This window comes from Chelmon rostratus, chromosome 9 (assembly GCF_017976325.1).
Source record: "Chelmon rostratus isolate fCheRos1 chromosome 9, fCheRos1.pri, whole genome shotgun sequence".
In the NCBI taxonomy this organism is placed as follows: domain Eukaryota; kingdom Metazoa; phylum Chordata; class Actinopteri; order Chaetodontiformes; family Chaetodontidae; genus Chelmon; species Chelmon rostratus.
Window position 1 is genome coordinate 8,181,878 of NC_055666.1, and position 121,896 is coordinate 8,303,773.

Here is a 121,896-nt window from a genome sequence, read left to right on the forward strand (position 1 = left end):
AATATAGTAAAAGTAGCATTGATAATTTTTTGCAACTTGGGGGCAATTCATGGATTCTGTTATAACGTGACATATATTGTACTATAATATATGTCACATTATATGACATATAATAACCTGAATGAAAATGGAAACAAACGAAAGGTTTCGACATATCCGTGGCTTGCAGAAATGTACAATACATTGAATTCTGGCGACTGCATAAATCATATCGCTACACTTCATCATTTTTCCCAATGCAACTATGAAAATTTTGACTTGTGCAGCTTTAAAGTCTTAAACTAAAAAGCAAAAGTACCTCTTATGGCTTGGATCAGTGATATTACTATTAATTCTTATTTTATTATTGAATTACAATTACTTATGCCTTCTCATGTATGTAACATTTTAGTGCTGTAGCTTGTGGAGGTCCTTTGAACTATATCACAGACAGGTGGATATTTTAGCATCTAACATTGCATTTTATAGGCTGGTTATGCTTCGTACCTCTAAAACATTGTTAAGATGTAGCATGAAAATGAAAATACACAAATGAGGACAGTGCAGATATTGATTTTTTATTTTAACAGTTTTTACAGTGAATGTGGGTTAATATAATCAGCTGACGACTGTAGATGACTTTCATGCAGGTGGACAGAACTTCTTCTTCTTCAACTTCTCTGATCTCATCTCTGTCTCCCAACATGTTTCCAGCCCTGCTGTTCAGCTTTTCTGCCCATGACATTATTTTTTCATCACTAACCCACAGTATTTGCATGCTGCTCACAGGAAGGTGTAGGTGTAAAAAAAAAGGAAACACCATGGTCTGCGAAGCCCATCTTTGTATTTCTGTTATCTGATATAATCCATGCTATTTCATGCTGCTTCTTCTCCTCCTATAGGTAGCTGCAACCATCTCTCTCTCTCTCTCTCTTTCCCTCTCCCTCTCTCTCACACTTCCTCTCTCTCTCTCCCTCCCTTTTCTCTCTCTCTCCCTCTCTACATCTCTCTCTCATCTCTCTCTCTCTCCCTCTCTCTCTCTCTCTCTCTCCCTCTCTCTCTCCCCCTGTCCCTCTCCCTCTCTCTCGCCCTCTCTTCCTCTCCATCTCTCTCCCTCTCTCTCTCCCTCCCTCTCTCTCTCGCTCCCTCTCCTCTCTCTCCCTCTCTCTCTCTCCCTCTCTCTCTCTCTCTCCCTGTCCCTCTCCCTCTCCCTCTCTCTCTTCCTCCCTCTCTCTCCCTCCCTCCCTCTCCCTCCCTCTCTCTCCCTCTCCCTCTCCCTCTCTCTCTCCCCCTGTCCCTCTCCCTCTCTCTCTCTACCTCTCTCTCCCTCTCCCTCTCTCTCTTCCTCCCTCTCTCTCCCTCCCTCCCTCTCCCTCCCTCTCTCTCCCTCCCTCTCTCTCTCGCTCCCTCTCCTCTCTCTCCCTCTCTCTCTCTCCCTCTCCCTCTCTCTCTCCCCCTGTCCCTCTCCCTCTCTCTCTCTACCTCTCTCTCCCTCTCCCTCTCTCTCTCTTTCTCTCTCTCTCTCTGTAATGTGATCCAGTGATTAGTATTCTGCTCAGGCGTTAGGATGGAAAGCAGAGTGGCTGCCGAGAGGTGTCCTGAATCACATCACTCATATTCCACTGAGTGTGTGTGTGTGTGTGTGTGTGTGTGTGTGTGTGTGTGTGCGTGTGTGTGTGTGTGTGTGTGCGTGTGTGTGTGTGTGCGAGTGCCCACGTTTCAAAGAGTGAGAGTGCGAGCGTGAACCAAATCAATCTTATATCACTGACCGGCCACTAAGTGTTGCGTGTGTAAGCGTCACTCGGCATTGTTTAAACACACATGTACCATCTAAGTGAGCTGCAGAACTGCCATTAAACTGCCACTGCTGGTGTGTGTGCATGTGTTGCAGTTGTGTGTGTGTGTGTGTGTTCGCATGCATGCCAAGGTCAACCACACCTCATCTCTCCTGGCTGGTAAATGCAGACAGTCCTTTCACACGCTGAATGTAACGCAGTTATTCCACAGATGGAATCCATCCTTTGTCATCTGTTTAGCTCACAAAATACAGAGCGTGATGCTTGATTGGATATATATGGCGTCTGTTATCTGATATAAGCCATAATCGCCACACCTCTACAAACGACCCACTAATTGATCATCCAGACAAGCTGATTTTGCTGTAACTAAACATAAATAATACGGTATTGTATTCATTTGAGTTACAGCTTAATTGTGTTGTTTTATCATCAGTGCTAATACGCTATAAAATACGGAAATTACAAATAAAATGTTTTATAGCCTTTAAACAACAGTGCGAAATACAAATGGGCCGGAGTTGGCAAACCTCCTGACAGGCCAACAAGGGCATAAATTAAACCTTCAGTCTGACTCCTCCGCCTGGTTATTTTCCGAGGGAAAACGCAGCAAGGTTGAGAGTACACTCCTCTAGGCCACGCCACACAAACTGTTCCAAGGCCGCACCCAGCTGTATGTATGCATCATGGTATGCATTCGACTCAGTTCATGGCCGCTCTGCGCGCTGCTGGGGAACCATGGATTTGTTGAAGAATTGAGCAAAGACCAGAATCTAACTTGATGGCATCTGTTACACTATACACAGAATATTATGTTATGGAAATGGATAATTTCCATGAAAACAACATCTAAAATTTGCAGTAATTACAAACCAGAGCTAAAAAAAAAAACAAACCAAAACAAGCCAATATGTAGTAATTGACTCTAATTCTCAGTCTACACTAGACTGCTAAAGCAAGAGAGATATGTTAATGTAAAGCTTGCTAATGAGATAGCCACAGCCAGCTTTAGCTAAAGCTAAACTTGTTTTTTCATTTCTTTCCTACCTGTAAATGAAGTGTCCATTTTGATTAACTTACATCCGTTTGGTTTGTTATTCCACAGTTTTAAACGGGGAAGTCATGCTGCTGAATAAAAACATTGCTAGACCCACTGAAGGAATCCAGTTGAGCAGAGTGGCAGTTTCCAACCTGCCATGCCGGCTTTGACTGCAGTGGAATTCATGCTATATAGTGTAATTAAGATAAATTTATATCACATATGTAAATCTCTTAAGTTAATGTATAATGTAGATGTTAATATGAATATTAATCGTAGAAGGATAGATTGACACCTTGAAAACACAAATGTTTATTTCTTATGAACAATTAGACCTAATAATAAAACTAAAGTCACAAACTAGTGCAAATGTTTGAAGCTGAAAGGACACACCTTAGTAAACTGTTGAATTTTGTGACTGTTTTCTGAAAGAATCGAACCCGATCTGCCATTTTTATGTATTATGAAGGTACTGTGGTGATGATTTTTACGCCTATAAAGGCATAAAACGAAGGTGAGCTAACCTGTCTTTCACATAGTTTGCCACCAACCTTTAAACCTTAAGCCCTTTTTTCTCAGTATTACCACATCTGTTCTACAGTCACTGCTCTTTGCTTTTGGAGGGCAGATCACTAAATGTAGCGCACAAACATAATTAACCACAAAACTCGTTAGCTTGAAGAAAGAAAAATTCAATTCATTTTATTGGATTATTTTGCCTCCAAAATCCATTCCACAGTCACAAGATTTGTTCCAACGCTCAGACTGCAATATGCTATCATCCACAACCATTACGGCCCTTTGGAAAAATTAGTGAGCATTATTGGTGCTCTGTTTTAGTAACGCAACATGTCCTCCCCCTTTTTAAATCACAAATGTCTGTTATCTGATTACTGTTTTCTTACAGTAAATGGACTGTAGCAGATTCCAGTTAACGTTTCCTGACAGCCTCCGGCATAATGACGCTGTGCTGCCAAATTCTGCCTCGTGTGAACAAAAAAGAAGAAGAACATTTCATTACAGTATGAATTTCCAGAAACGCCACCACACTGTGAAGACATTACCATACACAAATACCACCAATGGTAACTTCTGTACGAGGCATGCTTCACAAAAAGGTAAAGAGACTAAGAGATGCAGTGCACAGGTACACGGAGGGATAAAAAAAGAAAGTGTGTGTGTGTGTGACTGGGGTGTGTGGCCGGGGGCGAGGGAGGAAGACGGAGTGTGTGTGTGCATGCATTAAAATAGGGGATTTTCTTGTCAGAGTAGCAGGGTTGGGGATTAGTTTAGGATCTGACTGAGACAGAGGAGAGGAAGGGCCAGCCACATAAAGAGATGACTGGGCAAATATGGGCACATACATCAATATCTGCACCGAGCACATTATAGCGGCGCGCAGCAGGGCGAAACACACACTGTAGACAGCCGAGGAGATTTTCTTTGTTTATGCATGACTGGAGAGAAGGAAATTAATATCAGTGAATTGAATCCGCTCCTATGGAAGATCTTTCTGCCTCCCCAAACCTCGGACTCGCACGCCAAAATAGATGCAAGTGACACACACACACACACACAAATGCGCACACACCCTGCTGAAAGACAGGCACTAAAATAACCTCTGTTCCAGCTGGTGGACTGCTGAGGCTCCTGCTGGGCTGTTTTAATGGGGAAAATTAGCCAAGCAGAAAGGTGGATCCTGTTTGTTATGCTCCACTGTCCCCCTTCCACACAGTCGGCCAAGGAGGCATCCTCTGTTGTGCTCTCTCTCCCTGTCTCTCTGAGCTCTCTTGACATTGTGCGTCTCCACCAGCTGCTGCTGCCTTCATACATCCCTCTCCTCCTGCCTCCATACTCCAGCCAAAGACACATACAGGGACGTAAATCACACACACACACACGCACACGAGCAACAGAGTAATCTCAATTATGCTGTGTCTAAGTCCAAATCAAGGAAGTTGCCAGTGGATTCATTTTTTAATATTCCACCAGTGTCGCCGTCCTCGTCTCATTGACTCCAACCTGCTGCCGCAAGTGTGCTCACCAGCAACTATACATATCCCGCCCACAGGAGGATGCCAAAACAAAAGTGAGGAAAAGAAACGGGGGGGTCGCGTGATACGGGAGTCAGAATGAGAGAGAAATGAGAGTGAGAGGTGAGAGAGTGAGGGATGAGAGGAGGATATGCAGAGGGGTGAAAAGCGTCTTTGTTCTGGATGCCCTTGAGACAGCTGACATTGCCACAATAAGACCTTCTTTCAGAGGGAAAGAGGAGAGGGAGTCAGAGCAGAGAGAGGAGAAAGGGAGCAGGATTTAACACTTTTGGCAAACTGAGCGGTAGTAGTAGTAGAAGAGACAGTAGTAGAGGTAGTAGTGTCACTTTCATGAGTCACTGTGTGTGTATGTGATTTTTTTTTTAAAGAATTGCTGGTTTTCACTCCTATCTGTTAAAACGATAACGCTGTACTCGCCAAATTAGCATGCACGAGCTTTATCCTGTTTTGAAAGGAGATATCCGGTCTGACTTGATTCCACTTTATCATCAGAATATTCTTCTGAAATGCGTCGTGCAACCCGAGAGATGTCCGCTGTCACCCAACGACGAAACAAACGCCGGAGCATATGTCAGATCAGGCGTGGGGAGTACGTGGTGGCAGAGCATGAATTTAATCCCTCCCTTTACCGTTCAGTGCCCAGTCAACACGGGAACACCGAGGCCTGCTGAGCACCCAAACTCTGACCAAACACTTTGACAGAGCGAGGAACAAAAGAGCGCCGCAGTCGAGCCTGTGGGGCTCTGCTGTTTGATGGCAAAGCTGAGAGTCTTCAAATAAAATATGAGAGGGGACGGACTTAATATTACCCGCCAGAGACGACACCGTTTTAGCACACGCAGCTTGATAACTTGACTTGAGCGTTTTGTGTTACGGACAGCAACTGGTGGAGGGTGTGTGTTCACTGGAAATAATGGTTTCTTTTTTGCTTTAATGATCATTGAATTCATGTCACTCCACTCCATTAATCTGTCTATACAACACTGATGAACACTAGGATCATTGTCAGTGTTGGTTAAGTGTAGTATCACCTGACGGCATCAGTAGAAATGTGTTTGGAGTATCATTTTTACGATCGTCTGTGCAGAGTGTGAGGAGTCGAGGTGAGCTCACACGACGTGAGAAACGAATGGTGCCACTGACTCAGGTGGGGATTAACCTCTGTCTGAATCGTCTTTGACAGTAAGAGCTCTGGCTGAACTGTGTTGAATGCAGATGTGAAATCTGAGGAGAGAGGTGAAGTTTTAGCATGAGCCTTTTTAAAGGACAGCTTGAGTCTTATTTCTGTAGTTTTAATCATTTCTATCAGGCATCGGCTATCAGGGCTCGTATGATCTCCACCACGTATAAACCTGGAGGGGCTCGTGTGTTTGGCCATGTGTCCGTGTGTGTGTGTGTGTGTCCACGCTGCTGGACCCATCACCTTTATGGCTGCATGCTCAAGCACCTCTTGTGGTTGCAGTGATTCACAATTTTTGAAAAGCCTTTTTTATTGACTGCTGCCTCCTCACTCCTCTTCACTGGCCGGTAGAGGCTGCCAGCGATCAGCAGCTGCTTGAGTTTGGCTCCAGACACACCTGGTGGAGAGCTGCACTCTACTGAGTGCACTCTTTTAGTTACATGGAATATAGAACGTTTCTGGCTTCATCTATCTGTTAGATTCACTTAGACTTAGGCGTCCATTACATAAATGTTCATTATGACTTTATTCAGACGTTCAGGACCATTATGGCAAAGCCGCAAAGCTTGTGCGCTGCATCAGTGATGGATTTGACTTATTGTGCTACTGAAGTCTCAAGTGAAGGACACACACCCTCACTTCTTACAGAGAGCCCTCTCAGTTTGAATTTGTCAGATAGCAAATTCTGCTGCCTATTTTATGAAGTCTGTGTGTTCAGACAGACTGTGGGCGAATTTTAGAAGCGTCATGATCGCATACAAAGTCCCCGGAAAGACGCAATCAGACACAAATTCGCCTGAGGTGCCGCAAACTGACGCAAAGATGCATCCACACGATCTGAAAGTGTTTCAACAGTGAACAATTTCATGCAGCCCAGGGCTTCATGAATGTAGCTTATAAATGCAGAAGAGAACAGAGGTGATTCATCAGGTCAGTCAGAGACTGAGCTGCCACACAAACACGCCCACAGTGCATCTGTTGCTAGCTAGCTTTCAGCTAATGTCTGCACTGTCAGTGCATTTGACTGTTCAGAGAGCATCAACACACATGACTCAGTGGTCAAACTGCCACAATGACGAATGGCAAACATTTTTGAGTTTATTCAACTAGTTTAATTTTTTTTTCTGTGTGTAAGAGATGAAAACTAAGTCATTTATTCTTTATAGTGCTCTTAAAAGGTGCGCCAAGGAGTGGATTGTTGGGTTACTCAGACAAAACCTATGAGACTTCCATTATGCAAAAGTTACGCATTTACGCGACGTGGTGTTTGTATGAAAGGGGCTCAGGTGAAACTGTTCTAAACATCCATCACAGTTTACAGAACGACTTACTGGTTTCACTATGACCTGCCATACTTGTGTGCATGCAGTTTTGCAAAGAGGCATTATTACCACCATTTTGGGTGCACTCACTTACAGTTTTACCTTTAAAAAGCAGCGTTTAGAGCACGCTGATCGTCTGACCGTGAGTGTTTCCTGCCCAGACTTCATTAGCGATGTCGTTGCGTTCTCTGAGATCAGCTGTAAACCCCAGCTGTAAATTTTCCTTTAAACACAACTCATGTAACTACAGCTGAGTTTTGAGTGTTTTCTCTACACTTAACCCCACTAGCAGAAATGCAGAGAGAGGTTAGCAGGATTACATTTATATTTTCTTTCCTGCAGAAAAAAAACCTTTTCCCTGCAAGAAGCACCACCATAACTGAGATGCTTCTAGTTTTCACTGCAGTTCTGTCCAACTACTCGCTTGCTGCTTAGCTTTTGTCACATCCTGTACTGTATCGCTCTCTCACACACACACATACAAACATGCACACACACACAAACACGCTTTAGAAATCTGAGAGTGTGTTAGACCTCTCTTCCTCCTCACCCAGAGTTCCTGGCCCCGGGGGGTGGAGGGTCTCTTCACCCGTCTCACACGTCCAACCCAAACACACAGCAACCCGCACACACAGACACACGCATGCATGAACACATACACACACAGGCAGCAGACCACATCAGAGGGGGTCCATTCCTCCCCAAGTCCACAGGTCTCTGGATAAACATATTATTCTGGATTAAATGTTTCCCATATTTGTTATTCTTCCCTTCGAGACTCCAGGTGGAATTGGTATGAAACCAAAAATCATATGTACATTCCTTTGAATGAAAGAGCGGGCCGAGGGGAACGCTCCGAAAGGGGAACGAGAATTCCCTTTCGGAGCGAGAACTTGTAACAACATTTGTGCAGATTCTTCGATTGGCCCAGATTCTTCGTTACACGTCTAACAAAGGCTGCGCTGTGTTGTCGAGAAGTGGTCTTTTCCCCCTGCAAATCTCGCCCCACCGCTGCCCAGAATCCTCCACAAAACCAGGAGTGTGTGTGCTCAGCGGAGGTCCACTGCTGGCTCTGAATCAGGTCCAATTGGTTCAAGAGGCACTGATCCTCACAGGGATGCTGCGGCGAAAGAGTGTTTTACTCTCCTGCGGTATCACTTTCAATAGAGATAGAAGGTGACAGCTGAGCAGCAGCTTTGGCCACTGTGAGGCCTAAATTGAAGGCTTCAGAGGCAGAGGGTGATGCTGCTGGAGTCCTGCTCAATTATGCAATTACGTACAAATTATTCCCAGAGCCTCTTGCCCTATCAGAGCCCAGGTGATAGCCTTGAGCGAGCCAATCGATGAGGTGTTGATGTGTGGAGAGGGATCACAGGCTGCCCACCTATTGCCCCAGTGGCCATGGTAACATTATCCGAGCCATGATGGCGGATGGATGGATGGAGCCACATGTTGCAGGGGAACAGATTTTATAATCCCTTCCATCAGCCACCAATTAAAAAATGATCACCTCCCTAATTGAGAACCAAGGCGAGAACTTTCATTTAAGATTTAACATTCTCCACTCAGATGGAGTCAACACATCATCCCGTCACAAACATGTCAGAGCATCGTGCACGAGCTGATGCTCTTGAATGATCTCCGCATCAAACGTCGGCTCCCTGCATACTAATGCAACCGTGGGCAACAGCAGAGGCGCACAATAGGCTGAAACCCGCAGCAGCGCGTTCGTTTCTTCCTATCGTGTTTATTTTTGTAAACTGCACAGCCCCAACTTTACGCAGTGGTGGGACGTGTTGTGGACAGAGGGTTCTCACTGCAGTGTTTGATGTCTCTCTCCCTCTCTTTCTCTCTCTCTCTCTCTGGACCCTGGAGACATTCCTCATGCATAATCGCTGTGTGTCTTTCTGATCTGCCTCTGCTGGTGGAGGTTAATGCACACACAGAAGCACACACACACACACACACACACACACACACTTAAATTAGAGGCAAGCAAAACAATCTATTTCCCAAATAGCGAAGAATAAAGCAAACAAAGGCAGAGAGGAGTTTTGTAATGTTTATTGATGTGATGTAAGAACCAGTGCAGCTCTTCAGGCTTCTGTCATCTACTCACATATGTCATTTAGCACTGTGCTAAACAACTCAGTTGAATGTGGTGTTTTAAACACAGCTACACTGTGCTCAGCTTAATAAAACCATCTCCTCCTGTAATTCATCATCCTTTACTGAACATTAAGCCGGGAAATCAGGGAAAGTGATGTGATTTGAGGGAGGGACGCTCCTGTACGGCTCTGTATTCTGGTGAGGACTCTCTAACTGTAGAGCAGAGGGGGCAAAGGGGTCACGAAATGTGTGTGTTTGTGTGCGTGTGTGTGTGCGTGAGTGTGTGCGTGTGTGTGACTGCAGCATCACCAGTCCTCCAGGGCTCAGCAGGCTAATTAATAATGAATCCCAGAGAGTCTGTGTTTGAAATGCAGATGTGCAACTGCCGGCTCCGCCTGCTCCTTCAGAGGGACCTGTGTATGTGTGTGCATATATGAGTGCGTGTATGTGTGGGGGTGGAGGCGGGTGGGGTGGGGTGCACAGTGGAAAGTGTGTTGGTTGGTTGTTCAGCTGTGGCAGAGAGCTCGCTGATATTCTGCATGAAATTCGCCCAGGTCGTTCGCTGAACGTCGACCACATTTGATTTTTGAGAGAAAAGGAAGATTTCTCTTTTGCACACGGGTCTGTCCTCCCTCTCTGCTCCTGAGTCCTTTCTCCTCCTCGCCGGTGCCAGCGGAGGCCTCAACCCCGGGCTCTTGTCTGCTCTCAGCACAGAAGAGCAGAAGAAGAAGGAGGATGTGGAAGAGGAGCTGGAGAGGGGCTGAAGAGCATACATTACATTTCTATAGACTCTCTACTCTTCTTCACTGCTCTGTTTACAGGATACTGTGTGTTCTTGCGTGTGTGTGCATGTGTGTGTGTGTTTTGTGTTTGAGCAGTTTGAAGTTTAACAGATGGTAATGTTATGTAGATTTTTACCAACCTTGGCTCCTTCACTGACCCAGGGACAATATACTAGCCTCTTCCGCAAACAGCACCTGTAACACACACACACACACACACACACACACACACACACACACACACGCAGTGAATAATCTCTCTGACAAACATTCGCTTTGTTTGAGCGAAGGCAACAGGGACAAACAGTTTCAATTTTGCTCAGGTGTTTCAAATTCTTGCTGGTAATAAAAAATAATATCGCAACAATTGCTTTTGTGCAAGTGGGTGTTTGTTCTCGGAGACATTTCCAGGAGCTGAAAGACTCCCTGACCTCAGGCCCGTGTGTTGTTTTGACTGAATTCATTTTCTAATTAACTGGAAACCAAAAATAATTTTACGCTGGGGTTTGCATCATAGCTGGAATGCTAATATCCAGACCTAAGACATTTAATTGAAGCCTCACATTGCACTTGGTGTCTTTCAGTCGTTCCAGGAAATTAAATGACTTGAATTTTGAAGGAACTTGAAATCAAAACAACTTTATCTGATGTAAAAACAAAAATCCAGGCTGCTTAAAAATTACCAGAATATTGTCATGAATGGAAACACAGCTCACTCATATTTCCATACAGGCCATCATATTCATATGCGCCCCCCTCGGATTTATTATATCATGTTTAGATGGAGCTGCAAACGTGAAGTAATCACTGTATTTTTTTTATTTCATTTTCTACATGAATCTGATCCTTAAACAATGACTGGAACATTTCATTAGCAGAGCTCGGTGTCATATTTAAAACCACATGAGGCTGATGCCATTTCCAAAGCGCTGCCGAGCGTTTTAGCATTTAAACCCTCTTTTTCATGCAACTTCATGTTTATTTTCACCCTTTTTTAATCCTTAAATAATACGAGACTACATCTATCTGATCATCTGAATGAGGAAAAGCTTTGTTTACGAGTTATCTCGTATTTCTTGCGTCTTTACTGCGGTGATAGTAAATGGGGGGAATCCATAATTAAAGATAAGATTGCAAATCGTTTGAAATTATGGAATTATGCCACATAAATACGGGTTGAAGAGCCTAAAAATCTCCCCATCGTGTGCGCTGCGCAACATGTATTTCCATGTCACAAGCTGAATGCCACGAATGAAGTTTTTCTCGCTAAATTTCGAGGAAACTCGGAATTTCACGCAACAAGAACAGGACACAGACATTCATTTATCTCCATGTAGGTGGAGGCTCTCCAAAAAATCTGAGGACTGCGCTGGAAACACCTCACAGAGGCGCGCCACGCCACTCCCGCAGCGCACACCAAACCAACGCGCCGGGCCTCATGTATTATGAATGTACATTTACACTTGTGCGCTCTCACGGGATGATTTTTAGCTTCCTGTACATTCACTCATTCATGTGTCCGATGTATTTCCTCCTCCTCAGCCCTGCTGGACGCACACACACACGCAGACACACACACAGAGGCAGAGGTGAGGTAAGCCTATACATGACTGACAGACGGGCAGGCTGCGCTTCTCCATCAGAAAAACAGCTCGAACAGACGTTTTGGTTTCAAGCTCATGATGAAAACAAACGACTTGTCAGCGGCCTGATGTGAGATTAGCAGCGCGTTTGTTTTTTTGAAGGGTCGCGTTGTTTAAACACGGTGTCACTGTCCTTTATTAGCGACGTCACGGGTTAATGGGAATATCGATTTTACCGCGTGGGAGCCTGTGAAGTGTGTGAGGCGGCTGTCAGGGAGGAGAAAACAGCTACTCTGAGCTGACACTAAGGCTTTGGATTAAGACCAAATAAAATCTAACCAAAAGCTTAAAGAGCGGCGAATTTTCCACCAGGATTTAATATTGTTAATTAGAAAATAAAACCCTGTTTTCTCCTCTTTCTTCTAGTTTTATTCTAATTCAGAAAAGGCCCGGGATGCACTCGCACATTAATAATTAGGTCAAAGTCAGATTGATATGTTTCGGTTGTGAAATCTTTAACTTGGGGCCATATCTGGGACGCAGGAGCAGAGATTTAGGCTTCATGGGGAAAGTTTTCAAAGGTCATGACACCAAGTGGCAGGTCCCGCCCCGAGGCCCGAGGCTGTCTCAATAGCAGACTGAGGCTGATTTATCTGGAGGCTGGAGAGGAGAGCATTCAGGCCATGGAAACAAATCCTCATGAAACAGGGAAAAAAAGACAAAAACAACTAATTTCTCGCAAAAAAAACAAACAAACAAAAACACCCTATTACTCTGAGCTGCACGTCCAAACACAAAATCTATTTTTTTCATTTTTAGAAAGAAATCACACAAACTATTTAATTACAGAGGGATAGAAAATATTACACAGGCCTGTTAAAAATGCCAAACTTTGAGAAGCACCAGAACTCCATAAGGAAAATCTATATTTTGTTGGTCCTTGTTCTGTTCTTTAACCTGTGAAAACATGATGATCTGGCAGCATCCAGCACTGCCCAAATGCAGTGAGCGCAAATATTCCTGTTTCCACATGACAAGGTGTTACAAACCTGCTGCAATACAGCTTTCCCCCTCTTTTTAAATCACACTAACTATTAATCCAGCATCATGAATACTCCTTTGACTCAATCCTCCTGATAAAATTTAAGGGTGAAGTTACAGGCTCGTAGAAAGATGGGATGTGCTGTTCCAGGTGAAAAGAGCACCAATACTTTTTTTTTTTTTTTTTTTTAATCTGAAAATCACCTATTGGAGGTTTAGAATAAATCGTTTAATTTACTCCTCTGCCTCCAGCAAATAATCTGAGTCAGAAGATAATCAGCGAAAGATGCACTCAAAGCCTCCAAATAAACAGCAACGAGGAGCTAAACAAACAAGCACAAACTGCCATTTTACGAAGACAAGAATTCAAGAAATTATGAGTCATTAGTTTGTGTTATTTCGCAGTAATGTGCGCCTCGGCAGAGAGAGAGCCTGCAGTGCTGCATGGTGTAAGTGTAGCAGGGCTGGCTCGGGTTATCTGTGAATGGGCTCTTTATTGGAGGCGCGGAGCGGGGATTTGCCTTTTATTCGCCTCGCTATGGAAACGCGCTCGACGGCAGAAAAATGTTGATGTGAATAAAAGGAATCAGCACAAGGAGCGTTTCTAGAGAAGCATCTGTTACACTTAGAAACTTAGACTATCGAGAGCAATACAACCCCCTCTCCAAGTCCCTCTCCTGCCTGCTTTATGCTCCCACACTTTATTTTTGTAACGAGACAAAAAAATATTTAAGCTGAATTTTTTTAAGCGATCCTGAGCGTGGGACAGCTGAGCCAATTTTTAAACCACAGATTTGACTGGTATCGGCTGTGCGTGCTCGCTTTTAGTCAGATCAGTTCGTAGGATATTTTACTCTTGAAATGGATCCTCCGAAATCAATTCGCTTTGGTGCGTCGTTTAATACGACACGCAGGAAAGTGCATACTGAAATACCACTAGCACCGCTGTGCTGGAAATTAACTAAACGTTTGCATGCAATTCTGCGTCATTTCGTCCCAGAACGACTCAAACGAAGCAATCCAGTTCAGCAAACTGGGCCACTAGAACAGCATCAAATATTCAGCCACTTTTAATGAAATTTCAAAGAGCAAACTGCATGAAGAATTCACGAGCAACACCACACTTGGATTCAGAATAAGAACACAACAACTAACATACAATAGGCCTATACTATCTTTTGAATTGTTTCCCATCCATCTACAGGCCTATGTCCTCCCCTCACACCGCTGTCCGTCATTCCTCCGGTTACCGAGGCCCTGTCCACCCCCCCAGCGGCCCTGTCCACGCATCCAGCCCGCGGTCAGCTCACCTGCTCCGGCCTCCTCTCTGTCGCTCTCTCCACGAGCAGCTCCTCGGCACAGCGCTCTTTAATGACTTTCTGGTGGCTGCAGCCTTCTTTTATTTCTCCTAAATGTATGAAAATGTATGCAAATTTAAATCAAGCTTAACCTGGGAGCCCGAGCAATATATTTAATGGAATTTCAAACCAATAAGCTGACTGGGACGCAGTCTTCTAATGGCAAATATAATTACGCAGCTAAGTTAGCTCTCAGATATGCAGATAGATCTTTCTCATCTCTGTGAGGACCTGATGAGGTTCTTAAAGACGGAAATTAAGAGCGTGTAGTGCGTGAGGGCACATTTACTCCTTTGAGAAAATGTAAAAATGATTTAGATGTAGGCTGCAAACATGTTCGACGAGTGTACGATTCCCTGTGCATGAGAGAATTAGTTAGTGAGGTATGGGGTCGTAGAAATGTTACATTTTTAATATCTTATGGAAAACTTATATTTAAGACTAAATTTCACTTATATGGCCATGACATGCGTTATTTTTGTCAGGCCATAACGGGTATGGGTAATGAATGTCCTGTGCGTACACGTAACACGTTTGCGTAAAATAGTATCTTGAGGAGCTCTTTTTATAAACACCTGAGAAAGTATTGTCTAAAAGTTAATAATTAACAGTGAGAACAGCTCTTGGTTTGATTGTATCCTTCTAAATTAAGTGCTGGCACGTCTAACAAATGCCATTGCGCTTTAATCTCCTCCTTCGCACGCGCTCAAGGGTGACAGGAGCAGCAATAAACTCGTGCGTAAATCAGTTGGAAACTTTAATTAATAAACAGGAACTGCGCTCCACGCGCACATCGTTCCACAGCCAGGCCCACTGGACCAGCATTCCGACTCACTTCCGGTTCGACTGGCTGTGGGCTAACCCTTTCCTCTCCGCAGCTCTGCTTCCAGAGGCGGAGGTTCGGGCACCTGCGCCGTCATTGGTCGACGCGCGTCGTCACTGCGTCTCAGTCGGTCTGTGAGTGGTGGTGGAGGCTGTCAGTCAGTGCCGGGCTGCTGCCGAGGCTCCAGAGAGAGGGAGATGTCAGAGGCTGAGCTGATCCCTCGCTTCAGTAGCACTAGTGGGGTTCAGCAGCCAGCATGGCCACAGCTGCCTCCAGCCCCTACACCCTGCTCAGCTCCAGTCCCATGATCCACCCGGACAGCCAGGCCATGCAGCCTGCTAGCCCCTACAGAGGACACCAGAAACTCCTCCAGAGTGACTATCTGCAGAGCGTCCAGAGCAACGGACACCCCCTCGGGCACCAGTGGGCGAGCAGTCTGTCGGAGGGCAGCCCCTGGTCGGCCTCCATGGAGCAGCAGGACGTTAAACCAGGCCGAGAGGACCTGCAGCTTGGCATCATCCATCACCGCTCCCCGCACGTAGCGCATCACTCCCCTCATCACAACAACCATGGCAACCACCCAGGAGCCTGGGGAACTCCGGTGTCCCACAACTCCTCCATCACCAGCGGGCAGCAGATTAACATCTACTCCCAGACGGGCTTCACTGTCAACGGCATGCTGGACCACGGTGGCCTCACACCTCCACCCAACCCGCAGGGCCAAGGCATGCACCCGGGCCTCAGGGACACGCTCAGCCCCGAGCACAGCGACCTCGGCGGGCACCACTGCCACGACCACTCCGACGAAGAGACGCCGACTTCGGACGAGCTGGAGCACTTTGCCAAGCAGTTCAAACAGCGGAGAATCAAGCTGGGCTTCACGCAGGCGGACGTGGGCTTGGCTCTGGGCACGCTGTACGGTAACGTCTTTTCCCAAACCACCATCTGCAGGTTCGAGGCTCTGCAGCTGAGCTTTAAAAACATGTGCAAACTAAAGCCGCTGCTGAACAAGTGGCTGGAGGAGGCAGACTCGTCCACAGGCAGCTCTAGCAGTATAGACAAGATAGCAGCTCAGGGGAGGAAGAGGAAGAAGAGGACGTCCATCGAGGTCAGCGTGAAGGGGGTTCTGGAGACGCACTTTCTCAAGTGTCCCAAACCCTCGGCGCAGGAGATCACCTCGCTGGCGGACTCGCTGCAGCTGGAGAAGGAGGTGGTGCGCGTGTGGTTCTGCAACCGGAGGCAGAAGGAGAAGCGCATGACGCCGCCGGGAGAGCCGCCGCCGCACGAGGGACCCTATTCTCACAGCGGGAGCGCGGGAGACGCCTCCTCGTGCCACGATCTCTGACCGGAGCACCGGGAGGAATCCCCCGGCACAGACTCTCGAGCGCAGGGGCGCGCGGTGGCACCTCCCAGCCCCCGCGCCTGTCCCGGTACAGACTCCTCCAGACGCCTCCAGCACTGAAAGCCGACAAAAACAATAACAGAGATACCTGTTCAGCCTTCGTCATTTTCTAACTGTCATGAGGGCATTATTCTATAGCGGCATATAAAAAAAAAACAAACAAACAAAAGAACAAAAAAAACACGTCACATTTCAGATTACCTTTGGAGCCCGCCAAATTATTTTCTACATCACGGATATAAATACAAAATGTGCCTAATAACCTGCCAGCGCCTTTGGTTTGTGTCACCACTTCTCATCAGCTCGATAATAACGATAAGCTGGGACTGATGTTTTGATTTGTTTGGGCTTCTCTCACACTCTTTGCTTCTGTTGTACGATCAGCGGAGTGAAACAAACAATAATCTCACTTTTCTTAATTGATTTGTTGCAGCACCGGAGGCCATTTCACAGTCCACCTCATGCTTCCCTCGGGCTTACACCGCGCTTTAGTTCTCATCATATTTGCAGCCATTATTTTGTAACATACTCGTAGCAGATCTGTAATTATTTTTGCATATGCAAATAGAGGCCCTCGTTTCCAGTTGTAGAGGTATTGCTACCAACATTATAGCACTTGGAGGGTTTTTATGAAATTCCTCCCTCATGGCCTGTAGCTTATGAAGCCACACACACAGTTACAGCTATTTATAAATTCATTTATTTGATTTCAATCATCTTCGACCATATAAACTGTGTGGACTCTGAAACAGAGCCGAGAATAGGAAGAGGGGTTGATGACGCTATACACCTGCCTATAATTTTATTGTACGTTCAGTATCAAAATTTTATAATCTTAAATACTCCTGTTATTGGTTTATTTCTTAAGTATTTTTTCGAATATTGTACAGTTTTATATATTACCCTTTTGAAGTCATTAATTTAAACAAATGCTCTTAGTTATTCATGCACTTAATTAGCAATGTAAAAAACAAACAAACAATATTTTCAGTAAGATTGAACTGTTTCGGCGGTTTTATTCCAAATTTCGATGACAGCTCAAGTAATTATTTATTTTCAGTATAAAGCTTGTATTATGTTTTGAAATAAACTATGTATGTTGTAATAAACAATTTCTTGCTACAACTGTTCACTGTCCAAAACAGAATTCAACCTCTGAGAAATTAATATTGAATATTTAGCAGTAGAATTCAAACTTATTATTATTATTATTATTATTATTATTATCGGATTATAAAAAAACTGTGAAAGCAATAATTAAAAGGTATGCATAGTTTTCTTAATTCAATATTCCTTTTAATTTTTTATGGAATTTGGAGATGGGTTCAATTTTAAATTATGACTGATTATAATTATACTGAAGAGAATATTATGCTTCATTTCTGTGTTTATACACACTCGTACAGCTTTGCTTAAGCAGCATAACCTTCACTCAGCTTCAATGTCATGTCAAAAGGCAACTTTTTCCAAGTTTTTCATGCCACTAACAGCTGTAAAGTATCCAGTGGTTCAGCAGGACCTTGGCTGCAGGTCTGCAGGTTCTACGGATCACAGCAAACTGAGACGCTTTCTCCAACAGTTCCACTGAAATGTTATTGTCCGGGCCCTCTGCCCTCCTCAATCAGACATGCGTGATTTATCGCCTGGGCCGCTGGGCCTGACAGCAAAACACAATGACACACACACACACACACACACACACACACACACACAATCAGAAGCAGATGAATCTCATTTCAAAGACTACAGCTGCGTATAATTGGCCATGCAAGGGCAAAATAGAGCTATATTCCTAAAAAAAAATCAAAAAGCCTAAAAATAATTTAGGGATGGTTTGGAAATAAGTAGGCCTATAGATGCAGCACTTCTTAAATGATTCAAAAATAGAGCTGGAGAGGGAGAGTGAAGGAGGGGAGAGAAGAGAGGAGGAGAGGCGGAAGGGTGCTAGGCCTTGCCTTGAAATGGAGAGCCTGACTGGAATACTAATGCGTCTGAATTTATGCATCTCCTCAGTCTGCAGCCCTGAGAGGGGGGTGGGGGAGACAGAGAGAGAGAGAGAGAGAGCGAGAGGGAGAGAGAAGAAGGGTGTGAGGGTGGAGGTGAAAGGGGGCGGTTATGTAGAAGAAGAGAAAAGCAAAACCATGGCTGATTGATTCCATCCATCTATTTTAGTTTGAAATAATCCCTGATTTCTGGGGGGGAAAATGCCCCTGGATGGAAGAGCAGCCAGCAGCCGAGCAAACAAGCAAAGCAAGCCAAGGTCCAGAGCAGCACTGCAGTATCCTTGAGCCTCTTCCACCTCATACTGCTTCACTGTGGAGTCAGGATGCTCAAAAAAACTCTTCTAGAGCCCCCCAAATATGTCTTTAAAGACAAACTGATTCCTCCACATAAATAACTTACCAGTGAAAACATGACTGACTTGGGAAAGCTTGTAAAGGACAGTGAGAAAAATATAACAGGTGCAAGATAAAAGCATATTTCAGAGGTTTTAAACGATCTGCAGGTAATTATTTTTCCAAAATGCTTGAGGTCGGCTTTGCACCAGCAGATAATTGAGCCTCTGAATCAGATCCTGGGTGAGAGCAGACTGATCATCAGACAGGACGGCGACAATAGAAGTAGTGACTTGTGTAGTAGCAGTTCGTAGGACGAGCGGTTTGTTTACTGGCAGCGGATAATGGCACCAACTGACTCACACCTTTTTCATAATTGCATCTCATCTCAAACAATTCTGTTCTCTTTGAATTTATTCTGTATCCTGTTTCAAAGACTTCGGTTTAAAGTTAAAAGGTCAGAAGTGGACAAAAAATAGTGGTTACCAAATTCTTCTAAATAAATTGTTTTCCAAAGCTTTTATTCATAGTGTTATTTTTCGCCAAGCTTTTCAAAAGAATCTCCGAAGGTCAATAAAGTGAATAAAACACATTTGGATTAAAAAGCAGCAACTTTAAAGCAGGGTAGCACACATTTTTTGAGAAAGCAGAAAAAAAGTTTGTGAGCCGCTGATGTAGTGTTTGCAGTAGAGCTGGCATGGTGGGAGGTCAAAGAGAGGACGCTCGACATCACATATCTCTTTAATTAGAACGGGGGAGAGCAGAGGGCTGCAGTCTAGATGCCGTACAGAGAACACAGACAGCAACGGAACAGCAACCCACATGAGAGGATTCATGCATGGGGATAATCAATATCGGCTGCGAGTCGGCCACATGGCTGTGTGGCTTTTGGACTTCCCTGGTTCTGTCTTTACTTTAGCTTTAAAAAAAATGTCGACTCTAACTCCTCTATTTTCTACCATTCTTACTTCTACCGTAAGATAATTGCAAGGTCATAATGTGTTTTCACACCTCTTCTGTCACGCTACTGCTGGGTTGTAACTTATCTGCCTTAAAGCGATGTTTACCAATTATTTTGGCTTGTGACCCCTTTGAACAAAGCAACGTGTGCTAACTGTGACCCCGATAAACAGCTGCATGCTGTTTGTCCACCAGCAGACGATTATTTCTTGCTTTGTTTGAATAATTCTTAGGCCTTAAAACACCTACACATCTGCAGTAATTCACAAGAAAACAGCAACGATTAAAGCAAATTAGCTGTGTAGCAGAAATATGTTTTGTTTGTTTGTTTTGCTTGGTCGGATCCTTCAGATTGAATCTGTGACCCCTTGTGGGGGTGCTGACCCCCAGGTTGGGAATCACTGTCTTAACGCTTCATCTATAGATTTAGACTTGTTGTACATGAATCTTTAAATGTAAAAACATAATACACAATAAAACATTTAGGAATTACATTATAAAAGTAACTAAAAATAACTATTTAATATGTGAACAAATGGAAGTGAGGACAATATTTTCTTAGAAATATACATAGGTCTGAAATATAGCTCATACCGCTAATGAAAAATAAAGTTATCTATAACCGATGTATTTCATCACTTCAGTGTGTTACATTTAGTAAATTATCATTTCTAGATAAGATAATTTGCGAAATTCTCCCAAATTCAACCAAACTCCTTTTGAAAAAAGGTATTTAAAAAAAAATAAAATAGGCTCCAATACTTCCACAAGTTAATATATTAGAGAAGCAGTATAATGTGGATAAACAGCGATGACAGAAGTGGATCAGGCCTCTGCTACTGTCGACACATACAGCAGGTACATACAGGAAATCCTGTTAAAGAATACCAACTCTCCACACCTGTCCTGAAATCAGAGCACTAACAGCGCCAGCGGCTGAGAGGTTGTTGTTTGCTGTACCCTCCTCCGACCTGAGACACTGACTGAGGCTTAATCGGGAAGGACAGATTTTGTTGGTGCACATTTTACATGCTCTGAATTGTATTAACACATTTTTTGGCAATGCTCTTGACACTTGTTGCAGGAAGCAGAGACTCACCGATTCACCACTTGTTCTGTGTATTTGTGCTCGTATTTGCCCGCTTGAAAATACTTCTACACTGCAGGGCACTGACACAACTTCAAAGTGAATTTGACCAAACTTGATAACCGGATCACCGGAGGGCAGAGGACCTCTGTTAGTAGCGATAGTGTGCTGGAGTACAGGATCAATTGCAGACTGAGAGCAGAGAGGATGAGGAGGGCCGGAGGTGTCGAAGAGGAAGAAGACAGAAGAATCTGCAATACGATTAATCTCGTAACATAAAATCAATTTCACATCCTCTGTTCTGGCATCCTTTGACAGGAGGGGGTGGCTTCAGCTACAGTTTTTATTGGGTGGGGGGGGGGGTGAGATGTACCGCACAACCAGCCAAAGAGATCCGAGAAGAATCATCAGGAAAAGAAAAATTAAACCTGCTGGTAAAACCTCAAATCCTGCTTTACTTTTTTCAATTTGATCTTCCTCATCTTCTTAGATTAATGCAAGCTCTCACAAATCTCTAATTTTTATGTCCAGTCACAGACAAACAATTACACACAGAAATGGTGTCAGTAGAACAGCTGCCCCTGCGATCTTATTGTTCCTCTCTGCTGCGGCTGCGGCAGTCATGTCTTTGCAATTACTTTGACAATTAAAAGCGTATTAAGGTTGTGCCGTGTGATGGCTCCATTGAGGAACACAGGAACTCTGAGTGACATCTCATCTGTTTGTTATTTTGAGGCTGACGCAAACTTTGACGCGATGTGAAGCGGTCACACGCGACTGCACACCTGCAGTCAAGAGGTCTGGTTTCAAAAGCTAGAGCCAAGTAGCCACATCCCATTTACCCTGCCAGCGTGTCTATTTGACACACACACACACACACACACACACACACACACACACACACACACTCACACGGCCATGTTTCCATCTCTTTTAGGGACATTACATCGACTTACATTCATTTCCTGGAGACTTACCCAAACCATAACCACAACCACTACTTTCCTAACCCTCAACCTGACTTACCTTATGGGGATTTGTGTTCTGTCCCCATAAGGAGGCGAGTCCTCACAACATGACTGTGTAAATGGATTTATGTCCCCACAATGCGAGCGAACACGCATCCACGTACACACACACAAGTGGTATATGTGAAGGGAGCGCGGCCTGTTTATGGCTCTGAGAGAGTAAATCACTGTGTCTGATATCTTCATTTGAGACAGAGGGCTGATCACTGCTCGTCCTGCTTGTTCCACATTAACTCATTATCACACACGCTCACTCCATTAATTCTCTTGCTTTTATTAGCAGCAAGAGTGGATACACACACGCACACACATATACACACAGTGGACCAATGACAAGGACTGCCTCTACCTCATCTGACAGCTAATGGCTTCATTAGGAGCAGCGTGTTAATTGGCTGACTTTGGGGAGACGCTCGTTAATGAGGATAAATAGATTCACACCTGAGCAGGGCGCTACCCAGCCACAGCAGCACTGTGGGAACTCTGGATGACGAGCAAGTGCGGACGAAAACTGTGACTGCAGCACCTGTCCCCACTTCTACTTCCTCCCAGCCTAAACACAGTTGTGTTTTCCTTGCCAGGCAGACTTATTAGCCAAGTGGTTGATTAGCACCAGGAGGCCAAAACAAAGAGCAGTATGTCAAAACAATTAGCCCCACTGTTTACCTCTCAGCTCCCGGGCTGACTCCGAAATGCATCTAATGCAGGAGAGAGCGAGAGAGAGAGAGAAGAAAAGGACACGGAGTCAGCTCGGACAGTTGCAGAAAAGGACAACAGCTGGTCCATAGACCAGTGTGCGTGTGTGATGTGTGTGTGCGTGTGTGTGTGTGAGATGCGTGTGCATTGATGGGAGCAGTCCTCGTGCCTCAATCCATCTGCTTTCCTGCCTAGATCTTCCATCCTCTGCTGTCTGGTCATGACAGCTCTGACACACACACACACACACTCTCTCTCTCTTTACACACCACTGGTTAGAGGAGCTCATACTCTCAAGGGAGCGGGGGGTTGGACAGACAAAATGGAAGCAGGCGAGACTGATCATTTACATAAGGGTAAGACACAGACCCACTGAGGGACTGTGTGTTCAACAGCCACATAAACTTGTCATGTACTGGACAGTGTTTCCACCTAGTGGTGGCTAATGTGCTTTGCATCTCATTTATGTTTGTTGGGGAGGACACAAAGGGGGATGAAGCTGCTTGGGATGTGGTCATCATTTTAAAAGGGTCTGTGCGCACGAATTACAAAAAACAAAAAAAAATCCTCAAGTCCTGGGTTACATTGGGTTGAAAGCTGCACCGATCAATACTATTATAATTATTAATTATTATAATTATCACCAAACTGTGCAGTTCCCCTCAGCTGTGTGAAGCGTCTCATTGCTTTGGTTTGGCAGCCTGCAGCTTTACTGTTTCGGTTTTCTCTCATCAGCCTTGTTTCAAGGTTCAGCAGGCAGCTGTTTTCAGTGAAAACAGCTCTGATAAACCAGCTGAATGCTACCTGGCCAGCACCAAATGACAGCTAAAAGTTAGCCACCAGCCAGTGAACATAGTGGAGCATCTATCAGCACCAGAGCCGGATATTTCCCTCAGGAGCCGATGGAGACCAAAGCAAAGCTACAAGTATAGTGAATATTTGATTTGTGTAAATTGGGAGGGCAGAAACGAGGCTTCAAATGAATGCTAATGTTGCTCCGGATCAGCTGGATGTGCAAATAGGCAGTGTTTTACTAACATGTTTGCCGGATGATCTTTATAAGGGGACAAAATATCAGAGTTGTGTTTACAGCTTGTTCCGTTTCCCCCGATTGGCCTAAAAAAAATCTATCTGCTTAAATTTGACATTGTTTTGGGATATCCATCCCTGCAATTTCTGCTGCCACCCCAAGACAGCGAGTGTGAAAAATAATTACAATGCTTTTAATGCTCCAGTAAAACATTGCAGTGAAAACGCCAGTGAATTCTGCAGATTATCCAGAGAAACAGGACGGTTGTAGTCTCAGTCATGGATGTCTCAAAATCTGGCAGATGAAAACTTAAACTTCCAGCAGGGCTAGAGGAAACTGTTGTGTTATTTAGGTGAACCAACCTGTTAAAATGAGATGATGTAGCATTTGAACAAAGACATAGCACAGCCTTGTTCATTGAATACACTCAGGGGTTTTTACATCTACAGCCTTACCTCACAGTACAGCAGTTTATAGAGGCTGACATTACAGAGTCAGTTTGCTGACTGACTTGTCTTGTGCTACTGTTACACTAAATTTTATCATGTCACAGATAAGCATTTCAATGGTTCTATCAGATTGTAATGAAGGGAATTCAATGTGTCATCTCATAATTGCAACACAATGGTGGCTGTTCAGCAAGAACACCATGTGCTCTTGTTGTTCTACTGGTTTCTGCCTTGAATTAGCACATTCCCGTTCTCATGAGGAAAGGACTGATGTTTGTGGTGCATTCCGATAGAAGAACACAGCTCAGCCCGCTGGATGCATGTCAATAATGATCTTTAATGTCAATATATACAGAACTTGAAAGAAAAATAGAATCTTAAAAATCAAATGAAATAAATACAATATCATACAATTTCCACAATGTCTTTTTGAAGAGATATCCATGGAAATCTTTTTTTTTCTTGTTTTGTTTAATTCAGCCTCTCTGGTTCGATGGGGTGCGTCCCGTCCCCCCCAGAGAAATCCCTACAGCTCCCCCACATGCTCTTCATCATCTTCATTATAGATATCTATAGATTTTTTGCAAACTAGAATTTCTGTTATCGTTACCACATTGTTTCACCTTCGAACTCTAGACGTTATCTTTTGTCCATTTGCAGCTTATTTTACCTCTTTTGATACATTGTTAGCATCACAAAGTAACATGAGTCAGACTGTGAATTTTAAGGGAAAAGAAACACAGGTTGTGTCCATACATGCTTTTATGTTACCAAAAGTGCTGGCAGATGACCTCGATCATGAGGGTCTTTCTAATCCGCCACAAGCAGAATCATATCTTTTATTTTAAAGAGAGGAAACAGTCCTGTCCCTCGATGTCAGTGTCACCCTGCCAGCACTCTCACACATAAACCATTATTCACGTTGAAGAAAAGAAGTTAAGAGAGCAAAAGTAAACAAGGGCAGGAGAAAGAACTGAGGAGGATGGCAGAGTGTAGATGAAGAGCAGTGTGGGGTGGGGGTGGGAGGGGGGGCACAGTTTACCGAAGCAGCTCTGAATCAGCCAATCACAGTGAAGGAGAACATCAGCTGGTGCGTTTCTTCCCCACACGAGGAAGAAAGAATGAAAGGCGAGGAGGGCGAGTGCATATGAAAGCTGTGGAAATAAATACAAGTCTGTCTCCCCAGCAGTAACAGATATGTGAGTTTCCCCTCTTCCTCTTCAGCTGACTTCTTCACAATGCAACCTCATCCAGTGTGAGTGTGCGTGTATGTGTATGCGTGCATATGTTGGGTCTGTCAAATAAATAGATTAAAAAGGGAGACAGTAGGTCTGACTGGCCAGCACTTCGGTCTGTGCATGTGAGCGCATCTTTTGCGTACGAGAGTCCGACTGAGAGTGAGGTCAAAACTGGAGGGCGAGCGTTGTGTGTCTACATGTCTGTTGAGGTGAGTTTCTTCATGCTGCGTCTCTGGGCGAGACTGGACGCTGCCACGGGCTCCAACACCGGCTGACTTGTCTTCTGGCTCAGTGCTGAATAGGTGGCAGCCATGGCTCCCTGGAAGACAACAACATGCACACTTGGCTTTAACTTTTGAATCGATACAAGATTTGAACTTTGAAGTAGTTCTATTAACGCTTTGTTGGTGTGTTGCAGCCTGTTTGGCAACCAAGCCCAGCACAGAGGTGTGCATTCGTTCCTCAAAAGTGTGTACAGATCAGTCAGTTTTGTGCTACGAGTCCTGAATTTGTGCTCATTTCAGCACGATAACTGATGCTAATTTGGACAAATATCTCGGGCTTCAGCACATCACTCCAGTCAACTTGACAGGTTTTTCATATTTTGGGTGAGTTATGATAACATCTTATTCAACATCGTATTACACAACATTTGTTTGTTGATCTAGTGCCACCCACTTATCCAAAGATGAATCAGAAGCATGTCACACATCATCTGAACATTTACAGAATGGGAGCAGCTCTTAAACCCTTTTAACAAGTGCAGCTACATCTTAAAAAGTAGAAAAAAAACATTACATCATCAAATTAAAAGCAAATACCGAGGGCTGTGGTGCAGGCAGACAAGGTCAAGAGGTTCAGTTACAATGATACATGCTTGTGTAATCACAACTTCCTCAGTTATCCCTCATTTCCTGTCAACTCTCTACTTTCATTATTTAATAAAGGCGAACGTTCCTAAAAAATACTGCAGAGTGAATGCTGTATGTAGCTGTAGATTGTATGAGAGGATGGCAGTGGCGTCCAGCAGGGCATTTCAGTGCAAACTATTTGTCAGGCTTTAAATCACATGTGCAAGAGAGGAGAAGAGCAAGAATAGAGCACTGACAGCAGTGGGATTCATGACTAAGAACAGGATGACGAGTCTACAGTCAGCAACACCACAATTCAGACTGAGCAGTGGGAAAATGATGATGCATGGTCGCCGCTGTGCTAATAGAAAAGTTACATTTAATGCGACAACCATCCATAAAGCCTTGTCAGAACAGAGTACTTCTGCCGACCTGGTGAATCTATCCTTAGATAATGTGCACATGCATTAAAACTTCTCCACAGACATGACGGCAACCTTGTTTATTGCGTTCAGTCACCGCGCCTCAGAAATAATAGCATTCACTGAAAACTCTTGTTGAACGTTTGCCTTGAAATTCAACGTACGTGTGAGTTGTAGCACAACAAGCAAAACTGATAACATACTGTATTTCTATGACTGGTTACTAGAACATTTTCCAACCAAAGCCAGAAGTAACACAGGGGTCTTCTCTGTCTGCTGTATTACTTGAATAAATATCTACTACATATACACAACATCACCACACACACTGAGCAACAAAGCGAAGCTCTCAATTTACAGTTGATCTTTGTTCATACCCTCACCTATGATCATAGGCTTTGGGTCGTATCTGAAAGAACCAGATCACAGATTCCTGCAGGGCGGCTGGCCTCCCTCTGCATGATTGGGTGAGGAGTTCAGCAATTTCAGATTGTGCTTTTATATACAGCCGGCACCCTCTGAAGCCCTTTTAAAACAGAGATCCCACAATACAGCCACAGAGAGGACCCATCAGCATGCTAGCTTTGCTGTTTTTGCCCTGAACCAAACACCATCGGCACTTTACGGCCCCAGCGTGTGATTTTAGATAGCATGCATAGGTTAGCTTCTAACTTGTTCTTCATCTTCATTTTTGGGTTAGCTGCTAACTGCTACTAGCTGCTTTTTAAATCCCCCAGTGGAGGGTCGCACATGTTACACGTCATCAAAACGTCACACCCCTGTCCTGGCACACCGGCTTCCCCATATCCCAGAGGCGGTGATCCAGCTCTGTTCCCACCTCTGCCGCCATCTTAACGGCAGAACAACAATGCCCCCCCATGCTATGTTTGTATGTTTACAGGCGAGGTTAAATAATGTCGTGACATTGCTGCCTTGAACAGGTTGTGTCAAGGGGGTAAGGGTGCTACCCAGATAACCTCCCTCCGTAGGGAGGTGGAAGAACAACTGATCCTGCACAGGGAGATGAGGAAGTCTGCTCTGTTGTGCTGTTTTTAATGTGCCCTTTTGTGCCTTCAGGTAGAGTCATGCTGACGTGGTCCTCGAGCCTTTAGAAGAGGAGACTGTCTGATCCATTCCACGTGATGTTTTGCCTTAATTTTCTTTGTCACTTTTGTTTTCTACTCTTTCATCCTATCTGGCCTAACCTTGATATTGGAATGCAAAAAAAGATTCACCACTTCTGAAAAGTGAACAAAGCAACATCCATTTTTGTTATTTTTGTCGCCTAGCAACAGTGTTCTAATGATTTAAACCGCTTGAGCGCTGAACGTACTGCATACTCGATTTCCCGTATCAAAAATACGACCTGACGAGTTCCACTTGAAAGAAGCACCTGACCTGCATATGTGACAAGATAGAAGGATGGACACATCTGCTGTGTTGGATCTGGTATTAGTAATAGATGAGATTAGAAGTGTATGAATCACCACGGCTCACGCTCACTTTTAAATGTCAAGAGGCACAGGCAGTGCACGGGTATGACATCATGTAGAAGAGTTCAGACCCTCTTCTGGTTTGAAGATGATGTGGTTCCATGTTTAGAAACACTGAAGTGTCATGGCCCATAAGGCCTACACATGTAAGACAGTGCAGCTCATGGTAACCTACAGCTAGTTTTTAAATTCTACTACATGACAGAAAATGATTTCAAAACATTTGATCACCGTGTCACACCAATCACGATTACCTGTGCCGAGAAAGTCATGTTTTAGTTCCTGTGTCTTTACATGTCTGTCCATTAGGAGGACGTACACTCACCTTGACGAGGTGTGGTGCATCATGGCGTGTGAGCTGGAAGTGTGGTAGCGTATCTCTGCAGGTGATCCAGGAATGCTTTAGAACCTGCTCTGCTGTGTATCGCTGGTGAGGGTCTACATGGAGCATATGGGACAGCAGGTCCTGGAACATAACACAACATCCAGTCTTAAAGGTATAAGGGGAAAGAACTGAGTTCTAGTGTGTTTCCTTCCTATGAATTTATACCCTGTGTAGGTTTGTTTATTGTGTTGTCATAGACAGGCCTGGCTGACTCCCATTGATAGATAAACTCACAGTCTCAACCATAAACACACATAAGAAGAAGTGTCTGTCTTTGTTGTTCAGTCATCACTTTGTCTGCCAACTCACAAAATGAAACAGAGAAATCCACATAGGAGCTAAATTAATGTTGCAGCTAAATTAAAAAGAAGTGTATCCAGTTTATGTGGCACTTTTCAAAAACGAGTGTGCAAAGTGCTTTACATTAAACTTGCTTTAAATATGCTTTAAAGTCACATCACCAGTGCGAAGCGACAAAGTGTCAGCGAGCGTACCTTTGAGGTGTCAGATACAGTATCCCAGTTGCCTCCTGTCAAAGAGAACTTGCCAGATCCTATCCGGAGTAGAATCTCCTCTGGTGTGTCGTTTGGCCCATTAGCAAACGGCGTGTACCTGACGGGGGTGTAAGAGGCAGAGATTACGAAAACGCATAAACATATTGCAAGCTGTATTCCATCTCATTGATTTTAGTCTATTGTATAATACTCTCATGAAGCAAACTTGGCTGCCGCTTTGTGGTCATCAAACACATCATGAACACAACTATGTGAAATTCTGCACAGATTTTGCAGCAGCACAAGTTTAATCCATTGCTCCAAACTTCAGCCTGTGCACACTTAATGTCCATAACAGCACCATCAGCAAAAGCAGTGGAAGTGACAAGAGTATTGAAGTACTGCTCTATTTTGAGCTCCATCTTTGCAAAGCATTAAGACTGGTTCAGAAATTTGGACACTTCACTATTAATCACTCCCACCCACATCGAAGCCAAATTCTTCAACAGTTGCAGCTGAGTGCAGTCTTACCCTGCCAACATGGTATACAGTAGAACTCCAAGACTCCATATATCACAGGCTGCATCATAACCTTGCCGCATTAGTACCTGGACCCACACAGACAAAGCCAAACCATTAGAGTCTCATACTGACAATGGGAATTAAAAATCTCTACTAGCTAACTTCCATCGTTCCTCCTCTCTCACCTCTGGTGCCACAAAGTTGGCGGTGTAACAGGGGGTGAGGAGCAGGCCATTGCCACCCCGAAGCTGCTTAGCAAATCCAAAGTCACATATCCTGATGGAGTCAGGATTTCCCGAGTCGTCCATGTACAGGATGTTACTGGGCTTCAGGTCCCTGTGGACCACCTGGGGACAGAGGAGAAAACATTAGAAAAGAAGAGGTCTACTTTTCACTTGTGCTCGTGTGTGCACAGTTTCCTCACCCCTTGGCAGTGGAGGTAGTCAACAGTCTTGGTGATGGTGTACAGCACAGCACTGGCCTCTCTCTCAGAGAAAAACTTCTGCCTGAGGATCTTGTCCAGCAGCTCTCCTCCCTTCATCAGCTCTGTTACCAGGTATACATACCTGCCCTCATCATACACCTGACACATGCACACCCAGGCACAGGCACAGAGAGACAACCTGTCAGTACGGTGACTTACAGCTCCAAAAACTTCACTGTCATGGAACGCTCACACACAAATGTTACTGACGTCTTTCAGGGTGATGATGTTGGGATGCTGCCCGTATCGCATCAGGATTTCGATCTCTTCAGAGGGGTCCCTCTTAATTTTGTCTATAATCTGAGACACATGGTAACACAAACATGGGCAATTAAACAATGTCTAAAAAGTCTCTCTACTGAGTAACTAACTGAGTATTTAACAATCCAAACTAGCTGAGATATTGGAAACAGAAGTTGCTGCACAATTGTTTCAGCTGCTGAGGCTGTGCTGCCCTCTGCTGGTCTGATGGCACACTAACACTAACCACAATCCACACGCTTACTCAATTTTCAGTAAATTCATACACTTTGGTTCAGAAACTTTTAAGAACCCACATTCTAGAGACACCAAACTATTGCACTGAGCATTCACATTACAATCATGTAAGTTAGTTTCCCAGGAATTCCAAAACAGCTGTCTCAATGCTGATCAAATAAAGCCTTCAGGTTGTCTTAAAAATGCACAAAGACGAGGTGCTGACAACTTTGGCTTTCACACAGTTTCAAAGCAACTATTAATTCTGAGCATGACACATAATCATTTTTTCACTTTAAATGTGGTGCATGGGTGGCCTGAAGGTTAGAGAAGCGGGATTCTGACTGAAAGGTCACCAGTTTAATTCTGGGGGAGGAGGATAAATCTGGGATGTCAGTGAAAAGTACATGCCCATCCTTCATTAGCTACTGCTGACATGCCCTTGAGCAAAGAGCTTAACCCCCACCTGTTCATGTGGTGTTGTTCTGTGGCCAACAAAACTGTGATTGTACTGGCTAACTCTCAGGAGTAACTAAAATTAGCACTGGTGCATAGTGAATGCTACCTTCACAGCATAGTCCATGGCAGAGACTCGGTGTACACAGCGTTTACAAATGGAGTAGGAGCCGACCCCTATGTCCTCCTGCAGCTCGTACAGGTCAGAGAACTTGGCTGAGCCCCCGTGCATCTGGAAAGAACAAGATGTCAACTGTTACATCCTTTAACGTTCAATGAATAAAGTAAAACGAGCTACGCCGACACATTTAACGTGGTCACACAAACCATCACAATGTCACTACAGTCCACTGTTGATCTATACAAGACAACAAAAGTGTGTAGCAGTTCGGACCGTCCTGGTGTTCCCCACAGCATCCCTTTTAACACTTTTGTTCACAGCATGCCAGGGTGCAACATTAGTGGATGAAGTTATTACATATTCAGCAGTCAAACTGTCGGAGCAGATTTACCACCATTTACGAGCCATTCACACATCACTTTATGGTGGCAAAATGCTGTCAAATTAACAGTTGTGGGCACAAACGGAGCCATGCTGAGTGTGGGGAGGACAATGTGTTTGTGTGTGTGTGTCATACATCTGCAGTGTGTTATAACTGTGGCTGTTTTGCAACTCTGTGAAATTTAGCAGTTTCTTCAATCATGTCAATGAATCTTGATCCTAATTTCACTTCAATGTAGAGAAATTGATTGTTAAGCTTGCAAAGAATTCTGTGAATATTTTCAAATTGAACACAGGCAGCCAGTGGAGTCGAGAAAGGTAAGCGTGTGAGCACTACTAGAAAAGCATTCAGAGTTTTGTCAACTAAAATGCTGTGAGAATTGTTCAGTAACAGTCACAGATGCATTAACTCCCTCTCAGCAGTGTTTGAACCAGCTTTTGCAAGATGAAAACTGTAAAAACTCCACAGTAAAGCAGGGGACAGTTCACTATTGAAGATCGAGGGAACATTCTTAACCTTTTGTTCACCGATCTAGCTTCATGCAAAAGAGTAAAAAATGTTTGGAAGATAATATGGTAATAATTCACCTGTGTAAATTGTGACAGACGACACATGCAAAGCAGGGGTAATGTGTGTTCACCTGAACTATAGGGAGTATGCTGAGCAGCGGGGAGCTCTTGTTCTCATCCATAGGGGCTGGAGCAACAAAACTGAAGCCTTTGAAGAGTTGGTGGGCGTTAGCACTGGGAGGGATACCTGGGGAGTCTAAATATACAAAAGATAATTAATAAAATAGACATATGAACATACAAACACCCACTAAAATTTTGGAGTTATTTCTTGTAGTCAGTGTTCAGTTGCAGTTTCCATGGCTGCAGGAGTGGCTGTTGCTTTTTAGGCTCAACAGCACGTGAACAGAACATGTGTGTGTAGGTGTAGATTTACCTTTAGGCGTTTTAGCGGTGAACTCGGGGTCGAAACAGAACGTGTCATCTGGTTTACCTGCCGCGGGCTTGAATGGAGGCTGGAGCTCTCTCCTGTATAATTTCTGAAGAAAATGTAGGTGGGCACGTGCAGAAAACATGTTAGAAATCAAACCCTACCACGGGCTGTTTAAGAGTGTGTAAACATATGTGAAAGAGAAGCCAAGACCCCTCCCAGATTAACCCCCTTCCCATCCCTCTACAGCGTGGTACAGCCAATAGTGTCCTGCTGGCTCTTAAACACTCACGCAGGGCTATTAGTGCACACACAGTGAGAACTGGCCCACAGCCCAGACACATACAAACATAGCTGGTGTGGCCAAGACTGATGGCCAGTAGTCACCAAGCCAACCGTTTGTTAGGTGTGAATCCTCAACAGAAGCTGGAGAGTTAGGTGTGTGTGTGTGGGTCTGTGAGCCACGGGAGGGATGTATGCATGTATGTATGTGTGTGTGTGTGTGTGTATGTGCGTGTGTGTGTGCTCACATTCCAGTCGATGGTGGAAAAGAAAGCATGGCGTTTGATCTCCTCCACTCCATCGGGCCCAGCCCCTAAAGACACAGATCACTCGGGTTCAGTTAACTTGGCACGTTCGGTTTTTATTGTTTTCAGAGGATCAACACATTCACACATTTCTCTCTCTGTGGTTTTCAGCATGTGATTTAAGTGGATGCCAAAATGTTAACAAGCTCAAGCTCAGCGAGTGGCGCAATGCGAGGATCAACACACCTCATTTTCTTTTATTCCAACAGGTCTACACACAAACAGCGTAAAAGCACCTTACCGAGTCTGTTTGCAGGGTTCCGTTTAAACAGCATTCTCAGCAAACTCTGGGCTTCCAAACTTAGGAACTGGGGCATTCCCAGCTTCGCCCTGCAGGACGGAAAAGAGCAGAGAGCCACAGGTGAATAGAAAAAGAAAAGCTACGGCTGATCGTTACTTACATATCAAAACTTGTCCCACTTCTGTCATGATTTGAGCGCCTTAATCATGCATAATGACTCACTTGAGAATCATGTTCATGGTCTCATTGCGGTCCTTCCCTTGGAACGGTAATGTCCCTGTTAGCATCTCAAACTGCAAACACACAATGACAGAAAGGGAACGTAATCAACAGGATTTCCCCCCCCAAGTCAGTTCATATAAACGTCAAAGCACAAAAGATGAGCCAGTGTGTGCAGGTTTGTGTGAGCGTGCGTACCATAAGTACTCCCAGAGACCACCAGTCCGCACTCTGTGTGTGTCCTCTCCTGTTGACCACCTCAGGGGCCATATACTCCACCGTACCACAGAAGGAATAAGCCTTCTTATCAGCATCTACTGACTCTTTACTCAGGCCAAAGTCTGCACAACAGCAATGCAAAACAAGATGCACAGCTGACTGAACAGGCACATCCAGGAATTATACAATGCAAGACTTCTAAATAAGGTGTTGGTAAAAGAAACGTAAAAACAGCTTCAGGGGAAAGTCAAACCAGGACATCTACTCTCAATAAATACACACTTAATATGAAACAGTCTATTGCAGGCTACTGACTGTTCAAATTTCTCCCACTAATTACATATAAAAACATACCTGTTAACTTTATGTGTCCAGCTTCATCAAGTAAGATGCTGAAAGACAAGAACGGTGTTTCCATGGAGGTGAGCTTCAAACAATTCTTCACGACAAGGTGCCAAAACAACAGCAGCAGTACTGAAGTCATCTCATGCATTTGTTTTAAGCTTAAAGTCACCTACAAGTCTAGAGAAACATTTGCAAATCTGTTTTTAAATTCTGGAGCTTTTAAATGGACTGGTCTGAAACGAGCAGCCGTATGTGGTGAAGGTCATTTCCTGTTCTATGTAGAGCTGCGTTCCAAATACAGAACAACACAACAGCACATTAATCATAGAGAGACTTGCATGATGCTCCACTTTCACTACTGTGGATTTAAACAGCATCATTTTGGACTTCACTCAGAAAAGATCACACTTTTGAATATATTTTCTTTCTGATGATGACAAAAATTGTTCTGTAAATTATTGTCATCATTTATCTTGTAAGATTAAATGTCTCTCCACAACATCCGACACAAAATCCTTTGAGCATTTTATGCTTTACGTACACGCTACACAGGTAATATGTCAATTATATTGTAGCATGATTTCCTCTGTTTGACAATAATGTTGCCTTTAGGTCTTTGAGAAGTACACACATGCAGTCACAGACTCATCTCAGTCACTCCCTGTTTCATTATAGTCAGTATGGAGGAGGAGGAAGTAAAAGGGAGTTGCTTGGACAGAAATTACTTATGGTTACAATGCCTACATAAAACAATCATAACAGATCATTTGAAATCAGATATCTGATAAATGTACCAACTTTTTGAAATAATGAGTAATGCCTCTTGAACAAGCACTAGCTGCTGCTGCAACTTAAAGTCATCATTGGTTTTGTACTGATAAGAACAAATATCTATAAAAAGGAACCAAGCAAAAGCTGCTTGCAGCTGTGCATGTCCTTTCTGAGTCGGAGGATGAGTGTGAAGGGTCAAAGGTAAGGTCTAGGATTCATACTTCTCTGGCTTGAGATCTCTGTAAACTATGCCCAGGTTGTGCAGATGGTCGAGGGCCAGGGCCAGCTCTGCAAGGTAGAATTTCACATCTTCCTCTGTAAACATAACCTGATAAGAACTGGACAAATTTACTCTCTGAACTCAGAAGAGGAGAGAAATTCAGCAGCAAAGAAAAAAAAAACACAACTTCAACATTAAGCTTCAGCAACCACAAACAGAGAAAACAGAATATTATTATTGTCACAATATCAACATTTCAAATAGGTTTCACGATTCGGCAAGCTGTTGATTTGACATTGCCAGCAGCTATCGCTTTGGTTCTGAGACATGCTCTCAACACAAGGTCTGTCTGGAGAACAATCACACATTGTTTGAGTTCCCTGAAAGCATTTGAAAAGAGCTGATCTGAGCCTCGAACTGACAACAACTGATGATTTAAAAGCGAATAAAGATTCCAAGAAAAGCACTTGTGTTTCCACGAGGAATTTAAGTCATAATTTGAAAAAAGAAATACGCAAACATGAAACAGCAAAGACCAATGGTTTGGCAGTAGTTATGCTCTTACAAAATAAATAAAATACTTTTTAATACTGAATTTGCACCTGTTCCATTTGTAGCTGTCAACTTAATATTCTTTAGGGTTTTTAAGAGAACATTGTGGCATTTGTAGTTCAGATCTTCACAAATATGTTTAAAACACCAGGGGTAAAAAAAAAAAAGAAGAGACCTTTACATTTTTGAATGAAACGGACATGCTGTACTTTACAGATAGAACAGAGAGAAAAAGGTGCAAATTAGTATGAGATGTAAGGCAACAGGAAGTCAGCTTACCTCTTTGGATAAGCGAGTGAATACATCCCCTCCCCTGAGAAAGTCCAGTATTAAATACAGTTTCCCTTCTGTCTGAAAGGCTGGCAGACAAGGAAACAAGTAAATTAACTGCAAGCTAATTACAACCCGGCTTCCAAAGAAGTTGGGACGCTGTGTACAATGTAAATAAAAACTGAGTTTAATCATTTGCAAACAAACAACGGTTTTACAGTGTTCCTGAGCCCATATAATATCATCCTTTTTACAATCATGTGTTCACAAAGTGCTGAACCGCGCTCCATCCTCGCTTTCCAGGGTGCTCCTTTTGTACCCAATCATGACGCTATCACCTGTTACCAATCAACCTGTTTACCTGTGGAATGATCCAAACAGGTGTTTTTTTTGTTGCTCCTGTTCAATTCAGTATAAGCAGATATTTACAAAAATCAGTGAAGGTGATGAGGACAAACATTAAATATATTGCCTTTGTACTGTTTTCAATTGACATTATGTCAAAAAGGATTAGCAAATGATAACCTTCTGTTTTATTTCTTTTTACACAGCATCCAAACTTTTTTCAATCTGGTTAGTATATTCTGATTTCAACAGAGGCACTTGTATGTTTGGGTAACAGGGTGACTCATGTAACTCACTCAGAACAGCTTGCTAAACATTCACAATGATGATATTGATATATCAGAATAAAAGTAGATATTTGCATGATCCCTTGATGTTAATCACTATTTTCATGTGTGTGGTGGCAAATGCATGTGTTAAAAGCTGATCTAATATTAAATGTAACTAATTGGGGATAATTCATGTTCAATAACGGTTTAAAAACATTTAAAATATTTGATGATTGATGATAGCAATGTTATGATGAACATGAACATGCACATGAGCATCTTATCCCTAACTGAAGCTGAACTGGGATGTAATCTGTATGATTATATATAACTGCTTCCTCATTATATAAATAAGAATGTTTCTCTTACCGTAGTGCAATTTCACTATGAAGGGATGATTGACTTCCACTAAAATGTCTCTTTCCATCTTAGTGCGAACTCTGTCCCTGACTGGAGAGACAAAACAGGCAGGAACAGTGAGAGAGAGAAATTCAGCACAGAGGACATAATATACCGGGTATTTGCATGATTTGCAATGTGTTGTGTTTTGTGAGGCTGTAGATGGGAAAAAAAAAAAAGTTGCATTACCTTTCAAAGATGCCTTTTTTAGAACTTTCATTGCATATAACTGACCAGCATCTGGACCCAAGATCTTCCTGACAAGAAAAACCTGAGAAAGCAGGAGAGATTTATAAACAAACACCCACCGCTGCACTGATGGAAACATTTGATTGGCCTGCTGCGTTTCCTCACCTTGCCAAAAGAGCCCTGGCCGAGGACTTTGAGTAGTTCAAACTGAGATGGATCAGCTTTTTCGCAGCCCTCTTTCACATGGTGAGTGATAGGAATCTCCTTATATGTCCCTTCATCCTACACAAACAGTATCAGCATGAGACAGCCAGTTACGCCAACCTTCACGCGCACACACACATGCTCCAAGACCTGAAGCCCATCATTACTTACACAGTGCGAGAAAGACTCTCCCTCCTCCATGGGCTCATCCATGATCTGATGCCCATTGACCTGCAGCCAAACCAACAAGTTTCATCAGAGGAGTCGGGAACAGTAAACACTTTCGCAAAGCTTGTTCGTCCTTGTTTTCAGCTGAGCAGGACTATGACTGCAGCTGCTGCACGCCCACATGTATGATGGAAGATTCAACAGATGAAATCAATGAGTCACATCCAATGACAGTGCGCTTTCACGTTTCCAACTGCAGCTCTACTTGTTGTCAAACAGTATGGAGTCCATACTCTAAGCCCCTCCAGCTGTCCAGCTCTCATCCTGTCCCTATAAAGCCCCTCATTATTAGCATTCTAGCTTAATCCCTGGCCAGAGCAAAAACAACATGTCTGACTGGCTCTGAGAGTCTGACGTTTGTTAGGGCCACAGTCAGCATTCAGCCTCTTGGGGACAAACTAGGGTCCAGTTTTTTCAGGGCTTTTGGCTGATGGTCGTAGCAAGATGCTTTTTTTTTGACCACAGAGAGACATGCTTTGTTCTACTCAGGATTACATTCAGAAGCCTGTGAGCCCTCTGTTTTCTTTATTCAAACAGCCGGACACTGTGCTATTGTCAGCGGAGGACTGTCACATATCTCAGCCAATAAATCAAACAATAATCTGACCCCCTATAGCATTAACCAGGTCTACATATTTCAGCTCTGTGCTGAAGCTCAGCCTGCGTGATGTATTCAGTCCAGTGTGTTTGTGTGTTGAATTCCACCAAGCCTCTGAAGAGGGGGGATGAGTCATAGCGCTACGCAAGCCCACTCAGTGGGTGGAGCCACCAACATACACTCACTCACATCCTCTGAACAGAGGCCAGCAAACACACTTTCCAATATCTGCGCTCTATAGAATAACAGTAAGAACATGAACATTCAAATCAGTCAGGATACGCACTTCAAAGTAGGACACCACATAGAGAAAAGTCAAAATGTAAGCCCTGGTGCATCTCTGAAGTGTAACATCCAGGCTGGCCAAAGCCAGGGCAGTGCTTGTGTCATAATTCACACATACATTTTCACTCCCACCTTTGCTGTGGCTCATCGAGGCTTGTAACAGAGTGCAGCCTACACTCGCACAACCAGTCGAGCCTTTTTCAGCCATCTGAAAACGATGTCTGACAGCCATACGTAATAATAATATGGACTTATGATCGCTGATGCTGGCATGAAATTATCTGATTAAATATCATCATCAAGGTCAAAAGTGATGCAAAGTGGATTAAACAACCAGCTTCACTGCTCGCCCAGTTTAAGCGGCTCCGCTTAATGTTTACATCTGTGCTTCTGTGCTTATCTGGGCAGCTTTTAAAGGAGCAGCATTCGGTGAACAGCAGATTAATGTGCTTACGTGTGGCAAGAGATCGGTCAAAACTTGATGCTAGACACAACAGTTGATGAATTGTTCGATATTTCCATGCCACCTACATAAACATGAGGTCCCTCGACAACAAAAAAGTCTGTGGCAGAAGTCTCCATAACTCACAGGAAGAGTTTGGTTCATCAAAGAATGGACTGGGTCAAAGGCGTATGTAGCAATCGCTCTCTGTTGGCTTTAAAACAGTCCCAGCAGTCAGTCAGACAGTTTGCACTGTAGGTGTGAAAGACTGGAAACAATCCCAGAGATGGAGAGGTTTGGGCTGTCAGGTTGGCTCAGCAGCACATAAAAAATAAAGTCAAATAAAATAAACCTCATCATGGGCCCATGCAAAAGCAAAATGAACCTCTCCACAGTTAAAAGCATTTAGAGAAGTTTTTAACAGGTGTCTCTGGTTTTCTAAAGGTCTGAAGATGACCAGTTAGCCTATAATTAGAGCAAAGGTTTAGATTCCAGCAAGAGTTAGCTGTTGTTGGGAGCCTGGTATAAACAATATGAAGCCGTATTTGTTTATCACAACTTCATTTAACTAATTCATTCCATACAACTTACTGTCAGCTGTTTAGATCATTAGTTTTATCAGATTATGAGTTATTACGTATCTTACAAACCGAAAGTTATGACTCGTAACAGCATCACTAATTCACTTGCGCTGCTGACAAGCCAGCCCTCAGTTGTGAAGACGTCTGACCAAATTTAACTCAGCTAGTGTTAAACTTTGCGTCAATTTAACGTTGCTGAAACATGTTTGTGCCTTACTATAAACATGTAAAAACACTTTACCAGCTCTTCCATGAACTAGACGGTGGAGGCTGAAATAAAAAACTTGCTTCCAAGTTTCAAGCCTGCAAGCTGTCAGCTAGCAAGCTAACCGAATGCTAATGCTATATACGCTAAGCTAGCTATGAAGCAAACTCCTCTTGAGAAGTGTAAATAACAACAAAAGCTAAGAGGGGGTCGTGTGTCACTGGATAAAGAGCCCGTCCTCTGTGCGGAGCAATGGGCGGTGGCGAAAGCCGGGACGGGCGGCTATCAAACTAATAAACCCGGACAGTGCAACAAAAATAAACATCTAACCAGCTGTTAGCGTTAGCTAGCGCGTTAGCATGCATCACGGTGCGCTGCAGGTCGTGACGCGAATTTAAGCTCTACCCAGCCTCGCAGGACAAGCTAACTTAACGGGACAGCACAAACCAAAAACAATGTTAAGCAAATTAATATGCAAACCACGCGTTTACCAACTCACCTCACTACTAACGCTGTTTACCTCCATCTTGTGCCAGGATTCCTCTCTAAGCCTAAGGCATCGTAGTCTACCTAGACCCCCGCTCCACGTTGCATGTCTTCCCCTCTGTGGAAGTCCGGCTATTCTGCTTTGATGACCAGATGCAAGCTGTGTGGCTGCGGACCGCTATCAGGATGGGATCGGGGGGTCGGCGCGGGGAATAGTTGATGTTAATGACTGGACCATACGCTCGCCGAGAGCACCGCTACCCAGCCATAGATGCGAATATGGCGGCTATCGTGGTACCTGATCGTCAGTGAATGAGAGTTTATTGACGTATTTATGACGCAATTCAGTTAAGGATTTCCCCCGTCCAAACCAAAGCAACGGATCTCGAGATAGAGAGAGAGAGAGAGAGAGAGAGAGAGAGAGGACGTGGTGGCGTGAGGGGGGGGGGTTGATGCTGCATGACACGCTGCGTGTGACAAACATGCATCCGGGTGATGGGCCATTTGCTTGCGACTGAAATAGTCACTGCCATCGTAACAGTCAAGGAGATTCATTTATGGTTGACGCAGGATACAATTAGGGTGCAAATCAAGCATCTCTCGCTATGAGCCACGAATCTAAGTCTCGGATCTTAAGTGTGTAAGTTGAATGTTTTAAAGCCACTGTTTCATAAGCCTGTCCATCCCTGGTCCAAGAGGAAATAAGAGGCTTAAAGCTCATCCACTTTCTCTGCAGCTCTGGCTCTCTCCCACCCACATGCACAAAGTCTTTGTGTGGAGAGGTCATGGTTACACACTGCATGTGTGCATCTGTTTATGTGGGAAAATTTATTAGGGTAATGCATGATGGACATAATCTTGAAGTTGATCTGAAGTGTGTGTCAGCTTTATGTTCAAGATCAGAGTTACTGCATATTAATCAAGTCTGAATTTCATGATTGGAACCTGTACTTTGAGCAATTTAATGACAGAAATTTAACCGCAATGTTCGTGCCTGCAGCTGTAATCTACAATTCTGCTTGTGAACTTGATTCTTTTGACAGTTAGGGTCGTTAAGATATGCATAGTGTTTTCCCCCTTTACTCTAAACCGATATGACTCTGTTTGCTCGATTGTAACTTTCTTACTGAAACACACGGCCACACAGGTAAGTTAGAGGTCGTTTATTGTTCTCTCTGGACTGGTCCAGAGCAAGGCGAATGATATGCAGTAAAAAAGGCATTTGTCAGCCCAACAGTCATAGTGAAGCATCAACCCACAGGCACTGGGCGTGGAGCATGAGTTTACCAGAGTGTTTGTGTAAATGCAAGACCATATCGTTCCTTCTCGTGTGAAACCGGCTTCTGTGTGGAGTGTGGAAACATCTGTAAGAGTCTATGTGAGCTGATGAGCATTACAAAGTCACTTTTGCTCTGGAGCTGCTTCCTGCAGCTGCTCCTCTGATGCAGAGGGCTCAGTAACTTCGGTCGTTGTATCGTCTTCGTTTATGGTGACCAGCGGGGCTTCTTCATATGCTGGGGCCGGCCGAGGCTCCACACCGCTCGCGCCGGCCGCCGGGGAGTCGTCGTGGTCGGAGGATGCGTCTGCTGACGCCGCAGCAGGCTGGGCTCCTCTCTCCACAGTCATGTCCCAGGCCTGGTCTGAAGGCTGAGGTAGACTGGCAATGAGCTCCTGAACACAACAGCAGAATTCAGGTTAGAGGTTTCTACAAACTGTGGTGTTTCACTTTGAGCTCACATTTGAATGGATGTTGTCAGTGTGTAAATATGACTGCGAGTGTACCTGCTGTCTCTCCAGGTCATTATTCCTCAGAGCGCTGAGCAGGCTCTTTGTGAAGCTCGCAAGCTCCAGGTATTTTTGTTTTTGGTTCTCTAGCTCATTCTCTAAGAACTGCACCTCCTCGTGCTGAAACAGAAGGATTCAAAGAGGCGAAAGGTTCATTCAGAGCTCCAGAGTTACAATGCTACTTATTTTCATTCTTGGCACTTCTCAACTAGAGGGACAGACAAACACGAACAATTCAGTCTGTAGACAGGCCTGTAAGTGCAGCTTGTGCAATCTGTCACAGGCTTGTGTGTGTCTTCACCTTGAATTCCAGCAAGTTCTGCACTTGCTCTAGGTCTGAAGTCACAAATTCGCCATCATAATCGTCATCTTCCTCCTCGTCCTCATCAATTACTTCGATCTTCTGTAAAAAAAAACAAACAAACAAAAAAAACAGGTGTATTTCTGCAATTCACTGTATTATGTAAAATACTTTGTATTGCAATTTTGGATGAAGAACACTACATATGCAGATGAGCTTTGACTTGTTTTCTGCAAGAAGCAAACAAAAAAATACTTAAACTTATTCGTGTTTGTAGAGTGCAGTGGTAGCACCACTTTCTATCTATCTATATAAGATCACATTTCTTTATCAGTCTATCAGGGAAAAAATAACTGCACTTATCGCTACAAAGACTACATATTACAGTTACAGGTTGTCTGTATACCTGTGATTGATGCACTGCAACAGGCATCCTAAACACTAATATAAATCCCTGTATTACTGAAATTTTTCAGTATACAAAACAGAAGTTCTATTATGATATGACTAATTGTACAGTCCTAGATCGTTAATGTGTGTTAATAGTAAAACTACATTAATATCAATCAACATAGGCCTTTTTCACAGCAGGCATTTTGACTAGTCACGGTGGGAAAAGCTTTGTTCTATATGACAGATATGAGAGAGTGACAGTGAGCCAGCCAGCATGCACAATACCAGGAACACAAAACTAAAGCAGCTAAACTGTGTCATGTCAAAATGTCTACTGTGAAAACGGCCAATTAAACATCTCATTACAGATGAAGCGCAACCGTGGTGTAAAACTTCTGAAGGGAGCAGGCATGATGAGAAAGATCTTATCTGATTACTGAAGTGCAGCTGGTGTAGTTTTGTTGCCGCTAACTAATCTGAACTTGTGTGCTGAAGTGGATTGAACGAGCTCTGATCCATTTTACCACATCTGAGGATGAACGCTGTGTCTCCCAGAGTCCAGTCTTAAGTGGCTCAATTTAATGAGGCTGTACTGTAATATCAGAGAAATAATGAAGTACCACATTATTGGCTGGTGGAGCAGCAGCGGGCACATCTATTCCATCTTCTCCATCTCTGTGTTGAGAGTCGACGGTGCCATCTAGAAGCCAGAACATTGCACGAATGCTGAGACACAGTTTATGCAGAGGTAGGTGTTGGCGTGTACGTGGTATCAGCAGGCGGCCTAACCTTCAGACAGGCAGACAGATCCCCCGTCATTCAAGTCGTCTCCGAGCTCGGGCGTTCTGAGCCGCTCCTCGTCAGGGCTGAAGCCCAGTGGAGATTCGTTTCCTGGGGATGAGGTTGTGAATACAGCAGGCCCACCTTTAGGTGCAGGGATTTCAATACCCATCAGGCGGTACTTCCTCCGTCTGTTACTGATCCATGTCTGCCAATTGGAAAACACAAAAGACAAGATGGCAACATACTCGACTAAAGCCCCTTTTCCACTGCATGGTACGGCTTGGCTAAACTCGCTTTTTTTTTCTCGGTATCACTTTGGTCGAGGTTCCCAGCGAGCTGAGTGCCATTAACAGCAACCACAATTTTTTTTATTCACTTGATCCAGATTTTTAAAAATGGCATCAAGAACACCATCCCCTTTCAAAATAAAGTGTCCAATATGATGAATGTGACGGTGAAGTCAGGAAAATTAATTACTGAAAATAACCACAGTTACCAAATAGCCTATCATCAATGAGTTTACATTTATCACTACAATATGTTAGCTTTAAGCAGTTGTTCCATCATTGCAATGATCTGAGGATAATCCTGTAGCAGCAAATTGTTTCTCTACGTAGGCAAAATGTTTTCTTCCCTGCAATAAATATCCTAGTAAGTGAGATGGCGGTGGGTCATGTGTGTCAGGACTGAGAGACTATATTTAGTCCATCAGCATTCCTACCATGGCCCTGATGTAACTGTGTGACTTTTTCACAACTTTCAGTAAGTTAGAAAACTTCAGTGACCTGGAAAAGTTGCTCTTTCCTGTTTTCTTTTTCACAAGTTCAGAAAAGTCGAATTGTCTTGTTTTCCATAAATGTCAAGTGGCCAGATAATGTGACCAAGGCTCGAAACTTCCTCAGCCTCCAAAACATCTCTAGTTTCAATGACACTGCGGAAATTCAAGGCCAGGTGAGAGTCCATGCTTGTCTAGATTTTTCTGGGGGTTTTTTTTCCTCTTTTCTGTCAACCCTGTGGTTGACCCTGTGGTGCTGAAATAGTCAAGGTAACCAACCTTGACTATTTCAGTGTCTACATTGAGCTGGTTCGCTGCAGCAGTGATCTTTTCCCTGCAGACTGAGCCCAGGCTGGTCATGCCTCGGTCCCAGTAGCGCTTCAGTTGGATGAGATCCCCGTCACTGAACTGGGTCCGATCCTGCAGCTGAAAACACAAACCTCTGTTTAGATACAGAACGTTCACACGGATGCTAAGCAGCCTCCAGCTTTACACCTTATGACCATACAGTAGACCTGGTGAATGTTTCTATCTACATGATATAGTCACAATTTTGCCTTTAAAGTGGCCAAAAAAGAAAAGAAAAAAAACTAACTGTTCTCTTTCTGGAGTTGCTGATAACCCAGGGGGCAGCAGACACTCCAACTGAAGTCTGCACACAAAGACAGACACAGCCACGTTAGGTCTTTCAATTCACTTTGGAGGAAATTGGCAACAACACTGGAAGCTCTCATACCTGTGAGCTGGATTGCCCTGTAAGTGAGGTCTGTGCTGTGAGGGAGTAGCTGCCCTGAAGAGTTGTGTTGCTGTGAAGCAGTGCGGGTCTGGAGCTCATCATGGGGGGTGTGTGGCTTCCTCTCACCACAGACACTTCGGCTCCGGCGGGGCTGGCTGACGTCCGCTCCCTGTGGATGTGTGTCCGAGCGGCCATATTTGCCAACTCCTCTTCCCTTTGCCACTCATCTTCTTCATCTCCAGTTTCCATGGCGATGGAGAAGTTATGACTGGTGTCCAGAAGATGGGGTGTTGGCCTATGAGTCTCCTGGCCTTTCCGGGTAGACGCGTGACTCGGCCTAAGTCGGTCCCCCTCGCCTCTCTCTGACAAGGTAAAGACCTGCTGGATACGAGGTGTCTGCTCAGAGGGGGGACCAGAGTTTTGTACTGGGAGGGAGACCCGAATCTTCTGAGGGGCAGGTGGTTGAGGTTGGGGGTTGGAGTGAGGTCTGGGTTGAGTCTGGGACTGTGAGGACGAGGACCAAGGGCGAGTTTGCGCTGCACCGTACTGCCTAGTCCAGCTGTGAGGTACTACCCCTGCTCCTGCACTTACCCCTGCCTCCCCAAGGGATGAAGTCCCTTTCCTGACTGCAGTGTAGACTAAAGGCCCTGAGGCTGATGTGAGGGATGAGAGGTTTTGAGAGAGCGAGGCCAGCTTGGAGTGAAGGGGTGAGGAGGTGGAGGTGCTCCTGCTCTGCAGGGCCTGGTTGATCAGAGACGAGGATGTGTGCGCAGAAAGATCAGAGTCTGACTGAGACGGGGGTGCTGCGGGTCTTGGTCGGGGTCGGGGGACGGAGTTGAGAGAGTAGATCCCGGTCAGTATGACGTCATTGTTGTTGTTGTTGCTGTTGCTTCCGCTGCTGAGGGGAGAAGAGGAGGAAGGAGAGGAAGACGTCGACGAGAAAGAAGGGAAGGACGAGGATGGAGGGAGAAGGTGCACGCGATTCTGGATGTTCCGTGCTGCAGCCATTTCAGCGGGAAGCAGTGCCCCCGCCGCCAAGCTATGATTGGACAGAGCACCTCCGGCTAATGTGTGATTGGAGAGCAGTCCCCCAGCGAGCCCGTGAGTGGACAAGGAATGAGCCACACCTCCGTTCTGTTCTACCTTGGAGGCCAGCTTACGCCTTTTGTTGCCAACCCATGTCTGTGGGGAAAAGAGCAATCAGTGAGAGAAAACATTCTGCAAACACTAGAGGGACTAATTCAGCAAAGTGAGGATAATAATTCAGAATCGGCATTAGGTGAAGAACTCACAGGGAAGATACTAGGCTCACTGTCTCAATTAACTGCCCCTGCATTACAGGGGCATCTCTTGCTCATTCTTACACACACACACACTAACACACACACACACGCACACAAGCACATCTTACCCGGACGACGCTGAAGTCCAGTTTGGCCTCCTGAGCACACTGCAGTATTAGTTGGAAGCAAGCCTTGCTCTGATTGGTCATCCCATTCTCATAGTAACGCTCCAGGATCCTCTGCTGTTCAGCCGTAAACACTGACCGCAGGTTCATCTGAGAGAGGACGACAAAGATAAAGAAACTGTCCAAAATGTTGTAGTACATAAGAATTCACTCCGAATCAGAGCTCTCTGACAGATAATTGCAGATCATTAGTTTAAAAGAGATAAAGCCTTTCATGGGAATCTATAACTTCATGTGGAAAATTCCTTTCCACAGCTTATGCACTGCAAGTAAGAGGGGTTTTATATTCAATTTCATTCCAAAAATCACAATATCTGATTTCGCAAATGCATCAACAATTACATAATAATAATAATATTTGCGAGTGCAGCAGCAGTACCTGCACTTTGTTTGAAATTTGTCAGAACTCGTCAGTTTTTTTTCCAGCTCATTTAGGAATACAGTTCTTGATATACTCACAGTCTGCAGACCACGCCTTTGTGGCCACGCATCCATTCTGCTACTGGAGGGGAACGGGGCTGCCATGCAGATCACAGCAAAGCCTCCATGTTTCTAGATTAGCACAGCTTTTATTGCGCTCATCCTGTCTCAGTGTACCTGGCACGCTGCAGGGTAACGGGGCTGAGGAGAAAGCGAGGCAGACAGCACTATGCTTAAGAGTGCAAATAAAAAGCTAAATCCACGTCATTATGAGCACACTTCTCTTCTACAAATAACAGAAGACTAGCAATCCTCTCTGGATCAAGACTGAGGCGTGCAACCATCAGCTTCATCGTATTGCAGACAGCCAGTCAACACTCTGTCATATAATTCATTACAGCATTTTGAAAAAGTTACATCAAGCACTGTGAAGCTGTACAATATACACCACGCTGTCAGTCAAAGTATAATAAAAGCTGTGACAAGCCACTGTGTTACATCAATAACACTATCAATCAAGCCAATGTGTTGTTCCTCGCAAGACATTGTTCTATTTATCAACTGAAAACCATTTAAATTTGTTCCCTTGCATTAACCCTGGAGTTATAATTACACACACACTAATTAAAAGTTATGTCCTGTGTGTGCTTTTAGTTTAATTTGCCACCAAAACTGCTTGAATGCACAATAGCTGCTGGTGATGCTGCCAACAGGAAACAGCAGTTTAAATGGACCATCAGAAATAAGTTACTGATTAATGAGACAGTAAGCGGATGCTTAGATTTCCATCTTCTACTTTTGATCAATTATTGGACTTCATACTGACAGGAAAGGGTCGCATATGATTGAGATTTCATTTCATTCATTGGCATTCAGATATATGTTATACTTCAATTATAAACCTTTTGCAACCTTCTTTGGCATTTACCCAAGGTCATGCAAATGAAACCTATTTAATTTGAATTTGATTACTTTTTAATCTTAGTACTCAAATTACTGCAGTAGGCAGCGGTTCAGATGTTTTAGTTTCAACTTAAAAAGTCTTAATACATCCTAAAATAGACCACACTGCACCTTCAGCAATGAAAACACTTTGCTTATTACAGTCTGACAGCTTACATAGTCTGACTTTTTGGCAAAAACTAAACATGATAATGTGCTGCAAGCGTGTCGAAGTAAAAAATAATAATAATAAATGCAGCTCCAAGCGTTAATCATCAGAACACCATTCAGGTTTTTACACGCCTTCAAATCTATGTGTGTATAAACAATGAAGAAACAGAGTTAATTAACTTGCTTTTTTGGGACACAGCTAGCTTTTATCTTTCAATGCGCCTCACAGATAGAAGTTATAATGAACGGGGTCCAGTTTCATGGATGAATCTGAAATGCATTAAAGTTTCGGTGCAAATCTCCCTGATGTCCGCACGCTGAGAGGGACCGAGGGAGAGAGGAGAGAGCAGCCCGGTCAAAGTGAGAACAGTCGGGCTGGCAGGGCGCTGGGACTAACTTTGAACCATCGATACAGCTGCTGCTACGGTCGTTGGAGGTTTTGATAAACGCAGAAAATGTCACATACGGGAATGCTGTGCGACCAATAAGCATCCAGCGGGTTTATTTTGGCAGGCTTACTGCGCATGGCTACGCTCAATATGGAAACATTGGAGAGAATTAGCGAACAAATTGTGGGCACGTCGGGTTAGCGGCACCGCGGCGGCAGCCCGGAGCTCCGAGAAAACACAGCTCCGACACGGCGAGCTCGTGCCATAACTTCAGCAGCGCGAGCCACGCAGTAAACAAACCGGGTGAGCGCCGCGTCGCCACAATGGCCATGCAGACAGCTTACGCTAGCTTGCAGGCCCGAGCGGCCATATCTTAGCATTAGCGTTAGCATTAGCATAGCTCTCTCCCAATGGATGGCTGCAGCTAAACTTTTCCTTCAAATCTGTGATTTCCCGACCCTGGCATGGTCATTCTCGCTGACCCTGGCTTCCAGCGGATACGAACGAAAGCGGCTCGGGGTACCCCGGAGCGAAAAGTAAAATCACTTTCCCCCTTACCATTTTTGATGTCAAAATCACACGAACGTTCAAATTCAGCAGATTTCTTCACCAGTCCCCTTTGCTAGACAATGAAATCAGAACGTCCGATCATCAATTCTAATCATGATTGTGACGTATTTGCAGACAGGAGCCAATGGGAGCTCAAGATCATGGCTGTGACATTCGCAAAGGGCTGAAAACTGAGCACCGTGGTCCCGCCCACCATTGACTTTGTTCAGTGGGTTGCTGGAGGAGGAGGTCACACACATGGAGGCAGCCGAAACTTTGGGTGGGAAATGCTTTGTTTCCTCATCAAAGTATCCTTTGAAGTGTCTTCGGATTGCCAGGGAACTGTGCTGAATGTACAGTAGGTGCTGGGAGTGTTGCCAGCAGGAAATGTTTCACTGGGCCTTTTCACTGCAGGCTGTGTCACTGTTTGATCAGACTGCAAACGTGATTAGATTTGTATCTTTAACTTTTGATCAATTATTACACTTCTTATTGACAGGAAAACACTGCATATGATGAAGCTTGGTAAATGTTAAAATCAGCATTAAAAAAAAAAACTATTGGTTTATTCAGATATATATTATACTTACATTGTAAACCTGTTTTAAGCAGCAATACTGCATACATGGCTATGCAAGTGAAATTGTATTGCTTTTTATCTTAGTAAGCAAATTAAGAAAAGAGATTACCACAGATGTTGTAGTTAACTAAAATAATGACTTTCTGAACATTTCTTCATCCTAAAATAGGCGACACTGCATTTTAAATAATTCAGGCTGACCTATTACAGTCTAAAAGATTACTGGCAGGATGGCGAACAATATTTATTAGGGAGCGAGGCAGGCAGAAAGACAACGAGCCTAAGAGCATGTATGAAGAATTTGGAGACAGTAATCCAAACCATTAAGCAAATGAGGCAATAAATGTTCTCTACTTTGAACCAGTATGAAAAAAAGCAACTTTGCCAATAACATCAACACAACTGCCACAAATTCTCATCTGAAGGGTTACTCAAGTCATTATTATTACTTTGTAGAGCATCCCTCTCTGTTTGAAGGCTCACATTAGAGCTTCATGGCATTCTGCATTTTAAAGCAAACTCGCTCTGTCACGTCTGTGTAACAGAAATAAAGTCTGTGTACCTGTAATCACTGTGTTTTGTGATCTGTTCTTACTGTGCAGAGAACGAAAAGACAGTTTCAGTGCAAATTAGCTCCTTTCTGAAAGACAAATATGAGAACTTTAGTCAGGCTTTAGAACATAACACAGCATTTAAATTGCTCTTATTAAAATAATCAGCGACCTCAGAGTAAATACTGAAAAAAAAGGTCTCAGTTCCTGTCGTCTTAGACATAAGTGCATCCTTTAATACAATTTACCATCATTTCTTAATTGATCATCATCAACAGTTGTTTGGTCTTTCTGACTGTGAGTTAAACTGGTTTCAATCAGCCTAGGAGATCATGTGTCTGACAAACATCTGTTTTGGGTTGCACAAGGCAGCTGCCTCGTTCCATTACTGTTCTCACTACACATGCTGCCACTTGGTGACATCATTAGAGAGCACCATGTATGTTTCCATAGTTATGCAGTTGACACGCAAATATACATCTGTGCTGCACCAAATAATACTGCAGCTATAGATTCTATTACTGTCTTTTGGCAATAAATAAATGGATGAGCAATAATTCCTGGAAGTTAAATTAGAAAAAATGTTAATCCTACTTCTTAGCCTTAAAACAAAAAGACAAATTTGGTTTAATAATCTTAGGAAATTAATTTAAATTTGAGGTTACAAGTCTTGGTGTTATCCCAGACTCAGATCTAAGATTCAGGTCCCACATCACGAAAACTTCATTTGTCCACCTTAGAAACAAAGCATTACTACTGAAAAACTGATTCATGCCTTTATTTCAAGCTGACTCGATTACCATGATGCACTATTTATTGGCCTCCCAAAAAAAAAAAAAAAAACACTGAGAAACTTCAGCTAATTCAAAACTCTGCAGCTTGGCTATTGACCAGAACCAAGAGGAGAGATGACATTAGTCCAGTTTCAGCTGCTCTGCACCGGCTTCCTGTAACATTCAGAAGGGATTTTAAGGTCTTCCTTCTTGTATACAAAGCCCTTAATGGGCTCGGACCACGCTATGTTGCTAAATCCCTTGTTCACTATTCGCCTTCAAGAACGCTGCGATCATCTGCTGCTGGTTTGCTGGAGATTTGCAGCAACAGCTGAAAGAAAATCAGGCATGCAGCCTTTGTCTATTACACTACAAAGCTGGAATCTGGAACACACTACCTATATCAACGAGGCAGCTGGCTGAATATTTTTAAAAGAAAGATAAAAACGTATCTTTTCACTTTAGCCTTTAATGAGCTATGTGTTCCTGATAAAGGTCTGAAACTTTTGCACTTTGTTTTGCACTCTTGCGCTGCTGCACTTCAATTAAAATGATGCATCTTACTTGACTGTATGTGTTCTATGTGCTCTATTTTTTACTTTATTTTATTACTACTACTTTAGTGGCTTTGTTTTCCATCTTATGTTATCTTATGTTTACTCAAGTGGGTTTTATTCTCCATCTTATTTCACATCCTTGTTTTCTATCCTTGTTTCTATATTCATTCTGTCTTTTTTGTTTGCAGCACTTGATGCATGTGAGTTCTTTACAGTAAAGCACTTTGAGCTGCATTTCTTGTATGACTGGTGCGATAAAAATAAAGTTCATTATTATTATTGTTATATTACACTCTCTTTGTGTGTGTGTGTGTGTGTGTGTGTGTGTGTGTGTTTGTGCGCTTGCTTGCTTTTTTTAGGAGGTCACGTATACATATTTAAATGCACAGGCAAGTATACACATGTAGTGCATGTGCTCATTAATAGAACATCATGTTTAGGAGCTGTGATGATGATGATGATGATGATGATGATGGTTGGTGTAACTGTAGAGGTCGGAATATAAAAAACGTGTATCTATCTATCTATCTATCTATCTATCTATCTATCTATCTATCTATCTATCTATCTGCTACTTTCTCCATCCCCCTATCTATAAAGTGAGTCTTATTTGCGGGTATGTATGTGTGTGTGTGCGTGTGCGTGTGTCTGTGGAGGGGAGTGCTGCTGTAGTCCATGACGTCACCTGTGCGTCCCAGGTGCGCAGCAGGGGGCGCTGTTCCTCACTGCTGAGTCCATGCGCCGAGCAGCAGCGCCTGACAACTGATGCTGATTTCCTCATCCACATATTGTGAACTTAAAAAACCAGCCGACATGTGAGCCTTCCTTCGCCTTGTGATGTAGCGCTCGCTGCCAACAGACACAAATGACATAGAGACAAGAATCTTTTTCTTTCCTTTACGGACAAAGACTAATGATGACGCCAAGTCCTTCACCTTGGTAAAACACAAAAATGAAAAACGTGTCATTTCTATAATGTTACTATAGCTTGTCGACTAGTATATCTGTGCCACACAAGAGCTATCGCACTTTATATATGATTTATTATGGTCTTTTTTGCTATATAGGCCCATACAAGGGGTTGTTTAAGTTATTTTTGCGTACAGCTTCCCTTGCGCGCTCTCTCTATCTGTATGTATGTGCATGTGTGTGTAAGGCGGGGGGGCAGAGAGAGATCCTCCCTATATGGTGTGCGTTGCACCATTCCCTGGTCTGTATTATGAGTGGTGGCCCTTGTGATGCTGCAGCGAGGCGGGCGGGAGGAAAAGCGGAGAGGGGAGGGGTCGCTCCATCCCCTTGCGCCCACCGAATCCACTTCTCACAGCGCGCGGGCTGCTGGCGGGAAGGCACGAGAGAAAGAGAGAGAGAGAGAGAGAGAGAGGGAGCGAGAGAAGGGAGGGAGGGAAAGGAGAGAGCGTGTGTGTGCGTGTCTCTTGTGTGTGCGCGTGGATTGCACCACCGCATCCCGTTCACCGTTTCTGCAGGCGGCCATGCTCTGATGGAGAGAATAAAACTGACAACCCTCTCTTTTCCCTCAGATGTGTCCACCGCCGTGTCATTCCAGATGTGACTGACAAGTCGTTTTATGTCGCCTGCATTGAGTCCTGTGCCGTTCACCTCGGAGAGACTGTGACACCATGGCTTTGGTTATGGAACCTATAAGTAAATGGACGCCAAAGCAAGTGCTGGACTGGATGAAAGGTAAAAAAAAATTTTGGATCCCTTCCTTGCATCAGGCTATAGCGCTCGTGCTGCTTGTGAGTGAGAGTGAGGATGATGATGGTGGTGAGCAGCGGCGGGCCACACTGTGTGCATGTGTGCTCTCCCGATCCGAACCTGCAGGCTGACGTGTGATTTGCAGCCGCTGTGACTGGCCCGTGTGAGCCCGATTCAAGTCACTAAAGTGGAGTGAGCGCGCTCGAGCCGGTGCAGTGAAACGGGTGTCCCCGAGAAGCAGGGAGTGGAGGCTCAGCATTCTGTCATCTCGCTTGCTTGAGAGCGCACCCCTCGCAAGCCAAGCCTACAGGCTGCCGCTGCCGCTGCTGCTGATGCTGACACCATCAGCAGCAGCGGCGGCGGCGGCGGCGGCAGCACAGCCCTCATCAATGAATGTGGGAGATACGTATGCCATCCGCTCTTTCACTCACTGCCACATGCTCTGAGCCCATACCGCCACTCGCTGTGTGCGTGTGGCTACGTGCATGAGCGCGTGCGTATATGATTAATGTAGTTAGCTGCATGCACCCCCCCCCTCCTCCCCACCCCCCGTGCCAGCCGTACAGTCAGTTTCAGCACCCTGGACAGCGCAATCCCGCCTGCCATATAAGGCAAACGCACGGATCCCACTCGCTTTTTTTCCCATCTTTTTTTTTTGTGATCGCTATGCTAGATGCATCCCATAAAACAGACAGCATGAATGAGTAATCACTAATCATGCGTGTGTGTGCGTGCGCGTGTGCGCGTGCGTGCGGACGTGTGTGTGTGTGTGTGTGTGGTAGGAGCTGCTCTCACGCTCTCTGGTCAGCTACAGAGCTGTGAGAGAAACTGTGGTAGGCCTACTGACAGACAATGGGAATGGGGAGGGAGGGTGTCCGCAATCCTTTACTTAACAGAATGACTTAATCACTCCTGTGTGATGACTCAAACTCAGAATGTAATGTTCCCACTTGTGATTGTGTGTGTTAATTATGCACAGGGTGATATCTGTTCATGTAATCTCTGAATTTTCCTAAACTCCATATGTGTTTCAAGACTACTGGGCTTCCTTTTGATGATGGCAAAGCACTAAGGTCTGAGATCAGGTGGTTGCTAGACCCTCACAGGGACGTGGAGAGGGAATATCTGGGATGCCTTACGCTGAGCGATGACGATGATGCTCCTGCTTTTATAATTGCTCTCCTCGGCCCCAGTGAGAAGGAGCCGGTGGAGTCACAGCTTCACCCTTTGATCCGTGGAGTGTTCTGCTTTTTTGCACTGTTCATTAAGAGTGGCTGAGCTGAAATTTGATTGGAGATTAGATGAGTAACAGGCCAAATGTGGTTAGAGTTTTGCAATGTGTTTTTCTTTTTCATGCCACACACAGTGTAGCTGACTTATGGGCATGTTTGCACTCAGGATATCTAAAAGCGTGGAGGATAGAAGTGATGAGAGCTTCTTAGGAGAGAAATCCTCAGTTCTCTTAGTTTGAGCCACGGCAGAAACTGTGGAGTTTATTTCCTGTATTTTAAAACAAGCTGCCACTTTAGGGCCAGTGACTTAAGTTTTGAACCAGTCACTGCCAAAAATGTGCTAAAAGAAAATCCTGCATGTGGCAGCGTTATGCATGGTCACATAATGATTGGATAAAAAAAAAAACTGTAAGACGTGCTGGTTTTTGTCTGATGATGAGGAACAGACACAGTTTTATGTCAGTTATTTCAAGAGTCGCATTCCTCCATCTCAAATGGTGATCTTTAAGAAATCACCACAACAGGAACTGAAAGTTTCGATGTAATTTCAAGCTCGGGCTGACAGTGGAAAGAAGACAGCATATGGAGATTTGAAACCTTTGAGCTGAACTGGGAAAATGAGAGTGATCATATTTCATTACTTAGCACACATGCTCTTATTTGCAGGTTTCAGGTAATCTAATACCCCGAAACACCCTTTTAGGTTTCTCATCAGTAAAGTTAAGACAAAGAAAAACTCTTGAAGAAGGATTGTTTCATCTCCGTGCTGCTCCACTCTTGGTCTCCTCATACGTGTTCTTTGAAAAAGAGTCTCCTGGCCTCCTCCACATGAAGAGCCGCGGTTCAGAGAGTCGTTTTCATAGACGTTCGCCAGCGTCTCCGAGTGTCGAAGCCCCCTCCTCCTTCCCGTGGAGCTTCAAACACAGACCCTCAGTGGCAGGCTCATGCTCAGATCTTATTTTCTTACGAATAATGTAAAAGGCGAAAGGCTAGTACTAATCTCTACACTTACAGGGGCTTCACTTTGGCCTCTTTTTCTGGAAGCTCTTCATCTCTCTCACACTGATCTGAGTAGTCTTATGCCATTTTTCGGGAGCAGTGACATTGTGACCTCCTTAAGAACTACTGTAGTGATTTCTCTTGCTCACCATAAAAGACAAAAGTACTTTAAATGTATACAGATATAAGACACATAGGTGCAGATAGTGAACATTCCTGTAAGGCAAATTGCTCTGAATGTTATTTCTTTGTGGAGGGTGGGGGCATCGCCTGGCCATCACACTCCTCACTTTCTCACTCTTTCATGATGGAAGTACTGTCCTTTCTTGCTCATGCACAAAGAGAAATTGTAGCAAAGTAGCAGAGAGAGAAGATGGGAAACAGAGAAGAGAAAGGTGCAACAACAGTCCCCAGCTGGACCCCAGTGCTAAGGCCCATGGCTGGCACCACAACAGCCAAACCGTGCACCCCTGAACTGTGTGGAGTTAACACAAAGGTCTCAAAATATCATCAGTATGACGCACATAAACTAAAATATTTTCTCTATTTTATTTGCCTAACTTGAGGTCAAGAAATACTGATTGAAAAGTTATTCAATGTAAATTCTCCCTAAAATTTGACCACAAATGATTGATTAACACAATTTGTTTGTCAGATATATTATGATTTTTTTATTGATTTTTTTTAATCTATAAAAAGTGAAATCTTATATCTCATAACATAATTAAATGTTTTGTATTTAGTATGAAAAATAATTAGTAACTATAGCTGTCAGAGAACAGTATAAGTAATACATAAGTAATATAACATGATAAGACTTAAGTTCAGCACAGTTCCTGAAAATCCTACTTAGCTACAGGACTTGAGTAAATGTTAATGTTATTTTCAGTGGTTTTGGTCAGTGATGTTTTTCTGAATATAAAGCCTTTCACCTTTGGAACAGTTACATTTGCACTGAGGTTGACCTCGAGAGATCGTCAGCTTGGACTGGGAGAGTTTGAACTGTAAAGACAGCATCAGGACGTTCATCTTTAGAAAGCCGTCCTTCCCCAGCACACAGAAAAGGGTCAACTTAAAAGCTTTATACAGGTCTTGCGGGCAGCGTCGCCGCTTCCTCATCAATCTCTCTTGTCATATGAGAAAATATGGGATATGGAGATGGGTTACTCCGCAATCCTATGGAAAAGACCTGACACAGCTGGCCACCAGGCCTCTACTGTCGCTGTAGGAGGACTGCTCCAGCAGCAGAACATGGTGAGGCTCACAGAAAGATGACTCATCAGCGTTTGTTTTGATTTGAACACCCACACCGGAGGAGTTTCCTCTGTGTGTGTGCGTGAGGGTATGCATCCGCTGGGGTGTGTGCAGACGCAATTGATGTGTAAAGTATGACGCGTACGGATCTGCGCTTTAACGTTTTAGGCACCAAAGAAAAACGGACTTGTTCTGCGCTCTCAGTGCTGCCTGTTCCTCATAAGATCTCCCCGTGCTCTTGGGCGCACGGTATCGGCAGCCTGCTGATGCATACAGTGACAGGAAAATGAATAAGGCAGTTCACTTTTCCTGCAGTAATCTCTCTTCTCCTCTTTGCGTGCCGATGCACTGGAACCAGAAAATCTAAAAATAAAGGTGATATGTGACATTTTCAGTCAGTGCAAGGACTGTGAATGACTGAGATGGTGAGGCGGACAAATCTAGATGAGATTCTAACACATAAATGGAACCACATGGACAATGCGACCTAACTCTACAGCAGGAAATGCTTTGTTCCTCAGTTGAAAGAATCCCCTATATGTTATTTGGTTTTTCAGGGTCCTGGTGTGTCGAGAACCAGGTTTACTACCGTTCCATACTGTGGCCCCCAATTTAGTCTCCTGCTGCCATGGTAAAGACGTCTGTGCTGGAAAACATGCTTCCCCTGCCTCTGACTGTGTGCTTGTTGTAGTTTCAGCTGCATTAAAGATTAAAGAGCGTGCCTTAGTGTGAGGAAACACACACTCACATACACACACACGTAGAGGAAACTCCTCCAGCCCTCAATTTTCGTATACAAAAGAAAGGCGGAGATGCATGTGCTGCATGTGGATCCACATGGATAGGAAAGCACATGCTCACTGAAATATGTGGTACATATGCATGTATGTATGTGTGTATGTGTGCACGCTGATGCACATGCATAGACACACAAACTCTGGAGCAGCGGCTTTAAGTGGGGCATCGGTAGTCATGGAAACCAGATCTGATCGTGTTGGAGTCACAGCACATGTCATAAGATGGGGAACCAGTAACACAGAGAGATGCCCAATCTACATCCTGCGTGCCTCCAAGACACATTTAGACACATAACGAGGTGCATATGCATGCGGCACTTGCAGACTCGCGCACACATACACACACACACACACAGATTCATGTACACACACACACACATAAGCTTCCCCTCCTGTTTTATGGCCCTGAGCAGAGAAAGAGAGAGAGCAGGGACACAGATTCAGAAATGGGGAGGCGCGGAGCAAAATGAAAGAAAGGCTGAGGAGGCTAAGATGGGGGAGGAAACGAGGGAGTGTGCAAAGGGGAAGGGTGGGCATGACGGAGAAAGAGGGGGAGAGCACAGAGGCAATGGCAGAGCGGTGCGGAGAATGGGAGCTGCAGTGGGCATCATATCAAAGCACCCCGCTCTATCCGGGCACTCGCACAGAGGGGCCTGTGTGCATGCGTGTGTTTGTGTGTGTGTGTGTGTGTTTCATTTTGCACCTGTTGTTCCGGAGGCTGCAGTTTTACGACCACATATATCAACTTCAAGTGAAGCTTCTCAACCTTGGGGTCAGGACCCCGCAGATGGCTTGATATACAGACAGGGTCAAAGGAGATGGATATGGCAAAAAAAAAAAAAAGTGTGTGTGAAAATTCACATGTACATGACAGCTTGACTGCTGGGTTTACAAGCCAGCAGATGTTTGAGAAACCCTGACTTAAAAGATTAAACTAGATTATGAACCAGATCTAGAGTTAAAGCTTTTATCCTTTCATAGTAGCCTGGATGACTATCTGGAGTTAACACTTTATTTTAGCTTAGCTGTCAGCGTTCTGTTGCTGCAAAGCCGGTTTGTCTGTTTAAGATCAGAACAGCTGGATCTTACAAAATGTTTCAGGATCATAAAAATTCACTTGGTGGAATCAGCTTTATGGCATCCCATCTCTTGAGTCATTTGTTTTACCACCAAATATACTCTGGTACTGCATGTTATAGCACTATAGCACTATAGCAGCTAATTATGGGTTCAGTATTAACCACAACAAAAAAACAAAAATAATAAAAAGTCAAGAGGAACCAATATTTCAAACAGCCACAAGGAATTCATATAGGAACCAGTCGAAATGCCAGTACCTGTTATTGGTATTTTTTCAGACTATTAGATCAGCTGACCAATCAAACTGCTCACAGCCAAAGGAATAAAAATTTCATGCGCAAACCTGCATTAACTAATTTTGTGGGTCCAACAGCCCGTAAACAACGTAACTGACGTATTATCAGCTTTACAAAGTTAGTGTGACATTCATGTTAGTCATGTCAGTTAGTTATTCACGTCTTTTAGCTCAATTTTTCTCACCACCAACTTCTGAGGAAAATATTTGACAGAACCTTAGCGCTCGACAGGTAGCGTACGGTGGGTTCGTCAAGCCAGCAACTCTGAACCCTTTAATGTTGGTACAATTTCCTCCAGTGTGGGATTGTTTAGGAAAGTGTGCTTCTTTGCCTCTCCACATTTGCAAGCACAGTCAGTTCCGTCTTCCTCTAACTCTTCCTCCGTTCCCAAACAGCAGCTGCAGATTGTTCGAATGGGGTAGAATAGGGATAAGCAGGGCTTGTGAGGTAAAGCTAAAGTTCAACATATGACTATACTTCCAGTATGTCTGCAGTCACTTCAGATTCTCTCAGGTCGGCTAGATCCTCAGAGTCGAGCTCTGACTCTAAACTCTTCGCGGCTTCCTCGTTGACCCTGTTCTCCATCTTCCTGTTCCTTCAGATTGCCTCTTGACACCTCCCTGCTAGCTGGATTTCAGAGAGGAGGCTGTGGTGCACTTGAAAGTTCATATGCCGGGGAGCTAAAATGCCACAGTCTTAAGAATATTCTGTCATGATGTGATGAATATTTCACGGCAAGAATATTTTTAGAGAGCGTTGTGTCTTTTCTTCGCACTCACCAAAGCACTTACTCCGGCTGGAAGCTCACAGATGGGGGCAAGGCGACGGGACGGGAGTCTTTGCTGCCTGCCGCCGCTCTTAGCCCGGGCTCCGCTCCGACCCAAGCGTGGTCTCAAAGGAAAACACAGGTTTGACAGTCTGATTTCAGCTGATGTTAATGGCAACAAAGTCACTGCTCTGCAAGTTTTTCAGCTTGAGCTGCATCCAGCTGTAAATGCGGTCTTTTATTCAGTCAGTGTGTGGACCACATCGGCTACAGCATGTGTGTTTGTGTGTGTAATTACAGTGTGTGTGTGTGCTCCTTAGTCTAGCATCAGTGCAGGCTCCTGAGGGGCAGCAACTGCTGATCCTTCACTTCTGCTCGGAGGTATCTCGCTTTCTCTCTCTCTCTCTCTCTCTCTCTCTCTCTCTGTGTCTCTCGCTCTGGTTGCCCGGCAACCCTCGTGTTTCTGACGGGGAGGGGTTTATTTTGCTCAGCAAAGAGGAGAAGATAGGAGGGAATTGCATGAAATGTGGATGAAGCTGTCAACATGAGATGCTTGCTCAAGCCTCAGCACGCTGGGATTTAGTGATGGCCGGGATCATGGGACTCTTCAGTGTTTCTGACAGAGATATTTCACTGTCTCTGCGGTAACGTTGTGGCTCAACAGCATTTTTTTTCCTCACGCATGTAATCAAGTTGGCGAATCTGAGACCTTTTGACTGATTTTATTTGAAGATTAAAACACTGCAACTCTGCACTGCTTTATGGCTTATTTTGAATTACCCTCCAAATCTAACTAGGCTAGTTTTCAGAAATTTGTTGCAAAAATCAAAGGTAATTTCATAAAAAAAATAAAAAAATGAAATTGGCATTGATAGAGCAAATTTTTCAAGGCAAATTCTACATTTCCTATCACTGTCATACATGCCTATCTGAATGTTTTGTTTATTGCTTTGAGCTAATTAAAAAGAGAGAAGAAAGAAAAGATTGTATAAGAGGTAGCTGGAGCTTAAAGCCTTTGAAAACTTGGTTTCAAATCCAAAGTACTTCTCTCCATCAAATATTAATGACCAAATAAACAACAATCCAAGCCAAAGAAAAAAAAAAATCTTTCTGTATTATTTATTACCAGGACTGTGGTAGTGTAGAAAGATCAGATTTGATTGAGGGTGGCCAGGCAACATTAGCAAACAACCCAACAGTGCCATCAGAGTTTGATTCAAATGGCACTAAAACTTGGTGGTTAGAAGCAGATGAAAACACAGATAAAGAAATCTCTAAAGTGACCAAAACAGAACACTGGCAGAAAATTGTGTTTTCATGAAGGAACCTTTAAACGATCGTAAAAAGCTGCATGAGAACGTAAATTTTTTGGAACCAGCTATAAAACCCATCAGTATTGTGGCGCAGGCTTCCATTCAGCTTAAAAGAGGAACATACAAAAGTGAAAAAGCACTGAGCTGACTCCAATTCACAAATCCAAGTGTCAGAGCAGAACTGAACACGCTGTGAGTACTTGAATTGTCATTTGACGTCGTGCTGCATGCAGTAATCTTCATTCAAATAAAGAGACTGTTGACAGTTGATAGATTTGTGTTATGAAGAGCTAGAGCTCTAAAGTTCAAGAACATGGGACACATGCAGGTGATGCGCTGGTTCAGCAAATACTGCTAGGTATTAAGTTCCTGAAACGCAGCAGGAAAAACAATATTTACAGGAAACACATTAGTGTGGCCTGCCGTCACCACATGAGCAGCGGCTGCTGACTCCACACACTGTGGAAGCACCATCTCAACTATCTGTGGTCAAGCTACGATAAAATATCTGATGCCTAAGTCGGTATAGCTCCCAGGGGAAGCTAGCTGAAGCTTGTGACTTGAGAGACATTTCTGACATCACTGATGCAAAATTACTGTTTGTTTATGTCAGCTGCACGCAGGCTAGGACTTGTTTGACTTTTATTACTCTGCATGGCCGAAGCATGAGGTCAGTTTTGATGTTTCCTGCAGTTACTATGAACACAGTCAACAGGCTGATGTGAGAAGGCACATTTATTCTCTCTTGCAGTCACAGCTGCTGCAGACCTTGACTAATAATTACATCATTTTAATATCTGCCTGGCGAGGCGTGGTACTGACGAACCTGACCCCTATGCGTTAGTTAGTTTGCACGTGTGTGTGTGTATGTGTTTGCGAGCACCATGTGCTTTTTCCAGCTGGCATATGAACTCAGCTGATGAACCCGGATCAGCTGTTTGTCCTCTAGGGGAAGCGCTCTGACTCATCTGATTGGCCAGCAGCTGTGTGTCACAACGTGTATGTATATGTGTGAATGTACGCCTGTTTGTGTCTGTGTGAAATTCTGTGCATGAGGGAGAATTCGCGTACATTTGAAACTACAAATCCCATCATGCCTTAAACAGAAAAGCCACTAAATGTGCTGCTCAGCGAGCCGTTTATCTGTGTATGTGTGTTGCAGAAGTAGGACATAGCTATAGTAAGGTGGTTTACCAAAGGAAGCAGTGGTAGTCAGCCTTTGATTCTTTATTCATCACCTCTTTATATAATTTATATACTTTATGTAGGTGGAGAGGTGCAAAAAAGGTGCAGCTATTAATGATTAGACACCAGGAAGAGGACTGTGTGAGGAAGTTAATCCACTTTTTCCACCTGCAGAGAATCTGAAATGTGCAATGTAGATATTATACTGTCATCATTTTGCAAATACAGTCAGATATTGCATTTGCATTATGATGAAATAAGCCATAACGTGCCACATTGCATGACATGGCTTCTATTAAAGAGTGATTCCACGCTTCACAAGGACGGGCTGCACGGGTGTAAATGGGGAAGGACGAATGTGAGATGGAGGGAGTGGTTGCAGAATGAGCATTACAGGCTCACCTCTCTCAGGTATGGACATCGAGACTTCCATCAGAAATAGCCATCTCTGCTTTGTTTATGTGGGGTTTTTGTGTGTGTTTTTTTTAATCTCCTCGCATTTGTCTGTTATAGTAAGGGTCAGGAGTCACATGGTCAGAAATCCTGGTTATCAGCTGCAGGGCTTTCTCTCTGCTCTGCCTCCATGTTCTCTGCATGGCTGTCTCTGCTCCTGCTGGCTAGCAAAAGAAATTTGCATGTTCAGTCCTCTTGTACATATCTTTGCCAACAATGCAGAAGATTTAGTAGACTACACTAGACAGTTTTTCCACTGTAATACATATTTTACTCTAAAAGTAGAGAAAAACAGCTAATTTAAACATAATGCTGGAGTGTAGCAGTGCACTTACTCTTATTCAAGTCACCAAGACCACTCTTGTAAAAAAAGAAAGAAAAAAAAAGCAGAGCTGAGCCAAAATTAATTATCACAGATTTTTTGTTTGTCTGAAAAAAGATAAGAAACTCAAACTGAATATGAGAGCTCACAACAGTTTAAAGAGAGTTACAGCCTCTCCAAGAACACACATCACATGTGATCACGTGTCAACTGTCCTACTGAAAGGCTTGAATTCACATGTGCAAGTCAGATTTAGAAAAACAAAACACCATTTTCTATATGTCACCTGCAGTACTGGAGAGTAACTGAGCACATTTACTCAACACTGTATTCAAGTACAATTTTGAGGTACTTGTATTTTATGTGAGTATTTTAATTGTACTTAAACACCTCTGCACTAAAGTTATTCTCCTGCTATACTTTTCAGATTCCTATTTTGCATTAAATAAACATATGAAGAAACAGCGGTGCCCAAGGTTTCTGCCTTGTGATCCCCGACAAAAAAAACACTCTAAACCACTGTCTATCGTCATATTTCAGATGTTGTATGTATGAGTTGCTAGCAAGTGATTTCCATCAAAACATCAGATGGTTAAAAAAAAAAAAGCAAACAGAAAAACAAGTTTAAAAAAGAAAGAATACAATTTTTTGTATCAGAAAGTTGTTTTTCTTTCCTCCTTCCAGTTGATCATTAATTATCATTAATCATCTCACGAGCCCTCAGATTTATCTTGTGATGCTTGGGATGTTGAACCAGTACAAATAAATGAAAACAAAAAACAATACAGATCCTTTATTTCCATAAAAGTGTCAGTATCACAAGGTAAAAATACTCCATTACAAGTGAAAGTCTTGCATTAAAATGTTACATAAATAAAAGTATTTCAGTGTTATTAGCAAAATGTTAAGGTCGAGCTAATTTAAAGTATTTCATGACCTGTTGCGTAGTGAAACCTATAATCATGTGTTATATTCTAAATGCTCATCATTTGTTTTGTGCTGTATGTAAAACTGTCATTTGTAAAGTAACTTGTAACTACATCTGTTGATGTAGTGGAGTAAAAAGCACTTTCCTCTAAACTGCAGTGGAGCAGCAGAAAGCAGAACGTGGCATGACATTACGTGCAAGTACCTCAGATTTGTACTTAAGTACAGTACTTGAATACATGTACTTACACTCCACCACTGCCTGTAGTTCATATTAATATTGAAACAGTTTTATTTTTAATGCATTTTTATCTTTTAACAGCTGCTTAGATGTTGTAAAGTAGTATCGTGTGGAAACAAGCAGTCACATGCGCCTACTAGATTTCTCATGTGTGGCTTTCACATACTTTCATGTACAAACTGAGGTCCTGGCAGCCCTGCCTGAGATGATATTGCATTATTATATGTGAAACAGATACTAACAAGTGGGATAGGAGTGTTTGTCCATGGGGAGCGTATTCCATTAAACAATTTGCACTTGTGCTGCTGCAGAGCAGAGCCTCCTACTGATGTGTTAGATTTGAAATTGCTCTTCTGCGCTGAATGTAACAAGATTGTTTGTCCATGTCACTCAGAGCAACAGTAGGCTTATATTTTGTCTGGTAAGTCCCATGGCATACCAAGAGCAAGATGCCTCTCGCTCATTCTTTTCAGCGAGTGTGTGTGTGTATGTGTGCGTGCGTGTGTGTGGTGACTGTGTTAAGGTGCTACCACACTGTCTGCTCTCTGTCAGCATCGCTTCCCTTGGGCATCAGTGTTTTCCTCACAGCTCCACTCGGCTTTAACAACATGCCTCCACAGAGGCGTCAAGACCCTGAATAACAACAGCAGTTGTAATTGTATTTGTATGTGTGATTGCGTTTGAAGTGTGTGTTCACGGAGAGGCAGAGTACTTGTTTGTGTTTCCCTCTGGTTTCATGCATGTGTGTGTGTGTGTGCATGGATTTGCCTTCTCTTGTGCGTTTTTGCTCCGTGTGTGCTCATTTCAGAGCAGGCTTGTTCATTAGGTCTGTGGGGAGGTGGGCTTTTTTGCTGACTTTGTTTGGTTCAAAGCCTCGGGCTCGTGCTGATCAATAGTATCCCGGACCCACCACGTCTACGCGCAGCTGATTGGCTCTCTGCATGGCAGGCAGCCACGGCTTAACAGCAGAAATTCATACGTCAATATGTTAGTCACATCTTTCTAGGTATATTCTGGACACACCCTTAATCACTCAGAATGTGCATGAAATTTGGTTTATCTTGTGCAAACTCTGCGAACCCTTAAAAATGCATTGCTTTGATTCTTTTGTATGCAAAAAGCAGTGACATCAAAGGAAATCTTATTACAGCATGGTGTACTATCATCATCAGATATTGGAAAGCTGCACCAACAGATGTGTTTTCTAGGTGACAGTTAGTGAGTTTGCCAATAAAGCATTGATGAGATTTCTGGCTTTAGGCTGGTGTTTTGCTTTTGTTCCTCTTTGGCAGAAAGAAGCACATTTGCAGTGAGTTTCTGTGTGGGTGTCTGCACTCAAGTCTGAATTCTGTGTTGTATTTGAGTGGACCAGGATTCAGAGTATAATGTGACAGACAGGCAGTTATACTTGTATCTCTGTCAGTAATTGATCATTATTTCCTTCTAATTTTTCTCCACAGTGCCATCAAACTCGCATACACAGCGATAGGAGACACACATCAGCACTTGCTCACTGTGTCTGTCTGTGGTCTCCTCAGGTCTGGATGACTGTCTCCAGCAGTACGTGAAGAGTTTCGAGCGGGAGCAGATGGGGGGAGAGCAGCTGCTGCACATCACCCATCAGGAGCTGGAGGAGCTGGGTGTCACCAGAATAGGACATCAGGAGCTCATCCTGGAAGCTGTCGACCTCCTCTGTGCCCTGGTCAGTCAGCCATTGTTACTCACTGAGATTGTTCCTTTCGATCTGCAATACTTAAAACTGACAAAAGGTCATAAAAGTTGGTCTCAATGTAGGCTACTTACACACAGTTTTAAGAACAATTTACAGGGAGATAGAAATAGTCCTGCAGCTAAAAACAAGGACAGCAAATCAGAACAAAGATTAAAAAAAAAAAAACCCCACAGAACTGTTCAGCCTGGAATCACGCCAAAGTGAGTAATACACGGTCGACGCCGGTCCACCGTGTCTGGGTCGCACTTTGCATAGCCGAGGTGTGAAAACAACACCTTCTCATTCCACGGTCAATTTAAAAGTGATAAATGTGCAACGTCCAATAACACTTTCAAAATAAAGCTTGCTGAGAAACAGTTAGAGTGATGGTTGCAGTTAGGTTAGGTTTAGGCACCAAAACAACTTGGTTAGGTTTAGGAGAAAATCGTGGTTTGGCTTAAAATATCTCCTTTTTTAAACAAGCCCTGGTCTCCTGTGTGAAGGGGGTGTGTGTGTGATCCACCACTCATTTCAGTACAGAAAGTTGGTGTTTTTGCCAAAGTTGGAAATTTTGCAGCACAACCAATTTGCTGCGGCCTAATTGTCTACAGAGGAGGCATCTTTGGAAGAAACTGTGTGAATTCATTGTCCTGTTAGCGTTAAATCACTTGTTGACCTAAAGAGCACTGTTCCCTCTTTAATTACTCTTTATTAAATCAAATGCAATCTCAGTATTAAATTACCAGGGGGAGGTAAACGGCTCAGTGCAGATAAACAGAGGCATGCATGTTGCTAGCATGTTCCCAGCTGGCCTGCATGTTAGCGGTTTGCTTGCCAATATTCTTTTGTTAGGTTAAACACATTTTTTGTGGAAAAGCGCAAGAGAACAAAGAAAAAGATGTTGTTTTGCTTTTTGGTGCTGAAACTTGTATGGATACGAGTGTCCGAAAACTTCAAACCATACCTTAGGCCTTAGTATCCACTATCCGCCAATCAGTATTTTAGATCTATTTGCTAGAACTGCTACTGCTGAATAAATTCTCACAGGTAGAACAATTTATATACTGGATGTTGTTTACTTTCCACCACTAGTTATTGATATTGGCTTAAGAAACGGCCAGAAAAATCCTCCGTCATTTGGGCCCTGCTTTGTGTGTGTACTGCCTCGGTCACTGCTGACTGTATGTGCAGTGGCCCTGCTCAGGATTAGGGAATTAGGGGGAATTAGGTGCTACTCTCCCAGAGAGAGAAAGAGAGAGAGACGAAGGGGGAGTGAGAGGGGACGAGAAAGAGAGGGAGTATGTAGAAAGAGTATGCAGGATGCACCTTATCTCCCAGGCACACATGGCTGGATTAGTTGGGGCCGTTTGAATGCGTGTGTGAGAGTGTGTGTGTACGTGCACATGCTTGTGTGCGTGTGCTAATCAGCGTCTCTTCTCATTCAAACGTTCCAGCATGGGAATGAGTGTCCCAGAGCAGCAATCACCATATGTCCTGGAACTGGACACACACCATACACACACACACCACACACATATAAGGATGCCAGGTAGACAAGGTGTTTCACTAAAACTACTGCTGTGAGTAGCTTTGAAGGATAATTCTCGTTTATTACAACTTGGGTCTTGTTTTTTGTAGCTTTAGCTATCAGGTACAATCATATATATCATCAATCATCAATCACAGTTCACAGACGGACTTCATGGTTCAATGTTGGCCTACACCAAATTGCCGTAGGTGTGTGCACTCACAGTTTTAAAGGGTAAAGATGGATTATTACCGACATTTTGGATAAATTCGCTTGTATTTCGGATTATCTGGCTAACCTGCTGGTTTCCAACTTGTCTGATCATTCCACTGCTCTTTTTTTCTCCCGCTGGACTTTGTTTCAGCAAAGCAAAATCTCAGCAATCGTTGCATTGGCTAATATGTTTTCATAATCAATAGAGATGAAGGACAATACTACAAAAGTAAGACTTGTTATAATGAAACAGAATCATCTTTCCAGGTAGCCTTGGAAAAGCAAAAGCTCAACTGACCTCCTACCTCGCATTAGCTGTACTCTCCAGGTGACAAAGGTACACAGCTCGAGTACCTGTACAAACTGAATATTTGGATAATAAAGAATTCACTGTCATCAGAAATATAATCTATCATAAGGAAAGTGAAACCTCAACCGTTATGACTTTCTGGTCTCTCTGCAGTAAAAAAGGGAAGCTTCTGTGGCCCTGGATCAATGCAAGTTTCAAGCGCTGACTGAGCTTTCAGTCCTGCTGTAAATGTGGAAAAGTCCCTTCTTTTATGTCTATGCAACTGAGTTTTTGCCCCTAGCATCTATGCTAAGTAGGTTTCTGTTGGTGCAGTGAATTTCCAGCAAGATGTGCTAAGAAATGGTCATAACTTCCGAATGAAATGCTGCTCATCCCCAAAATCTGAATTGAAAGGCGCATAAATGATATGGACACAGGTGTCAGTGTATTACATAAAAATATAAAGGCTGAGCAAATCAATCTTAATTTGAATCAGAAAAAAATACAGCAGAGGGCTGCACATGTACCTTTTCTCTCAGTCAGCTGTAGGCAGCAAGTCCACAGTTTAGCACAGTTATTGATTATTGAAATAATTAATTGCAAGTGACAATTTGCCATTATCGCCTACCTGGGCAGCTAACATACTGTGTACAGCTGTTATTTCTATACTGAAATGATAAGAACTCACTTAACTTCTTTTTAAAACTTGTAGTTGTTTAGAAAAAAAGATAATTCATGTCAATCATCTCTTTGTGTCCTGTTTGTCTTACTGTCACCTGATTGAGTCCTGGTTATCTCTCTCTGTTTGAAATACAGTATGTCACACAAATCCTAACTGGATTCTCCACCCTCTGGTTCAGCTGATGAGAATGAGATTACGTTTTTACATTCAGACAGTCCATGTGGTGTCCCCCAAGGTTCTAGTTTAGTGCCACTTAGGTTTTCTATTGGATGTACCATATCTTATTGGACTTAGCTTTGTTTCCTTCTACGGTCTAATAATCAGTTTGATTTAAATAGCAATAGCAATACCATTCAACCAGCATGGCTCAAACTCAATTCACTTGGACTTAGAGAAGCTATGAAAAACTACTGACAGACAGCTTTGGTGTGACAACAGCTGGACTGTTCGTTCAAAAGCAACAGTGCCCCTAAAGAGATTAGCCTCGATGGTGCTGTAGCATCAGCTGTATGAGAACTGGAGAGTATTTCTTCATTGAAGGAAGAGCAGAGAACGCCACTGAAGGCTTCTCTCTGTTTAAAACGTTCGGCAAGCATTTTGCTCTCTCGCTAAATCACGTGGTTTCTTGAGCTGATTGATTGAAGTCAGCCCGTGATAGACAGTGACAGATCAATGGTTCATCCAATCACCTGCCTTGTATTTTTTTTAAATACCCTCCCTTTTCCAAACAGCTGCAATGGACGACTTCCCAGATTGTTCTGTGCAACAAACCATCTGGCTCGTCAGGTTAGGATGTTCTGCCTCTGAACCAAAACATCTTGAAAAATTAAGCCGTAAAAACTGAACAACAAAAAAATGGAATATCTTGGCATAATCCATAATGATAATTAGGTAGCTGTTTTATTTTTGGAACTATGTCCTGATTCTACTTGTGCTCTGCTTTTGTTCTGTGATTTGTGTCGTCATCTCCTCCTGTAACTCCTTCACACAGATGAGTCAGCTTTCTGTCGGTTCCTTTTCAGCGCTACCCTGAGTGACTCCAAATTGATTTTAAAATCCTGTTGGGTGTGTGAATGTTATCAAATAGTTGGCTGTAATTTACATTTCTGGTCCTTTTTATCTTCACTTTAAGTTTTAAACATTTGAGCTAATTAGACAGGAAGCTGAAATGAAATGACTGTTGAATGTCATCCTTGGGTTGTGAGGTAGCATCCCCGCCATTATTGTGTGACCCCTCCACTCACTACTTGTTTCCTTTGCCCTTTGACTGTGTTGGTTTTGCAGGTGTTTGTGCATATGCTTATCTCTGGTTGGTACAAGTGATTTTTATCTGACTGTTCTCTCCCCTTTTTATGTACTTTCGTCACAGAGTTGGCTGATGGTCCTATAATAGCTTTTTTTCCCCCAGTTTTGATGATTGCTCAAGGCTAACCACTATCTGAATTAAAGCACTTTGTTTTTAACACTGCCATAAAAAAGGTCATTACAAACAAATCAAGCCATGTATATCTTATAATTTGTATTCTGTTTTTAAGCAGCTGAAAACAACCTTTTATCTTGGGTGAAAAAAAGCTGGTTTCATTTGAATCCGGTGCCCAATAGAAAAGTGTCGCTGGATCTGTTATGGGTATATAAGAAAAAACTGCATTAAAAATTCACAATTTGCTCGTGATACAAAGCTCATGTGCCTGAGTTGAGCAGTGAAAGCACATCTTCCAAGCTGAGAGCAACATATGCTAAATCAATAATCTTGTGATTCATAGAGGTTAGATATGCTACATTTTGGCTGAATGCTTTACTTTTGAAACGAAAAGGACTCGATGGTTAAGCTCCACGTTTCGCCCAAACATTTCATAAATGATGCCTGAGTGTGATTCCGTGAGCGATGGTAGAAACATTAGCATGGAGGAGAGGGCCACTCCAAACACGGCTGCTATGGCAACCACATCGACATGAAGGTGGAGGGGTGATTGCTCTAATGGCATCGCCCTCTTACTGTATTGATTTGACACACACAGGCGCACATATGCACGCACCGCTCAAATTATTTCTCTCCCTTTCTCCACACAGTCACTCAGACAGTCGACACAGGGCATTATTCCCCGCTTCATCTCGGCACTCTGTCCCCCGGAGAGAGCCGCGCGCAGCTTTAGATCCGATCATACGACAGGCTAATTACAGCTGTGCAAACATGCACACTCCAAGTTCATGTATATACATCTACATCCACGCAGAAAACACAAGATTATACGGAACACAGTGCATGCATGACCCAGTTTCAGTGCGATGCATAGCTGGGTGTTCGCTCGTCCTCTCTCTCCCTCTTGTCTTCTGCCTCTTTAGTTCGTCAATTCTCTCTCTCTCTCTGCCACTGTGAAACCCTCTCTTCTTTGTAGTCACTGTGGTCGTGACTGTGTAGAATAGATCTAGAGGCAGAGGAGGAATAGATACGTCTAGCTAAGCCTGCGCATCTGACTATACAAAGATGTGTGTGTGTGTGTGTGTGTGTGTGTGTAGCCTTTGTGTCAGCAGGAATCAGGCTCTGTCAGGCAGGACATGGCTGGAGGTGCCTTGGGACACTGAGCAATGTGGCTCAGTGGGTCTCTGTGTGTGTGTGTCTGTCTGTCTGTCTGCATGTGTGTGTTTATTTGAGAGGGTCACAGTGCAGTAATGGGTTACTCAAGCTGCTTGGTGTTCTTGTATTGGGGCAGAGAGGGGCTGTTTTCTGAAAATGCTAATGGTTATTCAGATACAGTAATTCTAATTCCGGTTCATTCCACTCACGATAAGCATTTATGGTTTAATCACAGTAGATAGCTTTTCTGTTCAACTCATAAAACCATCCTTCTTATTTAGAAGTCCATATGTGTGAGTTGTATCCCTTCCAAAATATACTGCAGTTGTTTCTTTGAGAATTAATAAAGGATTTTTATAAACATTTAGTTCAGTATTTTGGGTAATGTGCTTATTTACATTTTTGGGATGGTGGGATGGTAACAAGATCGATATCTGTCTCATGTCTTTGTGTATGGCGCCAGATCCAGGGGCTGATTAGTCTTGGTTAGCACGTTATAGGGAGTAATGTGGCGCAGCTATTTCTTGATGAACAACAGCAGAGTGCAATGACCTCCAGGAGTCTCGTTGACACAGTAAGGGTCCCGGGTGTGGTACCATTGTGCCTGTGCAGAGCAGGACGTCGGACAGGGAGGAAAAAGGGGACAGAGTCTACAGTGCCTTCATGTGAGGCTCACAGAGATGCTCGATTGAATAGCCGTGGACTGGACTGTCTCTCGCAGCTTTCACTCTTTAGGCCTGACTCCACACTCTTAACGCACAGTTGTGAGCGTGGTATCGGCCCTTTCAACGATTTCTTTAACCTCTGATCAAACAGGTCACTGCCGCAGGAAACCTCAGAACAATGACTTCTGACACAGCTTGCTTTGCAAAAGCAACATGTTAGCATAGCAACAGTTTTAGTCCTTTACACAAGATGCATTCAGGGACAGTATTGAATGTAGTGCCGAATACACAGATATTGTAGTTACATGTATAAAAGGGTCGACTACAGACTTCGGGTTACACAAGTGAAAGCGACCGCCATGATATCTGCTCCATCAGAGGCTCTGATCCTTAAGATGGACGACTGTAATCTGAAATGCCTACTGTGTGCAGACAAGGATTGTATGTAATGTGATGCTACTTCTAAAATGAATCCGTCTTGTTTGTCTTTCAGAACTACGGCCTAGAGACAGAGAACCTCCGGACTCTGTCCCACAAGCTGAACGCTTCAGCAAAGAACCTCCAGAACTTCATCCTGGGCCGGCGGCGGGGCGGACACTACGATGGACGTGCTTCCCGGAGGCTACCCAATGACTTCCTCACCTCGGTGGTGGATCTGATTGGTGCAGCCAAGAACCTGCTCGCCTGGCTTGACAGGTAGGGACCGAACCTGAGGCTGAAAAATGAATTTGGGAATGTAACCTTTAATTTTCAGGACAACATCCCCATTTTTCTTATCAAATGGTGATCATAGGTGATCATAAAAGTGATCACAAGAAACTAAAAAATCTTAATATATTAATTCTATCAAAATGTACAACTATACTGCTATTGCTGTAGCATGAATACACTGACACTATACTCTGTTTTTCTCATATCTGACCATTAAATATTAAGCTTACCTTAGCATAAAGACTGGACGGAGCTAGCCATGCTAGCTGTTTCCCCCTGCTTCCAGTCTGTGTGCTAAGCTAACTGTCTACTGTGACAGACAAACATGAGAATGGCCTCGTCTCTCCTCGTCTAACTCTCAGCATGTTTCCCAAAATGTTGAACTATTCCTTTAAATTTTACACCTGTTAGAACTGCACAGGGCACACAAGCAAGGGACAAAATAACAGCGTTTTCTGCTGTCATTGTGAAGTTGAATCAGCTGATGAAAACCATGTGAAAAACACATTTGAACACATACAAATAAAGCAAAGTTAAGCTTTTGTAGATCCTTTGGTTGCTCAGCCTCCTGGCCATGATATGAAACCAAACATTGTTGTTTGTCTTTCTCACTTGCTCTTGCGCTCTGAGAGGAGCAGAGAATAGCTTTTATTTGTCTCTCTCACTGCTGTATCACAGCTTTTACAATCACACTGTTAGCAAATAAATGAAAGTCACAAAATTTGATAAAAACACTAAGATAGGAAACAAAAACACTTCCTCCAGAGAGGAACTAATGTTTTAAATGGCTCACATTGCACACATTCATTTACATAAAGTGTGATTTTGAGACCTATTTCACTCTGGAGAAAGAAACACCATGTTCCATTTCCAAATCTTGACAGACAGGAGTTTAGAATGAGACCACGACCAGCACAATTACCCAACGCTCTACAAAAGTTCACAGTGTTTTAAAGCTCTCAGATGCATTTGTCAAATTATGAACTGTGTTTTACTTTTTCTTTTTTTTTTTGTCTGCTTCAGGTCTCCATTTGCCAGTGTGACGGAGTACTCATTACTGAAGAACAACATTGTGCAGCTCTGCCTAGAATTAACTACCATTGTACAACAGGTGCATATACACACACACACACAAACACACACAGACACAGGATGTGTACGGCACACAATCCATCATGTCCATATTCATTACGCTCATATAATAAAAGTCATGGTTTGAAATGAAAGGGCAAAGCTAAAGCGGGTTTGAATTGGGTACGTCAATATGGGTACAGCTTGTCCGAGTCTTTAGCTCTGTTCTATAGGTTTGATTATGAGTGGAACATATGCCCACTGCCACAAGCTGTTTGCAGCTGATGGGGCGAGTAACTCTCACTAACAGCCTCGGGCGAAATACTCATCGACTCACTGTTAGACCTCATTCTCTGCTTAACTTATGGGCCCTGATGGAGAATGAACTAGGGGTCTGTCATTCCTTCATTTCCTCTCCTCCTTCTGCTCCCCCTCTGGCTCACTCCCTCATGTAGATTCACCACACTTACACACACAAATGCACTTTTTAAAAATTAAAACTGGAGCCGCATGCATACACACTCTGATACCGTAGAAATCTCATTGTTTGGACAGAAACTGCTCTTCTGGACCCCATCCATGTGTCCCTGTAAGAGCCTGCTTAGAGTGTGTGAGAGTGTGTTTGTACGTGTGCCCAGAGTGAGTCCTGAAGCTGAGCAGATAACACCCATCCCCTCTTACAAGGGCCAGAGGAGCGGGAGGAGAAAGGGGCCACCGTAGGTCTACAATCGGCCAAATGAACTTGTGGCTGCCAGAGTGCAACGAGACAGACAAAGGTGGCAGCACCGTCCGCACTAATGCATTAAACAGATGAATTAACTGCTACCATGCACATCTGGTGGATTCAGTTGGCTGCTGTCCCAGAAATAGATTAACTATCAGCTATCGTTAAATAACAATCTGTCATGTACAAATAATGTCGTTTTTAAATCCTGCGGAGGCTGACGGAGCTCCAGAGTAGACCCAGGACTGGTCAATCCAATGCTTGAGTCTACCTAAAATATAAAGTAATATGCATAATGTGGAAGGTTTGAAATGAGATAGCTGACTGCTGATGTTCTCCATTGAAAAAGAAGTCATCCATCTTTCTTCCTGTTTGCCGTCTCATTTTTCTTATTTCCTTCTTTCCTGGTTGTTATATTTGGAGGAGGGAGATATTTGAGCTTCCATGCGGATGTTCACAGAGCTGCTTTCACCATCTCATGCTTTCTTCTTCTTCTTCTTCTTTCTGTCTTCTTCTCGTCTTACAGGATTGCACTGTGTATGAGACGGAGAATAAGATTCTCCATGTGGTAAGTTTCTGCTTTCAAATGTCAAATTCTTACTAAAATATCAATACTGAGTCAAAGTTGCTGTTTCCACCAGAAAATAGGAAAGAGGCACCACAGCTGTTAAATGGATGGATAAAGTAGTCAGACTGTTAAAGTCCAATGTTGCATTAATTTAATAATTCAGCATTTTGTCAAATACACTTATTTGCTCTCCTGCCAAGCATTTAGATGAGAAGCTCAATATAGATAGATAGATAGATATACTTTATTTATCCCAAGCTGGGAAATTGCAGAAAACAGAAAAAAAAAAGAACGAACGGACAAATAAACGAAAACTTAAAAAACACGACGGGAGCTGCTGCTACAGGCTGCCACCTGGGACGGCGCCAAAAGCTATGAAACCCTGATAGCAGAGGATGGTAATATCACTCTCTTATCTGTATGTTAAATAGGAAGATTCAGCCAGCTGATGGTTAGCTTAGCATAGCATAAAGATCTATCCATCAGCACTTCTAAAACTCATTAATTAACATGGTGTGCTCATTTTTTTGTCACCACACAAATCCTTACAAAACCAAAGTGTAAAAGTCAATGAAAGCAGTTGCCAGGCAACCAGGCACATATCCTCCCGCAAAACCACAAGTGGTCGTTTTTACAGTTCTGTTTTTGTAAGGGTAAAACAAATGAGACATTACATGTTAATTATATGTTAATAACTATATTGTTGATTTACCGGTCGGTGGAGTCTGTTTCCTGTGGACAGAGCCATGCTAGCCATTGGCCCCTGTTTCCAATCTTCTCATCTAATTCATTTTGCAGTTGTAACGATTCTGAACACACTGAAAAGAGACACAGCTGAAAATGTCTGTGTGTGTGTGTGTGTGTGTGTGTGTGTGTGTGTGTGTTTGCCTCTATAGATGTTTTCTCCATGGGAGTGTGTGTGCGTGTCAGAGTGCTCTGCGTTTTTTGTGGGAATTTGTGGCACAGAATCGTGCATGTTAAAGGGCAAGCGAGCCTGAGGCCTTTTGAAAGCTCCAGTTTAGCTGCTGTGTGTGCGCCTGTGTGCATGTGAATGAGTGTGTGCGTGCGTGCGTGTGTGACGGAGAACTGTCTGTGTCCACGTGTGAAACCGAGTGAGCAGCTAGTGTCTGATCCGGGCTGACAGTTGGATCGGGACACTTCCTGCTGCCATTCAAGGTCAGGTGGAGGAAACCAAATAAAATGTTGGCAGGGGTAGTTCACAGAAACATATCTGTTCATTTTATGCCAAGAAATACATCCCAGATGAGACATTCTATCAATTTATAGTGTATATGCAACTGTATGACATATTTCTATAAACAAAGCCAACTGTACGACTGTATTTGAGATGTTGGTCTCCCCCTGATGCATGCCCCCCTGTCAAAATGACTACCCCCTTAGCTTTTTGTTCGTGGAACCAGGGCTGTCTTTTGCCTCTGTTGTTACAGGCCAATTAAAAACACAGGACAGTGACATCAGGTAAATTCAAATATTTTAATGGCTCTGCATTTGTGTGCACACCCATAAACAAACACACACACAAAACCCTGGGTGCCAGACTAAAGGCTACACATGACTAAGTCTGTGGTGTGTGGGAGGCTTGTGTGTGAAATAGGGAGACAGCGTGAACGGAGGGAGAGAGGAGGAGGTGTTTGTTTTTAGATGCTGCTTGCTTGCTTGCTGATCCTTGTTTACTATGCGTTTAAGAAATTAATAAAGCGGAGGTGTTGTGAAACTGACACTAGATCGTACACTGCATACGAGCACACACAGTAACATACAGTACACACACTTACACATGTGCAGGAAATGATGAAGATGATGATGCACAGTTGGGATCAGTTTTGAAACAGGACAGTATTTCCATTTGGAAGGAGGAAAGTGTACTCGTCCAGCGTGCCGTCTTTATGGTAAAAATTAGCTCCATTTTGTTTTAGTTTGTCTTTTTATTGGGAACCATGTAATATATTGTTTGGTAAGGCAATGGGCCATTTTTTTTGTCATGATACAGAAATTCTAACTAATTAAATAACCAACTCACTAATTGCTAAAATGCTAACTTAGTGCTAACTGACTAATAGCTACCTACCTAGCTAACTAATTGAATGACTAGATAGCTATCTAACCTGGTAGCTATCTGTTTAGCTGGTAATTAATTGCTAACTGGGTAATAACTAACTAGCTATCTAGCTAGCTAACTGCTCACTGACTAACAACCACCTACCTATCCAACTAATTAAATGACTAGATAGCTATCTAACCTACTAACTATCTCTCTAGCTGGTAACTAATTGCTAACTGATTAAAAGCTAACTAACTAACGGATTAGCTAGCTAGCTAGCTAATTGCTAACTGATTAAAAGCTAGCTAACTAGCTAATTGCTAACATAGTGCCAACTGACTAATAGCTAGCTATTAACTGCTAATAGCTAACTAAAAGAAAACTACTTTACAGACCAGTGATGAAACATTATCGAGTATATTCACTCAATTATTTGACAGGGAAAATTCAACTTTTCTCCTCTGTGTAAAATAAAATGTTTCATTACGTGCACATGATCATTTTATATAAATAAAATGTGTTTTCTGTAGTTAAAATGAGCAAAACCTCAACCAGCTACAACATCATTAGACTGCTGACATGCCAATGCAACAGTAATATCCTGTGATTTAAATAACTGTAGATACTCTGATAGGAAGTCTGCCTGAAGAGTTAAGCTCAGATATATAATTTGCTCTTAATACTTACAGAAATACACATTTTATTGCCAGACTTTTACTTCTAGTTGAGTCTAATGGACAGCTGTGTTGGTTTTACTTAAGTCAGACAGACACACAGTATGACAGAGAATCCAGTGTGTATACAACATGCAGTTCAGTCACTGTTCAATGCTCTGGTCATCTCTGCTGTTCTTACTGTAGTGGTAGTTGTACGTTTGTCAACTTCTGCTCAATAATGCAAAACTCACTGCTACTCTGCTCTCCTCCAGACTACGGCCTGCAGCAATCAGATGGACAGGGATAGTGTGTGTGTGTGTGTGTGTGTGCGTGTGTGTGTGTGTGTGTGTGTGTGTGATGGAGAGAGAAGAGAGAGATAAGATATGAGCATGTGTGAGTCTGTGTGTCTGATGGAGCGTGAAATGTGTGTATGAGTGTGTGTGTTTTTGTGTGCATGCATGCATAAGGATGAGAGGAATTACATAAGACTGTCCTAGTTGTGTGTTTTCCCTTTCCCTTGTTTTCTCCCCTTTCCTCCCGGACTCTCCCTCTCAACCTCCCAGCTTTTCTTTTCCTCTGTCCTGCTCTCCCTCTCTCCATTTTTCTCTGTGTCTGGGGTGAGGTGTATGTTTGCCACGGTGCATATGTTCATGCATGTTGCATTACACAACCGTGCTCGGTGTTTGTTAGCCTGTAAGAGAAGGGACACGGAGGAAGAAAGCGCGAGAGAGAATGAGAATGAGAGTGGTGGTGAACAAGGTGGGGGGCGGGAGGGGGCTTGTGTGCAGCCAGAGCTTAATCCATTTGGCAGCATACTATGTCTGGCTTTCTGTGTGACTGCTCTTAAATCTCACGCCAGCCAGCCACATAAGTTAACTTCCCTATAATCTGCGCTCCGATTCTCTGGAGGCGTGTCAGATCAAGGCTGGGTGTGTCAGAGCTGGAGGAGTTGAGAGTCTCCTCACTGGTTACTGGCCTTTTGTCTCTCGGCCCATGCTAATCCCAGGTCAAGACTATTAATCCAATGATCAAAGAGGGATACAAGCACAGCCACAACACTGTCACTCGCTGTGGTTTCCAGCTGGGGACCTCACATACTATTTATGGCAACATGGGCAGGATGAGATATACTCTGCTTCCACTTTTCCCCTACTTATTTCTGAGTTCCCTGTCTATTTGCCCTTTAATTTTTTCAAATGAAAGCTCAAAGTGTTGGTTGGTGTCTGTGAATGAGTCCTGGTATCCCTGTACATGTTGACTAGAACATAAAATTACTGTATGAACGGAAAACTAAACATGCAGTGTAATGTTCGAATAACTAACCCAGAAAAGGATTCTGTATATTTATGTTTCTGTGAGAGAGACAGAGAGCAAAAGCATCACATAGCCCGTTCACTGAAGAACCTCCACCTTTTCTCTCATGCTGAATGAATCATAGGCTCTGAGCTATAGTGTGTGTGTGTGTGTTTGTGTGTGTTTGAATGCTCGCACTACCTACAGTACATATGTATGTGTGTCTGTGTTTGTGTGTGTGTGTGTGTGTGTTTGTGTGTGTGTGTGTGTGTGTGTGTGTGTGTGTGTGTGTGTTGAAGATCTCATCTATTTCATCACTATAATCCAGTAATTGCTCATTAGGATTGAGATCAGAAGATAATTTTATGCAGAGTTCATCACTGTCATGCTGCTTGTGTCAGTGTAGACAACGCATGTTCTGTTACATGTATGTCTGTTACGTTTCAGCGTATGTGTATGTGTGTGCGTGCGTACTAAGCGGTGATGCGATGAGGCAGGATAACCAGGGTAACAGTCTCTGTAGTCAGTCAGCCAAGATTAGAAGGCAGAGATGTTGCTGATGATAAATTAACTTGCATGCGTGACCAAGCAGACAAATAGCCTGAAAAACAGTCAAGGTTTATTTAGAACAAAGGCAAGGTGAAGCCAAGCTTTTTGTTTTGCATATTTTCTCAGATGCGCAGGAATTAAAGTGCACTGAAAAAAAAAAAAAAAACTCATCCTCCAAAAAATATTTTAAAAATTACAGATCCAAACAAATGGAATTTGTGCTCTGTAATTTAGATGTTAGAAAATGTCATCTGGGCACCTCGGGGTTAGCTGGTATCGGTGATGTGTTGTTCTGTCTGTGACAGTGTCTTGTGGGTATGCCTGTGGACAGACTGTGACAGGAAACAGTTTGTGTGCTGGAGTGATGGAAGTGGCGATGTGGAACAATCTGATGAAATGATTTCTGTTTCACCTCCTCCAGCTAGGTCACAGCATCCCTCGTGGACCAAAACCAATCTCAATAACTTTCTGTCTTTCCCTTTTTGTCACTCTCTCTCTCTCTCTTTCCTCTGCCTCCTTTACCTCCGATGCCCTCTCTAGTGTAAGACCTTAGCAGGGATATGCGACCACATCATCTCTCTGTCGTCGGACTCTCTGGTCTCTCAGTCTGCCCATCTGGAGGTGGTCCACCTTACCAGCATCATGCCCAGTGAAGGGCTGGTAAGGACACACCTGAGCATGCGCACACATGTATCCACCAGAGCTGGGGTTTTTTCATATGAACCATGGACTAAATGACAGTGTGCGATAGGAAAGGGGTCGCTTATCGTGACAAACCCAGTTATAACCTGACTCTGCATTTCACTACAGCTCCACAGAGCATTTTGTCATCTTTTAGCAAACTGTTTTGGTTTTCTGGCCCACAAACTTCCAGCAGCAGCAGGCAGCTGTTTTTTTGCAAAAAAACATACCTGACACTGGATGCTACTTGCCCCACACCAAATAGCAAAAAGACAACTAGCTAGTGAATATAATGGAGCATTTAGTAACTAAAGAGCCAGACGTGACTCTAAATGAATGTTAATGTTCGTCTGACACATTCGCCATAAAAGCTCTAAGGTCAAAATCTGTCAGTGTTGTGTTTTCAGATGTTGTGTTTAAATTTAATATTGCACATACATAATTATATGCCATTTCTTATACATATCTACAGTCTATGCAAAGTATAGGAAGGGAGATTTTAAAAATAAATTGAGAGGAAAATTGAAGGAAAAAAAATACTACTAATAATAAAGATAAAAAAATGTGTGCTGATGCTACTCCTAGTTTTTGTAACTTCCAGTGCTGCTACGACTACTACTACTACTACTACCAATGCTAATAATACGAATACTAGTAATAATGCTACTATTACTCCTACTTGTACTACAGTTGGTTATGTAACATAATAATGTTATGGTGGTGGAGGAGTATTAGAGAGGGAGAGAAAGAGCATAAATGAATAGATGAATAAACAAACAAACCACTTAACAATAATGAAATCAACAGAAAAACAAGAGAGTGTGTGAAGGGGTGACTAAATTAAAAAGAATACAAAAGATAGAGGATATAATATGACAAATATGATATCAGGTATTTTACTGTAATTCACACCAAGTATGGGATGAAAAATAACAGTAACAGGAACTGATTGATTGTCAGCGTCGGCTAACAACCAACACACACACCCATGTACACCTCTCAAAGGACATTGTTGCAGGATTGCAGGATGTCCTACACAAAACATCTATAGTGCAAACTCTACATATAGTCATGTCTCCCCTGACATATTTTGGGACAGAGGCAGCTTGGTCCGAGGGTCTGTTTTCAGCAGCGCAGGCTGAAGAATCATAGAAATATTACAGGAATATCACAGGCAGCAGTGTGTCTCTATGATCCTCTCGCTCTTCCACGACTACTTGTTGCTGCTTGTCCCTTTGATCGTGAAGGTGACATCACTCTATAGAGTGTACAGGCTACAATACACAGTAGTATTTACAGTATGAAATCCCCCTTCTTCCAATCCTCCCTCAAACAGCCTACTGGTTACGCTGCCCCTAAAGCCTAAAATTATCCACATAATCCAAGTCACAATTTTTTGGAATTTATTTAGACAGTTTCTCACATGGCATTTGAAGTTTCTCCTTTCAAAGCTGTTAAATGTTTTACATAACTGAATCCAAGTCCCCCTTTGCTGTCTTATTCATCATTTATTGTTAAAGGTCTTCACCGGGTCAAAACCAAAAATATTTTTGCTTTCAAGTCTCAGGTCAAGTCTTTGGGGGGAGTAAAGTTTCATGTGCAGATGATGATGAATTCATGGAAATACATGAACAAATCTGTGGAAAAACAGGAACAGCAGATGCTTGTGCCAGAGGTCACTGATCAGTTAGAGTCAATCATACTCAAGAGCCTTTGAAGTCAAATAAACTGAACGGCAGTGGGAGAATCTATGACAAGGAGAACTAAAGCTGCTCTGGAGGCTCTCCAGTGACCAAGACCTTACTAAGGCACTTCATGTTAATTATTCCTTTAACTTGTCTCTTTATCTGTTAGTCAAGACTCAGACAAAAATTATACATATCATGTATTTTCTGTGAGCTCTGTATTATACTGAATCCTCCCTCACTGCCTGTATGTGCTTGTGTTTCAGGGGATGTATATCAAATCGACGTATGATGGACTCCATGTTATCACCGGAACCACAGAGAATGTGAGTTGTTTTTAGTTGACACTCCACCAACTCTGATTTATGTTCTCAAATTCCACAATGAAAATGAATCCGTGTCTTAATATATCCTGAATTTGTTTGTCCTCTTCTTCTCCAATTTCTGCCTCCACAGTCTCCAGCAGACCAGTGCAAGAAGATCCATGCAGGGGATGAGGTGATACAAGTCAACCACCAGACAGTGGTGAGTGTAAAAAGCTTTCAAACCCAACACTGCAGTCATGAAGAGTCACAGGAAATGTACTTTCCACGTGTTTCCTCTGTGAATACATACTGCAAATGTCTTTTGTTCTCCATTCTGTGCTATGTTGAGGAGATGTCAAGATACATGATGCCTGCTACCACCACCACCACGGCCGCCATGGTGCTTCCTGTCCTGTGCCTGTGTCGCTATGTAGGCTAATTAGACTTGCTGCGGGAGCAGATTATAGGACGATTGTTACAAGACCTTTGTTCAGTCCAGCGTGATTGTCAGCTCACTCTTTCTGGAATTTGTTCCCATTGTCGTAAGAAACCCCTGAAGGAGGCGTCTGGTTTGAAATGTGAACTCATGTTCCACTTTCAGACTCAAATAACTTGTATTTCTGCCTTCAACTCATCACATCAGAGAGAGGCACAAAAATGGGCAGCCATTTTAAATGGAACGGTGCCTTGTGAGAGCATGTGATTGAGCGCCCTGTCTATTGCCTGTGCTGTCAGCTCTGGCACAAACGATTTGTTCCAGCGTTTATTTGAGATTTCTGAGGAGAAAAAAAAAAGGTTTGTGTCTGTGTGTAGACGCCTTTTGTGTGCTTTTTTCAGGAAGTATTTCCTCGTGCGTCTGGATAGGTGCTGCTCGTGCGAAGGCGCCGGGGAGCGGGGTTGATTGACGCGTGAGGGAGATGCGTGTTATCTCTCTCCCTCTCTCTCCTCGGGGTGACAGTGCAGATCGCACCCTGCCAGGTTCTCAGCCCCAACCCCTCATTATTCCCACAGCTAGACCCTCACCACTCTGATCCCTCACCCTGGGGGAGGAGATAAGCAGGGGGAGACAGAGGTGTGTGTGTGATGGGGAAAGGGGGGTGAGATCGTCAGGGGATGCAGGGATGAGGCAGAGCTGGGAGAGAGTTGGGTGAAAGAGGGAGGAGGACGTAAAGAGGGACTTAGGGAGAAGAGGAAGAGGATGAAAAGAAAATGAGGGGAGAAGGGGGGAGAGCAGAAGAGGGAAGTCTCTACTCAATATAGTTCTTTTTTCAACCCTAAGTCGAGCTGCTGAAGAGGAAGATGGATCCACACTAGCAGCAAACTCTCTGTCAACATCACGGCTGATAAGTTTATCTAGCAAGGCTCCATATTCAAAAATTAGATTAGTGTGAATATTGAATGAACAAATTCCATTACATTATAGAATCATTATGTAGGCCTTTCCCACGTATTTAGCAACAGCGCTGCCTTCATGTCTATGCATGAGCTTCTGTTTGAGACCCACTTCAAAACAGGACTCACAGTTTTTTAGCTCAGCTTCTCTTTTGAGGTAAAATGTGGAATTTGCTCAAATAACAAACTGATTGTTTGAAGAGGCAACATAATTATGTGGAGGTAATAGCATCTGGGAAAATAATGAAGACCCCAGGGATTTGAAAAACCTCTCAAGCAGCAGTTTATGCTCTATTATTATTTTGGTAGGTCTCTCGTTTCCCTCTGCTCTGTGTATTTGCATAACAGAACAGTTCTAACCGGCCTGGTTAGGATAGGCTTTGTGTTTGCTGTTAACATACGACGTGGGCTTTCTACCATCGTGGCAGATCTAACAAGGGTCGAGAAGTTTAGCTTGATCAAGTCCAGTTTCGTTCACTTTAAGGTCAGTTAATTCTGGATTTCCGTTTGGCATGAAAATGACTAACTCCTTCAGAGGTTAATGAATTCTCTGTCTCAGGCTGGGCATTGTTTAAAATGATATGATACTAGAGCAAAATGCTTTTATGATGTTGGCTTCTTTGTTAAAAGAGTAGTTTGATATTTTGGGAAATGTGCTTATTCTCTTTCTTGCTGAAAGTTAGATAGGAAGATTGATTTCACATTCTTATCAGTTTGTTCAATATGAGAGGGTTAGCTTATCTTAGCATCGATTCTGTAAGCATGGGTACACAAATAGGCAAGCTAGATCAGTGTTTCGCCTAGGTAGACTGCTCTGTGCTTCTTGGTTGGAACCACTCTTCAAATTGAATCAAACAAGATAAATAATAAAGAAAATATATCACTTTTAGAAGTGGTTTGCCTGTTAGTTCTGTTATTTCCTCCTTCATGGTGGTGAAGAACACTAGGAGCAAATGCCAGGAGCTGAGTTTCATTAAAACCAAATCATGACTGGTATGTTAACTGCATGCCAAATTAATCAGAGCACACAAAGCCAAATTGCACCCTGATTTATCATATGATCGGTTGCTGACGAGCAATGCAGCATTTATATGGCTATTTTTCAAATGGAGTGTGAAAGTGCTCACTCCACATTAAATTCACCGGACCTACATCACATCACTTCCAGCAAACTTCATGGAGAACAATGGGGCCAAAATAACATCTGTTTTAACCAAATATTCTCTGGTGTAGCCCAGCTAAAAACACAAAAACATGAAATCTGTCAGCAACTTAGCGTGTCGATCAATACCAAGCCTGTTTGTAACAGGTACCAACAGATTATCTTCACTTCACCTGTCTCTCTTCTGCTCTGCAGCCGCTGCATGTGCATGGGGGGGTAATCCCACCCTTTGGATGGTAGCAGCATTGGCATCATGTCAAGAGTTTCCCAGGCTTCAACACAGAGGTTGACTCAGAGGCCCCCACAAACTGATATCTGGATGAACGGATATTTGGTATTATTTTTGGCATAAAAAAAGATTCTGGCCTGGTGGGGCTTCTTGCTGGCCAACTGGATGCCAAATCTGTGCAGTTATAGGGAAAAACTGAGATATAATGTGTTAACTAGTGAGTTTAAAAGGTGCTGACATGCAGGCTTTTTAACCTTTGGATTGAGCCAGGCTGCCTGTTTCCCCCTGCTTCCAGTTTTTATGCTAAATTAAGATAACTGTCACCTGAGAGTATCTTCATGTTAAACAGACAAAAATGAGATTGATATTGATGTGCTCATCTAACTCTCAGGAATGCTACACTATCCCTTAATGAAAGAGGCCAAAGAGCTCATATGGTAGTGTTATCTGAGCACAAGAGGTCCTTCAAGAACTCTTAAACTGGCTATTTTTTATTTTCTACTTGTCCTATTTCTGTCATTAGGTAATGAATTACAGGTGTACAGTTTGAATTGATAAATCAAATGAATTATTGCAGTCCAGGGGAGTCCTCTTGTGTTTCAGTGGGCAGAATAGGACAAAACATACAGTAGTAACTTACCTCCATGGTGGCTCTTGTTGCTGGCGAACATTGGCTGAACTCAGAGTTCTGAACTGGGCGAGAGAGGAGGAAGCGGGCCGCTAAAGGCTGACACAGGCTGGTCATCATTATGTCAGGAATAGGGTCAGAGCAGTTTTGTCTGTGTGTGGGTGAGTGTGCGTGAGCGCGACGGCCTCTGCGGACACTTCCAGTGGCTGAGACCAGTGTAGCCAATCAATGGCCTGACGAGTGCTGCGAGCTCTGGAGACAGGCTGGCAGGAGCCGCGTGGAAACTCTGCAGTCAGCACTCCTTTCTTATCTTTTACCAACTCGCTCTTTTCCTCAAAATTCAACCCTACTGATGAAGCCAAATTTTATTTCAATATGATAGTGTTTTCAGACCAGAGTTACCAGGACAGCGTTGTGCATTGTGGTAGTGATTGCGGCAGTGTCTTGCTGTATTGGTAGCCAGTAACAACCTGTAATAACCAGTTTGGTGAAGTTTCAGTAATACATGTCAAGGATAGAGGTTAGGTAGTAAAAAAATAATTTTTATGCAGCAGTTAGGTGTGTCTGTATAGTCTGGCTATGGCATGAACCATATTAAAAGAAAGGACTCAAACCTGTAAACTTGTTAGTATAGTGATGTTTCAAATGTTTTAAATCTGCATGTAGATCCAAATTGATATCAAAGTACACATATTACGTTGTATATTATTTATATTTTATTTTTCTTTTTGCCTTGATAGTTGCTGTACACTCCACTGCCCACTTAAATGTATTAATCATATAAAGGGTCCAATGCAATATGACTTTTTATGTCATTAAAATATATGAATCAACTTTATGTTTACTTTCCAAACGGAACATCATAACCCTCATTAAGGTAAGATCTGTCACAGGACTGTTGTATTAGTGCACTACAGGATTCATTTCAGCCAAGAGTACCTAATAAATCGGCAAATAATTGCACATGGGAGAGGCTAACCAGATGTAGAGAAATGGTATAGCATAAAAACATTTTATGGCTCATTCAAATATACACCAGGTTTGGTGACGATGGCATATAATGGCCTTGGTCCAGAACCAGGGAACTAAAGAATTAAAGAAAGTTGACTCCCTACTGCCCTACTGTTCAGGAGTTGTGGGAAAACGGGGGCACTCTCTTCATTAAAAAGTGTTTTTCTGAGGCCTTTGGTCTAATTTTATACCAAAATTCACAGAGGAACATACAGGCCTGAAATGATATACAGCACAAACAATGGATATGGTCACTGTAATCATATGTTACATACTGGTAGTAGCACATGAGGGGCCCAAGAAGGGTTAAATGGTACAGCACAGGTATGTGTAAGAACTGAAAAAGCATATCACTAGAGTAGCTGCTAACTGCTGCTCACTATATTCTACTGCCTTTGGCTGTATAGCTACTAGCTGCTGTTAGCTAGTTAGCTTAGTACTCAGCGCTGACCATGAACTGCCAGGGTCCCCAGTTTGACTCTAGCTGGGAACCTTTGATGCATCTCTCTTCTCCTCGTTTCCTATAATATTTCTAGTGTCCCCGTGTAATAAAATATACAAAAACAAATGAATGGTAGCATGTGGCGTATTAGACAGGCAGTCCTCAGGTTTGTGTGTGGTGGTTTGCAGCAACAGTTTTTTAAAGCTTAGATTTGTGCGTGGTGGTTTTCCTCAGGCGTGCACTGTGTGTGTGTGAAGTGGTTTGCAGCAGTTGTTTCGGTAGCCCGGTGTGTGTGCTCCTCAGGTGGGCTGGCAGCTGAAGAACCTGGTCAACGCTCTGAGAGAGGATCCATGCGGAGTCATCCTCACGCTGAAGAAAAGGCCCCAGAACACCCTGAGCTCCACACCAGCTCTGCTCAGGAACGTCCGCTGGAAACCACTGGGCCTGCAGGTAAACGCCAGCAACACATGGACGCCCTTAACTGCAGTATTAGAACGAGCTGTTCGCCACATGCCGATCTGAAAAGCGCTGATTCAGTGACAGCCTTTACCGCATTTGAATTTCTAACAAAGAAGCGAGAAATCGTCGGTCTCGTCTTGTACATGTATATCTGTGCACTCTTTGTGCTTGCAGTTAAGGATTTGAGGTAGGATGATTTAGCACTATGTACAGTAAGTTGTGTTGTACCTCTGGCTTCATCCTTGACTCACTCTCAGCTCTGGATTTTTACTGCCCACACTCTCCATTCTCCTACTGGCATTTTAAACAAATATTTTCAAAGGAAACTTGCTCACTGTTTGACCTTGCATCAATCCCCCTGTTGAGCGATTCAACAAATCTCTCATTTTTTTACAGCCTGCCGTACTGCTGGCACAGTTGAAAGCCATTCATAAGTGTGTTGGTAGCTAAACCTCCACCTGAACAGAATTTATGCATACCAAAAGCATACAGAATATTTTTAGATAGAGATATAGAAAATGAAGTGGGTACAATAGCAAATTAAATCTTCTGTCTGTGCTTCATTGCTTTGCATTGAACTTCCAGCTCGGGGGCCAGTGCAGGGCAAAACAAGGTCACCAAAGGGTCCATCCACACTCCCACTCACAATCACATTCATATTTATTGAGACTTGGGTCTGATTCACTCAACCTCTGCCCCAAAGGACATCTCCTTTTCTGAAGAGAGTACATTTTTAATGTGAAGTATATCTAAAAGGTGGAATGTTTGTTTGAAGGCTTACAGCTCAGAGCGGGTGTACACATTTCACTTAAGGGCAAATACTTTGTAAATCCGTCACTCACTCAGAGCCCAGAAAAATCACTCGCATTTTGGTGCACGGAAAGAATAAGTTGTGCCGAGACGGACAAAAGGGTTAGGAGAGGGCTGTGTCTGATGACTGTCTGGTTGCTGCATGAGTGCGAGCATATAAATGCAGGATACATGTAAGTGCATGTTTACATGATAGGCTTCAGTGTTTTGTGAATATGGTTTCTATAATGACCTAGAAACCATTAAAACCTTGTACTAACCATAAAGCCCCCTGCAACTTCATCACCATCTCTGTCTTTAACAAGGTTGCTGCCTTGTTAGATCATCACTCTAAGTTGTTACCACAAGCTTATTGTTATATTTGCTGCGTGCAACAGCAGTGGATTGTGGGAATTCTACCCTGATGGGATGCTGAGACACAAACGCGCCGTGAGCGCCCAGATCAGAGCACCGAGATATCTGTGGGAGAAGAGAAGAAAGGAGTGTTTTAGATTTGTTCTCTCTCAGAGAGACTGGAGCTCTTAATTATTCATAAGCAACTACAGGCAGCTCCACTGGCTCTGAAACAAGAGCCGCTACTCAGCAAATACTGGAGATAATGCACTGAATCCAAAATATCCTGCTAAACAGCCTGTGTGTGAGCGAGTGTGTGGATACTGGGGGCGGGTGGGTGCGCGCACACTTCTAAGCATGGCCGTATGCGAGCTTGTCCATCTGTATGTGTCAACGCAAGTGTGTTTCTGTGCATGTTTGGGCACGCATGAAAAGAGATGTTTTCCGTCATCAGCCGCGTTGCTCCTTTGAGAGGTGAAGGAACTGGGTCACTGCACTCTGTAAGCTAGGTTCTGAAAGCATACTGTACGCACACACTCCAGAAACAAACACACATTCAACACATGCGCACGCATACCTCTAAGCCTGGTTTTAGAGGATGAATTGTACGGCTGTGAAGTTTAGCCCGAATGTGGCAAACGTTCAGCTGGATTATAACTGAATCCACAAAGGAAACAATTTATCTCACAAATTATCATGTGATTCCAGCCCTAAATCCTTCCATGGCAACCTCTTCTATTCTACTAAATAACAGCATATCTCTCTCTCTCTCTCTCTATGTGTGTGTGTGTGTGTGTGTGTTTGCATGTCTGTCTCATCTACGGTAGGATGGAGTAAAAGCAATTCAATGATCTGCTTTAATTACAGTGATGCTGGCAGTGATTTTGACCGATAAGTTGAGGATTACTGTGACGCTGCATATTGTGTTCGTGCTTGTCTGCTGCAAAATGTCCACGCAGGGATTCATTTCATGTGTGTGTGAAGGCCACATCAGCGTCCGCATCACAGGTCACTTCACCGGTCGCACGTGTGCCACACATTGTCTGTGACCCTGCTTTTATAAATCTGTTATATGTTTAGATACTGTACATAAATAACTGCTCTTTGAGAATGGATGCTATTTTAGGCAACATGTATTGGACGGGTATGTATTATTGATGGGCCAGCTGAATGGGTGAGGGGCTATTCCTTCTTTGGCATCTTACTTACGGTCCATTCTGTTGGTTTGTTTTTGTGACAGCGAATGCAAATCTCTGCCATGCCTTCACAGATAAAGGTTTGATCTATCGTCATTTTAATTGAAAACAGTTAATTAGCAGGGCCAGTATTAACAGCTTGTGATTTTGTTTTCATTATATTAGTTTGTCTGAAGCTAGTATCAGACTATATGTTGGTCGTTAAGTAGCAAGAAATTACAGTTTATTGCAGAAATCAACTCAAGTTTATTTTTTTTAGCTGAAAAATCTCAGACTATCTCAGTTGCTATCATTCTGAGATATGTACAGTGTGTGATAACCCAGTTTAAGGTATTCCTATCAAACATGCTTGTTTATGTGGCAAATATATCATTATCTGATATGTTTAACACACACTGATATCACTGTCAGCCTGTAAAGTCCAGTACTGGTCAGGCTCTAATTCAGTCTAAACTAAGATTCAATAGGCCTTTTTCAAAGACGATGTTTTGACATGCCACAGTAAGAAAAGCACAGGTATAAATAATGTAATGAATGATGTCTGAATTCCAGTTAGCTGCTTCAGGTTTAGGGTCCTGGTATTGTGCATGCTGGTTTACTGTCATGACTTGCTTTTCCAAACTGTGACGGGTCAAAATGTCTGCAGTGAAAAAGGACATATTGAAAACGGCGGTGTGTGTAAACTTACTGCTGTAAACTTTTTTATTCATACTGGTTCACTTTTGCCTTACATAGTCAAAACATTATGTTGAGCATATTCGAGTGTGTGCGCGTGTAAGTGTGTCTGCATGTGTGCATGCGCAGGTGCTGGGATTGGGAACATTGGTCTAGGGAGGGCAAGAGCATTAGATTTTTAGTTAGTTTGGAGTGGACGCAGCAGGGGTCAAATGGTTTAAGTGCTGTTTTAACAGAGTGGAATTTCGCCTGCTGTGGAGGTCCCATCTCTACCCCCCCACACACTTTTCCATGCAGGCAGCAGTGGGCTGTAATCACTAAATTACTGTTTTCACTCTCAGCTCCAGTCACCACACTGCGCAGCTCCCCCGCCTCGCTCTCCCTCTCCTGCACTCTTTCTCTCCCTCTCTCTCTCTTTGTCCTATTTCCTTTGCTCTCCCCTCTCTCCGCGTCCCTCTCTTTCCACCCCGTCTTCATTATTTATTGTGAAGCCGTCTTACTGTAAGCTGCCTTCATAAGAGGAAGACTGCGAGAGAGAAAGAGATGAAGATATAGACAGGGCCTGGGGATGGAGGTATTGAGGGGGGGGTGGAAAGTTAGGAATATGAAATGTATTCGCTTAATGCACTGCTGATGAAATGATGAAACACTGGGCTTCCTTAATGAGAACGCTGCCTGCCTCGCCATCGCTCGGGCTCTGTCTGTTTATCCATTCTGTCCACACTCGCATCTCCTCTCTAAAATGGAGCACTCCTCCTCAGTTGTACAGTAAAACACCACATTTTTCAAAACCTGGAAACCTCCTCCTCAGGGAGAAATTGTCAGTACGCGCTACGTATTTGTCACCCCAGCTGTTCCGGCTGTGAACAAATATAATTCACTTGAAATTTGGACTGAGTTTCCATGACATCAGAAGCGAGGCATCCTGTCCTCACGGAGGACCTGATGACAAATGAATCAACGCGTCCTTGAGTCAAGCTGAGGTAGGAGGCCACGCTAGCTTTCCTCTGTCCTCTCCTTCTCCTGTGGCACGGGAGAGGGGAGAGGGGTGAGGAGTGAGGAAGAACGGGGAGAGGAGAGGTTGTCATGGGAACAGACATGGAGAGCCCTGTGTGAGTGAAGAGGCTTGAGACAAAATGACAAAATAGCGAAGCGATTGAACGTGGGAGAGGCTGCACAGTCAGACAGATATAAAAAAAAGACAACATACCCAACATGGCAGCTCTCTGGAAATAACTCTCTTGTTTGTGATTCGGTGTTAAAATGAGTGCCGGCTGCAGCACAAGGAAGATATCACAAATAAAAGGTTCCCTTCCCTCGTAACGCCGTAAACTGTGTGCTTGTTTGTTTTTCTGTGAGGCAGGAAAAGATCTGCTGCTCAGTTTCTGCAGGTTGCGCTACTCTGAGATCCCCTCATCAGCCTCCGAATATACTTCATAACAAGGTGATCAAATAGAGTCGTTCTCTCCTTCTTTCGCTCCTCTTTCTCCCTTCAGCCGGTCCCCACCAGCCCCACCAGCACCTCCCCTACACCCGGTGGGACTTTGGGCATGTCCAAAATGGATGCCCCCAGCATGCAGGACGTCTACATCCTCTCTCCTGTCTCTGGGCTCTACAGCACCAGGTCAGACGCTTGCACGCACAGATGTTTGATGATGGTGATTATGTTGATTATCATGATCCTGTTGATGACACTGATGATGGCGCTGATGACAGTGATGATGTCAACTCTGCTCACCCCAGGGAGGAGCTGGGGCTGATGTCATGCGACGACATCAGCCGCTACAGCGTGAGCTCCCAGTCCGGCTCCAAAGGTTCAGAGGCAGTCAGCTACTACCTGGACCAGGACAGCGGCCAGTTCTTCTCCCTACTGGAGGGAGACGGACCCCCAGGGCCCGACTACGACAGGGGCCGCAATACGGGGGTCCGCCGGCGGGACAAGACCCCCACTCATGGTAAGACAGAGAGGCCAACTCGACAGTGTGAATGGGGCAGTAATGGCTGTGCTTGTTTTGTAAAGCAGCATGTTCTCTCCCACCAGTTTTCTCACCTTTTTTCTCAGAACTCCTCCTTGTGTGTTCATCACTTGCTTCATGGCTCCGCTTCTTTGTGTCTCTACATGCACACGACCCAAAACCACTGATCACATGCCTAAGGGTCAGTCCAAAAACACCGTCTCCAGCTCCCTGTCTGCCCCACCTGTGTCACCTTTGTCCAAGACAGCTTCCCCAGCATCCTGTACCGTCTTCGAAGACTCTCAAGGGGCCTATGATTCGCAAGGCGAGGGCCATGTGACAGGCGGAAGCATTAGAAGACTATTTTATGGTAGCCTTGCTAGCAATAGGTTACTTGAACTGTAAAGCTACCGTACTGTAAGCAGGTAATCAATGGAGTAGCACCCAACACAACTGGACTTGAAAGTTAGAAATGAAAACAACCTTATATTTAATCAGATTTTGAAAACTACATTTAATTCAATGTTTTTGAATTAACAGCGGGTCAGTGACAATGTATTGTGCAAAAGGCATCTCTCATAGTGACAAACCCACAGGGGATTATAACCTGACCTCGGCTCTGTGCAGATGTACTCAGCCTTTTATCCTCTTTTAGCTCATTGTTTTGGTTTTTACGGCTGTTAACCCACTAACACTGTTTTCAGCCACAGCAAGCAGCAAAAAAAAGCTCTATATGCTACCTGCCTGAGCGTTTAGCTGCTAAAGAACCAAATATTCTCCTCAGAAGCTGGTGGAGACCAAATTAGACTTAACAAATGAGAGTGACTTTTGTTAGTGGCCATGTCTTCAAAAAACATTAATGTTGCTTTATGCACTCAGGCGCAGTATTGAGTGGTCACCCGTGCTTTTGGAGTTTACTAACTGTGAACAGGCAACTTAGACACTATAACCTGAAAATAAGGCCATGTGACCTTTGCTTTGCGTGTCATAGCTGTCTCAAGAGTCTCCTGTCCCTTCCCCCTCACCTGCACACACTTTGTCTCACCTGTCCACCCCTCAAGCTGTCTCCCACGCTGTCTCTCAGTCACGCCTTCCCGTGACACCCTCACGCCCTCCCTCTAGCGGACTCTCTGACTGCTGATTGGTCGTTCCAGGTGACCTAAGGCCTGTTTCCATGCCCCCTGAATATAACTGGATGGCCGAGGCCAAGGAACCCAGCATGGGCAAGAGAGGGAGCCGAGGTACACACACACAAACACACACAAGTGCAAAAAAACACAGCCCCTCAACACAAACGGGTCGGACTGGTGCTGTGCTTTGCTCCATACTCAGCTCAATACATTTCAGCTCATCCTCTGGTTATCCATGGTGGTGTGGTTGTGTGAGGATACATATCTGCCAGGTATGTATCTGACATAGCGGCAAGTAAACATAAATGCAAGGAAATTGCATTTATACAGCCGCTCCGGAAATGAGGGTATTTCTATGTGACCAATTCTAACCCGCTTCACCGTTTTGTGGCGAGACTCGATCTGTATTCGACCGAGGTTCCTCCACTCTACCGTCAGAAAGTCCATGAATAACATTAAAGCACAATACTGCTGTCGGAGGTCTGCCTTTCTCCTTCTCTTTCTCTCAGTCACTTTTTAGTTTTTCACATTTAAGTATATGGATAATAAACAAATTAATTGAGAAGCTTTTTCTATCTGGAGCTAAAGCAGACTAGCACTGTCTGTGACTGACAAGATTTAGCAGTAGTGCCCTCCAAATCAGCATAATCATTGCAAACAGATTAGTTGTATGTCCCCGGCTGTGGATCCATGTCAGATACTACAGCTCTGAGGCACTTTTATCCCTTTCTGTTGGGTTTTTATCTGTAAGGCTCTATTCAACCTCATCTGTTTCTACTCTGGGGTTCTCCCTCGACTCTGCGACGCTATCTCCCCCTCTGTGGTTTTCCTCCTTCTGTCATCCGCTCGGTTGAGCCTGTCCATCCTCTAACTGCTCCATCCCTCTACCACCCCTTATCCCCACAGATTCAGACAACTCCCTGCTGCGTTACCTTAGCGACGACAAGATCCTAGTTATCGAGGAGGAGCCCGAGGGTCCAGGCAGAGAGAGCCGGCGAGATTCCACCAGACGTTCCCGGCGCAAGAGCCGCAATCCCAGCAGCCCTAGCTTTCCCATCAGCCCCTCCATGCTGTCCTCCACCCTGCGCCTAGACCAGCCACCTGATGCTTTGCCTGTATGTACACAGTCTCTGAAGTATCCTTTCATATCTGTTCTCCTATATTCTGGGTTAAATGTAGTTATTTTAGTTCTTCTTATGTCTCTTAGATGCGACTCTGTACCTTTGCTTTCATTTAGCATGTGCAGATCTAAATAATAGTTATTGTCTCTATTAGATTTTTAGACACAAAACCATGGGAAAATATTGTCCATGTTGAATAAATACAAAAGTTACCCTTTAATATAACCATCTGAGATGTTTAAAGGGGAAATCACTCTTTACCTGAACTGCTAACATTCATAATAATAGCAATAATAATAAACCAAATTTGTATAGCACCTTTAGTATGAGAAATGCAGCTCAAAGTGCTTCACATAAAAAAGACAGAATGAACATAAAAACAGAAATAGAAAACGTAAGATAAGATGGAAAATAAAACCCACTTGATAGTAACAGTAAAAATGGAAGGAATAGAATAAATAGAACAGAATAAAGAGAATGCTTAACATAAAATGGAAAAAACACTAAATGATAATAGTAAAATAAAGTACAGCCATGCATAAAATCAAGTAAAATACAGCATTTTAAAAGAAGTACAGCAATGCATAAGTTTGAGGCAAAGTGCAAAAGTTCCAGGCCTGTAACAGCAAAGTCATCGCTAGTTAAAGGCAAACTGAAGAGATATGTTTTCAGCTGTCTTTTAAAAATATTTTGCGACATAGCGACAACTCAGAGATATTTGAAATGTGACAAGGAGTCCCAACTAGACACTTTTGTAAGGGGTCACACGCTAATGAAGATGAAGATGGGAGGCCCAGGTTTAATCTTTAACAGTGTGTGTGTGTAAAATCTGTAAACGGGAACTATAGTTGTCTATTTTACTCTGAAATGTGGTTCACTGAACTAATCAAACAGGTGAACTAAAAGTAATTCCTGGTGAATTTTTATCAATCATATCATCAATATTGGAGGCAGAATTTAGGTAGTTAATCATTTCATATGTAATTTTTTGCTTTTCTCAGGCCTTTTTACAGCACACATGATGACTTGTCAAAGTAGGAACATTATGCTGGTTCTGTCCTATTCAGGTGCTCCAATCAGCTGTGACAGTGAGACAATACCAAGACCCTGAACCTGACACAGCCACATGGAATTCAGCCATCATTACTTTTATTATTTACACCTGTGCTTTTTCCTGTGACTTGTCAAAATGTCTTCTGTAAAAAAGACCCATCAGTGGCACTAAAATCACCTTAAGGGCTTTAATCCTGATGGAGCCACTTAGCAAACTGGAATTGAGTTACCTCACTCGCTCTCTCACACAACTTCCCTTGTCGTACAGTTTGTGTCTGTGTCCTCTCGGAGGGGAACTGTGTGTGGTTTCAGGATAGGTCATGGTGTTCACAGATTCACACACACTGTTGTTCGCGCATGTGTGTGTGTGTCAGGTAGAGGAGACAAAGGAGAGTGAGGATGATCGTTGTCATTGCATGGCTGCCAGCTTCATGGATTATGAGAATGACAGTAACACTCTCAGACACACCCCTCCGTATCTTTGCGTTTTCGCTCACGCACACGCAAGCACATATGCACCCACACACTCACACACAGAGGCATACACAAACAGACACACTCTGGCACACAGGAGCACATTTGTATGCAGGGTAGCCATCTCACGACTCGTCCTAACTCATCCTAATATCCCCATCTCCTCAGACACGCCTGAGTCTAAATAGGAGTTTATTCAGGACAAACACACACGCACACACACACGCACACACAAACACACACACATACAGACACAAACACATATCCCTGTGAGCAGGTGTATGACTCAGCATCAGCCAGACCAATTACAAGCGCAACTGACAGACTGTGCTTAAAACACGATGCGCGCAAACACGCACACACATACACGGGCCGCTAACAGCTTAGCTAACGCCAGCCCTCTCTAACCCTCTCAGCTGTGTGTCTCTCGTGGTGGTGACTCATATCTGTTCGGTGGCACATGAAATAGCCTTTACTGTCCTGCACTAACGAGCATACGCTAACCTTAATGACCTGCGTGTTTTCTCTGTCTCAATCTCTATTTTCTATTAACACTATACACCAACATTTAAGCAAAAAAAACATGTTATTTGAACTTACTGATGGACAGTTTGGAGTGAAGTTTAATGTTTTCATGGTTTGTCACACCCCTCAGTGTCTCACACAGACACACAATGCGCCCCGTCTGTATGAGACGCACCAAGCTTTCCATGGCGTCCATGGCGATATTTGAAGCTCAGCACAAGGTGATGCAGTATAAAGAGCAGAAAAGTCCATGTATGCAGGAGGGATGGGTAAAACACAGGCCTTTCACCCAGGAGACCAGGGTTCATGTCCACTTTGAAGCCAAAAGGCAACACTGACTTAATGTACTTAACTTGCGTCACATACATAAATATTCTTATTTTAATCCAAACCCTGATGTTTTCCTAAACCCAAACAAGTGTTTCTGGTGTCTAAATCTAATCAAACTTCAACCATTTCACAACACTGACCACGTGTTAGAAAAGCTTTTAAAGGTTTTTAAGGTACCCTTTACCATACAGATGGTAAAGGGTACCTTTTGCATCCATGTGAGACGCGAAGGGGTTTGACAGAAACATTAGCGTTTGATGACTTGGGAATGAGAACAGGTTGAGATTAGAGGGCCCCTGACCCTATCCTAAGTCCCAGAGCATGTACCAGGTGGGCCCATTCATCTATATGGAAAAAAGCTTTTTGGGCAAGAGATTATTAAAAAAATGTTTTTTTATAATCCTCAAATGAAAATGTAAAATTGTGGAAAATGCATTTCATTGGGAGGGTTAATAGTAGTGGTTAATATCAACTTTTGAACAATTCTTGCATCAGCACACCTGATTCAATTATAGTGACTATGAAACTATGCATATTGCTTGCTAGTATTGTATTGAGTTGTGTTTTAGTTTCTGTCTTAGTTTTTCTTTTTTATTTACGAAATTTGTTAAGTTCCAACTTTAAGTATCTAAGTACACTTTTAAAACAAAAATTTATTATTATTAGTAGTAGTAATAGTAGTGATATAGTAAGTCAGATGTGTATTATGTGGCACAAGAGTAATAAGGAGACAATACCCTTCATGTAAATGTTTATCTGTGTGCAGCCATGTAGGTGTGGACAGTTGTTAGAAGCGCTTTAATGAAGTCTTTTTTTCTTGCCTCTCAGCGAGGTGCAGACACGCTGCGCGCAGACACAACAGACAGGTGAGTTTGTGTTTGTGGTTGTTTGTGGTTGGACCACATGCTTGTGATTGATGGAAGGAGTAGTAAGAGTCGTTTGTGGTTACATTCAACCCTGCGTGTTCCGCCTGCAGGTACTCCGGCTCAGGAAGCTCAGGAGCGGCCTCCATGAGGAAGGTAGGAGAGGCTGTGCGGCTGACTGCATTTCCCTTCCTTTATGAATCTACGCATACTAGTTCTGATGTACCTGAGTTTTTAATAACGCTGTCTTCTCAGTATATTTTTATTCTGACTTAAACCTTTAACGAAGCAACAGAGGCCTCAGTTTTATCAGCAGCCTCCTACCAAACACATCCACTGTTACATGGAGTTTGATTGGATTGTGTCCAAATAATAGCCAAATGTACAGCCAGACATGAATAGAGAGAGATACCTGAGATTAAGTCCATTCAGGACTGTAATAATTAAATAAAAGATAACAGTCAGATGAGGTAAATTGCTTTCCATATTTAGGTTACTGTGACACAGGAAGCTGTCTTAGTCATTAGCCCTAGCCTCTCCTCCAGAGCACTATGAGTTGTAGCATGCAGTGAGTCAGCTCAGTTGACTATAAACAGATATTTATTCGGCTTTGTTACCTAGATAGACAGCCTGCGGGTGTATACGGCTACGTTAATGTCGATACCTATAGCCTGCTCACATTAGCTTCTTTGAGATGCATCAGCGAGTGTTTGCAGTTTGCTGACATAATCCAAACACAAAATCCGATTTAGAGACTATATCTTCCATTGAAAAAAGAAATAAAAGACTCTTCCTCTTGGAAATGAAAAGTTTAATTCATAAGCAATAAAAGTCATCCTTGTTTCATTCAATACACTGAGGGGGGTACAGCCTTGTTTAGTCTGTATGATCAGTAGCTTACGGTGGCTCATGTTATCTAATTCTAGCTTTTTTAGGTAATTAATGCTGTATTACAAACATTACTGAGCTACTGACTTCATTGACTACATTTTTGCGTTAAATATCATCACGCAATTGTCACTTGTGGCCACAGTGGCCATTATTCAGCAAAAGTAATGCCACTAGCACGGCTAAAAACACAGAGAAATTCATCAACACTATTCCTATACGAAGCACTGAAAATCTTGAACCTTTTTGATGCATTTCAGTGTTTTAAATGACTAAAAGCAGCCCATTAGGGCTAGCTAAGGTGATGCAGTTCACAGCATCCTGGTATCACTGTGGTTTTAGTCTCAGTGGCAGACAGCATTCAGCTCTCCATCACAGGTTGTAGGTCATTTCCTGGCTGTAGCCGCTTTAGTATTGTGATCCCTCTGTGCCTGTAATCCTCTCTGCTGTGTGCCTGATAAAATAAAAATAAGCTAAACATGGAGAGTGAACTGCCTGCAACCTCCCTACGTGCATCAGCACCAACCCAGAAAGTTTGCCTGAACTTGTCTTTTCTTGGAGCTAACACGTTTTTTCTCTCTCTCCCCCCTCTAGTCTTTCCATTACACCTCTCTAAGAACGAAAACCAAAAAGCGAAGCAAAGGTTGGCACGCTGGTTCATTTTCTTTTGTATGATCTTCACAGTTCTGCCAGTGTATGTATGCTAGCATAGGCAGCTCCAGAAAGAGTGAACATTTACATGACTGAATTGCAGACTCAGTCTGACAGACTTTAGCTGCTGTGACTGGCATGTAGACTGTGGTGTGTGAGAATCATAGAATCAAAAGGACAGTTGAGACAGGCTTCGTGATGCAACATATTGCTTGTGTATGTGAAAAGTCCAGATGTACGGTACTTGATGAAAACAAAATACACAGCTGCAATAACACTGCACTTGCAAAACAGACAACTTGCATTCCCATTCACACCTGCCACACCTGATTGATTGTTCAGCTTTTTTGGATGCTCCCAGTTTATCACTGTCACTGATGTAATGCTGTAATAACTAATACATTAACTTTGCAGATGTGCAAAAAATTCTTTATTTTGTAGGGATTCAGTAGTTCGCATTGCTTGCTGATTGCTTGCTGCAGATGTAAAAATAGTCCAGATATTTGTTCTGTCCATACCCTTTCAGTATTAACATCGCTCTGTCCGCTCTCGGCAGGTTCCCTCACTAGTGCCAGTCGAAGGAGAATTTCCTGTAAGGACCTGGGCCACGGTGACTGTGAGGGCTGGCTGTGGAAGAAGAAGGATGCCAAAGGCTACTTCACCCAGAAATGGAGGAAGTACTGGTTTATCCTCAAAGAGTCCTGCCTCTACTGGTACACCAACCAAAATGTAAGGAATCACATTCAGCTAACATTGTATCCCATTGTCAGAGTCAAACTAGAGTTCGTCAGGCAACACTTTTCCTCCCTGCATCTTCATTCAGGTTTTTTTTTAAACCAAACTAATGTACCACAGTCAGATGTACAGTTGGAAAATATGCCAACAAAGGGGCCAATTTTACATGTAAAGGGCAGTCTGCATCTCATGGAGGGTGTTACTCAGCGTGCAAAAACAGCTATTTAATGTCTGCTGTGGCTCTGAAGGGAGCTTTCTAAAGGCTGAGAAAATAAAATAAAAAAAACCCATCAGGGATATCTTGAGTTACGTTCAAGACTTTTCATATGTGGAAACAAATCTGCATTATATTCTGGGGACATTGACTTTGAATGATGAAGGCATTTATCATCTCTAATAAAAGATACAATTGAGTTGCATCATGGAATTGTAGGATCCAGTATTTTTGGAGGTTGACTCATACTATGGACTAAAAATCTGAATATTTGATTTGCTGGTTCTTCAGTCTTGACCATTTTCTTTTTACATTTCTCAGAAGTCCTCCAACTTTTATGAAAGTGTAATATTAAGTAGTGTACCTCTTTAAATATAGATGCATTTGACAAATATTAAGATCTTATATCTACACATTAGAACATTTAAATGACCATGTAATTGCAATGTCCCAAGTTAGAGTCCAGATAAGTATTTTCACCAAAAAAAAAGCCCCCAACACATTAGACATTATTGAAAGAAATTAAGGATAAATGTTACAGAGAAAATGCTGCTTTTCATCTCTCAGAATCGAATATGTATCACCCTTTCTGCATCTGTGCTTTTAGCGTCCATACAAAGGCTGCAACAGTTACTTTCTTTGTTGTTTCACTGTTTGATTAATCTGGCTGTTTTTTCTTGAATAATTGATTCATCATTTGGTCTATAAAATGTCAGGAAAGGGGAACAAATGTCCATTACATTTTTCAAGAGCCCAGTATAGATGTTCGGATTAGCTTGCCCAGACCCAGTAATTAACTCTAAATGTGATAGTTTGTTCACATGACTCATTTTTCTAGCTAAGATAATCATATCTCGTCTATCTTTTTCATGTCAAGTGGTGACAGGATTTTATCTCAGCCAACATAAACAACATATGTTATTTTCATATGCTTGACTGGAGTACTACTATGCCAAATGAAATTGGTATATCAGTATGTATGACAGTTTGTTCTGTGTGTTGATGATGTACCACCACCCTCCATCTGTGTGCGCCTGCAGGATGAGAAGGCTGAGGGCTTCATCAGCCTCCCAGAGTTCAGAATAGACCGAGCCATAGAGTGCAGACGGAAATTGTGAGTGTCCCTCACATGTCGCCGAAATTACTAATCAAGCACATTTGCTCTCACCCACACAACATGAGCCACAAAAATACTAATCAGTCTTCTTCTTCCTGACTGACTGCAGTGCCTTCAAAGCCTGTCATCCCAAAATCAAGAGCTTCTTCTTCGCCACAGACTGTCTTGAGGAAATGAACAGGTGAGTGAGTGGGTGTCTCTGTGAGTCTCTGGGTGCGTGTTTGTGTCTTCATGTGGACGGCAGTCAGATGCCGAGGACGTCACATGTTCTTTCATGAATATTTTAACTGAGTAAACCAAGTTTACACAAGGCAACAGCCCACACAACACTGTGCATGAATAAGGCATGAACCTGGCCCTCTGTTGTTAAATGTAGAACTGCGTATGTGTGTGTAAATGTGTGTGTGTGTCACGTGTGTGCTTGTGTGAGCAGGATATCATAGTGATATTTGCAGGAGTGCTATCTGATGAGCTCTAATTATCCACACCTATCCTCAATAACATGCAGAGATAATTGGGGGAGTAATTAACCAGCTATATTTGACTCCATAGGTTCATGTGTGGAAGCACTTTTGCACACATTTACAAATGTGTTTGTATATGTGTGTGTGTGTGTGTGAATAGGTGGCACCAGAAAAATATCCTTATATGTCTCTTAAGGTAAATCATGTCATTTTGGTACACTTTCATCAGGGTTTACTAGATTCTGAAAGGCAATCACATAGGAGTGTCAGACTAATGTCTGGTTTGCAGCTGGAAAATGTTGTTGAAAACATGAGCACGATTGATCAATCAGTGACATTCAGTGCTGCAAGCCTTGTAGCTCCGAGGCCATTGCAGAATACTTTAGATACTGAGCCTTCTGGTAAAGATGCAGTTCCCGAGTTTCTACAAGGTTCCTGGTGCCCTGAAACTTTTTGCAGTGAAAATGGGCTGTAACACACAAAATAGCCTGTGTAGGCAGCCAAATAATCACAAGTCACACTGACAATTAAATCCAAGGAGCCAAAACTGAAGCCCAAAACTGATTGTGATAAGGCTGCAGTTTTTCTAAATGTTTCATTGTTCACAGCAAATCCCATGAAAAGACCAAAATAGGCAAAGCGTTGCTCCATCTCTCAACACTTTCTGATTTCCCTTTGTCTGTGGCTCTCAGCCTCTAGCCCATTTGTTCCTAATGAAGATGTGAATCTTTAAAAATGCTCACAAAGACATAGGCTTATTAATTTCCTACAACAGCTGGGTACTGTAGTTTTTAGCAAACGTTGCTCAAACAGGAGGAAATAGAGCATTTGTTGGGAACTATTTTCATTTGGTGTGCCTGTATGTATGATGTGTGCGGCATCAAATAAAAAATAAAATAAAATGTACATGTTCGTGCTTATGAAGGAATATGGCAGCCAGTGCAACAGTGTGGCTCCCTGATATGTTTTTTTAGACAGCAATGTATTTCTAAAGTACAGAGGAACAAGCTCCGTCAAGCTTTGGCTACACACAAAATACTTGTTAGTTGGATCAGCTCATCGTTCATCATCATCCTTTAGCACACATTTCCTAGTATGATAAGTTTCCTGTTCCTCACGCACAGACTTGGCCTCTATTCTTAGTAGCAACCTTATTATTAGGTGTCTGCAGAGAGTCACAGGACAAGTCGGGATCTGCAATGGAGACAGACAGAGGGATGGGATGAGGACAGGAAGTGTGCTTGTAGAGAAAGAACGCCATCTGAGACTCGCTGCTGAGAGAGAAAGGGACAGAGGATTGTCACTTCTCTCTTTCTGCATCCATCTCTCTAATTATCTTGGTGCTTTTCTCTCCTCATCAGGGGGATGAAGTCAGTTAGACACATATCAACTGTTAAGAGACACCTTTTAAATTATTTAAAGGGAAAGTTTTTATTCATCACCTACCATTTACCCAGTATAACCCATCATTTCCTCTCCTCCACTCTGCTCCTTTTTTAATCCATCCTCTAATTCCTTCCCCGTCCTTACTCCTCATCCCTGGCCTCGTTTTTCCTTTCCTTGCTTCCTATAGGTGGATGAACCGGCTGGGGCTTGCTGCTATTGGCTACACACCAGATGACAAGGTGCCGCGCCCTGATGAAGGTGAGACAGATTCACTTGGCCAAATATGACAGACTTTTACCCTTTCGCCTGTGAATTGCTAACACGTATATGTGTGTGGGTCTGTTTTTATCTCACTATCAGACTACTGGAGTGAGAGTGACCAGGACGAGGTCGATGGCTCAATGACGCTCAAACAGGAGGGACCCTCGTCCCTCTGTGATACTTATCACCGCACACCATCAGTAAGTACACACACACACACACACTCAACATTTTCTTTGCAGTGTTTCATTCTGATAGAATATTTTATTCCTAAAAGCCCCACAGTTTTCAGAGCTGCATAGACCAGAGCTCTCAGCATTAATAAAACATCAGAGTGTGAGAGTCTCTGGTTCAGTAAGCAGCCAAGACCATCACTTCTCTGTGTTCTGCTGCCAGAACTTGTTTTCATTCAGACCTCTAGGTGGCGACAGTTGCCACTACTCATCACATCTCTGGGAGATAATGAAACACACTTTTACTCAGAAGATATTCAGACATGCACACTGGTGGCAGTGGTACCATGTTTTCCCATTCCTGGAGTTACTCATCTGCCATCTCATTGCTTTTTTACATCTTTTGGTCTCTTTCTGCCTTTTATACTTTCCTGTCCTTCTTTCTTCTCTTGTCCGTCCGTCCGTCCTTACACGCCTCTTCCTTCTCCTTGTTTTGCGGGTCACATCTTCCTTGTATCTGTGCTCACATTTATCTGTCCCTCCCCACTCCTCTCCATACTAACCAACCCCCATCCACCTCACAAACCCTTCAGGCTAACCTCCTTCACAGTTATGACCAGTTGCCCCGCTCAGTCAGCTCCATGAGCCTCATGCGCTCCACACCGTCCCCGCTCCCTCCACCAATGAGTGCCTCCACCTCCCCCATCCCTCCACAGATGGTCTCTTCCTCCTCCCCTCTCCCGCTCCAGGTCAATTCCTCTAGTCCCTTCCCAGAGCCCAAGCACGGGCGACATTTCTCCAGCGAGTCCACGCACTCCCACTCCTCGGCCGAGGACCAGCGTGGAGACGGCATGGGCATGGGCACGGGCACAGGCAGCACCAGTACCCACTCATCAGGCTGCCGCTCTTCCCATCGTGAGCGCCGCTCCTGGCAGGACCTCATTGAGACCCCTCTTACCAGCGCGGGGCTGCACTTCCTGCAGACGGCGCCGGGGGAGAGTGATTACGGAGGCCTAATGGGGAGCATGGCTGGAGAGATGGGGCTGTACGGAGGGCTGGGCAGACAGGGCATGTCCCCAGAGAGGCGCAGGCAGGCCACGCTGCCCGTACGGAGACACCACGCCGCAGAGAGGGACAGGGAGCGGGACGGGCCCTTCCCTCTGGAAAGAGGACCACACTCGCACAGCCACACACACCGACGCTCTCACAAGCAGCGCAGCCAGAGTTTGCCCAGGAACAGGGACCCGATGCCAGGAAAGCTGTTACACACCTCAGCTCATATGGAGGAGAGGAGCGAGGATGAGGAGGCAGAGGGGCAGGCTGCTGATATGCTCCAGGGTGAGGAGGGTAAGGACATCACACACAATGTGTTTTATACAAGACAAACCTCTTTCAGAGGCATGGGTAAAAAAAAGTCTGTCTGGCCTTCAGAGAGATAGACTTCTAAGTAACAATTGAGGCAAAAATATTGTGCAATACATTATTATTCCCACATTCAAAAATCATCATCAGATCAACAGATAAATAGAGGATCAAGGGCAGGTCATGTTATTAACAGGATATTGTGTGATAGCATGATTTTTATTTATCAATTTATATACTCCAGTTCTTCTTTCATTTCAGTTCACTGTCATAACATGCACACAGCTCTCCTGTACTGATATTAAATAGGATGCTACACTGTCATGAGTCAGGACTAGCTAGTGAGCCAGAAGACGAAACAACCTGATTGAGGTATGGCTACTAAGTTTAGCTGGTACAGCTCTTGCAAAGCATGTTTCTCAATTGCAGTAAAGTGTGTGTATAATTGCACTGGTATTTTTTCTGCTGTGTTGTTTCATTCCACAACTTTTAGAAGAAACCAGTATCACAGGGAAAAGGAGTGTGTGACTTTTTGAGGTATTATCTATGACATAATTAGAGGAATACAGTTGACTCATAAGTTAAAATGGTCATAACTACCAAAAATAATAGTAATTAAATACACACACATACACAAATTGAATGGACATGAATTGGAAGTCACAAGATGATCGTATATGATGTCATATATTGGAAAGACTACAAGATTAACCTGCTACACAAAATTAGGTTTCTGTTTTTGGGACTTCTCTCTTATCTTTGCTTTTTTTCTAGTGGAGAAAAGGAAACTGCAGCTTTACATTTTAAGGTGAAAAGAAGTTCAAATGACGAGTCTGAAGAGGGAAAATCAGGCTTTGGTAACCTCTGTTACAATAGTCTTTGTATAAAGGAGACATGGACCAAAAAGTTTTTAAACCATTGATTGTTTGGCTGGATGATAGATGCAGACAATGGTCCTCAGGAGAGAACATTTTAATGTTCCTATCCTGAACTTCTTTTATTCTTCTTTGTATGGTTTGATAGCTGAAATGGCACTTTTGGAAGACACAGCACTGTTTGGTGGTGTTTCTGTTCTGTCAATATTAAACCAGGACAGGAACTAACGATTATTTACATTATCGATTAATTTGCTCATTTGTTTTTGGATTGATCAATTAAACTTTTGGGACTATTAAATGTCAGAAAATAGTGAGTCCAAGCTGACTCCTACATATTGCTGGTTTTGTTCTACGAACAGTCCAAAATCCCAAAATAGTCAGTTTACTATTAAAGAAAGTGAAGAAAACCACCAAATATTTACATTTTAGAAGCTGTCAGCTGTGAATTTCTGCCACTTTTTTACTGAGAAAACTAATCGATTATCAATATGGTTGCTATTGTATACTAAGCTCACCACTGTCTATCCAAATGGAGCTCATCAAGTCATTCTAGCAGTGAATCTGACTCTAACCGCTCCTCTCCTGGGTGTCTCAGACCTGCGGGAGTTGAGAGTCGAGAGCAGAGAGAGGAGGGTGTCGGAGGGAAGGGAGCGGCGGGTGTCGGAGGGCCGCGAGCCGGAGCCGTTGGACGGGCTAGAGCAGCTGTACCGTGCCCTGGAGCAGGCCAACGTGACGGCTCTGGGAGACCCAAGACCCTGTAGCAGGCAGGAGCTCCGACGCTGTTTCACCCAGAGAGCCAGGGACCCTCTGCTCAACGACAGGCTGCACCGGGTCCGAGCCCTCCGCAGCACCTTGAAGGTAGCACAAACAGAGGATTCAAAGGAGAATTTGATGTGTGGCAATTCTATGTGGTAACCCCCCAGTGCCTTTTTTTGCTCTCCCACCCACCCCCCAGGCCAAAGAGTCCGAGCTGGCAGTAATCTGTGCCCTCCTGGAGGACCCTGGCCTGTGCTCCCAGACCTTCAGAGAGTGGAAACAGTGGCACAGCGAGCTCTACTCAGACATCTGCCAGCTCAGTCCGGGCACCAACGGCCAGGACGACCTCTCCCCGCTGGCTGCACCTCTCATGACCCACACACACTCCTTCATTGAGACACATGTGTGAGAAAGAGAAGCGAAGCAACGACTGAACTGATACACACACTGACTTACACACACCCACTCTCTCACACAGACACACACACACAGAGCTTTACAGTAGCTGAATCCTCTCTCCTGATCACGACTCTGAGCACGCACTCACACAAACACACACTGATACACACACACAGGAACACACATTGTAAGATGTGTAAATATCATAGAGGGAACAGTCTGAGACCTGCGTGTATGAACTTTTGATAATCCTGAGGACCCCACAGGGTGCCTATTGCATGCCTGAACAGAAAGCATTAATCTTCCTTTGTCTATGGAACTCAGCATAAACTCCACACGCTTGTCGAGCAAAATGGAAAAAAAGGAGACTTTTTAACATGTTTGTTCCTTTGTACTCTCTTGGTTTTGCTTTTTTTTTTTTCCAGTTGATTTTAGGGAGCAGGGGGAGCTATGTAGCAGCAATACAGAGGAGAATCCTTTTCACCACAGCACTGTACTACTTTTGTACTGATGAACTTTGCACCCAGAGCCACCAGTTCTCCCCCTTTCTCTCTCTATCTTTTTGTTTTTGTTTTTGTTTTCTCTCACTGCATATCTCGTTGATTTACAGGGACCTCACTTGTTATTCCAGGCTGATCTGACGGGACAGTGTGGGGAGAGTAAGGGCAGTGACTTTTAGCGTAAGACTGTGAGAGGTAGCCGTCAATGCTGGTTCATCTGTTTTAGATGAAAACAAGCGTCGCGAGCATTGAAGGAACCATTGTGCAGGCTAGATGCACTCTATTTCAAGCTGTGAACTGTTCAAAAAAAAAAAAAAGACAACACACAATTTTATCTGCAGAAGGAGGCTCCTCTGATGGAGTGCCATTCAGTTTGCTTTCTCTCTCTCCCTGTCTTTCTTTCTTTTCCTTTCTCTCTCTCTCTCTCTCTCTCTGTGTTTCTGTCCATCTCCTCCTTCTCTTTTCCTAATTGTTCCTTTGTTTCCTCTCTCTCTCTCTCTCTAGTCCTCAAAGACTTGTGTATATGTGTATACTGCTGTGTATACTGATGTAAATGTTTGCGTTCCACTACCACTGTGATATGCTTCTAGAGGTAGCGGAGGGAAGACAGAGAGTATGTATTTGCGTGGGTGCAAAACAATTTTTTTTTTTTCCTTTTTTTTTCTTAAACAGCGAATGCAAGAGCTAGAGAGTTCTTTTCAAAGGAGTCACTCACTACAAAGAATGCACTTTCTATATCTCTATATCTCATTGGCTGCATCACAGGGTCTATGTCTCATCGGCCTCTTTACCATTGCTGTTCAAAATATCAGGTAAAAGCATTTGCCGTCTCATTTTCTAAAGATTTGTGTACAGTCTACAAATATATTTAAACATAGAAGAGTATATAAATCTATTTACGTTTTGTGTCATAGATATAATGTAAAGTATGATGTATTCTATGCCAAGGTTCTGCAGTGTCCCCCTCTTCACTCTGTAGATGCAGGGTGTTTAGCAGTCGAACAACTAGGAGGCAGACAGCAACAACAACAACCACCGTCATTGACAGCTGATTGACAGTTTTTAATGGTTTACATCACGGCTGACCCTTCTCCTGGTGATGTGTTGCATGAGAAAAGGCCTGGGACTGATTTGATTGGACAGGGTAAAATATTGTGGATCATTTGTGTTCTTTTTTTTTGCTTTGTTTTGTTTTCGTTGCTTTTTATCTTCCTCCCATGATTGCAAGATAAATTAGACTTGTAGCGCATGATACATGCAAAAATACTGTTGAAGAATGACCTTTTATTTATATGTTCATAGATTTGGTGTATTCTTTCTTTTCATTAGATAGTGTTTAAAGACACACACTGTACAATAACTGAGGGAGGTAGTTTTGCTGCTCAGTTACTTGATCTAATGCAGATCCTCCTTTAGCATGCTACCAGGAGGTTTCAATTTAATGTTTTGGTTTACATAGAAAGACTGACTCATGTCCAAAGGCTTCAGGAATCTTACCTGAGAGACAACAGTACAGTTACTTCTAAAATGAAAGCGATTTTGACATTCCCTCCAAGCATATGGCTAATACTGGGTGGTCAGAGACCTCTACACTAAATGGTCTGTAATGTCTGTGAAACTCGGATGAATCATTTCATCTGCAATATCAGGCCAAGGACTCAACGGTGCCCCCCAGTGTCAAAGACTCTGAGAGACATGCGTAGCACCTGCTGCATCCAGCACTATCTGTACTTATTCTTCATATTTTACTGTAATTCTTTGAGTGTAGGTTCAGGTTTTTTCATCATGTCACGCTGTCGTGAAATATCAAACACAACCCAGACATATAGCTCATGTTTTTTGAACAGTTAATTTGAGAGTACCACAAAGAAACTAAATGATGCAAGCACTTTCCCTGTGCCTCCCAACACTCTCTTTGGCATTGATGGACTGATTATACTGACGATCCTACACACACATAGCTGTAGAAGAGTTACAATACAGTTTTAGTCTGCAGACCTCTCTACATTTCTCATCTGTAATGTTGGTCTTCTTTTTCCAACCGCTGCTCCGCTGAGCAGGTGACATACTGTAGATTAAGGAGTGCAAGTTATGATTTGTAGGCACAGACTGTGTTATCCCTCCCAGATCTTTGTGTGTGTAGACCTGCAGAAACAGGCCGAAAAGGGAGATTCCACTGTGTGTTCTTTCAGGGGTGTACACCTCATGGTACATTGCACAGGTGTGTAAGATGTAAGTTGCACTGCGACATTAAAAAAGGAACATATTGCTCTTTTTCAAGGATAATATTAGCTTACTGTTATTCTGTACATTAAACTGACTAAAGATGATATTAAAAAAGAAAGAAAATGACATTTATTCTTCCTAAAGTAGCCTTTTTTGGTTTCATATATATGAATATATATTACAAAAAATACAGATTGTAAACTTAAGTTGTTAAACTTTGACTTCAATAAACTGAATCCTCTGCACTATGAGCTATGTTCTGTTTATGTGTACCTTTTCTTGGATTTGTTTTTGTTCTTATGTTACCAGGAAAAAGACTCTTTCTCCAAGATGTGGCCACAAAATTAGGTTATAATACCAGATTGACCTCAGTTAATATTGTACTTAGATTGTTCCAAATCCCAAACAAATTTGAGATTAATCAAATTACCAAACACATCAGAGTTTCAGTGGAGCAGACCTGGATCTTTTGAAGCTCCTTGGGGTGTGGGACCCCGAGGCAGTTTCCTGCTATACCTTGCCTCTAATAATCCACTGCATGTCATTAACAGTTGTGGAACTGCAGTAACAGTTACATAGTTTTAAAATGGTTTTAAAATATCAATAAAAATGAAATGTGATATTTTACTTTCTAATTACAAGCAAGCAAATGTACCAACCAACAGCCATTATCAGTATTGGGCAGCTTGAGAACACTGTGTGAACATACCTGCTGAATGAGATCACTGTAGTGCCAGCCTGTTGCAGGTGCCGCTTCAGTCCAGTAGGTGGCAGTAGCAGACCGTGGATCGGACCATTCCGAAGCTGCGAGTCAGAGCCCAAAGAAGAAGGAGGAGCGCTGTCATGGCGGCCAAGGTGAATGCTTGACATTTCCTCTCCGGCAAAGTTTTCTGTGTTTAATGTGTATATGCGCGGACACATTGTTAACGTCAGCTGCCCCAGAGTCGCTAATGCAAACTTGAACTGACTGTCACTTTACAGGCTCCCAACGCTGCGCTGCATGACAATAGCTTTGTAACTGTATTAGCCTCGTTGAATGAGAAAATGCTAACAAGGCAGCGCCTTGCTACGTTAGCTGACAACAGCTTCAGAGCTACTTCCACTAATAATTGTCTCCTAAACAAGTATAGCAGCTTTTAAATCTTGATGTTTGTCATTACTGGCTTCGTTAGCCATTATAGACTGTTTTGGTACATTTTGCAACCATCTGACCACAGTGAGAGGCAGCATTACGTTTAACGTTAGTTAGCTTAGTTTGAGTCGGTTGGAAGTTACCTCAGTATCCAGTAAACGTAGTTATAAATATTGTGTTGTAAATAACAATGCTTTCGCTGTCCTGTGCGCTTTACTTTAGTACAATCTGACGTACTTCTAAGTCCACTAACGTTACTTTTATTTGATGGCTAGCGATATACTGAATATGCAAACGACAAACGTATAAAACATGAAAGTACCCAGCAGTACACAAAACCATTACAGTGATCTCCAGCTGGACCTTCTGAGACATGACAATTTAGGAATAATAGTCCATAGACATGATAGAGCTGCATAATCATATAACAATAACAATTATCACACTACAATTCTGCATAATGACAACTTTAACTTTTGATGCTGTGATAACATTAATGTCATACTGAAATTATGACTGCAGGACTTTTACTTTTGATAGAGTATTTTTGCATTGTGGTTTTGCTACTTTCATATATGTAAAGCATCTCTTCCACCACTGGTCCACATGAGTCATCTGTCTATCAGTGATTAGTGTCTGTGACACTAAAGTGCACTTTTACTGTGTCCTAGGTGGTGATAGTGGCCGTCCCGACGGTGCTAAGCATAGCCTCCATCCGGGTGTATACTGTGAGGGAAGCGCCCACTGAAGGCCTGGTTACTCGAGAAAAGGTATGGCTGTCCCAGAACATCAGCAGAGAGCTCACTGCCATTCACTGAACGTCATAATGACATGCTGACTCTGCCTCTGTCCCCAGCTGAACATCTACACCCCGCTGCCACAGTCCGCCCAGGCTCAGTTTGTTCCAGAGAGGCCGGGTGTTATTCAGAGTGGGTTAACCACGGCGAGAGAGAGCATACTACCATTTTACCTGGCTGTGAAGGTATTAAGATTCTGGTGTGTGTATCTGCAGTGGCACATCAGAATAGATTAATGTTTACGTACACCAGCTGCTCCAGGATGAAGTCAGACTTTTTGTCACATCCTGTCAAACACTTTAAACTGAAAAACACCAACCCTTTGACGGATGTATGCAAGTGTTACATCAATGGAACATGAGCTCAAAAACATTGAAGAGGTCTTATCTTGCACCTGCAGTGTTAGTTTTCCAACCCTGATTTTTGTTCCTCTTGTTTGCGGTTGCAGAGCACAATCCCACGTGCTGCAAGTGCTCTGTGCAGGTACGATTTTGCAAACAGCAAAGTTCAGGAGTCAGACAGGAAATAGTGCTCTCACTATTAAGGCCGCAGCTGTGAGACTTGCTGCGAGGAGATTTGACAGTTTGATACTGTTGGAAGATGGGGGGAAAAAACACTTTACACTGACTCAGATGTATCAGTTTCAATATTGCCTAGATAGCTGAGATAGTTGTGTTCTTGCTGGCCTGTTTAAGGAGTTGAATTCAGCTGTGTCCTTTGTTCCCGGCAGGGTGCCTGTTTCTCTGTGAAAAGGGGAAGTGTTAATCTGTACCATGCAGGAGAGGGTGAGTCAACAGTAGGTACTGAACTGAAAGTTGTGTGTGTGTGTGTGTGTGTGTGTGTGTGTATATATATATACACACACACATATATATATATATATATATATATATATATATATATATATACACACACTGCTAAAAAAAAAATAAAGGGAACACTTAAACAACACAATGTAACGTCAATCTCACTTCTGTGAAATCAAACTGTCCACGTAGGAAGCAACACTGATTGACAGTCATTCACATGCTGTTGTGTAAATGGAATAGACAACAGGTAGAAATTATGGGCAATTAGCAAGACACCCCCCATAAAGGAGTGGTTCTGCAGGTGGTGACCACAGACCACTTCTCAGTTCCTGTGCTTTCTGGCTGATGTTTTGGTCACTTTTGAATGCTGGCGGTGCTTTCACTCTAGTGGTAGCATGAGACAGAGTCTACAACCCACACAAGTGGCTCAGGTAGTGCAGCTCATCCAGGATGGCACATCAATGCGAGCTGTGGCAGGAAGGTTTGCTGTGTCTGTCAGCGTAGTGTCCAGAGCATGGAGGCGCTACCAGGAGACAGGCCAGTACATCAGGAGACGTGGAGGAGGCCGTAGGAGGGCAACAACCCAGCAGCAGGACCGCTACCTCCACCTTTGTGCAAGGAGGAACAGGAGGAGCACTGCCAGAGCCCTGCAAAATGACCTCCAGCAGGCCACAGATGTGCATGTGTCTGCTGAAACGGTCAGAAACAGACTTCATGAGGGTGGTATGAGGGCCTGACGCCCAACACAGTGCAGGACGTTCGGCATTTGCCAGAGAACACCAAGATTGGCAAATTCGCCACTGGAGCCCTGTGCTCTTCACAGATGAAAGCAGGTTCACACTAAGCACATGTGACAGACGTGACAGAGTCCGGAGACTCCGTTGAGAACGTTCTGCTGCCTGCAACATCCTCCAGCATGACCGGTTTGGCAGTGGGTCAGTAATGGTGTGGCCGCACAGCCCTCCATGTGCTCGCCAGAGGTATCCTGACTGCCATTAGGTACCGAGATGAGATCCTCAGACCCCTTGTGAGACCGTATGCTGGTGCGGTTGGCCCTGGGTTCCTCCTAATGCAAGACAATGCTGGACCTCATGTGGATGGAGTGTGTCAGCAGTTCCTGCAAGACGAAGGCATTGATGCTATGGACTGGCCCGCCCGTTCCCCAGACCTGAATCCGATTGGACACGTCTGGGATATCATGTCTCGCTCCATCCACCAACGTCACGCTGCACCACAGACTGTCCAGGGGTTGGCGGATGCTTTAGTCCAGGTCTGGGAGGAGATCCCTCAGGAGACCATCCGCCACCTCATCAGGAGCATGCCCAGGCGTTGTAGGGAGGTCATACAGGCGCGTGGAGGCCACACACACTACTGAGCCTCATTTTGACTTGTTTGAAGGACATTACATCAAAGTTGGATCAGGCTGTAGTGTGTTTTTCCACTTTAATTTTGAGTGTGACTCCAAATCCAGACCTTTATGGATCAATAAATTTGATTTCCCTTGATAATTTTTGTGTGATTTTGTTGTCAGCACATTCAACTATGTAAAGAACAAAGTATTTGATTAGAATATTTCATTCATTCAGATCTAGAAAGTGTTATTTTAGTGTTCCCTTTATTTTTTTGTGCAGTGTGTGTGTGTGTGTGTGTGTGTATATATATATAAACTAACAAACTCTTGGTGCTTTAAACTTAGTTATAATAATATTGATAGTAATAATAAACTGGATTCATATAGAACTTTTCATACAAGAAATGGGGCTCACTTGAAAAATGACAGAATGAACATAAAAACACGGAGAGAAAATTGCTGGAAAATAAAATGGAAAATAAAACCCACTGAATAATAATAATATTTTGAGTTAAAAATAGAGTATATAGAATGCAGAAAATCAAGTGCCACTCATGAATTTGTACTGATAACCTAAAAACAAAACATGTATTTAAGCTGTTTATTTATGGCCTAATTAAATGACTTCTCTGTTTACTGATGCTATAGTATGGAAGTTGCATCGTAACATACCACACTCTAGTTGTGTTGGATATGTTAAATATGTAAGAGAAGCATGATTGCATCTTACTATCCATTAGTGACACTGCTGCACAAAATGTTACTGATTATTATTGCCCTCTGTCTCACTACTCTTACTGTTACTGCTGCAGAAAACGCCACAGTGTCAGCAGTTCAGAACTGAGAAAATGAAATGAGTATTTGACATCATGTTGACTGTGTTGCTGTGTTTTCCAAGATATGTACTATTACCTGAAAGACCCTCCCCCGGAGTTTCTACCCAGATTTGGTACCATCACCATGGCTGGACTGCTTGGCATGTTCTTGGCACGGAAAGGTAAGCTGATCCCCGGTCACTTATCATCACAAACACTTCCAACCATTGTTTTTCATCTAACAAAATAAAATCAAGTGTATCAAATGCATCAGTATTCGGTGACATCTAAACACAAACAGTCAACCTGGACAAAGTAAAAGTAAACAAGACAAAAAAAGCCTTTTATGCTGGATTCTACATACGCCGTTAGGTAGACAATCAAAGAGTGTGTCGGTTCGACTTCCTGCCCCTTTGTATGTAGAGCATCAGTATTGATCAAAGAACTCTGTTTCCTGTCCAAGGAAACCGTCTAATATTTCCCTTTGCACCATCATAGACTGAGAACTTTGTACATGTTTTCTCCACAGGATATCTAAACAGTCAGTATGTGGTATCTGGATGTATGTGTCGGCATTGTGCTTGAAACTATTTCACATTAATAGACATGGAACTGCCTTGAGTCCCTTGCAATAACGTAATGGTAATGCAATAGTTGTACATAATAGAAAAAGCATTACATGTTTTTGTTCATATTTACAGTGTTCTCATGTTTTGGACTTCTCATGTCACCCTGAATGTGGACGTGTGAATATAAAATGCCATAAAAAATACAAACGTCGCTTATTTACAACCCCAATTCCAAAAAGTTGGGACGCTGTGGAAAACATAAAACACAATGTGATCATTTGCTAATCCTTTTCGACATATACAAAGAAAACATGTTTAATGATTTTTGGAAATATCTGCTTATTCTGCATTTGATGCAACAACAGACTGGGAAAGTTGTGGAACGCTCCAAAAACACCTGTTTGGATCATTCCACAGGTAAACAGGTTGATTTGTATTACACAGCGTCTTGTAATACTTTCGTGGATTTGGTAAAAACGGTAAAACCACAGATGAACAACAACAGCGAGTACCACAGTAAGAAAAGAAAAGTTTCCGTTTCAGTTTTTTCAGCACTCTTTGTTTTTGTCTTCTCTCTGTGGGGGAGTTGGTGTCATGACATTTACACATTAATATTAAATTAATTTTTTCCTGATACAGACACCTGTTCACTAAACCAAGACAATGATTGCCATTCTTCATTGTCAACTCTATTTCAGGCTCTCGTTTCAGGAGGTTAGCCGTTCCTCTGGGCCTGATGAGTACAGCCGCTTCGGTGTGCTACCCGGCCCAAGCGGTGGCTGTGTTGAAGGTACCGCTGCTTTTTCCAGCGTCTGCTGTCTCTGACAAACCTCATTATTTTCAAAGTTTAACTCTGTTATTGTCTTTTTCTCCCAAAGGTGACAGGTAAGAAGGTGTATGCTGCAGGGCGGTGGAGCAGCGCTGCGGTGTCTTCACTGTTCACCCCAAAGCCTCAGGAGGCTGTCACCAGAGAGACTGCTGCTTCACAGCCACAGGTTAACAGTCATATTGAGTTAGTGAACAGCTTTATTATGATCCGTATATATGTCAGTAACCAGCTGCAGTTGAATAGAAAGTATTGTAAAGCTGTGAACCAAAACTCACTTTCCACTTAATAATTTCCCCTCTACACTTTTCACTCGCTCAGAAAATTCCTCCTTTCTCTCAATAGGTTGTTTTCTATTTCCTGTCCTAGCACTTTGCCCTTTTAAGATGACTGGTGTTGTGGTTACTGTACTCTTTTTGCTTTACATGTAGTCGCTTGGAGATTTTTTTCATTTAGAAATTAAAGCTCATAATGCTGTTAATCTCACTGTAAGTCACCCCGTAATGTCAGCCAAATGCCCGAAACGTAAAATATTAATTCAAGTGATCACATTTTTTTTCTCTCCAGTGTAATAAATCTAACCTATTAGAACAAAATGACCAAGAAAATTGTAAAACTGGTGCTTAGATTAAATGTGTTACGTCTGTCACTGACAAGTACAGTTTTAGTGGAATTAATAAAATGTTGAAATTCATCATCATCATGTGATATATTATATAATAGTGAATGCAAGTCTTGGTTGAACAGATTTGAATCTTTTTTTATCCACATGTTGTTAGGCAGCCACAGTGCCAAATCCAGAGTCTGCAGCAGCTGAGGAGGAGACGTCCTCAGTAACACTCGCAGAGATATCCCCCGACCAGACCCCTACAGAGTCCAGCACAGGTATTATAGATATTGATCTCCGTCTGCTTCTTTTTGATTCAATCACACAAAGGCTTCTGCTGATGGTCTTCTGTATTCCCTCTTCTGTCCAAATCCAGTGGCACTTTCAGTGCCGGCAGAGACTAACACCTCCACAACCTCTGAGGAAATACCTGCACCTGTTGAAGGTGAGGAACCCTCAAACACAAAACAAGCAGCAGAGGATGTCTCTCCTGACGACACCCCAGCCGAGTCCACGCCAAGTTTAGAACTGGAGACACTAGAGGCTGCACCGCCGGTGGCCGCTGAAGTCGAGGCTGTGCCGGCGGAGGCCGCTGAAGTCGAGGCTGCTCCAACCGAGGCCGCTCCAGCAGGGGCTGTAACAGCAGAGGCTGCACCGGCGGTGGCCGCTGAAGTCAAGGCTGCACCGGCGGAGGCCGCTGAAGTGGAGGCTGCACTGGTGGAGAGTGCTCCAGCCGAGGCTGCACCGGCGGAGGCTGCACCGGCGGAGGCTGCTGAAGTCGAGTCTGTTCCTTCCATTGAAGAACCACCTGCTTCAGAGGCCTCAGACGAGCCAGCAGGTACCGTACATATTCTGCTCCATAATGTCAAAGAGCAGAAAGTTATCTAGGAATGAATGTGATTGTTTGAATGCTGCTGTTGGTACAGGAGTAGATTCATTGGTACTGATGGAATTGTGTAAGTGAAGAAAAATGTCAATATGAAAGACATTTTGAAACTAAAAGCTATTTGTACATCTCTTTTTACAAAAGCCAACCAGTACTGTACACTGATTTGTTGTAACTTGACAAAATGAAAACTTTCCAAACATTATTTCTATTAGCAATATTAGCTTGAGGCCGCAATAGCCCTCATAACACAACATCTCCTGCTGCTGACCCCGTGTTGTTTTGTGACTTCTCCACAGTGCCCGTTGTGGAATCAGCTGAGCCTGAACCTGCTCCTCATCCCGAGTTAGCTGACCCACCACAAGTGGCCGCTGTGGAGGAGACACCAACCCCGACGCTCACAGCACCACCTCAGCAGCCTGCAGCAGAAGACAGCAAAGGTAGTGTGAACACCTGCTGCGCTCACTCCACTGCTCTGGTTTGTGAGTAGGGCACACTGACTCACTCGTACACACACTGCACCTCTTCAGAATGAGCTGAATTCCAAGGCAGCTTGGAATTTAGTCACAAGTTTCACAGCCAGCTCTGAAATACATGCACAGCACGGCAATATACGAACAGCTGCAGTGAACTCAGTTTCTTTACTAAACATTCAGATGCCATTTACACGTTATTTACTCCAGATGTGAAAATGAGATCTGTATCTGGACACGTTACAGGTAGTCTGGTTCTTGTTCTGTTGAGGTCTTAGTTCGGTGTAAACGCAACATGGTGGCATCCGAACAGAATGTTGACACAGATATTTTTTCTCAACTTACATAGGTTATAGGTTGTTCAGATTTAGTTGTAATACTGTAATAAACTGACAATACAAGGGAAGGAATAACTTGATGTATTACATTTGTCACATTTACAAGAAGGGACAAATAATTAAGAATTTGTTGTAAACAGTGTGTCAGAAAGTTTATAAAGTTTCCTTCAACTCAATTCAAGATTCAATTCAAGAGTCTTTATTGTCATTGCACATGTCAATGAAATTTTCATTGCAACCCCCATGTTAGATGGTAAGAAAGATAAGACTAGAAAGAGTGAATAAAATTAAGATAACTACAATAAAATAAAATAAACCAACATGCAATAAAAAAAATATTCGTGAAGCAATTAAAAATATAACAGAATGAAAATATACTTAGGCAATAAAATATACTAAACAATAAACAATAAAATATGGAAGTGAAATGTGCAAACAGAATAAAATAAACAAGCAGAATAAAATATAAAATATACACAGTGAAATGTACCGACAGAATAAAATATGCCAATGGAACTGAAATGTGCTGATATACTAAAATCTATATAATTAGCGTATATGTGTGTACATAAAAGTCAAGTACACAGAAGGTGCAGGTGGAGGTAGAGGTGTAGGTGTAAAGTGCGGTGTGCAGTGTTCACAGTTCACACAGTCTCTCACTGCAGTGAGGGGCTGCTGGGGGTGATAGCTCTAACAGCTCTGGGGAAGAAGCTGTCCCTCAGTCTGTTAGTGGTGGTGCGGATGTTCCTGCACCGCTTTCCTGATGGAAGCGGTACAAACAGTCTGTGGCCCGGGTGGCTGGGGTCCGTGGCGATGGATCTCGCCCTCTTTCTGACCCGACCTTCATATATAGAGTCTAGGTCAGGGAGGGGGCAGCCCACGATGCCCTGTGCAGTTTTAACCACCCGTGCCAGTTGTTTCCTCTCCTGTGCCGTGCAGCTGCCATACCACACTGTCACACTGAGGCAGAGGATGCTTTCAATTGTGGCCCTGTAGAAGTTAACGAGCAACCGAGAGGAGAGTCCAGCCCGTTTCAGCTTCCTGAGGAAGAAGAGCCTTTGTTGTGCCTTCTTCACCAGGCGGGAGGTGTTCATGGACCAGGAGAGGTCAGATGTGATGTGGAGGCCCAGGAACCTGATGTTGTCCACACGCTCCACCACTTCTCCGTCCATGAGGAGGGGGGCGTGATCCGTCTTCCTGGACCTCCTGAAGTCCACAATGACCTCCTTGGTTTTCCCTCAACTCAACAACTTACAAAACTGCTGGAGCTGATTTGCTGCCGCCCCAGATTCCTCACACAGGCTTTGCTCTGGAGGACAGAGACCAGATATCAATGAGGATAACGAGAATGCACTGACAATACCAGGTGTAAATGCAAAGGCAAGATCAGATCGTTTCTTGTACAGATAATGTATGCAGATCCCATGTTGATACCAGTTGTCAGTAAGGTATCTGTGTCATCCAGTCTTAGAACAGTGCAACTCTTCCATCTCATCTTTTAGCAAAACACGCGCCATACTTGGCCTTTGGAGAACCCATCTCTATATTCAACAGATCGCTGAGTGAATGTGTTCTGCAAGTTTTTTCCTGCACCGTAAACCTGTGGGACTCCAGCAAAGAATAATATCCACCAAATAAAACACGAGGGGGATCTGATGTAATGCCACCGGAGTCAACATTTGATTATGTGCTGCCTGAAAACTTGAAGTCATGCATTAGACCCACAGTTTGCAACAGTCTAGACAGCCTGGCCTTTACCTGACCGGAAAGATAATGTTAAGATTCAGTGATGCCACATTGCGTAACACTGTATTCTACAACGGAAAAATAATAACAGCATCTGTCTGTTTGCTCCAAATAGACTCAGTCTCATAGGAAAATAAATTTCCTGCTGTACCGTACTGCAGATGTCATCTCTATGTGTACTCCCAGCACAAGGAAGCACTAGTCCAGCAACCCTCCATGAGAGCAAGAAATTAGACGTGAGAGTTAAATTTCTCTGATTATATGTACGTATGTAATGACCTTAACTTATATGTAAAACATGCAGATGTCACATTGCTGGATTTCTACACAGCTCTGAGTGGCTCGTTGTCACTCTGTTATGTGCATCCTATAATGCATAGCTACATATAACATGTTTTACTCACAGATTATTAGTGAGTGCTTGGATTTAGTGGATATTAGTTTGAGTGGGGTTCACTTACATTCTGGAGGGCAGAGCTCCGTATCAGAAGTCCTGCTGTTCCCCATGAATGTACCAGCTCTGTGTGCACATTAAACCTGGTAAACTGAGCACAATATTAATTCATTGGCTCAGTTTCAAGATTTCCACATCTTGTTTTTGCCCATAATTGTTTCCTGTGGTGCAAAGACAAATTTCAGATGAAGGGTGATCACATGAATCTTGATCTTATCTTGTGTGGGAAGAACCGCACCCACACAAAAAAACCCAGCACATCCTGATGACTCGGAATTCAGGTAATCGTAAGCAGAGCGTGACCCTGGTGCTCTTTATTTTTAGTCTTCTAGTTATTCGGTTAGGTTATCTAGTCATTTTAGTTTGTTCTGCTGATGCATTTGGTATCAGTCTGGTTAAACAGATCAGCTGAATCCTTTAAGGCACATATGTCAAACTGATTCCATAAAGGGCCGCGTGGCTGCAGGTTTTCATTCCAACCCAGGAGGAGCACATCAGGCCAACCAATCAACATCAAGGGATCACTTAGTTGTCAGCTGAAGACTGAGATCAGCTGATTAATTGATTCCAGCCTGGTGTGTTCCTCCTTGGTTGGAATGAAAACTTGCAGCCACGCGGCCCTTTATGGAACCGGTTTGAGATGCCTGCTTTAAGGTGTAACTTGCCATGTTTCTGTGCTAGTGACTGAGATTTTGTTGCATTTCTCTTGCTGCCCTCCAGGTGGCTCTGGTTTCAAGCCAGACCCTGCTCTAATGGACTTCGGCCAGTCCAACCCTGAGGATGAAGACCTGTACAGCACACGCAGTTGAGATACCACAGCCAGCTGCAGGAGAAACCTCATTCCCACACTGCCATCTCATATGTCATTCAGATTAAGCAACACTCGGTATCATTATGCAGCGTAAATAGGCCATTCGGCAAGCAAGCAGAGTTAGAAAGTCCTTCATCAACATTTCCATTCTCATTTTTTCAGCCCACATCTTTTATTTTTCTGCAGAGAAGGTCTGAGTATATTTGCATCGTAGCAGCAGTGCAGTGGATTCCAGTACACAAAGCGGTCGGTTTGTGTAGAAGGACAGAAACCTGGAAAAAAAATACACCCACAACTTCTTACAAGTCTTTAAATTCACAGATGGCAGACTGTGAAATGTTCTCTCTGTATGTGTCATTGAACAATAGCTGGCTTTTGTGCTGCAGCTTTCATTGTCATGAATGCATGGTGCTTTTATTTATTGTGATTTAGCCCATTGCCTTGGTACATTCAAAATACTGCACATGTGCTGGTAATCTTTACAAGATGGACTACCCCCGTTCCATTTTGTCACATCAGTAATTGTCGTCAAATGTCGTCAAACCAAAAATAAATATATATTTTTCACAGTTTCATGTTGCGTCTGGTCAAATACTTACTTGTCAGTAGCAGTTAGTTGGATTATTTATCGTCATGCACAACATGCTCAGCACATCTGGACTTATAAAATAACAGTTTGACTGGTGAAACATTTGTCACACAAGCACACAACGTATTACATATACAGTAGTTTAGGGAAGTTCAAGGAAGTTTTACTAAACAGACGCTCTCTCATCATCACATCATGAG

General features: G+C 43.3%; 5 protein-coding genes across 5 annotated transcripts; 3 read left to right on the top strand and 2 right to left on the bottom strand.

Annotated features, from left to right (window-relative positions):
* The first annotated feature begins 15,322 nt into the window (after positions 1-15,322).
* LOC121611755 (POU domain, class 3, transcription factor 4-like) lies at positions 15,323-16,411 on the top strand. The gene has a single exon (XM_041944438.1). The coding sequence runs from the start codon at positions 15,323-15,325 to the stop codon at positions 16,409-16,411; it is 1,089 nt and encodes a 362-aa protein (XP_041800372.1).
* A 7,960-nt stretch (positions 16,412-24,371) lies between these two features.
* On the bottom strand, positions 24,372-40,266 carry rps6kal (ribosomal protein S6 kinase a, like). The gene is made up of 22 exons (XM_041943837.1): positions 39,987-40,266; positions 37,320-37,379; positions 37,110-37,226; positions 36,945-37,026; positions 36,726-36,806; positions 35,752-35,831; positions 34,922-35,028; positions 33,939-33,976; positions 33,564-33,706; positions 33,369-33,439; positions 33,147-33,235; positions 32,849-32,913; positions 32,325-32,427; positions 32,020-32,144; positions 30,986-31,108; positions 30,154-30,243; positions 29,884-30,042; positions 29,645-29,806; positions 29,469-29,545; positions 28,938-29,055; positions 28,384-28,524; positions 24,372-25,611 (listed from the first exon to the last, which is right to left on the bottom strand). Exons 1-22 carry the CDS (start codon positions 40,011-40,013, stop codon positions 25,486-25,488), a joined length of 2,184 nt encoding a protein of 727 aa, XP_041799771.1. The 5' UTR covers positions 40,014-40,266; the 3' UTR covers positions 24,372-25,485.
* An 874-nt stretch (positions 40,267-41,140) lies between these two features.
* On the bottom strand, positions 41,141-48,798 carry hdx (highly divergent homeobox). Its single transcript, XM_041944156.1, has 11 exons — positions 48,695-48,798; positions 46,674-46,835; positions 46,158-46,304; positions 44,747-45,928; positions 44,606-44,662; positions 44,290-44,436; positions 43,242-43,440; positions 43,073-43,152; positions 42,060-42,161; positions 41,756-41,878; positions 41,141-41,644 (listed from the first exon to the last, which is right to left on the bottom strand). The coding sequence occupies exons 2-11, from the start codon at positions 46,737-46,739 to the stop codon at positions 41,375-41,377; spliced, it is 2,373 nt and encodes a 790-aa protein (XP_041800090.1). The 5' UTR covers positions 46,740-46,835; positions 48,695-48,798; the 3' UTR covers positions 41,141-41,374.
* Positions 48,799-52,783: 3,985 nt separating this feature from the next.
* On the top strand, positions 52,784-106,777 carry si:ch211-26b3.4 (connector enhancer of kinase suppressor of ras 2). The gene is made up of 24 exons (XM_041944095.1): positions 52,784-52,847; positions 65,266-65,429; positions 71,884-72,086; positions 73,125-73,212; positions 74,423-74,464; positions 79,565-79,684; positions 81,657-81,716; positions 81,847-81,915; positions 86,863-87,009; positions 91,529-91,656; positions 91,776-91,987; positions 93,142-93,228; positions 94,024-94,232; positions 97,449-97,486; positions 97,597-97,639; positions 98,966-99,014; positions 99,579-99,751; positions 101,012-101,085; positions 101,198-101,269; positions 103,126-103,196; positions 103,299-103,399; positions 104,122-104,719; positions 106,169-106,470; positions 106,568-106,777. The coding sequence occupies exons 1-24, from the start codon at positions 52,784-52,786 to the stop codon at positions 106,775-106,777; spliced, it is 3,324 nt and encodes a 1,107-aa protein (XP_041800029.1).
* A 3,545-nt stretch (positions 106,778-110,322) lies between these two features.
* Positions 110,323-121,679, top strand: apool (apolipoprotein O-like). The gene is made up of 11 exons (XM_041943996.1): positions 110,323-110,348; positions 111,297-111,395; positions 111,482-111,607; positions 112,153-112,207; positions 114,481-114,579; positions 115,665-115,756; positions 115,845-115,961; positions 116,572-116,677; positions 116,776-117,237; positions 117,585-117,725; positions 121,017-121,679. The coding sequence occupies exons 1-11, from the start codon at positions 110,337-110,339 to the stop codon at positions 121,103-121,105; spliced, it is 1,398 nt and encodes a 465-aa protein (XP_041799930.1). The 5' UTR covers positions 110,323-110,336; the 3' UTR covers positions 121,106-121,679.
* The last annotated feature ends 217 nt before the right edge of the window (positions 121,680-121,896 follow it).

What these genes read in the sequence shown, in the direction of transcription:
- rps6kal (XM_041943837.1), bottom strand. Translation starts at nt 40,013, where the DNA reads ATGGAGGTAAACAGCGTTAGTAGTGAG. An exon ending in GCATACTCCCTATAGTTCAG is followed by an intron (nt 31,109 to 32,019) that starts GTGAACACACAT and finishes TGTTCTTTCCAG; the next exon opens with ATGCACGGGGGCTCAGCCAA. An exon ending in ATGCACCACACCTCGTCAAG is followed by an intron (nt 25,612 to 28,383) that starts GTGAGTGTACGT and finishes GTTGTCTTCCAG; the next exon opens with GGAGCCATGGCTGCCACCTA.
- LOC121611755 (XM_041944438.1), top strand. Translation starts at nt 15,323, where the DNA reads ATGGCCACAGCTGCCTCCAGCCCCTACACCCTGCTCAGCTCCAGTCCC.
- apool (XM_041943996.1), top strand. An exon ending in CCCTACAGAGTCCAGCACAG is followed by an intron (nt 116,678 to 116,775) that starts GTATTATAGATA and finishes GTCCAAATCCAG; the next exon opens with TGGCACTTTCAGTGCCGGCA. An exon ending in GGCCTCAGACGAGCCAGCAG is followed by an intron (nt 117,238 to 117,584) that starts GTACCGTACATA and finishes ACTTCTCCACAG; the next exon opens with TGCCCGTTGTGGAATCAGCT.
- si:ch211-26b3.4 (XM_041944095.1), top strand. Translation starts at nt 52,784, where the DNA reads ATGGCTTTGGTTATGGAACCTATAAGTAAATGGACGCCAAAGCAAGTG. An exon ending in AGCCACCTGATGCTTTGCCT is followed by an intron (nt 94,233 to 97,448) that starts GTATGTACACAG and finishes CTTGCCTCTCAG; the next exon opens with CGAGGTGCAGACACGCTGCG. An exon ending in CTTATCACCGCACACCATCA is followed by an intron (nt 103,400 to 104,121) that starts GTAAGTACACAC and finishes CTCCCGCTCCAG; the next exon opens with GTCAATTCCTCTAGTCCCTT.
- hdx (XM_041944156.1), bottom strand. Translation starts at nt 46,739, where the DNA reads ATGGCAGCCCCGTTCCCCTCCAGTAGCAGAATGGATGCGTGGCCACAA. An exon ending in AAAGGCGTGGTCTGCAGACT is followed by an intron (nt 46,305 to 46,673) that starts GTGAGTATATCA and finishes GTCCTCTCTCAG; the next exon opens with ATGAACCTGCGGTCAGTGTT. An exon ending in AGAACTTGCTGGAATTCAAG is followed by an intron (nt 41,879 to 42,059) that starts GTGAAGACACAC and finishes CTTCTGTTTCAG; the next exon opens with CACGAGGAGGTGCAGTTCTT.